Genomic DNA, 144,179 nt, shown 5'->3' on the forward strand with positions numbered 1-144,179 from the left:
CAAGAAAGAGAACATTAAATTGTGTCAATTGTGTCAAGGTCTGGCTCAACCACAAGGCTGATTGTTCAATCCAATCAAGATGAGTAAGAAATAAAGCTATTGTCTTTCACAAACTGTCTTTTTGAACCAGTGTACCTTGGAGTGACCAAATATATTAATTAAAGATTACTGTTTTATTTAGCCACCAATCAGTAACAGATGATTGATCCTTAATTCAGTTACAATGAATGAATCAATAATGAATCCGTAGTTCTCGTAAAAGACTGATTTTTATTTGCTGTAAAAATTTAAAAGCAGGGCAGCAGAGTGGCGCAGTGGTTAGCACTGCTGCCTCATTGTGCCGAGGTCCCAGGTTCAATCCCAGTTCTGGGTCACTGTCCGTGTGGTGTTTGCACATTCTCCCCGTGTTTGCGTGGGTTTCAGCCCCACAACCCAAAGATGTGCAGGGTAGGTGGATTGGCCATGCTAAATTGTCCCTTAATTGGAAAAAATGAAATGTGTACTCTACATTTCTTAAAAAGCTTAATTGCTGTATATGTAAACAATGTTTTGGGCAGCAGGGTGGTGCAGTGGTTACCACTGCTGCCTCACAGCACCGAGAACCCGAGTTAGATCCCGGCCCAGGGTCACTGTCCGTGTGGAGTTTACACATTCTACCCGTGTCTGCGTGGGTCACACCACCACAATCCAAAAAGATTGTGCAGGATAGGTGGATTGGCCATGAAACATTGCCCCTTAATTGGAGAAAAATAGTTGGGTAGTCTAAATTTATAAATTTTTTAAAAAGGAATGTGTAATGAAGATAAATGTACTGACAAGAGAGACCTTCAATGTCAGATTAACCTCATCATTTGAAGTTGTAAAATAAGGGATTCTATAGCAGCAGATAAAAGGATAGGATGAAATAGTTCTATTGTATTCCTGCCTAAGTTAATGAGAGAAGGTGGTGTCAGTAATTGGGGATCCAATTCAATTAATCTAATGACCAAATTGACCAATTGTCATGTTATGAGATAATGGTCACTTTGGGGATAAAAGTCGAGGTTCCGAACGTCTTCCTTGCTGGCCAAGTACTGAAGACTCCTGAGGCCGAGTTCTAAGGAAATTACTGTCAAAGAAGGAGCCAGACTCCCGAGGCTCAATTCCACACAAATTACTGTCAAAATAGAAGCCAGAGAGGGTTACGCGTCTACAGACTGATCACCCACATGAAGTTGGAAAAGTCAATGCCTTAAAGTTCAGTAAACCTTTTTCTTTTCATAAACCTATTTTTGAATTTACTATCCAGAGAATTCTGCCTTTGTCTTAATTGATTCAAGTGCTGTCCAAACTAAAGTGAATTTATTAAATGGTAAGTTGGGGGTAGCTGAAATCAATTACGTTCTCGATAACAAGACCAGTATCTTCAATTAAAAACCTTGCATTTCTATAGCACCTTTCACAACCACAGGGCGTCCCAAAGTGCTTCACAGCCAATTAAGTACTTTTGAAGTGTAATCACTTTTGTAATGTAGGAAACGCAGCAATCAATTTACACACAGCAAGATCCCACACACAGCAATGTGATAATGAGCAGATGATCTGTTTTTAGTGATGTTGATTGAGGGATAAATATTGACGACACTGTGGTAACTCCCCTGCTCTTCTTCAAAATAGTGGCTGTGGGATCTCTAACATCCACCTGATAGGAACAGACAGGGCCTCAGTTTAACATTTTCTTTGAAAGAAGGCTGTTCTGACAGTGCAGCACTCCCTCAGTGCTGCGAGGAGGAATGTTGGATGTAATTTTTGTCCTCCAGTTCCTGGACTGGGACTTGAACCTACAACCTTCTGACTCCGAGGTGAGAGAACTGCTCACTGAGCCAGGGCTGACACTATAGACAATACAAAGTTAGAAAGTCAAAGTTACCCTTTAAAACCCATCCTTTGCCTCCAGTGCTGAAATGTAATAATAAAAACCCCAGTATAAATAACATGGATTTGACTGACAAATATTGAGGTGTTGGTTTCGAGTCACAAGGTTTGACTTCCCATTTGAGCCTCTGGCACCTTTCTGTCTCTCTATTGCTCATGTCATTGACAAGCAGTGACGGAGCTGAGGGCTGAATTTAACTGAGAATAACGCTCCAGTTGGCAAACTTCCAAGAATGTCACACAATTTATGTAAAGGGCTAAATCCAGATTTAGAGAAGTCAGATTTTTCATGGGTTGAAGGGTAATGGAGAACTGGCAGTACGATGGAATTAAAGCCAGGATGAGAACAGCCATGATAGAATGGCAGAGCAGACTCGATGGGCCAAACGGCCTAATTCTGCTCCTATATCTTATGACCTTCTGAAAGGGGGAGACATTGATATGCTCCCAGATGTTGCCCAGAGGAGGAAGTTTTAGTCTAAAACGCATTGTCCAACCTCCACATTGTGACATCACAAAGGAGCTCATCCCCTAAATCACCCAATAGGAATAAATCCGTTCCGCAGTGACGTCACTGCATTTGAGCGCACCCGTCCGGCGCGAGGACACGGGAGCCCCGCCCCCACCCTTTGTTCCCCCTCCCCCCCGCACATCGTCAAGACGGTTCCCAGGCAACCGGCTGACAGCTCCGGCCAGAGCGAGAAGCCACTCCGCCCAACTCAGGACTGCGTATGTCTCAGGGAGAGGGGAATCTGCGCATGTGCAGGGTGAGCTCAATACCGCTGACTTGTGCCCAATGGGAAGATAGGAGGACCGGAAGGACTCTGTTTCTCCGCCAATCAGAGCTCCCCCATTGTCTTAATGCGGAAGCTGGACATGGAGGTTTCTGGTGAGCAAAGCTGTTGTTCCTCCAACCCTGAATGAGCTTGAGATGCTCACAGACACCTGATTCCAACATCTGTGAGTAAAACACTTTCTTTTCTCCCCCTTTCCATTTCTTTTCTCATTCTCACCTTCAATTGGTCACTTGCAGCAACTGAAGGGAAAGGAAGTGAATCCAGGGAGGGTGCAAACTCTGCAAAGCTTGGCCCAGGTCTCTCTCTCTCTCTCTCAAAGGCATTGACATCCTTTGCTCCCTCAGCGTGACACATTTATTTGTCTGGCTAAAAAGACAGTCTTTTTCCTAATGTTCACAATTAAAGGGCTGGCTTACCCAGGAGATGACTGACATTTAAGGGGACAGTAAACAGGGCAAATCCAACTCAGCCAATTACTTCTCTGTAGGTCTACTGTCCATCATCAGCAAAGTGATGGAAGGAGTCATCAAAGTTGCTATTAAGTGGCACTTATTCTGCAATAACCTGCTCCCGGACGCTCAGTTTGGGTTCCGCCAGGGTCACTCAGCTCCTGACCTCATTACAGCTTTAGTTGAAACTTGGACGAAAGAGCTGAATGCCAGAAGTGAGGTGAGAGTAACTGCCCTTGACATCAAGGCAGCATTTGACCGAGTATGGCATCAAGGAGCCCTAACTAAACTGGAGTCAATGAGAATCGGGGGATAACTCTCCACTGGTTGGAGTCACACCTGGTACAAAGGAAGATGGTTGTGGTGATTGGAGGTCAATCATCTCAGCTCCAGGACATCACTGCAGGAGTTCCTCAGGACAGTTTCCTCAGCCCAACCACCTTCAGTTGCTTCATCAATGATCTCCCTTCCATCATAAGGTGAGAAGTGGTGATGTGCAGTCATCCACAAACAATGTTCAGCACCATTCTCAACTCCTCAGATAACGAAGCAGTCCATGTCCAAATTCAGTAAGACCTGGACAATATCCAGGCTTGGCCTAATAAGTGGCAAGTTACATTTGTACGACACAAGTGCCACGCAATGACCATCTCCTACAAGAGAGGATCTAACCAACACCCCTTGACATTCAGTGGCATTTCCATCGCTGAATTGCCCAGAATCAATATCCTGGGGGTTACCATTGATCAGAAACTGATCTGGATTAGCCATATTAATACTGCAGCTCCCAGGGCAGGTCAAACGCTGGGAATCCAAGGTGTTTAACACACCACCTGATGCCCCAAAGCTTGTCTACCAGACATCTACAAGCACAAGTCAGGTGTGTAATGGAATACGCTCCACTTTGCTGGATGAGTGCAGCTCCAACAACATTCCAGAAGCTCAACACTATTCAGGACAAAGCATTCAAACCTTCCATCACCGAAAAACAGTAGCAGCTGTGTATACCATTTACAAGATACACTGCAGTAACTCATAAAGGTTCCTCAGACAGCACCTTCCAAACCCACAACCACTACCATCTAGAAGGACAAGAGCAGCAGATACCTGGGAACCTCACCACCTGGAGGTTCGCTTCCAAGTTACACACCACCCTGACTTGGAAATATACTGTCCCTGGGGCAACATCCTGGAATTCCCTCCCTAACAGCACAGGGGATGTAGGGCAGCATGGTGGAGCAGTGGTTAGCGCTGCTGCCTCACGGCGCCGAGGTCCCAGGTTCGATCCCGGCTCTGGGTCACTGTCCGTCTGTAGTTTGCACACTCTCCCCTTGTTTATGTGGGTTTCGCCCCCACAACCCAAAGATGTGCAGGGTAGGTGGATTGGCCTCACTAAATTGCCCCTCAATTGGAAAAAAATGAATTGGGTACTTTAAATTTATAAAAAACAAATTTAAAAAAAAAAACAGCACGGGATGTATCTACACCTCCAGGCTGCAACAGTTCAAGAAGGCAACTCACCACTACTTCGGAAGGGCAACTGGGGATGGGCAATAAATGTTGGCCTAACCAGCATTGTCCACATCCCGTAAATTAATTTTTAAAAATTTAATATCGGACAGAAATATGTCCAGTGTTATATGGTATGTATTATATATATTATTGATGGTTCTGTAATAAAATACATCCATTATTATTTCTAGTTTTGTGATATAGTACTGTAACTACATTATATATTTCCAGTCATTGCAGCACTGACAGAATCCATTTGGGAACTCAAGTCAATGCTGACTCTCTGTACAGCAATCCAGTCAGTCCCATTCCCCCTCGATATCCCTGTTCACCTGCAAGTTCATTTTCTTCAAGTGACCATCCTATTTTATTTTAAATTATTGATCATCTGGACTTCCACAACCTTTGTGGACAGTGAGTTCCCTGTCATGACTACTCCATGACTAAATAAAATTCTTCCTCAGAATTTCCCTATCTCTAATCAGTAAATGTACTTGTATGGAGATTCTCTACTCTTGTGCAGGTTTTAGTGAGTTTAGATTTGTTGATCAGCACCTTCACGAAAATTGGGAGGGAAAGTAAGTGAATACAGTCTGTATATTACACACATTTTTCATCCAGTAGTATAGACATATATCTGTCTGGCAGCCTGCATGAAGATTTTCAGGTCTCTGTGTCCAGGACAGGAAGCAGTGCACTCTTGAGGTTGGCCTGGTTAAAGTCCTGGATCTGTCAATCAGCCTGAATCAGCACCTTCAGGAGAATTGGGAGGGTGAATATAAGATACAGCAGAGTGAGAATGCAGGGAGAGTGTGTGGGTTGGAGATTTAGAGCATTTCAGGGAAAGAGAGAGGAAAGAATGTTCGATAGAAACTAGAATTGTCTGTTCTGAGTTTCTATCCTGTACTGACTGATTTGTAAAATCTGATTGCAGGAAGTTTGAACGAGAGGAGTTTGAGGCGGATATCTCAAACTAAATATCACGTCAAGAACTGACTGAGTCACTCAATTCTTGGGAACCGGAGATCATCGGCCTTTGAATCTAGAAGGAGAAATGTTTGTCTATTCTGTCTGCTTCAAGAGATTTTAAACAGTGTGTCTGGAAAAGCACTGAGACACACACACCCGTGTGAGACTGTTACAGAGCACTGACTGGACAGAGCTTTAACCAGTGACACAGCCTGAAAGAATACTGCACCATTAACAGCAGGGAAAGACTGTACAGGTGTTCGGTGTGTGGACGGGGCTTCAACTGATCGTCCAACGCAGTGAGACGCAAGATCACCCGGACCATGGAGAAACCATGGAAATGTGAGAATTGTGGGAAGGGATTCAAAGGCCCATACGGGCTGGAAAGGCATCAACGCAGTCACACTGGAGAGAGGCTGTTCACCTGCTCTGTGTGTGGGATGGGATTCACAGCCCCGTCCAAGCTGGCAAGGCATCAAAGCAGTCACACTGGAGAGAGGCCGTTCACCTGCTCTGACTGTGGGAAGGGATTCACTCAGTTATGCAACCTGCAGAGCCACCAGCGAGTTCACACTGGGGAGAGGCCGTTCACCTGCTCTCAGTGTGAAAAGGGATTCATTAACATTAGTAGCCTGCGGAAACACGAACGAGTTCATACTGGGGAGAGGCCTTTCACCTGCTCTCAGTGTGAAAAGGGATTCATTAACATTAGTAGCCTGCGGAAACACGAACGAGTTCATACTGGGGAGAGGCCTTTCACCTGCTCTCACTGTGAAAAGGGATTCATTGACATTGGCATCCTGCGGAGACACGAACGAGTTCACACTAGGGAGAGGCCTTTCACCTGCTCTCAGTGTGAAAAGGGATTCACTGACATTGGCAACCTGCTGAGACACCAGCGAGTTCACACCGGGGAGCGGCCATTCATCTGCACAGTGTGTGATAAGGGATTTACTCAGTTACCCCACCTGCAGAGACACCAGCGAGTTCACACCGGGGAGAAGCCGTTCATCTGCTCTGTGTGTGATAAGGGATTTGCTCATTTATCCAACCTGCTGAAACACAATGTCACTCACACCAAGAGAAGGCCCTTTAAATGCTCTGACTGCAGGAGGGGTTTCAAAAGCTCACAGCTACTGATGTCCCACCAGCGCGTTCACTCTGAGGAGAGACCGTTCAGCTGCTCTCACTGCACAAAGAGCTTTAGAACCTCATCCAACCTGATGAAACACGAGCGAGGTCACACCGGGGAGAGCCCGTTCACCTCTCCGACTGGGAAAAGCGTCACTCGGTCATCACTTGCTGAGCCACAATGTCACTCACACCAATGAGAGACCCTTTAAATGCTCCGACTGTGGGAGTGGGTTTAAAAGCTCTCAGGTACTGATGGAACACCAGCGCATTCACACTGAGGAGAAACTGTTCAGCTCCTCTCACTGCGACAAAGAGGTTTCAAACATCATCCACATTGCGGAGACACCAGCGAGTTCACACTGGAAAGAAGCCATTCATCTGCTCTCACTGTGGAGAGGGATTCACTCAGTCGTCCAACATGCTGAGACACCAAAGAGTTCACAAGTGATGTCGGGTTAGATTCTGCTGTTATTCCTGCTGTTAATCACATCCAGGACTGAACCTGGAGTGGGTGGAGGGGTTTGTTCCTCGTCAACTCCTGGTGCTAGGACGTGGCGACCCTGGCGAACTACTGCTCTCCGGATCTGGAATACCCGACTGTGAAGTCCCGTCCATACTACCTTCCACAGAATTCACTTCTGCCATCGGGACGGCGGTCTACATCCACCCCAGGTGGAAGTGAAGAAGGCACTTGATGAATTGTAACCGCTATCAATAACAATGAAGCAGAATACCCGGAGGCCTTGTTCATCGTGGCCGGGGACTTTAACCAGGCCAACCTCAAGAGTGCACTGCCAAAATTCCACCAACACATCTCCTGTCCCTTGACCATTGCTACACAAACATCAAGAGCGCCTGATGATCCATCCCCTGACTGCACTTCGGAAAATCGGACCACAAGACGGTGCTCCTTCTCCCGGCATACAAGCAGAAACTTAAGCTGGAGAATCTGGCTATGAAGGTTGTGCAAATGCTGGTCTGAGGCAACTGAAGAGCTCCTTCTCGACTGGTCCATATTCAAGAACTCAGCAGTCAACCTAAATATGTATCCCAGCACCATCACAGACTTCATCAGCAAGTCTGTAGAAGATTGTATGTCAAAGAAGGTAGTACGTATGTTACCCAACCAGAAACCATGGTTTAATCGGGAGATTCACTCCCGACTGAAGGGCACGTCTGAGGCATTCAAGTCCGGCAACCCTGACCTATACAAAAAAATCTAGGTACAACCTCTGCAAAGCCAACAGGGATGCCAAGCGACAACAGAAGAGTTGTCCAGACTAAGCTAGAATCATGGACTCTCATCGATTGTGGCAAGGCTTAAACAACATAATGCGTTAAAAAGCAAAGCCGAGTAGAATCTTTAGCAACAGCGCACTCCTTCCCAACAAACGCAATGCATTCGATGTTTATTTCGAGCAGGAAACCAACAAACCTTTGTCATCTGCCCCAGTAGTCTTGGGCACACCCATGCCCACTGTCACAGCCTCCAAAGTCAGTTTGGCCGCCTTGAAAGTGAACCCTTGGAAAGCGGCGGGTCCTGACTGAGTCCCTGCCATGCACCCAGATCCTGCGCGGGCCAACTGGCGGGTGCGTTCGTGAACATCCTCAACCACTCTCTACTCCGTTCTGAGATTCCCACCTGCTTCAAGAAGACCACCATCATACCAGTGCCAAAGATGAACCAGGCAGAGTCTTTGAATATTTTGAAGACGGAGTTGAATAGATTCTTGATAAGCAAGGGGGTGAAAGGTTATCGGGGGGGGGGGGGGGGGGGTCAGTGGGAATGTGGAGTTGAGGTTACAATCAGATCAGCCGTGAACTTATTGAATGGTGGAGCAGGCTCGAGGGGCCGAGTGGCCTACTGCTGCTCCTAATTCGTATGTTATCAGATCCTTTATAATAGATTGTCGCATTTTTCCTCCTACTGATGTCAGGCTAATGGGTCTGTGGTTCCCGTTTTCTCTGTCCCTCCTTAAATAGTGAGGTGACATTTACCACTTTCCAATCTGCAGGAACCATTCCAGAATCTATTGAATTTTGAAAGATGATCACCAGTGTACCTCTCCAGCCACCTCTTTCAACACTCTGGGATGTAGAGCAGCAGCTGCCCATATAGTTAAGTGTGTAATTGTAAGGTTGAATTGAGTAGTATCTGTAATATGTACCTGAGTTTAGTGTTGGGGCCTTACTTAATAGACAGGTGACTGGGGATGCTGGGCAGGTATTGGTTCTAAGTCTGTGATCTACCACGCTTCGCGTTCAGGATCAAGAGGAGGGATATGTGGCCGCCTAAAGTGGCGTCCGGCAAAGGATGCTGGGAAAAGTGGCCAAGTTCAGGGACAGACAGGCTGCAGCTTCCAAATAGACAAAAAGCTGGTTTGTCTAACAACCGAGGAAAAGGCCATTGAAAGGCCATCCCGGGACAATGGGCTTAAATGGAAATTGACAAAGTGGCAGACTTGGTGGCATCAGTTTTCCTCATTTGGGAAGGCCTACGTGCCTCGGACACCAACGGACATGGCCGGTCGGGACAAGCCCCGCGGACAAGGTAGTGGATTTAATTGAACATTATCGATCAAGGTGATCAAGCCCTGATCGATTGATTGGGCCTTCACCTGGGACCGCCCAAACGGGCTCAAACTCCTGGGGATAAAAGGTGCTGCGCAGCCCACCATTCGCTCTCTCGACAGCAGCTCTCAACAGTAACAAACATCGGTGACCTTTCACCGGCCGAAGAGGAAGACCATCCACGCCATCGATGGAAGGACCAGAGCCGAGTATAACAACGACCAGCAACAGACTTTCAACACTGCCAGACTGCGGACTCCAGATAAGGCCATGTCTGCCCCGTACTTGCCAGTCACTTGAAAGTTAAGTTAAGGTCTTGTGTGCATTAGCTTAGAGTTCAACTTGCATGTGTGTGTGATTAATTAACAGTAACAATTGTGTGATCGTAAATAAAGTATATTATTGTATGATACAACTTATGGTCATTTGTCCCTCGTATAAGGGTTAAAGACACACTATGGTTTTGGTACAACAGATCCTTGTGAAATTTGAAGCCATGTATTCGCAACAAGGCTCAAAGAGCAACAGCCCACTGGAGGCAAAGTCGGGAGATCGGCCAGTCCAGCAGAAAGAAACCCTCCGACCCTCCCCATTGACCAATTGTCAGAATGAACAAAATGCAGTCCTGGATGTAATTGAAGCAGAAACAATAACAGCAAATTCCAACCCTTGTAATCACTTGTGAACTTGTTGGTGTCTCAGCAGGTGCGATGAATCACTGAATCCCTTCCGACACTGAGAGCAAGTGAACAGCCTCTTCCCAGTGTGAACTCGTCGATGTCTCCATAGTGTGGATGAGTAATTTAATCCTTTCCCACACTGAGAGCAGATGAACGGCCTCTCCCCAGTGTGAACTCGCTGGTGTAACTTCAGGCTGGATAACTGAGTGAATCCCTTCCCACACTGAGAGCAGGTGAATGGTTTCTCCCCAGTGTGAACTCGCTGATGTCTCTGCAGGGTGGAGGAATCACTGAATTCCCTCCCACATTGACAGCAGGTGAACGGCTTCTCCACAGTATGAAGTCCCTGATGTGCCTGCAGGCTGGATATCTGAGTGAATCCCTTCCCATAGAGAGCAGGTGAATGGCCTTCCCCCAATGTGAATGTGTCGATGAGCTTCCAGTGCAGATGGGGCCCTTGAATCCTTTCCCACAGTCCACACATTTCCATGGTTTCTCCATGTTTTGGGTCTCCTTGTGTCTCTCGAAGTTGGACAATTGAAGCCTTACCCACACAGAGAACACATGTATGGTCTCTCCCCGCTGTGAATGCTGCAATGTTTTTTCAGGGTGCGTAACTGGTTAAATCTCTTTCCACAGACAGTGCTCTGGAACACTCTCACTCGGGTGTGTGTGTCTTGGTGCTTTTCCAGTCACAAACATTTCTCCTTCTAGATTCAAATGCCGAAGATATTCAGATCCCAAGGAATCGAATAACTCTGTCAGATCTAGATGTGACGTTTGAGATTTCTCTCTGAAATGCCTCCACTTCTAATCTCCCAGCACACTGGAAGCAACACCCCTGGTCACAGGAACAAAATACTCCGGATTGGACAACAGCTCAGCGTCGGGAGGTCAAATACCTGCCCACCTCACGTGGGCCGAGATCCGCCCCCTCATTGTCTCCATGACGGAGATTGGCCAATAGGAACCTGTGGAGGACTGGACAGGCGCTGATCCTTCAGCCAATCAGAGTCTGGGGCCCGTGTCACTGGCTGCACGAAGCTTCCTTCACTGTCTGCCCAGCAAACCTGCTGCTCTTCCAGCTTCACACAGACTGAAACTTCCCCTCACCTCTGTAAGTAAGCCATGATGTGGAGATGCCGGCGTTGGACTGGGGTGAGCACAGTACGAAGTCTTACAACAGGTTAAAGTCCAACAGGTTTGTTTCGATGTCACTAGCTTTCGGAGCGCTGCTCCTTCCTCAGGTGAATGCAGAAAGGAGGATTCACCTGAGGAAGGAGCAGCGCTCCGAAAGCTAGTGACATCGAAACAAACCTGTTGGACTTTAACCTGGTGTTGTAAGACTTCGTACTCTGTAAGTAAAACACTTCCTTTCCTCCCCATTAAATTTATGTGCTTATTCTGCCCTTCAATTGGTGACTTGTTTAAATCCCCAGGCCCAGATGAGATGTTTCCCAGGCTGCTGTGGGAAGCAAGACAGGAGATTGCAGACACTCTGACAATTTTCAAATTTTTCTGCCCACAGGAGCGGTGCCAGAGGACTGGAGGACAGATAATGTGGTTCCATTGTTCAAGAAGTGAAGTAGGGAAAATCCAGGAAATTACAGACCAGTGAGTTTAACTTGAGTGGTCAGGAAATGATTGGAAAATATTCTGAGGGACAGAATTAATCTCTGTTGCGAAGGCAAGAACTAATTAAGGATAGTCAGCATGTCTGTGTGGGTTTCACCCCCACAACCCAAAGATGTGCTGGTTAGGTGGATTGGCCACACTAAATTGCCTCTTAATCGGAAAAAAAATAATTGGGTACTCTAAATTTATTTTAAAAAAGGCTAGTTAGCATGGCTTTGTCAAAGGAAGATTATGTCTTATAAAGACCTACCCAAACAAAGACTGTAACAGGTTTCAGAGCAGCAATAGCAGTGCCTCTGGTTCTGCACCAGAACAAGGAGATGGAGCTGAGGTTGTGGACAGGGCACGTTCTGCACAATGTCCTCTGCCAATTTGGAGACTTGGAGCCAGACCTCTACATGCTGCTTGACAGTGAAGAGGAGACTGTCTGACAAGCCAGACAATCCACCCAGCATCTCAATATACACCCTCATCAGTGCCTATTAAAATCCTCATCTGATCCACCCGAAGCAGCACCCATCTCTGACCACACCCTCCAATGAACTGGCAAGCAAACTATATTTCACCCTGTCCTGGATCCAGTCCTGTGTGTCACCACAGCTGATCCCAACTCTATAGTGGCTGCTAAGTTTGTGCAGTGTTGTATCTGAGCTGGTAGCAGTGAGGGTCAGATCAAATGGCTACCTGTCTTCATGAAGTGCTGAGCTGTTGCTCTCTCTTTTCATCTTTGACCTGCTGTGGCTGAACAGGCAGCATTTTCACGATGGGTCAAAGGGCATCTTTCTGTGCTGTAAAACTCTCTGACTCTAAGTCTTTGAGTCTCTGAAAGCAGGAAATCAGAAGGGGAAAGTTGGTTTGAAGGAAGAGGATGGGGAATTGGAAAGGAAGAGATCTAAGGTATACACTGTGTGGAATTTGCTCGTTCTCCCCCTGTCTGCATGGGTTTCCTCCGGACGCTCCAGTTTCCTCCCACAGTCCAGAAGATGTGCAGGATAGGTGGATTGGCCATGAACAATTGCCCCTTAGTGTCCAAAAGGTAGGTGGGTTTAAGGGGATAGAGAGGAGGAGTGGACCTGGGTAGCATGCTCTATCGGAGGGTCAGTGCAGAAGGATTCTGTGGATTCTATTTCATTTGCATTTTCCGTGGAGGTGACTAAGCGTGTCGTTGAGGGTAGTGCAGTTGATAATCTTTATTGTCACAAGTAGGCTTACATTAACACTGCAATGAAGTTACTGTGAAAATCCCCTAGACGCCACATTCTGGCGCCTGTTCAGGTGCACTCAGGAGAATTCAGAATGTCGAATTCACCTAACAAGCACGTCTTTCGGGACTTGTGGGAGGAACCCAGAGCACCCGGAAGAAGCCCACACAGACACGGGGAGTACGTGCAGACTCCATACAGACTGACCCAAGCCGGGTATCAAACCTGGAACCATGGCACTGTGGAGCAACAGTGCTACCCACTGTGCTTCCATGCCGCTCACATGTAGCCCAGAAAAGCTTCAGTAAGGTTTGTGACAAGGTCTCACATGGGGGACTGGTCAAGATGGGCTCCAGGCAAATTGATACCAAAATTGGCTTCCTGGCAGCAGGCAGAGGGAGATGGTCAAAGATTGTCTTTGTGATTGGAAGCCTGTGTCCAGTGGTGTTCCACTGCGATCGGTGTTGGGTTCCATGTTGTTCGGAGCATACATCAATGATCTGGATGTGAATGTTGGAGATATGATAAGATCGCAGATGACACAAAAATTGGGGGTGTTGGAAATGGTGAAGAACGCCTCAGATTACAGGATGATATGGACCGGCTGGTTAGATGGCAGAACAGTGACAAATTGAAATTAATCCTGAAAAGTGCAACAGGTCAAATTTGAGTAATCTCTCCTCCTAACTCAGCAACTGGCGCTGTGTATATAGTTAATGTTAAATAAAATAAGTTTTGTTTGTCTACAACTCGGTGTTATACTCTTCATTGTCCCGTATTAAATACCCATATCCCCACACTCTCCTGCCACTCAGCCAATTTCCTAACCGTGTCAATAATTTGCCCTCAACTCCGAGGGCTTCCACCTTAACCAACAGTCTCTTGTGTGGGACATTATCAAATGCCTTCTGGGAGTCCATATAAATGACATCCATAGACATTTCCCTATCCTCTACCTTAGTCACCTCCTCAAAAGATTCAGTAAAATAAGTCAGGCTGGCTGTCCCTGATCGAACAATGTTTTTTAAAGTGTTCAGTTACCTGTAGAAGCCAGGTATTTCGAATACAACTAGTATAGGTAAAAGATAGCTGTTTTAGTACTCATTTTTAAAAATGAGAATTTCAGCACACATAAATTCAGGACTTCAATATGATACATGAAACAGCATAAAATTCCATTATAAGATTATAGCAGCACAGTTGCAAGACAATTTGACACTGCTTGTGCTAATTGTCAAGGCCAAGGACCGAGTTCCATGGCAACTAGGTGGCAAGAGTCCAATGCAGTTTGTAAGAGCATTGAATCATGTATATATTCTCGATATGAAGTCTCAATTGTTACATTAGCCAAGCCAGCTAAAAGATTAGCAAAATATCACATTCCATAACATGTAGACATGAAACAATTAAAAAGCTGATGTTGCACATTGAAGATGGATGGCTTGCCATCAAATCAAATGTGTTTGAGTCTAACCCAAACCAATTAGGATTATATTGGGGTGTAATTAGATGACTTAAGACAGATATGAAAGTGTATAACTGAAAAGTTTCCGCCCGCCATTTTAGTGTATTGTCTTTGAAAGTGTATTGTCTTTGTGTGTATTGTCTTTGGGGGGGTGTTGTGCGAAGATGTCTTTGTGTTGTCTTTCTGTTAGTTTAGTCAGTTTTGTCCTTTATAGTCTCCATTTTAGAGATGTCTTTTGGGGGTTCTGTCAGTCTACCAGTCTGTGTCAGTGATGTTAGTCCACTTTTGACTTTGAGTTTAGCTGAAGATTAGCTTTCTCTCTCTCTTCATGTTTCATTGCCAGACTTTGACCTTTTAAAAGTTACTTTCGAGCTGTCTGCCTAAGCAAAGAAAGATAATGTCTGTAATTCTCTGAAAGCTTCGAATTGTCTACGAATTGCCTTTTAAATGACTTTCAAATTGTAATCAAGCGACTACAAATAAAACAATTCTTTTTGGCACCTGAGAAGTTTATACTGCAAATTTCTGCTGAGTTCCAGTATTCGCAAAGTGCTACTGATAACCGAATAGCAGAGATGATATAAATTTCTTCAACTATACACAGTCGAATAATACAAGGAATCGAACAACTTGGTAAAGTCTACAAATAGTACAAATCTTACAACTTGTCGTATTGCGCCAGGACTTGATTAATCAACTAAGCTTCCCCCAAACTTGGTGTAGTTCGACAGGTTAAGATCCCATAAATTATAAGATTCATATAATTGGCGTAGGCGAGCCAGCCAGGAGTCGAAACTAGAATCTTCTGATTACAAGTTATCCTATAAATTAAAGAGTCATACATTTTCGCGTAGTCAGGCAGAAGGGGGGAGTACTGAGGACGACCTTCGGAGGCCCAGGTGACGACGGAAAGCTTCGAAGATAATCGGAGGAGGTCGGGAACCTTCAGGAAGCTTCGGAGATAATCGGAGGAGGCCCAGAAGACAGCCGGAACCCACAGCTAGACTAGGGTAAGAAATATCTTTTTCACCCATTAAAAGTCTTAAAGCCACATCAATCAGTATTTCGACCCTTGAAAAGAACATTTTTTATAGACTGTGTTAAATAAATCAAGTGCCAGTCGTTCAGACTATCAGACGTGACTGGAAGATTAGTCACTGCTGTAACTAAAATAAAACGGCAGTCAGCGATCAAGAAAAGTTATGGCTGATCCAAATCAAAGTGTAGATTCAGAGCCTTTAGCAGACAGAAAATTACTCCCCACTACATCCAAGGGGGGTGCTGGAATACCAGATGTTTCTGTTGAAGATATGTTGGGGGATTGTAGATCTTTCACTCGTAGACATTTTAACCTATGTGAAACCTCAAAAAAAATTGAATCAAAGTATGATATCCCCAGAGGACAGTGGTCCTTCAATAATATCAAGAGAGCATGGGGAAAATGCACACGGTTACACGGTGCAGAACGTGTAAAATGGTCCCTGGTAATTACGGGACAGATACACAGTCAGCAAGAGATCATTGTTAAAAATAAAAGTGATCATCAGCTTCAGTCCACTAAAGACCAACTAAGTGCAGTTCTTGAAGATTTGCAAGATGCAAAATCCAAACTTGAGCATTATGATGAAATTAGAACAGATTTGCAAAATAAAACCTCTGAACTCCAGCAGTTAAATGTTCAAATCGCAGAATTTCAAATTCAAGCTTTTAAAGTGGAGTCAGAATTCCAAAATCAAGTTTTTAAAGTGGAGTCAAAATACCAACAGTTGCAATTAAATACTGAACGAAGTGATGATGAGTATAGGTCTACTAAAAGGCAACTAATTGCAGTTGTTGAAGAATTGCAAGATGCAAAATCCAAACTTGAAACAGATTTGCAAGATGCAAAATCCAAACTTGAGCATTCTGATGAAATTACAACAGATTTGCAAGTTGCAAAATCCAAACTTGAGCATTATGATAAAATTAAAACAGAATTGCAAGATGCAAAATCCAAACTTGAAACAGAATTGCAAGATGCAAAATCCAAACTTGAGCATTATGATGAAATCAAAACAGATTTGCAAGATGCAAAATCCAAACTTGAAACAGAATTGCAAGATGCAAAATCCAAACTTGAGCATTCTGATGAAATTAAAACAGATTTGCAAGTTGCAAAATCCAAACTTGAGCATTATGATGAAATTAAAACAGATTTGCAAGTTGCAAAATCCAAACTTGAGCATTATGATGAAATTAAAACAGAATTGCAAGATGCAAAATCCAAACTTGAGCATTATGATGAAATTAAAACAGATTTGCAAGTTGCAAAATCCAAACTTGAGCATTATGATGAAATTAGAACAGATTTGCAAAACAAAACCTCTGAACTCCAGCAATTTCAAATCCAAGTTTTTAAAGTGGAGTCAAAATACCAACAGTTGCAATTAACTACTGAGCGAAGTGATGATGAGTATAGGTCCACTAAAAAGCAACTAATTGCAGTTGTTGAAGAATTGCAAGATGCAAAATCCAAACTTGAGCATTATGATGAAATTAAAACAGATTTGCGAAACAAACCCTTTGAACTCCAGCAGTTATCTTTTCAAATAACAGAATTCCAAAATCAAGTCTTTGAAGTGGAGTCAAAATACCGACAATTGCAATTAAAAACTGAGCGAATTAAACTTGAAAATTGCAAGTTAGTGAAAGAAAGATGTGTTTTAGAAAGAAATATAAACAGCGTGACTGAACACTGCAATTCTTTGACAAACAGGCTTTCTGTACAAAAGATTGAACAAACTCAGAAAGCAGTCCAAGCCACCCACCTAGTGGCACAATCGGCTATTGCACAGCCGAGATCAATTGTTAAAAATAAATCATTTTCTCTGTCGGATGAATCAGACGAAGATAGTGTTCCTACAATACAAAATACTAAAGCAATTCGACTAGCCCCTTTAAAACGCAAACAGGTTAGAGTTGGAAGCAAAAAAATAGAAGAAGATGGTGAAACTATCACTAGAAACATATTTGACCACCAATGGATTCATGAACAAATTGATCCTTCTAAAATTGACGAATGGTCCAAGGGTCTTCCACACCCTAAAAAGGGTGGTATGACCACATGGGATGGAATTCACAGATTACAAGCCATTTACAGTCTCCACCCATTTGATGGAGTACAAATTCTGACCATCATGCTAGGTACTCGTGTAATTTCAACCCTTAGAAATGAAGTAGAAGTTGCCCTTGGAGACGATTTGCAAAATTTAGAAGCTGGTTGGCTAACAATCAAGAATTAGCTATTACAATTTCGCCCCCCGAGGACCAATTGGTCTAAGATCACAGCTTGCTTTCAAAAAAATGATGAAGATATTCAGGATTTTGAGGAAAGATTTTTACATACTTGGATGGAATATTCAGGGATGACACTCGACCAGGAAAATGACACATGGGATGCAAGCACTTTAAGTCCATTAAAAACGGCTTTTATAGCCGGTGTTAAACCTGGAGTTTCTGCTGCCTTGAATTTGGTTTTACCAGCTTGGGCCACAGCTGGCACATACCGAGACATAGTTTTTTTTTTTTTTTTAAATAATATTTTATTGAAATTTTTGGTCAACCAACACAGTACATTGTGCATCCTTTACACAACATTGTAACAATACAGATAATAATGACCTTTTTTAAATTTAAACAAAAACAACAACAAGTAAATAAATATTAAATAACAAAAAAATAAAAACTAGCCCTAATTGGCAACTGCCTTGTCTCAGGCCACACCCCCCCCCATCCCTCCCCCCCCCCACCCCCAAGTCCTGGGCCGCTGCTGCTGCCTTCTTTGTTCTCCCCTATCTATCTTTCCGCAAGATATTCGACGAACGGTTGCCACCGCCTAGTAAACCCTTGAGCCGACCCCCTTAGGACGAACTTAATCCGCTCTAACTTTATGAACCCCGCCATATCATTTATCCAGGTCTCCACCCCCGGGGGCTTGGCTTCTTTCCACATTAGCAATATTCTGCGCCGGGCTACTAGGGACGCAAAGGCCAAAACATCGGCCTCTTTCGCCTCCTGCACTCCCGGCTCTTGTGCAACCCCAAATATAGCCAACCCCCAGCTTGGTTCGACCCGGACTCCGACTACTTTCGAAAGCACCTTTGTCACTCCCATCCAAAACCCCTGTAGTGCCGGGCATGACCAATACCGAGACATAGTTGACCGATGCATTCAGATAGATCGTGGTTTGCACAATCAGGCAACTTTTAACACTGCAGCTGCTCAAATGCAGCCTATTGCTCAAATCCAACGCATGTTACCTGCTGCTCCAGTGGCGGCTGTTGCAGCACCTGCAGGAATATCAGCAGTAACTACAATTTCACCACCAGCGCTAGAACAAACATGTCCCCTTGCTCCATTAAAATCATGTAAGAAAATACCACAATGTCTTTCCTGTGGTAGAGTAGGACACTGGGTGGCAAAATGCTATCAAAAACAACGGATGGATTCAAGAGATGATAATGAAGTAGACAATGTTCACTACAATTCATCTCCACCTCGTGGTCAACCATGTAACACGTACCAACAAGACACACCCAGTATGGCTTCTGGTCAGCAACACTGGCTAAGCAACTACAACCATGGTTTGCTTTTACAGTTAATCAACAACAGTATCATAATAGCCCAACTGTTTACCACATGGCTTTACAGAATCATCTCGGGCAACTGCCTGTTCGGCCTTCCACCATTATCCAATATGAAGATGATGTTCTGATAACCTCTGTCAATAAAGATGATCATGACAAAGACTTACGGGTGGTCTTGAACCACCTCAGTACTAACAGTCACAAAGCTAGCTTTCACAAAGCACAAATTGCCCAGAAAGATGTTTACTTGGGACAGAAAATTTCCAAACGAGAAAGGGAACTTACTCAGAAGAGAACGGCTGCCATCAAAGCAGCTAAAGAACCCTCAATGTATCGCTAAAAAGTTGCCAAGAACTGTCAACTTAAGAAAACTGTCATTATTCTGAACGTTGCTTTATTAATTTAAAGAAATTAACATATCTTGTTAGCTGTGTTTCCTTTAACAGAATCGACAAATTCATCTACAGAAAATCAAGATACAGCACAAGATTGGTTCAGTTATATATTTAATAAGTTATTGTATTTGATATTTTAAAATAAATGTTTAAAATTAGCCTGGAAATTAAAACTTCAAACAATGTGGAAGCTGGTTTTTAAAAAAAAAAACAACAATCTTTGATTAAAAGCCAAAAGAACATATCGTTCAAAGAAATTCGATAACGGGAATTTGGCAGCAATCCAACTTTTACTCCCAGTCCATTTGAGTGACAAAAAAAAAAAAAGTTTAAAGATGCGAATGGCATCATTCCAAGCTATACGCCTCTTTTTGTCTCTGTGAGAAAATTAACCCTTTCAACAAGCTTTTGTGTATTATCCAGAAGATGTCAAAGACTTGACATCAATTTTGATAATCATTTTACCATTTATTACTAGATCATATGTTCAACTTTTATTGTATAATCATTTTATTTATATACAAGAAGTTATTATTAATTGTTTATTGCTGAATTATGTAATCATGATATCAGTTTTCAATCAGTATATCAATGGTAAGACCTGTAAAATGATTAACCGTAGTATTACAAAATCGAACGACACTTGACTATGTGCTAGCTGAAAAAGGTGGCACCTGCACCCTGATTGGTGCAGAGTGTTGCACTTTCATTCCCGATGACTCGAAAGAAGTTAAAGATTTGGCATTTCATATCCAAAACGAAATCAAAAACCTTGATCCACCCCAATTTATCTCTCTCTGGGATAAAATTTGTGGGTGGCTTGGACACACTGGAATGTCCACAATAAGAATAATCTCATTCACCTGTGTAGCTGTATTCACCATTTACATAACATACCAATGTGCTAAGTGCATAAAAAACCTATTTGCTAAACGCAGGGGACCAACTATCAGAATGATTCAAACTAACCCAACTGTACCCCCAATTGATGAACTTGAGCTGAAATACTATTATTGAAATATTACTGATCAATCAACTATTTGACTATTATTAACATATTGTATAATTTATTAATACCGAATCAGTAGGATCATATTTGATTAATTCATTAATTATAATAATTATTTTGACTGTATTAACATTGTATAATTTATTAATACGGAATCAGTAGGGTCAAATTTGATTAATTTATTAATTATAATAATTATTTTGAAATGCCTGTTGTATTTTAAGTGTCAATTTTATTGTTTAAAACTGCAATGATTCTTTGCGCTTTTACCTATCCTATCGCATTAATGATGTATTTTAATCTTTCCTGATATATCTCAAATTTTTGATTTATCAAAGGGCCGACTGTAGAAGCCAGGTATTTTGAATACAACTAGTATAGGTAAAAGATAGCTGTTTTAGTACTCATTTTTAAAAATGAGAATTTCAGCACACATAAATTCAGGACTTCAATATGATACATGAAACAGCATAAAATTCCATTATAAGATTATAGCAGCACAGTTGCAAGACAATTTGACACTGCTTGTGCTAATTGTCAAGGCCAAGGACCGAGTTCCATGGCAACTAGGTGGCAAGAGTCCAATGCAGTTTGTAAGAGCATTGAATCATGTATATATTCTCGATATGAAGTCTCAATTGTTACATTAGCCAAGCCAGCTAAAAGATTAGCAAAATATCACATTCCATAACATGTAGACATGAAACAATTAAAAAGCTGATGTTGCACATTGAAGATGGATGGCTTGCCATCAAATCAAATGTGTTTGAGTCTAACCCAAACCAATTAGGATTATATTGGGGTGTAATTAGATGACTTAAGACATATGAAAGTGTATAACTGAAAAGTTTCCGCCCGCCATTTTAGTGTATTGTCTTTGAAAGTGTATTGTCTTTGTGTGTATTGTCTTTGGGGGGGTGTTGTGCGAAGATGTCTTTGTGTTGTCTTTCTGTTAGTTTAGTCAGTTTTGTCCTTTATAGTCTCCATTTTAGAGATGTCTTTTGGGGGTTCTGTCAGCAGTACAGCTGTGATATTCTCCCGAACAAGTAGCGCAACTCCGCCTCCCCTTTTACATCCCCCTCTATCCCGCCTGAAACATCTAAATCCTGGAACGTTTAGCTGCCAATCCTGCCCTTCCCTCAACCAGGTCTCTGTAATGGCAACAACATCATAGTTCCAAGTACTAATCCAAGCTCTAAGTTCATCTGCCTTACCCGTAATGCTCCTTGCATTAAAACATATGCAGTTCAGGCCACCAGACCCGCTGTGTTCAGCAACTTCTCCCCGTCTGCTCTGCCTCAGAACCACACTGTCCCTATTCCCTAGTTCTCCCTCAATGCTCTCACCTTCTGACCTATTGATCCCGTGCCCACCCCCCTGCCATACTAGTTTAAACCCTCCCGTGTGACACTAGCAAACCTCGCGGCCAGGATATTTATGCCTCTCCGGTTTAGATGCAACCCGTCCTTCTTATACAGGTCACACCTGCCCCGGAAGAGCTCCCAGTGGTCCAGATAATGGAAACCCTCCCTCCTACACCAGCTGTTTAGCCACGTGTTTATCTGCTCTATCTTCCTATTTCTAGCCTCACTGGCATGTGGCACAGGGAGTAATTGTAGAAGCCAAGTATTTCAAATACAACTAGTATAGGTAAAAGATAGCTGTTTAAGCATAAATGTTGAGCCCCAGTTTTTAATACCCATTTATACAGCATAATTCACTTTTACTGAAGTCCGTTGTTCTGGCAAATGCATATTTTCAAAGACAGTGTGACATTAAAACAGCAAGATAATTTGACACTGCTTGTGTTAATTGTCAAGGACAGGGACTGAATACACAGCAACATTGTTCACAATGCAGATAACAGCTGGGTCAGAAAAGCTGATGTTGCACATTGAAGATGGATGGCTTGCCATCAAATCAAATGTGTTTGAGTCTAACCCAAACCAATTAGGATTATATTGGGGTGTAATTAGACGACTTAAGACAGATATGAAAGTGTATAACTAAAAAGTTTCTCCCTGCCATTTTGGGTTTTGTTGTCTTTGTGAGTATTGTCTTTGTAGGTTTTGTTTTAGTGTTTAGTTTTTAGGTAATTGTCTTTGGGGGTTCTGTCAGTCTAACAGTCTGTGTCAGTGATGTTAGTCCACTTTTGACTTTGAGTTTGAGTTTAGCTGAAGATTAGCTCTCTCTCTCTCTTCATGTTTCATTGCCAGACTTTGACCTTTAAAAAGTTACTTTCGAGCTGTCTGCCTAAGCAAAGAAAGATAATGTCTGTAATTCTCTGAAAGCTTCGAATTGTCTACGAATTGCCTTTTAAATGACTTTCAAATTGTAATCAAGCGACTACAAATAAAACAATTCTTTTTGGCACCTGAGGAGTTTATACTGCAAATTTCTGCTGAGTTCCAGTATTCGCAAAGTGCTACTGATAACCGAATAGCAGAGATGATATAAATTCCTTCAACTATACACAGTCGAATAATACAAGGAATCGAACAACTTGGTAAAGTCTACAAATAGTACAAATCTTACAACTTGTCGTATTGCGCCAGGACTTGATTAATCAACTAAGCTTCCCCCAAACTTGGTGTAGTTCAACAGGTTAAGATCCCATAAATTAAAGATTCCTACTTAGTCACCTCCTCAAAAGATTCAGTAAAATAAGTCAGGCTGGCTGTCCCTGATCGAACAATGTTTTTCAAAGTGTTCAGTTACCCTATCCCTGATTATACATTCCAGCAGTTTCCCCACCATAGATGTTCATAACAATCTTTATTAGTGTCACAAGTAGGCTTACATTAACACTGAGGGACTGAATTCAGACTGTCCGATTCACCTAACAGCTCGGCTTTTGGGGACTTGTGGGAGCACCAGGATAAAACCCACGCAGACACGGGGAGAACGTGCAGACTCCACACAGACAGTGACCTAAGCTGGGAATCGCACCTGGGTCCCTGGGGCTGTGCAGCAACAGTGCTAACCATTGTGCTACCATGTCGTGTTTGGCTAACTGGTCTGTAATTCCCTGTTTTTCCCCTTTCACCCTTCTCAAAAAGTGAATCCCTTCCCACACTAAGAGCAGGTGAATGGCCTATCCCCAGTGTGAACTCGCTGGTGTATCCGCACTTCAAAAAGTGAAATTTTCCAATCCAGAGGGACAACTCCTGAATCTAGGGAACTCTGGACAATTATCGTTGGGGCATCTACAGTGTGCTCCCCGACTTCCTTTAACAGCCTCGGATGGAAACCGTCAAGTCCTGGGGATTTGTCACTCTTCAGTTCCATTAGTTTCCTAGTTAGTGATGGTATCGGTATCATTATGTTAATTGTATCAAGTCCCTGTCCTCTATCGACTATTAATTTTTTCGGGACTTATGGCAAGTTATCCTCCTTTTCAACTGTAAATACTGAGGCAAAGTAATTGTTCAGCGTGTCTGCCATTCCCCTATTATCACTGACAATATCTCAATTTCCATCTTTTACTGGGCCTACATTGCTCTTCACCACCCGCTTTCCCTTTATATAACTGAACATTTCTTCTCATTGATATTGATGTCGCTTGCAGGTTTCCTTTCATAATCTCTTTTAGTCGCTCTTACAAGCTGCTTTGTGATCCTTTGCTGGTCCTTGTACCTATCCCATTCGTCTGGATCTGTCCTGTGTCTTGTATTTTTGTGCGCTATTTCTTTTAGTTTTAAGCTGTCCCTAACCTCTTTATTTGTCCGTGGCTGTTTTTTTTTTTGTGAAATGGAGCCTTTTCCTCTCAGGGGTATATACTTGCTCTGTATCTCGTTAAATGTTTCTTTAAATATTCTCCACTGATCTTCAGTTGTTTGACCCATTAACAGATCTCCCCAGTTTACCGTGGACAGTCTCTGTCTCATCCCGTTAACGTCAGCCTTACCCAAGTCTAAAATTCTACTGTCTGTAATGTGCTTTTCACTTTCAAACACTACACTGAATTCAATCATGTTGTGATCACTATTTGATCAATGTTCGTGATCAGTTAGGCTGCTAATTAAATTGGGCTCATTACTCATAACTAAATATAATATTGCCTGTCCCCTTGTTACATCTGGAACATATTGCTGCAGGAAACTATCCCAGTCACATTCCAGAAATTCACTCCCTTTCTGACAGTTGCTTGTCTGCCCCTCCCAATCTGTGTGTCAGTTATAATCCCCCATTAATACTACTCTGCCTTTGCTACACACTCGCCTAATTTCGGCCTTTATACAATCTAGCACCTCCGAGCTAACCAGACAGTCGATACACAACACCCATTACAGTTTGAGATTTTTTTGTTCCTCAGTTCCACCCATGTGGGAGGGGATTCTCCGTCCTGGCAGCTGGCCAATGGGGTTTCCCGTTGTGGGCACCCCCATGCTGTCGGGAAGTCCGCGGGCATGAGTGCGCTGCCGGAAAGCGGAGGATCACGCCGACGGAGAATCCAGCCCATGGTCTTCGCTGGATCCTTCCCCTCATTATATCCTCCACAGCAGACGCCATCTCCCTGGCGCTACACTCACCTGGAGCATCTCGACAACAAGGACTCCGACATCAGTCTCCTATTCATTGACTACAGCTTCAAATTCCGAGGTGTGCACATCACCAACAACCTGTCCTGGTCTACCCACGTCAACACTACAACCAAGAAAGCACAACAGCGCCTATACTTTTTCAGGAAACTAAGGAAATTCGACACGTCCACATTGAATCTTACAAACTTTTACAGATGCACCATAGAAAGCATCCGACCTGGCAGCATCACAGCCTGGCCTGGCAACTGCTCGGTCCAAGACTGTAAGAAACGACAGAGAGTCGTGAACACGCCCAGTCCATCACACAAACCCGCCTCCCATCCATTGACTCTGTCGACACCTCCCGCTGCTTTGGGATAGCGGGCAGCATAATCAAAGACCCCTCCCACCCGGCTTGTTCACACTTCCAACTTCTTCCATCGGGCAGGAGATACAAAAGTCTGAGAACACGTCCAAAGACGTGCAGGTTAGGTGGATTGGCCATGATAAATTGCCCTTAGTGACCAAAAAGATTAGGAGGTGTTATTGGGTTATGGGGATGGGGTGGAAGTGAGGGCTTAAGTGGGTCGGTGCAGACTCGATGGGCTGAATGGCCTCCTTCTGCACTGTATGTTCTATGTTCTAACAGATTCAAAAACATCTTTTCCGCTGTTCCCAGACTCCTAATCGACCCTCTTATGGACTGACCTGATCTCTTCACACATCTCCTCCACTGAGTCGTGCTACACTCCTGTATACTTCACCGGATGCCTGTGTCTATGTATTTACATTGTGTATTGATGTTTGCCCTGTGTATTCTCATGTATGGAATGATCTGTCTGAACTGTACGAAGAACAATACTTTTCACTGTATCTCGGTACATGTGACAATAAACAAATCCAATCCTCACCATTGAGGTGATAGTATTTCTAATCAGTAAGGCTACTCCACCCACTCTGCCATATTCTCTGACCCCCCTGTAAACTTTATAACCGGTATATTTGGTACCCAGTCCAGACCATCCTGCTACTTGTTTTTGGAACTGTATTGAGTTCCCCTGAGGCCTTCCTCTCCCCCACCATTTGTTAGTTTAAAGTCCTTCTGACCTCCCTATTTAGCCTTTCCACGAGGACACTGGCCCCAGATCGGTTCAGATGGAGACCGTCCCAACGGCACAGATCCCCCCTGTCCCAATACTGATGCCTGTGCCCCATGAAATGGAACCCCTCTTTCCTGCACCACTCCTTTAGCCACGTGTTTACTTCTCTAATTTTCTCATCCCTATGCCAATTTGCACGTGGCTCAGGGAATAATCCAGAGATTATAATCCTTGGGACCTGTTCTTTAATTCTGTTCCTAATTTCTGATATTCCCAAACAGGTCCTCTTTCCTAGTCTTGCTGATACTGTTTGTCCCAATGTGGACCACAACAACTGGATCCTCCCCCTCCCTCTCCAATATCCTTTCAAGCCGGTTAGAGATGCCCCTCACCCTGGCACCGGGCAGGCAACATACCATGTGGGACTCTCGCTCCTGCTTCCAAAGGATGTTATCAGTTCCCCTAATTATAGAATCCCCAACAACTACCACTTCCTCCCCCCGCTTGAATGGCCTCCTGTACCAGGGTGCAGTGGTCAGCTAGCTCATCCTTCCTACAGTCACTGCTCCAATACCCTGCCCCTCCGAGTCCGCTCCCTGGAGACGAGGTATTGGGGAATGAGAGGAAGGAATGTTCCATAGAAACTAGAATTCTCTGTTCTGAATTTCTATCCTGTACTGAGTGTTGACTTTGAAAACTCCTTTTACAGATATTACAAGAGGAGGAATTCCAGACAGAAATCTCAATTGTCACGTCTCGGTCCCACAGAATCACTCGATACCTTGGGATCTGAATGTCACCGGCCTTTGAATCTAGAAGGAGAAATGTTTGCCGAATCTGTCAGCATCAAAATATTTTAAACATCAATGTGACTGGAAAAGCACGGAGACACACACACCCGAGCGAGAGTGTTCTAGAGCACTGACTGTGGAAAGAGCTTTAGACATTTACACAGCCTGAACGAACATTGCACCATTCACAGCAGGGAGAGACCGGACACGTGTTCTGTGTGTGGACGAGGTCTTAACTGATCGTCCATCCTGGAGGGACACGAGGAGACCCAAAACATGGAGAAACCGTGGAAATGTGGGGACTGTGGGAAGGGATACAGATTCCCATCTGAGTTGGAGACTCATCGACGCACTCACACTGGGGAGAGGCCATTCGCCTGCTCTTTGTGTGAGAAGGGATTCACTCTGTTCTCCAGACTGAAGAAACACCAGCGAATTCACACTGGGGAGAGGCCATTCACCTGCTCTCAGTGTGGGAAGGGATTCACTCAGTTAACCCACCTGCAGAGTCACCAGCGAGTTCGCACTGGGGAGAGACCGTTCACCTGCTCCCAGTGTGGGAAGGGATTCACTCAGTTATCCCACCTGCAAAGTCACGAGCGAGTTCACACTGGGGAGAGACCGTTCACCTGCTCTCAGTGTGGGAAGGGATTCACTCAGTTCTCCAATCTGCAGACACATCAGCGAGTTCACACTGGGGAGAGGCCATTCACCTGCTCTCATTGTGGGAAGGGATTCGCCCAGTTATCCCACCTGTGGACTCACCAGCGAATTCACACTGGGGAGAGACCGTTCATCTGCTCTCAGTGTGGGAAGGGGTTCAGTGAGTCATCCAAACTGCGGACACATCAGCGAGTTCACACTGGGGAGAGGCCATTCACCTGCTCTCAGTGTGGGAAGGAATTCACTGACTTATCGAACCTGAAGAGACACCAGCGAGTCCACAATGGGGAGAAGGCAATCACGTACTCTGAGTAGGGGAAGGCAATTAGTGATCCATCCCACCTGCAGACACACCAGCGGGTTCACACTGGGTAGAGGCCATTCACCTCTGTGTTGGAAGGGAATCCATGATTCATCGCACCTGCTGAGACACCAACAAGTTCACAAGTGATTACAAGGGCTATTGCTGTTATTGTTTCTGCTCTCAGTTACATCCAGGACTGTATTTTGTTCATTCTGTCAGTTAGTCACTGGGGAGGGTTGTAGGGTTTTGTTCTGCTCGACTTGGCAGTCCTATGGCTTTGCCTCCAGATGGCTGATGCTCTTTGAGCCTTGTTGCGAATACCTGGTATCAAATTTCACATGGATCACAGAGTGAGGCGGTGTTTCGAAGAGAGAAGATATTCAGTTTTCATTTCTGTTTGGATCCCCCTAAATCATGCCACATTGCCATGAAGATGGGCATTGGTGGTTACATGTTTTTTGTTTAATTTATCTGGGTGAACACCCAATCAGGGTATGAGGGACATGTTGTCTGAGGTAGACTGGGAAACCACATTAAATGGTATGATGGGAGACAGACAATAGCTAATATTTTCAGGCATTATTATTCATCTACTGGGGAGTCAGTTAGCTCAGTTGGCTGGATGGCTGGTTCATGATGCAGAGTGACTCCAATAGCAGGGATTCAACTGTCGTATTGGCTGAGGTTAACCATGAAGGGTCCACCTTCGCAACATTGCCCCTCGCCTGAGGTGTGGTGACCCTCAGGTTAAACCACCAGTTGTCTCTCTCTCTCGCTCTCACAAAAGGGAGAGCAGCCTATGGTCTTCTGGGACTTTTGCAACTCATTTCACATATATACACCAAAATTGATTCCTTTGGGGAAAAAAATCCAACAGGAAAAGTGATGCAACCGCGGCTAACAAGAAAAGTTAAAGATTCCATTAGATCAAAGGAAGAGGCTCATAAAGTGGCCAAAATAGTAGTAAGCCTGAGGATTGGGAACTGAATGAGATTAATAAGTAAAAAAGTAGTCCTGGAGAAATTAATGTGGTTGAAAGTTAATCAGCCCTCAAACGTGATGCTCTACATCCCAGAGTGTTGAAAGAGGCGGCTGTAGAGATAGTGGATACACTGGTGATCATCTTTCACAATTCTATAGATTCTAGAATGGTTCCTGCAGATTGGAAGGTGGTAAATGTAACCCCACAATTTAAGGAGGGAGAGAGTAAACGGGGAACCACAGACCCATGAGCCTGACATCAGAAGGTGGGAAAATGCTACAATCTATTAATGGGGCGGCACGGTAGCACAGTGGTTAGCACCAGGGACCCGGGATCGATTCCAGGCTTGGGTTACTGTCTGTGCGGAGTCTGCACGTTCTCCCCGTGTCTGCGTGGGTTTCCCCCGGGTGCTCCGGGTTCCTCCCACAAGTCCCGAAAGACGTGCTTGTTCGGTGAATTGGACATTCTGAATTCTCCCTCGGTGTACCCAAACACGTGCCGGAATATGGCGACTGGGGGATTTTCACAGTAACTTCATTGCAGTGTTAATGTCAGCCTCCTTGTGACAATAATAAAGATTATAATTATACTATTAAAAGAACTCAACCCATGTCAATAGAATTTGGTTCACATGAATTGATATCTTCAGTCTGGATAGGCCCAGTGGACCAGGCTATTCTGGGTCTGGATATTTTATCCTAATTGAATTCTCCCTTAAGCTTTGAAAATGGGAAAGTAACATGGTTATCAGAATCTTCAGGAAAGATCAGCTTTATGAACATCCAATGTGGCAAAAGATAAGAATGATTGTGGCCAATTACAGATGGAACCAGCATCATTCACTGGTAATGTTCCACCGTGTACCAAACAATACCCATGAATCCGTCCTCAACCGAAGGGATTTTACCCACAGTAGAGCAACTGGAGGAAAGAGGGGTGTTAATTAAAACACGCAGTTCGTCAAATAGTCCAGTTTGGCAAATGGTACAGAGCGTCTGACCATTGACTACTGAAAGGCAAACCTATATCAATCTGGGATCCACCTGTGTTCCAGTTAAAGTCTGGAATGTTTAGATGGGATTAATAAATTGATCACTTTCTCCTGGAAATATTTACATCCTGGTCCATGAACTTTGTTTTAAAGAAATCCACATTTGAAAGCTTGGACACAACATGAAATATCAGCATCATAACAGGGCAGATAAGACAGACAGACACTCACTTTGATCTTCAGAGTATCCGAGAGTTAAAAAAATGTGACATGATTTTGGGATCCCGGTGTGGATGTGCAGTTGTGATTTGTTCCATGTGAAAAATAACAAGCCTAAATTCATGGTGAAATGGACTGAAGACCGGGTCCCAAACACACAGCTACTGGAGACACAGCAGGAGATGAAATGGTTAATGTGGCCAGGGGATTGAGACACCATTGTGACATCATCAAGACAGTGACACACACTCCAGAGAGAAACTGACTTGAAAACAATCAGGATAGAATTAAACACACTGGACATGGGCAAAGTGGGAGTGAAATTAAAGCGATAATGTGACAATGAAGGGCTTGGGAGAAATAATACTGAGTAAGAACTGTCCACAAGTTGGCCGGGGGTAAAGAAAAGAGCTAGAGAATCTTTTACATCCATGTTTGATCTGTTGCTTGAAGCATCTGTCCTTATGCACCAGTAACCTAGAACACACCGCACAAGAAGAATATATGGAGTAGATGTTACCCCAGGCGGAGCCAGAACAGAACTGGAAAATATGGGAGTTAAATTGAGTGAGGATTTGTGGAGAGAGTTTTGTAAATTCTTAATGGGATGTGGGAGTCGCTGGACCAGAATTTATTGCCCTTGAACTGAGTGGCTGCTCGGACATTTCAGATTTTAACCGGGTCTCCCCGATTTCTAGTCTCTGCCACAAGGGGAACATCCTCTCCGCATTCTCTCTGTCAATTCCACTCAGGATCTCACGTGTTTCAATAAGATCATCTCTCATTCTTCTCAACTGCAATGGATACAGTCCCAACCTGTCAAACCTTTCCTCAGAGGATAACCCCCTCATTCCAGAATCTGGGAGTCAACCTCCTCTGAACTGCTTCTAATGCAATTATCTCATTTCTGAAATAAGGAGACCCAAACTGTACACAGTGCTCTAAATATGGGGCGAGATTCTCCGTCCTGCGGCCCCCCCGCCAGCAGCGGCCAATGGGGTTTCCCATTATTGCCAGCTCCACGTCGTCTGGAAATCCCCGGGTGTGAGTGCGCTGCCGGTGCAATGGAGAATTGCCAGTGGAGAATCCAGCCCATGGTCTCACCAAGGCCCTGTACAACTGCAGCAAAACACCCCAACTTTTATATTCCAGTCCCTTTGCAATAAATAACAATATTCCATTCAGCTTCCTAATCACTTGCTGTACCGGCTGGAAGGGCCCTTTCTTTTCATAACCTTATTTCCCCTTTCTTTTATTTCTGCTGTTACATTTTGTCCATGGATGATTAATGGACATGTCACTTTAAGGCAAGAAGCCTGTGTCTTTAATTCAAGCAGAAGAATCCAGGCATCTGTGCCGGTTTAAACTGGAGCTGCAGATCTTTAGGCACCAGTGTGAGAATTGGGGTTGGGACTCGGTTTGATTGATTCGCTGGTGGCCACTGAATTGGCCCAAAAAGCTGTGCTCCGAGGTAACAGGCGGTGATTGGATCCCATCCCACTGGGATGTTTTTCAGAGTGCCAAGCTTTCAGCTTGATTCTAGCAGCACAAGAGGCATAACTGACTAACTCTCTCTCCAGAAGGCAGCTGTGAGTGCTATCTCTCTTCCCAGATAGCCTGTGGGTGCTGTATTCCTGAAACCATGGAGACCTGAATACAAACTAAAAACTAAAAGGAAAGTTTGAACAGAGGTGAGGTGCCTCTCCATAAAAATGTGAGTACTGCATTTCTAAACTGCAGAGAACCTGAACAAATTAATCTACAAAGAAGATCACTTCAGGCTGTAAACTGAAGACTTTAATCTGCAAGCTTGCTGTGAAGAAACGTGTGCTAAAAAACATCATCTGAAAAAAAGAATTTATTTCACTTATGATTTTATCCCTTTCCACCCCTCTGTGTTTGTCTGTCTGTGTGTGTGTATAGAGGCTGGGGGCAGATTAAAGTGGGAATTAGGAATTGGCTTATTGTAAATCAGTTGTGTTTGCTGCATATTTTATTTTAGCTCTTGTTATAAATAAACAGTAATCGTATTTACATTTGCAGCCATGGTGACTGATTATTGGGCAGCCAAGGGCCAAAGACATAGGGTATTTTTATAAGAATTATTGGTCAATTCGCTTGTGCTGTGACTCCGGGGCACGTGGGGCTGGAATTGACCGTGCACTAGCCCAGGGTGTCGTAACACGGCAAACTTGTGATTCCTGTACCAGGACACCCAGATCCCTCTGTACCTCAGAGTTCTGCAATCTCTCTCCCATTTAAATAATGTGGACACATTCACATTTGCCCAGGTTATGCTCCATCTGTCAATTTGTTCCCACTCGCTTAACCTATTTGATGTCCTTTGCATTCTCCAAGTCCACTTGAAAAATTAATTTCCAATCCCTCTTTGTGTCATTAGCAAATGTAACCGCTTCCAACTCATTAATATAGATTGTAAATAGTTGAGGGCCCAGCACTGATCTTGTGATGCTCCACTTGTCACATCTTACCAACCCAAACATGACCCATTTATACCCACTCTCTGCTTCCTATGAGCTCACCAATCCGCTATCCCTGCTGACATGTTGCCCTCTACACCATGAGCTCTTATGTTGTGCAGAGACCTTTGATGTGGCACCTTGGGAAATACCTTCTGGAAACCTAAATAAACCACAGCTGCAGGTTCCCCTTTATTGACATCCCATGTTACTTCCTCAAGGAGATTTAATAAATGAGTTAATCAAAAGTGACTTCCTGAACCCCATTTTGTGTGTCAAAAGAAAAATCACATCTCCTCTACCACTCTGGTTCCTTTGCCAATCACCTTAGAGGGACTCACTTTCTGTTAAAGAGCCTGTCAACACTTCCGGGTGCGGCTATGCAGAGCTAGGTCGCATATTCGGTAGCTCCCGCTTGGAACAGACTTTTGGGCTCTTTTACAGGGCCCCCACGGCATTTGTTTGACATTTCCCGGTGTGGCAAGAAGATTGCAGCATTTCCCTGACAGTGTCCCCCAGGAATGTTGTGTCTTTTGGCTACCAGACCCGGCAGAGACAGTAAAAGATTTGGCTTTGGCTGCATGTTTAGACAAAAGCCTCTTCCAGCATGCAGACGGGGGAAGGGCAAGCTTAAAGCTGCAATCTGACTTGACTCTATCAAAGGTGAATTCTAGCAGCAGAGGGAACAACTGTGAAAAGATCTACCAAGGCCATTGAAGAAGCAGGGACGAGGCTTCCGGTGGCGGCCATGGAGGAGTAGGTCGCGCATTCGGAAGCTCCCGTCTGGAACTGACTATCAGACCTTTTTCAGGAGTTTCCATAGACTATTTAAACAGACCAGAAGTGTAACGGCCAAAGGAGCGGCACTGGAGCAACGGGAGAAGTGAGGGACAGAAAACAAAATGGCGGCGGCCAGGGACAAAGGGGAGCTGCAGGAGTTCATCAAGCGCTGCTTCGAGGAGCAGCGCGAGGAGATGCGCAAGGAGATGTTGGCGCCTATGCTTTCGGCAATTGAAGGACTCGGGATCACCCAGAAGGTCCACGAAGCTAAGATCCAGGAGGTACAGAAAAGAGTCAGTCAGAATGAGGACGAGCTCGTGGGCCTGGCGGTGAGAGTGGAGCAGAACGAGGCGCTACACAAAAGGTGGGCGGGAAGACTCGAAGACCTGGAGAACAGGTCGAGGAGAAAGAATCTGTGAATCCTGGGTCTCCCTGAGGGAGTGGAGGGGGCTGATGCCGGGGCATACGTGAGCACGATGCTTGAGGCGATGATGGGCACGAAGGCCCCTTCGAGGCCGCTGGAGTTGGACGGGGCACATCGGGTGCTGGTGAAGAAGCCCCAGGCAAATGAGCCGCCAAGGGCGATGGTGGTGAGGTTCCACCGGTTCACGGACAGAGAGTGGGTCCTGAGATGGGCCAAGAAGGAGCGGAGCAGTAAGTGGGACAATGCAGAGATCCGAATATACCCGGACTGGAGCATGGAGGTTGCAAAGCGGAGAGCGGGTTTCAACCGGGCCAAAGCGGCGTTGTACCGGAAAGAAGTGAAATTCGGAATGCTGCAGCCAGCGCGACTGTGGGTCACATACGAGGGCCAACACTATTACTTCGAAACGCCTGAAGAGGAGTGGACCTTTGTACAAGCCAAAAAGTTGGACTCTAACTGAGGGTTTGTGAGGGTAGGGGGGATGTTTGAGGTTTGATGTGTGATGGTTGTTGTATACAGGGGGTCAATCACGCGCAGAAAATGTTACATGGGACTGAAGGCAGACGTGGCCATGCTCCAAGAGACACACCTAAAGGTGGCGGACCAGGTCAGGCTAAGAAAGGGATGGGTAGGACAGGTATTCCACTCGGGACTGGACGCGAAGAATAGAGGGGTGGCAATATTGGTGGGAAAGCGGGTGTCATTTGAGGCCAAGACTATTGTAGCGGACAATGGAGGGCGATATGTAATGGTGAGCGGTAGGCTACAAGGGATGTGGGTGGTGTTGGTAAACGTATACGCCCCGAACTGGGATGATGCAGGATTCATGAAGCGCATGTTGGGGCGCATTCCGGACCTGGAGATAGGAGGCCTGATAATGGGAGGGGACTTCAATACAGTGTTGGATCCAGCACTGGACCGCTCCAAATCAAGGACTGGAAAGAGGCCGGCGGCGGCCAAGGTACTTAGGGGGTTTATGGATCAGATGGGGGGAGTGGACCCATGGCGGTTTGCAAGGCCGCAGGCCAGGGAATTTTCTTTCTTCTCCCATGTACACAAAGCCTACTCCCGGATAGATTTCTTTGTTCTGGGTAGGGCGCTCATCCCGAGGGTGGAGGGGACAGAATATTCGGCTATAGCCATTTCGGACCATGCCCCACACTGGGTGGAACTGGAGCTGGGAGAGGAGAGGGACCAACGCCCGTTGTGGCGGCTGGATGTGGGACTGCTGGCGGTGGTGTGTGGGAAGGTGAGGGGGTGTATCGAAAGGTACTTGGAGGCCAACGACAACGGGGAGGTGCGGGTGGGGGTGGTATGGGAGGCGTTGAAGGCAGTCATCAGGGGAGAGCTAATTTCCATTCGGGCTCATAGGGAGAAGACAGAGGGTATGGAAAGGGAGAGGTTAGTGGGGGAGATTTTGAGAGTGGACAGGAGATACGCAGAGGCCCCGGAGGAAAGATTACTTGGGGAAAGACGACGGCTCCAGACGGAGTTTGACCTGTTGACCACAGGGAAGGCGGAGGCACAGTGGAGGAAAGCGCAGGGGGCGACCTACGAGTATGGGGAAAAGGCTAGTCGGATGCTGGCACACCAGCTCCGTAAGAGGATGGCAGCGAGGGAAATAGGGGGAGTCAAAGATGGAAGGGGAGCCACGGTTCGGAGTGCGACGAAAATAAACGAGGTATTCAAGGTCTTTTATGAAGAGCTGTACAGATCCCAGCCCCCAGCGGGGGAAGAGGGGATGAGACGATTCCTAGATCAGCTGAGATTCCCGAGGGTGGAGGAGCAAGAGGTGGCTGGTTTGGGGGCACCAATTGGGTTGGAGGAGCTGAGCAAGGGTTTGGGGAGCATGCAGGCGGGGAAGGCCCCGGGACCGGACGGATTCCCGGTGGAGTTCAACAGGAAGTACGCAGACCTGTTGGCCCCGCTACTGGTGAGGACCTTTAATGAGGCAAGAGAGGAGGGGACCCTGCCCCCAACAATGTCGGAAGCGACAATTTCTTTGATCCTAAAGCGGGACAAGGACCCACTGCAATGTGGATCGTACAGGCCGATCTCACTCCTCAATGTGGATGCAAAGTTGCTGGCAAAAGTACTGGCCACGAGGATCGAGGACTGTGTCCCGGTGGTAATCCACGAGGACCAGACGGGATTTGTAAAGGGCAGGCAACTAAACACCAATGTGAGGCGGCTCTTAAATGTGACAATGATGCCATCGGAGGAGGGAGAGGCGGCGATAGTGGCAGCTATGGACGCGGAGAAGGCCTTTGACCGAGTAGAGTGGGAGTACCTCTGGGAGGTGCTGCGCAGGTTTGGGTTCGGGGTAGGGTTTATCAATTTGGTTAAGCTCCTTTACAGAGCCCCGATGGCGAGTGTAGTGACGAACCGGCGGAGGTCGGAGTACTTTCGACTGTACCGAGGGACGAGGCAGAGGTGCCCCCTGTCCCCCCTGTTGTTTGCATTGGCGATCGAACCATTGGCCATGTCATTGAGGGAGTCTAATAAATGGAAGGGTGTGGTCCGAGGGGGAGAAGAGCATCGGGTGTCGCTATATGCGGATGACCTGTTGCTGTACGTGGCGGATCCAATGGAGGGGATGGTGGAGGTCATGCAGACTCTAAGGGAGTTTGGGGAGTTTTCGGGCTATACGCTCAATGTCGGGAAGAGTGAGCTCTTTGTATTACAGGCGGGGGACCAAGAAAGAGGGATAGGGACCTACCGCTGAGGAGGGCGGAGGGGAGTTTTCGGTATCTGGGGATCCAGATAGCCAGGAGTTGGGGGACCCTACATAAACTGAATCTGACGAGGTTGGTGGAGCAAATGGAGGAGGATTTCAAAAGATGGGACATGTTACCGCTCTCGCTGGCGGGTAGAGTGCAGTCGGTCAAAATGGTGGTCCTTCCGAGGTTTCTGTTTGTGTTTCAGTGCCTTCCCATCGTGATCACTAAGGCCTTTTTTAAGAGAGTAGGCAGGAGTATTATGGGGTTGTGTGGGCGAATAAGACCCCGAGAGTAAGGAGAGGGTTCCTGGAACGCAGTAGGGACCGAGGAGTGTTGGCGCTGCCAAACCTGGGGAGCTACTACTGGGCAGCAAATGGGGCGTTGGTGACGGCACCGCTGCCGCTCTCGCCGACAAAGTATACCACGAGCCCAGTGGTGGCCGCAACGCTAAGGATCTGGGGCCAGTGGAGACGGCACCGGGGTGCAATGGGAGCATCGGTGTGGTCCCCAATCAGGGGTAACCACCGGTTTGTCCCGGGGAAGATGGACGGGGGGTTCCAGAGCTGGCATCGGGCGGGGATTGGAAGAATGGGGGACCTGTTCATCGACGGGACGTTTGCGTTTGCGAGCCTAGGGGCACTGGAGGAGAAGTTTGAGTTACCACCGGGAAATGCCTTTAAATATATGCAGGTGAGGGCTTTTGTGAGGCGACAGGTGAGGGAATTCCCGTTGCTCCCGGCACAAGAAGTTCAAGATAGGGTGATCTCGGGTGTATGGGTTGGGGAGGGCAAGGTGTCGGAAATACACCAGGAGTTGAAAGAAGAGGGGGAAGCGCTGGTAGAAGAGTTAAAGGGTAAATGGAAGGAGGAGCTGGGGGAGGAGATCGAGGAAGGTCTGTGGGCTAATGCCCTATGTTAATTCCTCCTCCTCGTGTGCCAGGCTCAGCCTGATACAATTTAAGGTGGTCCACAGAGCGCACTTGACGGGGGCGAGGTTGAGTAGGTTCTTTGGGGTAGAGGACAGATGTGGAAGGTGCTCAGGGAGCCCGGCAAACCATGTCCATATGTTTTGATCGTGCCCGGCACTGGAGGGGTTCTGGAGAGGAGTGGTGGGAGCAATATCTCAGGTGGTGAAAGTCCGGGTCTAGCCAAGCTGGGGGCTAGCAATATTTGGAATAGTGGACGAACCGGGAGTGCAGGAGGCGAAAGAGGCCGGTATTCTGGCCTTTGCGTCCCTAGTAGCCCGGCGAAGGATCTTGCTAATGTGGAAGGAGGCGAAGCCCCCCAGCCTGGAGGCCTGGATAAATGATATGGCTGGGTTCATAAAGTTGGAGAGGATTAAGTTCGCCTTGAGAGGGTCTGCGCAGGGGTTTTACAGGCGGTGGCAACCGTTCCTAGACTATCTCGCGGAGCGTTAGAGGAAGGTCGGTCAGCAGCAGCAGCAACCTTGCGGGGGTGGGGATGTCCTGGGAGGGGGGGGGGGAAGGGGGTACTGCCTGGGAGGGTGGATGAGCAAGAGATAACATGAAGGGTTTGCGAAACTGGCACGTACAGGTGAGGGCCAGTGTACAAAGCTGCGTAAATATATCATTTTGCCATGTATATATCTTGCTCTGCGCGATTTCTCGTTTTTTTTTGTTACGGGGGGGGGGGGCTTATTGTGTTAAAAAACTTTAATAAATATATTTTTAAAAACGAGCCTGTCAACCTCTCACCCACTTTCCCTGAACTACATCAATCTCATCATGAAAAATCCAACAAAATCAAATATTTTTACTGTTAATTGTTTATTAATGAAACAACATGGTTAAAAAAAAAACAGAAAATTACTTGAGGATAGATAGCAAGCAGAGTAAAAGGATGTTCACAATGTTCAGAACCCAAATGGTTTCTCTTTACTCTGTTCCCGTGACTCCCCACGTTGGACACAGGGGCACTGAATACCAGGGGTCACGTCACTACCAGACCTGGTCACCTCCTCCTGTGTCCTCATTGGTTGGAAGCCCATTTCCCAGTCAGTTCTCCAGCACCTTCCTGTCTCTCTATTAGTGCGACGCCCATGGCAGTTTCCCAACTGGGGTGCAGGCCCCGTTATACTCAACTAAATTCAGCCCTCAGCTCCATCTCCTGGCTGTCACTGACACGAGAAGTGAGCCAGAAAACTGCCTGAGGCTCAAATGGGAAGTCAAAACTTGTGGATTAGGATCTCTGTACAGATCAACAACTTTAAAAAAAAAATCAAGTCCAAGCCAACAATGTAAAGGATCACACAACAGGACTTAAGGGGCGAAATTCTCCTACCCGCCCCGCCACATTTCTGCGTCGACCGGCCGGCGGGAGTCTCCGTAACACCGGCCGGTCAATGGGGTTTCCCATTGTGGGGCAGCCCCACGCCGTCGGGAAACCCCCCGGTGCCGGCAGAACGGAGACTCCCGCCGGCGGAGAATGACGCCCATGGTTTTATGGTTTTTACTGCAGCAAACAAACTAGAAGCAACATTTTGTTTTAAATTTTTCCAGTTAAGGGGCAATTTAGCATGGCCAATCCACCTATCCTGCACATCTTTGGGTTGTGGGGGTGTGACCCACGCAGACACGGGGAGAATGTGCAAACTCCACACAGACAGTGACCCGGGGCCAGGATTGAACTCGGGTCCTCGGCGCTGTGAGGCAGCAGTGCTAACCACTGCACCACTGTGATGCCTTAGAAGCAACGTTAACTAAACACTATTTTTGCCAGAAACCTCCATCTTTATTTATAAAATAGAACTTTGTCCTTTTACACAATCTAAAATTCCACTCCACGGTTATACTTTACTCTGCACCAGAAATCCAAACTTAAGTGTTTCAGAACCAGTCAAAAGTGATGATATAAAGGTAGTGGATACATTGTGATCATCTTCCACAATTCTATAGATTCTGGAATGGTTCCTGCAGATTGAAGGCAGCAAATGTCACCCCACTATTCAGGAAGGGAGGGAGAGAGAAAATGGTGAACTACAGACCTGTTAACCTGACATCAGTATTGGGAAAATACCAGAATCTATTATAAAGGATGTGATAAATGGACACCTGGATAATAATAATTAACCTGGATTTATGATATGGAGATGCTGGCGTTGGACTGGGGTGGGCACAGTAAGAAGTCTTACAACACCAGGTTAAAGTCCAACAGGTTTGTTTCGAATCACTAGCTTTCGGAGCGCAGCTCCTTCATGAGGTGAAGGAGCTTCTTCCTCCCCCGAGGAAGGAGCTGTGCTCCGAAAGCTAGTGATTTGAAACAAACCTGTTGGACTTTAACCTGGTGTTGTAAGACTTCTAACATGGATTTAGGAATAGGAAATCATGTCTGACCAACATTTTGGAGTTTTTGAGGAAACTATTAACAGAATTGATAAAGGGGAGTCCGTGGATGTGGCACACTTGGATTTTCAGAAGGTTTATGATAAACACCCGACAGGAGATTAGTCAACAAAATGAAAACACATGGGATGGGAGGTAATATACTGGCATGGATTGAGGATTGGCTAACAGGCAGAAAACAGAGAGGAGGAATAAATGGGTCATTCTCACCTTAGCAGTTGGGACGAGTGGGTTACTGCAAAGATCAGTACTTGGACCCCAGCTGTTCAGTTTATACAATGATTCGGATGTGCGGACCAAATGTATTATTTCACGGATGACACAAAGCTGGGTGGGAATGTGTGTTGTGAGGAAGATGTAAAACGGCTACAAGATTTGGACAGACTTCGTGAGTGGGCAAGGACATGGCAGATGGAATATAATGTGGAAAAATGTAAGGTTATCACTTTGGTAGGAGGAATCGATGAGCAGAGTATTTCTGAAATGGTCAGAGATTAGAAATTGTAGATGTACAAAGGGACCTGGGTGTACTCATCAATAAGTCACTGAAGGCGAACATACAGGTGCAGCAAGTTATTAGGAAGGCTGATGGGATGTTGGTCTTTATCACAAGAGGATTTGAGTACAGGAGTAGTGAAGACTTGCTTCAATAGTATAGGACCTTGGTTAGACCACAGCTGGAGTACTGTGTGCAGTTTTACTGCCCTTACCTTAGGAAAGGTATTATTGCCACGGAGGGAGGGCAATGAAGGTTCACCAGACTTGTTCCAGGGATGGGAGGTGTTGAGTCTATAAAACCTCAGACACTTCAACCAGTTTATTAATCAAATGTTTTACCCAGGTATCTTTATTGACCAGGTAAACAAAGGACAACGGAGATAACTTTATTCCACAAGCAGTAAAACAGTTACCCTTAAATTATCCCACTAATTACAGTCCCAAAATTCTCAATAGTATCCGAGCCGATGGACACATTCGAGCTGCGGGTTTGATTCTGTATCTCAATCTCCTCGGGGTCTTCTTCCGAGAAGATGGGTCTCGCCGCTGCTTCTTTCCGTCTCTGGTCAGTCGTCTCCATTACCTCTGCGTGGAGTCTTCACTGCTGGGCGGTCCGAGGGTTCGATCGTTATACCCTTTCTGTGTCCTTCCTGAATGTTCTCTGACCCCAGCCGATGAGGTCACAGGGTGAGAGTGGCACCACCCAATGGAGTTACTAATGGCCACTCAGCAGGACACCGGAAATCTGTCCACAGGAGTCCATTTCCCGGTGCATTGTTTGTTATGTAACTTTGTCTGTTCAAAACAATCAATCGATGAATAGAGCCAATTATCTCTTGATTGGTGATTGATGGAGCAGAGCAGCTCCAGACATGTGCTGACAACTTGTCGAAGTTCAGTGTATTCAGGCTGGTTGCTGGAGCTGGCTGTGGCTCGATTTAAAATGGCCAATTTTTAATTTAAAGTGTCTGATTTTATCGAGTCTAAAATACAGGCGACTGCACATTTCACCAGAGGACTGTCCTATGAAGAGACATTGGGGAAACTGGGCCTGTATTCACAGTTGTATGTGCTAGATTGGGAAATTGCAATAAAAGCTATGACGATAGATAGGCAATCACAAGTATTTGAGGAATTGTTACATATTTACATAAAATATAGACTCCTTAATAAACAAAACTCCAACAGAGGATTTGCAACCATGGCTGATAAGCAATGTTAAAGGTTGCATTAGATCAAAGGAAGAGGTTCATAAAGTGTCCAAAATCATAGTAAGCCTGAGGATTGGGAACTTGGTCCTCCTTTGCTGAAAACCAAACCAAGGGACTGATAAAGAAAGAGAAAATAGAATATGAGAGCAAACAGGCGAGAAATGTAAAAACGACAGGAAAAGCTCCTATAGGAATGAGAAAAGGAGAAGATTAGCAAAGACCAATGTGGGTCCATTCCAGGCAGAGACAGGAGAGTTTATAATGGGGAATAAGGAAATGGCAGAGAAACTAAACAATGTGTGTCTGTCTTCACAGAGGAAGATACAGAAATTGTCCTAAAAATACTCCAAGGTCTAGTGAGCAGGAGGAACTGAAAGAAATTAGTATTAGTGAAAATGTAGTATTGGTTGAAAGTTAATAAATCCCCAAAAGCTGATGCTCTACATCCCAGAGTGTTGAAAGAGGTGGCTGTAGAGATAGTGGATACATTGGTCATCATCTTTCAAAGTTCTATAGATTCTGGAATGGTTCCTGGATTGGAAGGTGGTAAATGTAACCCCACGATTTAAGGAGGGTGAGAGAAAACGGGTAACCACAGACCCATTGGCTAATCTTTTCCTTTCCACATTCCGATAGGAGCTTTTCCAGTCGTTTTTTATGTTTCTCGCCAGTTTGCTCTCATATTCTATTTTCTCTTTATCAGTTTCTTGGTCCTTTGCTGAATTCTAAAATTGCTGAGTTCCCAATCCTCAGGCTCACTACTATTTGGGCCACTTTATGAGCCTCTTCCTTTGATCTAATGGAATCTTTAACTTTTCTTGTTTGCCACGGTTGCATCACTTTTCCTGTCTCAGAATCCGAGAGAAAGAGAAGAGAGAACAAAATGCAGCCCTGGATGTAATTGAAGCAGAAACAATAACAGCAGAATCCATCACTGTAATCGATTGTGAACTTGTTGGTGTCTCAGCAGGGACGAGGAAACACAGAATCCCTTCCCACACTGGGAGCAGGTGAATGGTCTCTCCCCAGTGTGAACTCGCTGATGTGTCTGCAGGCTGCTTGACTGAGTGAATCCCTTCCCACACTGAGAGCAGGTGAATGGTCTCTCCCCAGTGTGAATTCGCTGGTGTGTCTGCAGGCTGCTTGACTGAGTGAATCCCTTCCCACACTGGGAGCAGGTGAATGGTCTCTCCCCAGTGTGAACTCGCTGGTGTTTCCTCAGATTGGTTAACTGAATGAATTCCTTCCCACACTGAGTGCAGGTGAACGGCTTCTCCCCAGTGTGAATTCGCTGGTGTTTCCGCAGGCTGGATAAATGAGTGAATCCCTTCCCACACTGAGAGCAGGTGAACGGCCTCTCCCCAGTGTGAATTCGCTGGTGTGACTTCAGGCTGGATAACGCAGTGAATCCCTTCCCACACTGAGAGCAGGTGAACGGCTTCTCCCCAGTGTGAACTCGCTGGTGTTTCCTCAGATTGGATACCTCAGTAAATCCCTTCTCACACTGGGAGCAGGTGAATGGTCTCCTCCCAGTGTGAATTCGCTGGTGTTTCTGCAGGTGGGATAATTGAATGAATCCCTTCCCACACTGAGAGCAGGTGAACGGCCTCTCCCCAGTGTGACTGCGTCGGTGAACTTCCAGCAGAGATGGGACTCTGTATCCCTTCCCACAATCCCCACATTTCCACAGTTTCTCGATGTTTTGGGTCTCCTCGTGTTTCTCCAGTCGGACAATCAGTTGAAGCCTCGTCCACACACAGAACACGTGTACGGTCTCTCCTCGCTGTTAATGGTGTGATGTTTTTTCAGGCTGTGTAACTGGTTAAAGCCCTTTCCACAGTCTGTGCTCTGGAACACTCTCACTCGGGTGTGTGTGTCTCGGTGCTTTTCCAGTCACACTGATGGTTAAACTTTGTTGAAGCCAACAGGTCTGGCAAACATTTCTCATAGATTTAATGGTCGATGAACCGAGTGACTCTATCAGATCTAGACGTGATGTTTGAGATTTCTGTCTGTAAATCCTATCCTTTTAACATCCTGTAAAAAGAGTTGACAAAAGACATCACTGTCAGTACAGGATAGAAATTCAGAACAGATTATTTTAATTTCTATGGACCATTCTTTCCTCTCTCATTCCCCAAAAGCTGTAAATCTCCATCCCACTCACTCTCCCTCCATTCTCACTCTGCTGTATCTAATATTCAGCCTCCCAATTCTCCTGAAGGTGTGATTCAGGCTGATTGACAGATCCCTGCTCACTGCTTCCTGTCCTGGACACAGATCATAACAAATAGGAGCTGCAGTCAGCCATTCAGCCCATTGAGCCTACTCGACCATTCAATGGGGTCATTGGCCGATCTACCTCAGCACCATTTTTCCACACTATCCCCCATATCCCTCGATATCTTCAATATCGAGAAACCTATCACTCTCGGTCTAAAAATACTTGATGACTGAGGCTCCACAGTCCTCTGGGGTAGAGAATCCCAAAGCTTCACCACATTGTCTTTGAATTCATTGCCGGGGGCAGCACGGTGGCGGTGATTAGCACTGCTGCCCCTCAGTGCCAAGGACCTGGGTTTGATGCCAGCCCCGGGTCACTGTCCATGTGGAGTCTGCACATTCTCCCTGTGCCAGCATGGGTCTCATCCCCACAAATGTAAAACAACGTGCAGGGTCGGTGAATTGGCCACGCTAAATTGCCCCTTAATTGGAAAAAAAAGAATTGGGTACTCTAAATTTATTTATTTTGAAGGACAACTAAGTTTTGCAGCCAGAGGTGTAATTAAAGCATCGTAAAAAGCGTAGGCTAATGGAATGTTGTTTGGATGAAGGGGATTCCCTGTGGAGTTAATTAGATTTCAGCTTGGTAAGATGGTATCAGTACTGGGAGGAGCCACGGTTTCAGGCTTTTTGCAGCAAAGCAGTCTTTTAGTTGAGAATTAGTTCAAGATGTGAGCAGAGGTCAAGCATCTCAGTTCAATTGAAAATATATGTCTGGCGCTAGATTAGCAGTCCTTTCCAAGCAGTTCAGAAGAGTGTCGTTAGAAGGCGAGCTGAAACAAGCTGAAACAGCTTCCCAAGTTTCTTCATGGTTCTAACAGGTTTGAGATCTTGTCTTTAAAAGCGGTGACACAAGATCTCTCTTTCTCAAAGAACATCTGTATAAAGCAGGTATTGCTGAGGGCTAACTGTGTTTAACGGTGGATTGAGAGCTGAGATGTGTTTTTGCTGTTTGAGTGGGAATAAAGGTAGCAGTTAAGGGTTACTGTATTCAGTGTATTGATTAGCATTGTTTAAGGGCTAATTGTCAGCTGTTTTCTGGTGTGATGTTATATATTTGAATATTGTGTCAATAATAAAGTTTGTTTTCACATAGCATGGCCCTATTTTGTGTGAAATCACTCCTGGAGTGAGGTATCCTTTACTCACAGTCTGACAAAACACAAATAAAATATTGGGGTTTGTGCCCAGTATCCGAGCCACTGTTGGGGTCTGGTCCGGGATCATAACCGTGAGAAGGTGGGTTATGTGGATGTTTAGAGAACTTTGTACCCGAGGAGCAGAGATTTTACCTTCTTTCCAGCCCCACAGCAATGTCAGACTAGAATCGACAACTTTTTTGTGCCGAGGACGATCCTACACCTGGTGTCCTCTTGCACTACAGGGAGCATCGTAATCGCAGACCTTCCCCCCTTTGTCTGGAGTTTTTGCTCGAGGGCTCACCCCCAGGTCGAGAATGTGGAGATTTGGAGCCTCCCTGAGTTCATTTATTATGCACTTTCGGGAAGAGTTTGAGTTCTTCCTTTTGGTTAACTCGACTCCTTGTATTTCCTTCTCCATTTTGTTGGAGACATTTACGGTTTATGCTCAGGGCTGATCATTTCTCACACTGCTAATAAAAGGTGCAGGATGCTGGAGAACCAGCGGCTTCTGGAGGTTTGTTTGGCGAAGGTGGAAGAGAATCATATGGAGAGCCCGAGTAAGCTATTGCTGAAGGAGGTTAACGCAGCAAGAGTGGCTTTGAACTCCCTATTTACTCAGCAGGTCGAGAAAAGTTGAAAGTTAGTGAGATCGAAGTTGTACGAGTTTGGGAATAAGCCGAGCAAATACTTGGCCTGTTTGACAAAGGACCTTTGTTCTGCAGCCTAGGGGCAGCACGGTGGCACAAGTGGATAGCACTGTAGCTTCACAGTGCCAGGGTCCCAGGTTCGATTCCCCGCTGGGTCATTGTCTGTGCGGAGTCTGCACGTTCTCCCAATGTCTGCTTGGGTTTCCTCGGGTGCTCCGATTTACTCCCACAGTCCAAAGACGTGCCGGTTAGGTGGATTAGCCATGATACATTGCCCTTCGTGACCAAAAAGGTTAGGAGGGGTTATTGAGTTACGGGGATAGTGTGGAAGTGAGGGCTTAAGTGGGTCGGTGCAGACTCAATGGGCTGAATGGCCTCCTTCTGCACTGTTTGTTCTATGTCTATGTCAAACCAGCTGTCTAGCCCAGAGCTAACCCAGTCCAAACCGATCAATGACGGCTTTATGGGGCCAACTTTCCATAGCTCTTGGTGACTATTAGGTGGGACCTTGCCCGGTGGTCGGCTCTTCCGATTTCATGGCGAGGGAGGATCCCCTTCATTAAAATGTGTTGCCCAGACTGTTGTACCCTCTGCAGATGCTGCCTATACTGCTGTCAACCAGAGTTGTTAGGGAAATTAATCAAATCAGGGCAGGACCTACTCAGTTAATGGTAGGGAGTTGGGGAGAGTTACAGAACAAAGAGATCTAGGAGTACAGGTTCATAGCTCCTTGAAGGTGGAGTCGCAGGTGGACAGGGTGGTGAAGAAGGCATTCAGTATGCTCGGTTTTATTGGTCAGAATATTGAATACCGGAGTCGGGATGTCTTATTGAAATTGGACAAGACATTGGTAAGACCGGACATGGAATACTGTGTTCAGTTCTGGTCACCTTATTATAGAAAGAATAATGTTAAACACGAAAGAGTGCAAAGAGATTTACCAGGATGCTGCGAGGACTTGATGGTCTGAGTTATAAGGAGAGGCTGGGACATTTTTCCCTGGAGTGTAGGAGGCTTAGGTGTGATCTTATAGAGGTCTATAAAATAATGAGGAGCATAGATAAGGAAGATAGCCAACTTTTTTTCCCCCGAGGTAGAGGAGTCTAGAACTAGAGGGCATAGGTTTAAGGTGAGAGGAGAGAGATACAAAAGAGACCAAAGGGGAAAATTCTTCACACAGAGGGTGGTGAACTTCTGGAATGCGCTGCCAGAGGCAGTGTAGAGGTGGGTACAAATTTGTCCTTTAAAATGCAGTTAGAGAGTTACATGGGCAGGGTGGGTACAGAGGGATATGGGCCAAATGCTGGCAAATGGGACTAGCTTAGTGATAGAAACTGGGCGGCATGGACAAGCTGGGCCGAAGGGCCTGGTTCCATGCTGTAAACATCTATAACTCTACCTGAAACAAAATGTTTGTTCAGCTCCAATCACCAAGATAAGGGAGGGTATGGTCATCCGAAAATCAGGCTTCATCAATTGGCCTCTCGTCTTAGGTTCATAAGGGATTGGGTTAGGATGGAGCCAACAAGCAGACCAGTCAGTTCTCCCTCGATCCAAAACCAGCATAGGCTGATTATGGAATGCATCTCCAGGCAATTTTTAATGTCCGTGATTCATTCTAAGTCTTATGCATTGGGTAAAGGATGGGACTCCTACATTTGACTGACTTGCTCCTCCTGGGCTTTCCATGAGTGAATTCAATTCAACTTAGGCCGGGAGTAGAGCACAGTGATTAGTGCTGCTACCTCAGCGCCAGGGACCCAGGTTCAATTCCAGCCTTGGGTGGCTGTCTGTGTGGAGTTTGCATATTCTCCTCGTGTCTTTGTGTGTTTCCTCCGGGTGCTCCGGTTTCCTCCCACTGTCCAAAGATGTGCAGTGAAAGTGGATTGGTCACGCTAATTTGCCCCTTAGTATCAAAGATGTGTAGGTTAGGTGGGTTGACCATGATCAATGCAACGGGTTACTAGGATAGGATGGGGAATGGGCCTCAGTGAAATGCTTTTTCTGAGGCTCAGTGCAGTCTTGAAGGGGCGAATGACCTTCTGCACTATAGTTCTATGTTATCCATGTTGAGTTATTCATTTTAATTTGATTATGCTGTTAGTCTGCTTGTAATATTTTGGGGTTTACAAACTGAATTGTTATATAATCCTACCCTCTTTCCCCACTCACGACTTTAACCTGTAAACTGGTTCTTCAATTAATCTGGCATTTCATCTCGAGGCTCTGCTCCCTCAAATATCCTGTTCCAAATTAATTCTGCAATGTGTTGCTTGGGTTTATGTTGGCAATATCTCTTGTTCCGCTCTGTACCCATTTGCCACGATTTTTTCTGTTACTCTGTTGCATTCATTGTTTTAAAATTATTTAAAACATAACAATTTATTAAAAATCTGTCCAACTCATCCGTGAATATATTCAATGACCCCACAACCCACTGGTCCCTGTGGAAGAGAAATCCAGAGACTAATAACCCTCCAAGGGAAGAGATGACTGGATTGCACTTTATCGCAGAACCATAAATAATATACGTGTACCATATAAGACATGCCTCTGTCTGGTATTAATTTACTGTCCCCTTAAATGTCAGCAATCACCTGGAGAAACTAGCCCTTTATTGTGAATCTGTCAGCGAGAGAACCTGAGAACATCTCAGACACTCAGAAGGTAAGTAAGTGATTTTTACTTTTATACCTTTTTTCAAATTGTGTGTGTCGGGGGGAAACTGAAGCGACATCACAGAAAAGCTGTGACCTGAGTGGCTGGTTGGGATTCTAACCTAAATTTAAAAAAAAAAAATTGAGTATTTGGGAACTAATTAAACACAATAACTTAATTATAATTTAGAGGATATCTAAGCCAGAGATCGGAGAGTATTATAGTTAGCTATCGCATTTCTATTACAAATCTAGTGCTAGGAAACAGATAGTTGACAGTAACTTTGCAATTTTAAAAAAAGTATTTAAAAAAAAAAAGACAAATTTTAATTTTAATTAATTGACGCAATGTCAGTTAGAGGGGTGCTGTGCTCTGACTGTGAGATGTGGCAGGTCCGGGAGGCTTCCAGCGTCCCGGATGGCTTCATCTGCAGAAAGTGCACCCAACTGCAGCTCCTCACAGACCGCATGGTTCGGTTGGAGCAGCAATTGGATGCACTTAGGAGCATGCAGGTGGCGGAAAGCGTCATAGATCGCAGTTATGTAAATGTGGTCACACCCAAGGTGCAGGCAGAGAAATGGGTGACCACCAGAAAGGGCAGGCAGTCAGTGCAGGAATCCCCTGTGGTTGTCCCGCTCTCGAACAGATATACCCCTTTGGATACTGTCGGGGGGGGATAGCCTATCAGGGGAAAACAGCAGCAGCCAGAGCAGTGGCACCACGGCTGGCTCTGATGTTCAGAAGGGAGGGTCAAAGCGCAGAAGAGTAATAGTAATAGGGGACTCTATAGTCAGGGGCACAGATAGGCGCTTCTGTGGACGTGAAAGAGACTCCAGGATGGTATGTTGCCTCCCTGGTGCCAGAACAAAGAACAAAGAACAAAGAAATGTACAGCACAGGAACAGGCCCTTCGGCCCTCCAAGCCCGTGCCGACCATACTGCCCGACTAAACTACAATCTTCTACACTTCCTGGGTCCGTATCCTTCTATTCCCATCCTATTCATATATTTGTCAAGATGCCCCTTAAATGTCCCTATCGTCCCTGCTTCCACTACCTCCTCCGGTAGTGAGTTCCAGGCACCCACTACCCTCTGCGTAAAAAACTTGCCTCGTACATCTACTCTAAACCTTGCCCCTCTCACCTTAAACCTATGCCCCCTAGTAATTGACCCCTCGATCCTGGGGAAAAGCCTCTGACTATCCACTCTGTCTATGCCCCTCATAATTTTGTATACCTCTATCAGGTCGCCCCTCAACCTCCTTCGTTCCAGTGAGAACAAACCGAGTTTATTCAATCGCTCCTCATAGCTTATGCCCTCCATACCAGGCAACATTCTGGTAAATCTCTTCTGCACCCTCTCTAAAGCCTCCACATCCTTCTGGTAGTGTGGCGACCAGAATTGAACACTATACTCCAAGAGTGGCCTAACTAAGGTTCTATACAGCTGCAACATGACTTGCCAATTCTTATACTCAATGCCCCGGCCAATGAAGGCAAGCATGCCGTATGCCTTCTTGACTACCTTCTCCACCTGTGTTGCCCCTTTCAATGACCTGTGGACCTGTACTCCTAGATCTCTTTGACTTTCAATACTCTTGAGGGTTCTACCATTCACTGTATATTCCCTACCTGCATTAGCCCTTCCAAAATGCATTACCTCACATTTGTCCGGATTAAACTCCATCTGCCATCTCTCCGCCCAAGTCTCCAGACAATCTAAATCCTGCTGTATCCTCTGACAGTCCTCATCGCTATCCGCAATTCCACCAACCTTTGTGTCGTCTGCAAACTTACTAATCAGACCAGTTAAATTTTCCTCCAAATCATTTATATATACTACAAACAGCAAAGGTCCCAACACTGATCCCTGTGGAACACCACTGGTCACAGCCCTCCAATTAGAAAAGCATCCCTCCATTGCTACCCTCTGCCTTCTATGGCCTAGCCAGTTCTGTATCCACCTTGCCAGTTCACCCCTGATCCCGTGTGACTTCACCTTTTGTACTAGTCTACCATGAGGGACCTTGTCAAAGGCCTTACTGAAGTCCATATAGACAACATCTACTGCCCTACCTGCATCAATCATCTTAGTGACCTCCTCGAAAAACTCTATCAAGTTAGTGAGACACGACCTCCCCTTCACAAAACCGTGCTGCCTCTCACTAATACGTCCATTTGCTTCCAAATGGGAGTAGATCCTGTCTCGAAGAATTCTCTCCAGTAATTTCCCTACCACTGAAGTAAGGCTCACCGGCCTGTAGTTCCCGGGATTATCCTTGCTACCCTTCTTAAACAGAGGAACAACATTGGCTATTCTCCAGTCCTCCGGGACATCCCCTGAAGACAGCGAGGATCCAAAGATTTCTGTCAAGGCCTCAGCAATTTCCTCTCCAGCCTCCTTCAGTATTCTGGGGTAGATCGCATCAGGCCCTGGGGACTTATCTACCTTAATATTTTTTAAGACACCCAACACCTCGTCTTTTTGGATCACAATGTGACCCAGGCTATCTACACCCCCTTCTCCAGACTCAACATCTACCAATTCCTTCTCTTTGGTGAATACTGACGCAAAGTATTCATTTAGTACCTCGCCCATTTCCTCTGGCTCCACACATAGATTCCCTTGCCTATCCTTCAGCCAGGGTCCAGGATGTCTCCGAACGGGTAGAGGGAATCCTGAAGGGGGAGGACAAACAGGCAGAGGTCGTTGTACATATTGGTACTAACGACATAGGCAGGAAGGGGCATGAGGTCCTGCAGCAGGAGTTCAGGGAGCTAGGCAGAAAGTTAAAAGACAGGACCTCGAGGGTTGTAATCTCGGGATTACTCCCTGTGCCACGTGCCAGTGAGGCTAGAAATAGGAAGATAGAGCAGACAAACACGTGGCTAAACAGCTGGTGTAGGAGGGAGGGTTTCCGTTATCTGGACCACTGGGAGCTCTTCCGGGGCAGGTGTGACCTGTATAAGATGGACGGGTTGCATCTAAACCGGAGAGGCATAAATATCCTGGCCGCGAGGTTTGCTAGTGTCACACGGGAGGGTTTAAATTAGTATGGCAGGGGGGTGGGCACGGGAGCAATAGGTCAGAAGGTGAGAGCATTGAGGGAGAACTAGGGAATAGGGACAGTGTGGCTCTGAGGCAGAGCAGACGGGGAGAAGTTGCTGAACACAGCGGGTCTGGTGGCCTGAAGTGCATATGTTTTAATGCAAGGAGCATTACGGGTAAGGCAGATGAACTTAGAGCTTGGATTACTACTTGGAACTATGATGTTGTTGCCATTACAGAGACCTGGTTGAGGGAAGGGCAGGATTGGCAGCTAAACGTTCCAGGATTTAGATGTTTCAGGCGGGATAGAGGGGGATGTAAAAGGGGAGGCGGAGTTGCGCTACTTGTTCGGGAGAATATCACAGCTATACTGCGAGAGGACACCTCAGAGGGCAGTGAGGCTATATGGGTAGAGGTCAGGAATAAGAAGGGTGCAGTCACAATGTTGGGGGTATACTACAGGCCTCCCAACAGCCAGCGGGAGATAGAGGAGCAGATAGGTAGACAGATTTTGGAAAAGAGTAAAAACAACAGGGTTGTGGTGATGGGAGACTTCAACTTCCCCAATATTGACTGGGACTCACTTAGTGCCAGGGGCTTAGACGGGGCGGAGTTTGTAAGGAGCATCCAGGAGGGCTTCTTAAAACAATATGTAAACAGTCCAACTAGGGAAGGGGCGGTACTGGACCTGGTATTGGGGAATGAGCCCGGCCAGGTGGTAGATGTTTCAGTAGGGGAGCATTTCGGTAACAGTGACCACAATTCAGTAAGTTTTAAAGTACTGGTGGATAAGGATAAGAGTGGTCCGAGGATGAATGTGCTAAATTGGGGGAAGGCTAATTATAACAATATTAGGCGGGAACTGAAGAACATAGATTGGGGGCGGATGTTTGAGGGCAAATCAACATCTGACATGTGGAAGGCTTTCAAGTGTCAGTTGAAAGGAATACAGGACAGGCATGTTCCTGTGAGGAAGAAAGATAAATACGGCAACTTTCGGGAACCTTGGATGACGAGTGATATTGTAGGCCTCGTCAAAAAGAAAAAGGAGGCATTTGTCAGGGCTAAAAGGCTGGGAACAGACAAAGCCTGTGTGGCATATAAGGAAAGTAGGAAGGAACTTAAGCAAGGAGTCAGGAGGGCTAGAAGGGGTCATGAAAAGTCATTGGCAAATAGGGTTAAGGAAAATCCCAAGGCTTTTTACACGTACATAAAAAGCAAGAGGGTAGCCAGGGAAAGGGTTGGCCCACTGAAGGATAGGCAAGGGAATCTATGTGTGGAGCCAGAGGAAATGGGCGAGGTACTAAATGAATACTTTGCATCAGTATTCACGAAAGAGAAGGAATTGGTAGATGTTGAGTCTGGAGAAGGGGGTGTAGATAGCCTGGGTCACATTGTGATCCAAAAAGACGAGGTGTTGGGTGTCTTAAAAAATATTAAGGTAGCTAAGTCCCCAGGGCTGGATGGGATCTACCCCAGAATACTGAAGGAGGCTGGAGAGGAAATTGCTGAGGCCTTGACAGAAATCTTTGGATCCTCGCTGTCTTCAGGGGATGTCCTGGAGGACTGGAGAATAGCCAATGTTGTTCCTCTGTTTAAGAAGGGTAGCAAGGATAATCCCGGGAACTACAGGCCGGTGAGCCTTACTTCAGTGGTAGGGAAATTACTGGAGAGAATTCTTCGAGACAGGATCTACTCCCATTTGGAAGCAAATGGACGTATTAGTGAGAGGCAGCACGGTTTTGTGAAGGGGAGGTCGTGTCTCACTAACTTGATAGAGTTTTTCGAGGAGGTCACGAAGATGATTGATGCAGGTAGGGCAGTAGATGTTGTCTATATGGACTTCAGTAAGGCCTTTGACAAGGTCCCTCATGGTAGACTAGTACAAAAGGTGAAGTCACACGGGATCAGGGGTGAACTGGCAAGGTGGATACAGAACTGGCTAGGCCATAGAAGGCAGAGGGTAGCAATGGAGGGATGCTTTTCTAATTGGAGGGCTGTGACCAGTGGTGTTCCACAGGGATCAGTGCTGGGACCTTTGCTCTTTGTAGTATATATAAATGATTTGGAGGAAAATGTAACTGGTCTGATTAGTAAGTTTGCAGACGACACAAAGGTTGGTGGAATTGCGGATAGCGATGAGGACTGTCAGAGGATACAGCAGGATTTAGATTGTCTGGAGACTTGGGCGGAGAGATGGCAGATGGAGTTTAATCCGGACAAATGTGAGGTAATGCATTTTGGAAGGGCTAATGCAGGTAGGGAATATACAGTGAATGGTAGAACCCTCAAGAGTATTGAAAGTCAAAGAGATCTAGGAGTACAGGTCCACAGGTCATTGAAAGGGGCAACACAGGTGGAGAAGGTAGTCAAGAAGGCATACGGCATGCTTGCCTTCATTGGCCGGGGCATTGAGTATAAGAATTGGCAAGTCATGTTGCAGCTGTATAGAACCTTAGTTAGGCCACTCTTGGAGTATAGTGTTCAATTCTGGTCGCCACACTACCAGAAGGATGTGGAGGCTTTAGAGAGGGTGCAGCAGAGATTTACCAGAATGTTGCCTGGTATGGAGGGCATAAGCTATGAGGAGCGATTGAATAAACTCGGTTTGTTCTCACTGGAACGAGGGAGGTTGAGGGGCGACCCGTTAGAGGTATACAAAATTATGAGGGGCATAGACAGAGTGGATAGTCAGAGGCTTTTCCCCAGGGTAGAGGGGTCAATTACTAGGGGGCATAGGTTTAAGGTGAGAGGGGCAAAGTTTAGAGTAGATGTACGAGGCAAGTTTTTTACGCAGAGGGTAGTGGGTGCCTGGAACTCACTACCGGAGGAGGTAGTGGAAGCAGGGACGATAGGGACATTTAAGGGGCATCTTGACAAATATATGAATAGGATGGGAATAGAAGGATACGGACCCAGGAAGTGTAGAAGATTGTAGTTTAGTCGGGCAGTATGGTCGGCACGGGCTTGGAGGGCCGAAGGGCCTGTTCCTGTGCTGTACATTTCTTTGTTCTTTGTTTGTTTATTAGGAAAGAGACCATCCTTTTAGCCAGACAAATAAATGTGAGAAGCTGAGGGAACAAAGGATGTCAATGACTTTAAGAGAGAGAGAGACCTGGGCCAAGCTTTGCAGAGTCTGCACCCTCCCTGGATTCACTTCCTTTCCCTTCAGTTGCTGCAGGTGACCAATTAAAGGTCAGAATGAGAAAATAAATGGAAAGGGGGAGAAAAGAAACTGTTTTACTCACAGATGTTGGAGACAAAAACAAGGTTTTAGTCTGTGTGAGGCCCCAGTTTTGCTCATTGTCCAGCTTCCGCATTCAGAAAACGGGAAACTAATTGGATGGTGGAAGAGAGTCCTTCCGGTTCACCAACTCTTCCCATTGGTCAACAACCTTCCTGCGCCTCACTCATTGTTCCCCCTGCTCGAGACAAGGTTTCCAGGCAACCGGCTGCGGCCAGAACAAGAAGCCTCTCGGTGATTCCCCTCTCCCCACCCCGGGACTGAGCATGTCCGAGGGAGAGCAGAGATTGCGCATGTGCGAGGGAAAGCTCACCCTTGACCTTCTTGCTGAGGCGTTGACCAATGGGAAGGGTTGGATGACCGGAAGGACTCTGGTCCTCCAAGGCAATCCGCGCGGGCTTTGTGTGAATGGAGCTTGGACGTCACAGAGTGAACCTTCCTCCTGTCTCCAACATCTGTGAGTAAAACACTTTCTTTTCTCCCCCTTTCCATTTATATTCTCATTCTCACCTTCAATTGGTGACTTGCAGCAACTGAAGGGAAAGGAAGTGAATCCAGGGAGGGTGCAGACTCTGCAAAGCTTGGCCCAGGTCTCTCTCTTCAAGACATTGACATCCTTTGCTCCCACACCTTCACACATTTATTTGTTTTGACCCTCTCCGAATCTCAAATACGACAACTATAAACTACCCATGAGCCCTGCCCCTGACCAGACTGTAATATAACAGGGGCTGGTTTAGCTCAGTTGTGTGGACAGCTGGTTTGTGATGCAGAGCGAGGCTTCAATTCTCAACCTTGTATCTTGCCTGAGTTGTGTTGATCCTCGGGTTAAATCACCACCAGCCAGATATACCCCTCAAAGGGGAAATCAGCCTTTGGTCACCTGGGACCTTGGCGACTTTACCTTTAATCTAACAATTGAATCCACTCAATATAATCCTCACCCAATCCAAAGCCTCAAACCATATGCACCAGATAATCGACTCGAGCAAAAGCTTTCTCTGCATCGAAGGAGATCATCATCCCATCCACTGTGTATTTCTGAAAAGTCTGAATCACATTCAGCAACCATCCAACATTGTTACTGCTAGAAAGTCTTCCCCCTTATAAACCCAGTCTGCCCCCCCCTTCCCCCTTATAAACCCAGTCTGCCCCCCCCCCCCCCACGCGATTGTTGGAAGGATGTTCTCCAGCCTTCTCGCCAAAACTTTAGATCGTAATTTGAAGTCAAGATTCAAAAGAGATATTGGCCAATAAGAGGCACACTCCTCTGGGTCCTTCAGAATCAAAGAGATAGTAGCCTCCCGAAGAGTCGATGGCAGCATCCCTGAGTCAAAAGAGTGACAATACATACCCATCAATGGGTCCAACAACAAATCCTCAAGCACCCGATAAAACTCACACCCACACCCATTTAGGTCCCGGTGCTTTACCCGGCTGCAGCTCCTTCATGGCCTTTGAGACCTCTTCCCTAGAGAGGTGAGCATTAAGAGGCTCACACTGGTTTTCTGAGGCCCCCGGAAGAGAATAAATGCTCCATATCCAGCAACACTTCACCAGACTTCTCAGACTTTATAATCCTGCATAGAATTCCCAAAATCCCTGTTTATCTCCTCTGTCCTCACAACCCTTTTCCCTCTCCTAAGCCGTCCCTCTCCTAAGCCGCACAGAGGAAATTGTTCCAATGTCGGCCTTTTTCTTTGTCAAACAGGTCATGTATTTGCTCGGTTTATTCCCAAATTCGTATAACGTCTGCCTCACAAACTTTTCTCGACCTGCTGCATCAATAGCCACTCTTGCCGTGTTAACCTCCTTCAGCGACAGCTTATTCAAGATCTCCTTATAATTCTGCTTGGCCTTCGCGAAACAAACCGCCAGTCACTGCTGGTTCTTCAGCATCCTGTGCTTTTTATTAGCAGTGGAAGAAATGATCAGCCTCTGAGGATAAACTTTACATGTCTCCCATAAAATGGAAGGGGGAGTACCAGGGGTCGAGTTATAACCGGGCGGAAGAACTCAAACGCTTACTTAAAATGCGTAGTAAATGAAGAATCTCTTCTCAGGGAGGCATCTAACCTCCATGTTCTCGACCTGGGGGTGAGCCCTCGAGTAGAATTCCAGAGAAACGGGGGATGGTCCACAATCGATGTTCACGACGATGCAAGAGGACACCAGATGTCGGATGGTCCTTGACATAAAAATGTCGTCAATTCTGGGATGGCATTGATGTGGGGCTGGAAGGAAGGTAAAATCTCCTCCCCACGGATGCAAAGTTCTCCAAACATCCACATAACCCACCTCCTCATAAGCCGAGGCCAATGCCCTAGTTTGCAGCGTGGGGGGTTCCTGGTAACCGGGAGCTTATTTACCAGAGGATTTAAGTGGCCGTTGAAGTCACCAACCACAAAAGAGTGAGTTGAAGCTAACTCTGCAAAATCCACAAAAGCTTTTGTAATTAACTCCAGGGAGTAATTTGGGGATCCATACACATTTATTATTGAAACAACACCTCCATGCACCAAAACTCTAATGATCACATATCGACCTCCTTTGTCCTTAGTGCAGGTTTCAACCTTAAAAGGGATATTTTTATTAATAAGGATTGCCACACCCCTGCTACTTGATGAAACGGAGGCAAAAAACCTGCCCCACCCAATCCCACCTCAATTTAAAGTGTTCCTCATCATCCAGATGAGTTTCCTGTAATAAAGCTATGTTGACTTTCTCCTTAAGAAGGGAGAGGATCTTTTTCCTTCTGATTGGGTGATAGATGCCCCGTACATTCCCTCAGAAAATTTGAAGGTTATCTGCCGCTATTAATAAGGTACCTAAACTCACTTCCTCTCGGGAGCTTTACCCTCTCCTTCAGTTCCTCTATACTGGCAAACCCTTTTTCCAGATACAGATCCCTCACCTTAACCAGCCCCATTTCTCTCCACTTCCTATACATGCCATCCCCCCCACCCCCCACTGCCCCAGCTGAAAACCGTGGTTTTCACACAATGGCATTAACACCGACATCCCCGTTATCCTAACGTGCCTCCTCAGCTGGTTCCAGATCTCCACCATGGACTACACGACAGGGCTCTCCCAGTGTTTCCTTGGCGACATTGGCAGTGCCGCCGTCACTATAGTCCTCAAGCTGGACCCCCTACAGGTTTCTTCCTCCATCCTAACCTATTCTACCCCTTCTCCTTCCAACTGTCGCCTCACATTCTCCGCCCAGTAATAATGTAGCAAGTTCGGCAACGCCAACCCTCCCTTCTGCCTGTGTCTCTGTAACAGGGTCCTCTTAACCCTTGGCACCTTCCCTGCTCATACGACGTCTGAAATAATCATATCCAGTTTTCAAAAGAAGGCCTTGGGTACAAAGATCGGGAGTGTCTGGAATATGAACAGGAACCTCGGCAGAATGTTCATGTTCACCAGTTGGACCCTCCCTGCCAAAGTCAAGTGCAGCATGTCCCACCTCTTCAGATCCTCCCTAATCTCCTCCACCAGCTTGTTAAATTCCATTTGTGTAGCATCGCCCTTTTCCTCGCTACCTGAATCCCCAGGTATCTAAACCTGTCTCCGACCACCTTAAATGGCATCCCCTCTAGATTGACTCACCGACCCAACTCATTCACCGGGAAGACTTCACTTTTCCCTAAATTTAACTTGTATCCCGAGAACGCCCCAAACTTCCCCAACAGGCCCATGATCCTCTCCAAGCTCTCCAGTGAGTCAGAAACATACAATAGTAGGTCGTCTGCGTATAGCGACACCCGATGCTCCCTACGTCCCCTCGTAATCTCTCGCCACTCTGCCGACCTCCTAAGAGCCATTGCCAGAGGCTCTATAGTCAGCGCAAACAGCAACGGCGGAGACGGGCACCCCTGCCTTGCTCCCCTGTGCAGTTCAAAGTTCTGTGAACCCATGTCATTGGTCTGCACACTCGCCATCAGTGCCACATATAACAGGCACCCATACCACAAACTTTGGCCCAAACCCAAACCTTCCCAGGACATTCAACAGGAACCACCACTCCACCCAGCCGAATGCCTTCTCCACATACATGGACACCACTACCTCTGGCACTTGGACTCTCAACGGGGTCATGATCACATTTAACAGCCTCCTTATATTATTAGAAAGCTGCCCTTTAAGAAGCCTGTTTGTTCCTCCGCAACCACCCCCAGGACACAACCTTCCATCCTTCCCACCCCAACATAGCCAGTACTTTCACATCCGTATTTAACACAGATAGGGGCCTATACGACCCACATTCCAACGGGTCCTTCCCCTTTATTGGTATTAACGTGATTGTTGCCGACGTCATCGCCTCCGGCAGCTCCCCTTCTCCAGCACCTCATTAAACTCCCCCAGGAGATGTGGTGCCAGGTCCGTCGCAAACTCCTTATAAAATTCCGCCAGGTCGCCATCGGGCCCCGGGGCCTTCCCCGACTTTCATTCCCCTTATACTGTCCAATATATCCCTCAGCCCCACGGGCTTCCCTAGTGCCTGCCTCTTCTCTTCCTCCAACTGTGGAAACTCCAGTTCATCTAAAATCCGTCCTATGTCCCCCCTCTTCACCCCCGGGTCCGCCCTGTACAGCTCCTTATAATAATCCCTGAACGCCTCGTTTATCTTCCCCGGCTCCGACACCACATCCCCTGCCCCAGTCCGTATCTTCAATATTTCCCTGGACGCAGCCTGCCTCCGTAACTGATGCTCTAACATTCGACTCGCCTTATCCCCTTATTCATACTCCATCCCCCTGGCCCTACGCACCTGTCCTACCGCCCTCCCTGTCGTCACCCTATCAAATTGCCTCTGTAATCGTTTCCTCCTCACCAATCCCTCCGTGTTGGGCACCCTCGGGTACTCCCAATCTACCTCCACTATCTCGTTCATTAGCCGTTCATATTCCTCCCTCCTTTCCCTATCCGCATGTGCCTTGAATGAGATCATCTCCCCGCGGGCCACCGCTTTCAGCGCTTCCCAAAAAGTGGCCGCCGACACCTCCCTGTTTTGGTTCAATTCTACAGAATCTTTAATCACAGCCCGCACTTTGTCACAAACCCCTCTCTCTGCCAACAGCCCCGAATCGAGCCATCACCCCAGCCTCTGCTCCCATCCCAATCTAAGCTGAATCTCCAGCCAGTGGGGCGCATGGTCCGAGATTACTATCCCCGTTAACTCTGCCCCCTCCACCCCAACCAAAACCTCCCGGCTCACCATAAAAAAGTAGATTCATGAATACACCCTATAAACCTGTGAGAAAAGGAAGACTCCCTTCCCCCTGGGTTCTTGAAGCTCCATGGATCCACCCTTCCCCTCTTTTCCATAAACCTGCCCAGCTCCTTTGCCATCCTACCCATTGACTGGGGCTCGATCTATCTACCCTCGGTTCTAGGACACAATTAAAACCCCCTCCCATAATCAACTGGTGCATCGCCAAGTCCGGGATCGCTGCCAGCAACCCCCTCATAAAACCGACTTCACCCCAATTCAGTGCATACACATTCACCAACACCATCGGTGTCCCTTCTAATACCCCACTCACATCATCCCAGTCCAGTGCATACACATTCACCAATACCAATAGCATCCCTTTTAATACCCCACTCACCATCACATATCTCCCACCCGGGTCCCTCACTTCCTTCACACTCACAACCCCTGTTTTCTTACTCATCAAAATTGCCATCCGCACGACTTTGAATCAGACCCTTAGTGGAAAACCTGACCCACCCACCCACCCCTTCCTCAGAATAACCTGGTCCTTCACGTGGAGGTGCGTCTCCTGCAGAAAGATCACCTCTGCTTTTAAACTCCTTAGGTGCACAAAGACCCGAGATCTCTTCACCGGTCCATTGTGTTAGCTTGTAGCTGCTGTTGAGTAAAGAGTCAAGAGTTCTGCTTCTTTCCCAAACACCTTTATTTTCTTTGAACACACTCCATATAAAACTCCATCACCAGAGCAAGTGCCACCTACAAGTGTCATCATTGGATACTGAACATTAATTTAATATGTAATTGGAAGGTCTCTAAACCCATTCCTAACACATTGAGCCGTCGCACATTCCATGTTATCAGCCGTAAGGGGGGCTTACCCCCCATTCCCCGCTCCCGTCTGTCATCCTCACCTTTCAGCTCTACCCGTTAATCTCACTCTGTACCCGGCTCATCCACAAAGGCCCCTTTCTCTGCCCCTGACCTCGTCGCATCCCCCTCCCTCCCCTCCCCTTTGAGTGAAGACGTTCTTTCCAACATCTCCCCTGAACGCTCCAGCCCTAATGTTTAGACTATGCCTCCTTGAATCTCCAACGAGTGGAAACCGTTTGTCTTTGTCTACCCTGGCTTTCCCTGTTAATACTTTGATCAGACCACCCCTTAACCTTCTAAATTTGAGTGAAAACAGGTCTGATTTGATTAATCTGTCCTCGTAACTCAACCTCTGTAATCCAGGTATCCTGTTTGGAAACCTACGTTGCCCTCCCACCAAGGTTGAAATATCCTTCTTTTTTTAAAAAAAATATATTTTATTCAAGATTTTTGGCCAAACATAACAATACGTAGTGTTTCTTTTACACAACAATAAAGCAATATAAATAACAGTGGCCAGTTTTAAACAAATAAATAAGTAATATATAAACAAAAACAAAACTAAATGGCAACTGCCTTGTCCAAAATAAATACTCTCCAAAAATACAATCCAATATACAATTACATATAACAAATACCTATACATATACAATAACATCCCTGAGAGTCCGTCCGATTCCTCCCCCCTGGGTTGCTGCTGTTGTCTACTTCTTTTCCATTCCCTCTATCTTTCTGTGAGGTATTCGACGAACGGTTGCCACCGCCTGGTGAACCCCTGAGCCGAACCCCTTAACACGAACTTAATCCGTTCTAACTTTATAAACCCTGCCATGTCGTTTATCCAGGTCTCCACACCCAGGGGTTTGGCTTCCTTCCACATTAACAATATCCTGCGCCGGGCTACAAGGGACGCAAAGGCCAACACGTCAGCCTCTCTCGCCTCCTGCACTCCCGGCTCTTCTGCAACCCCAAATATTGCCAACCCCCAGCTTGGTTCGACCCGGACCCCCACCACCTTCGAAAGCACCTTTGCCACCCCCACCCAGAACCCCTGTAGTGCCGGGCATGACTAGAACATGTGGGTGTGATTCGCTGGGCCACTCGAGCATCTCGCACACCTATCCTCTACCCCAAAAAATTTACTAAGCCGTGCTCCAGTCATATGCGCCCTGTGTAGCACCTTAAATTGTATCAGGTTTAGCCTAGCACACGAGGACGATGAGTTTACACTACGTAGGGCATCAGCCCACAGCCCCTTCTCAATCTCCTCCCCCAGTTCTTCTTCCCATTTCCCTTTCAGCTCATCGACCATGATCTCCCCTCGTCCCTCATCTCCCTGTATATGACCTTACCGTCCCCCACCCATGTCTCTGAGATCACTCTATCCTGCACCTCCTGCGTCGGGAGCTGCGGGAATTCCCTCACCTGTTGCCTCGCAAAAACCCTCAATTGCATATACCGAAATGCATTCCCTCGGGGCAACACATATTTCTCTGTCAGTGCTCCCAGACTCTCAAACGTCCCATCTACAAATAGATCTCTTAGTTGTACTACCCCAGCTCTTTGCCATGCTCCAAATCCCCCATCCATTCTCCCCGGAACGAACCTATGATTGTTTCTTATCGGGGACCGCACCGAAGCTCCCGTCCTTCCCCTATGCCGTCTCCACTGCCCCCAAATTTTCAATGTAGCCACCACCACCGGGCTTGTGGTGTATTTCTTTGGTGAGAACGGCAACGGCACCGTCACCATTGCTTGTAGGCTAGTCCCCCTGCAGGACGCCCTCTCCAATCTCTTCCACGCCGCTCCCTCCCCTTCTCCCATCCACTTACACACCATTGAAACATTGGCGGCTCAGTAGTACTCACTTAGGCTCGGTAGTGCCAGCCCCCCCTGGCCCTACTACGCTGCAAGAATCCCCTCCTCACTCTCGGGGTCTTCCCAGCCCACACAAAACTCATAATGCTCTTCTCAATTCTTTTGAAAAAAGCCTTCGTGACCATCACCAGGAGGCACTGGAACACAAAAAGGAATCTCGGGAGGACCACCATTTTAACCGCCTGCACCCTACCTGCCAATGACAGGGACACCATGTCCCATCTCTTGAAATCCTCCTCCATCTGTTCCACCAACCGTGTTAAATTAAGCCTATGTAATGTACCCCAATTCTTGGCTATCTGGATCCCCAGGTACCGGAAGTCCCTTGATATCTTCCTCAACGTTAAATCCTCTATCTCTCTGCTCTGCTCCCCCGGATGCACCACAAATAACTCACTTTTCCCCATGTTCAGTTTATACCCTGAAAAATCCCCAAACTCCCCAAGTATCCGCATTATCTCTGGCATCCCCTCTGCCGGGTCCGCCACATATAGCAACAAATCATCTGCATACAGGGATACCCGGTGTTCTTCTCCCCCCCTAAGTACTCCCCTCCACTTCCTGGAACCCCTCAGTGCTATGGCCAGGGGTTCAATCGCCAGTGCAAACAATAACGGGGACAGAGGACATCCCTGCCTCGTCCCTCTATGGAGCCGAAAATAGTCAGACCCCCGTCCATTCGTGACCACGCTCGCCATCGGGGCCCTATACAGCAACTGTACCCACCTGATATACCCGTCCCCAAAGCCAAATCTCCTCAACACCTCCCACAAATAATCCCACTCCACTCTATCAAATGCTTTCTCGGCATCCATCGCCACCACTATCTCCGCTTCCCCCTCTGGTGGGGGCATCATCATTACCCCTAGCAGCCTCCGTATATTTGTATTTAGCTGTCTCCCCTTCACAAACCCAGTTTGGTCCTCATGAACCACCCCCGGGACACAATCCTCTATCCTCATTGCCATTACCTTGGCCAGAATCTTAGCATCCACATTCAGGAGGGAAATGGGCCTGTATGACCCGCATTGCAGCGGGTCTTTTTCCTTCTTTAGGAGGAGCGATATCGTTGCCTCTGACATAGTCGGGGGCAGCTGCCCCCTTTCCCTCGCCTCATTAAAGGTTCTCATCAGTAGCGGGGCCAGCAAGTCCAAATATTTCTTATAGAATTCAACTGGGAATCCGTCTGGTCCCGGGGCCTTCCCCGCCTGCATGTTCCCAATCCCTTTCACTACTTCCTCCGTCTCAATCTGTGCTCCCAGCCCCACTCTCTCCTGCTCCTCCACCTTAGGAAATTCCAGCTGATCCAGAAAGCACATCATTCTCTCCTTCCCGTCCGGGGGCTGCGCTTCATATAGTCTTTCGTAAAATGCCTTGAACACTCCATTTACTCTCTCCGCTCCCCGCTCCATCTCTCCCTCCTCATCTCTCACCCCCCCTATCTCCCTCGCTGCTCCCCTTTTCCTCAGTTGGTGGGCCAGCAACCTACTCGCCTTCTCCCCATATTCGTACTGTACACCCTGTGCCTTCCTCCATTGTGCCTCTGCATTACCCGTAGTCAACAAGTCAAATTCTACATGTAGCCCTTGCCTTTCCCTGTACAGTCCCTCCTCCGGTGCCTCCGCATATTGTCTGTCCACCCTCAGAAGTTCTTTCAACAACCGCTCCCTTTCCCTACCCTCCTGCTTTCCTTTATGTGCCCTAATAGATATCAGCTCCCCTCTAACCACTGCCTTCAGCGCCTCCCAGACCACTCCCACCTGTACCTCCCCATTATCATTAAGTTCCAAGTACCTTTCAATACACCCCCTCACCCTTAAACACACACCCTCATCTGCCAATAATCCCATGTCCATTCTCCAGGGTGGATGCTGTTGTTTTTCTTCCCCTATCTCCAGGTCCACCCAGTGTGGAGCATGATCCGAAATGGCTATAGCCGTGTACTCCGTCCCCGTCACCTTTGGGATCAGTGCCCTTCCCAAAACAAAAAAATCTATTCGTGAAAATACTTTGTGTACATAGGAGAAAAACGAAAACTCCTTACTCCTAGGTCTACTAAATCTCCAGGGATCCCCTCCTCCCACCTGCTCCATAAAATCCTTAAACACCCTAGTTGCAGCCGGCCTCCTTCCGGTCCTGGACCTCGATCTGTCCAGCCCTGGGTCCAGCACCGTATTAAAGTCTCCACCCATTACCAACTTCCCCACCTCTAGGTCCGGGATTCGTCCTAACATACGCCTCATAAAATTGGCATCATCCCAGTTCGGGGCATACACGTTCACTAATACCACCGCCTCCCCTTGCAGTTTGCCACTCACCATCACGTATCTGCCCCCACTATAGTCTTTGCCTCAAACATTACCCGCTTCCCCACTAGTATGGCCACCCCCCTGTTTTTTGCGTCTAGCCCCGAATGAAACACCTGCCCCACCCATCCTTTGCGTAGTCTGACCTGGTCTATCAGCTTCAGATGCGTCTCCTGAAGCATAACCACATCTGCCTTAAGTTTCTTTAGGTGTGCGAGTACCCGTGCCCTCTTAATCGGCCCGTTCAGCCCTCTCACATTCCACGTGATCAACCGGGTTGGGGGGCTCTTCCCCCCCCCCCCTTGACGACTAGCCATTTCCTTTTTCACTCCAGCTCCTCACCCGGTTCCCACGTAGCTGTATCTCCCCCAGGCGGCGCCCCCCCCGCCCCGACCCCCCCCTCCCATACCAGCTCCCCCTTCTCCCCAGCAGCAGCAACCCAGTTCACCCCCCCCCCGCTAGATCCCAAACTAGCGTAATTGCACCCCCCATGTTGCTCCCAGAAGTCAGCAAACTCTGGCCGACCTCGGCTTCCCCCCGTGACCTCAGCTCACACTGTGCGAGGCCCCCTCCTTCCTGCTTCCCTGTTCCCGCCGTGATTACCATAGCACGGGAACAAAGCCCGTGCTTCCCTTTTGGCCCCGCTCCCAATGGCCGCCGCCCTCAGCTCCTCATCCTCCCTCACCCCCTCCCCCACGACATGGGGAAGAGAGAAAAGTTACAGGGTCGCAGGTTTAACAACTTGGGAAGTCATCTCTTCCCCCTTTTCCCCCCTTCATCCCACATATTCACCCCCCCACTTTGTCCCAAACGTTCTTTTTCTGGCCCGCTCACTCCAGTTTCTCCTCGACAATAAATGTCCACGCCTCGTCTGCCGTTTCGAAGTAGTGGTGTTTCCCTAGATGTGTGACCCACAGTCTTGCCGGTTGCAGCATTCCGAATTTGACCTTCCTTTTATGCAACACCGCCTTGGCCCGATTAAAGCTTGCCCTTCTTCTCGCCACCTCCGCACTCCAATCTTGATATACGCGGATCACCGCGTTCTCCCACCTACTGCTCCGAGTTTTCTTTGCCCATCTGAGGACCATCTCTCTGTCCTTATATCGGAGAAATCTCACCACTATTGCTCGAGGAATTTCTCCAGCCCTCGGTCTTCGCGCCATAACCCGATAGGCTCCCTCCACCTCCAGCGGACCTGTTGGGCCCTCCGATCCCATTAACGAGTGCAGCATCGTGCTCACATATGCCCCGACGTCTGCCCCTTCTGCACCTTCGGGAAGACCAAGAATCCTTAGGTTCTTCCTCCTCGCATTATTCTCCAGCACCTCCAGCCTTTCCACACATCTTTTGTGTTGTGCCTCGTGTATCTCCGTTTTCACCACCAGGCCCCCGTATGTCGTCCTCATTCTCAGCAGCCTTTGCCTTCACGACCCGAAGCTCCTGTTCCTGGGTGTTTTGCTCCTCCTTTAGCCCCTCAATCGCTTGTAATATCGGGGCCAACAGCTCCTTCTTCATCTCCTTTTTGAGTTCATCTACGCAACGCCGCAAGAACTCTTGTTGGTCAGGGCCCCATATTAAACTGCCTCCTTCCGACGCCATCTTGCTTTGTGCCTGCCTTCCTGGCCGCTGCTCTAGAGGATCCACCGCAATCCGGCTACTTTCCTCTCTTTTTTCCATCCGTGTCCAGGGGGGATTCCCTTCTGGATTACCGCACAGTGTTATTTGCCGTTAAAATTGCCGTTGGGGCTCCTATTAAGAGCCCAAAAGTCCGTTCCACTGTGAGCTGCCGAAACGTGCAACTTAGCTGGTCATCGCCGCACCCGAAACCTGAAATATCCTTCCTAAGGTGTGGTGCCCAGAACTGCTCACAGTCTCCAAGTGGAGTCTAACCAGGGTTTTGTATAGCTGCAGCATAACCCCTGTGTCTTTATATTCCAATCCTCTAGATATAAATGCTAGCATTCCATTAGCCTTTTTGATTATTTTCTGCATTTGTTCCTGACATTTTAAGGAATATGCCCCTGAACTCCAAGTCTCTTTGGAATCCACTGTACCTCTTTCCATTTAGAAAGTATTCTGTTTTATCCATTTTTGATCCAAAATGGATAACCTCACATTTGCTTACATTCAATTCCATCTGCCACAACTTTGGCCATTCACCTAGTCTGTCAATATCACCTTGCACCGACAAGAGAGAACCCAGTAGAGTACTACTGGAGCTGTGTAGATAGTTAATGATAAATAAAATTAAAAGTGTTTTCTCCACAACTTGGTGTTGGATTCCTCATTGCCCCGAACTAAATACCTATTATCCCCACTCTCTCCTGCCACTCAACCAATTTCCCAACCAGGTCAATAATCTGCCCTCTACTCCGTGAGCTTCCACCTTAGCTAACAGTCTCTTGTGTGGAACTTTATCAAATGCCTTCTGGAAGTCCATATAAATGACATCCATAGACGTTCCCCTGTCCATTAGCTTGGTCGCCTCTTCAAAGAATTCAGTCAGATTATCGGACATGACCTTCCCTTCACAAATCCCTGCTGGCTCTCCCTGATGGACTGAAATGTTTCAAGGTGTTCAGTTAATCCCATACCCGATTATAAACTCCAGCAATTACTCCACCCCAGATGTTCGGCTAACTGGTCTGTAATTCCCGGGTTTTCCCCTTTCACCCTCATTGAAAAGTGACAAGTGCAGTTTTCCAATCCAGAGGGACTACTCCTGAATCTAGGGAACTCTGGGAGATTCTAGTTAGGGCATCTACAATGTCCTCCCCGACTTCCTTTAACACCCTCGGATGGAAACAGTCAGGTCCTGGGGATTTGTCAGTCTTTAGTTCCATTAATTTCTTAGTTAGTGATGGTACAGTTATGTTAATTGTATTAAGTCCCTGTCCTCTATCAACTATTCATTTTTTCGGGACTTCTGGCAAGTTATGATCCTCACCCTGGCACCGGGCAGGCAACATACCATGTGGGACTCTCGGTCCTGCTTCCAAAGGATGTTATCAGTTCCCCTAATTATAGAATCCCCGACAACTACCACTTCCTCCCCCCGCTTGAATAGCTTCCTGTACCAGGGTGCAGTGGTCAGCCAGCTCATCCTTCCTACAGTCTCTGCTCCGATACCCTGCCCCTCCGAGTCCGCTCCCTGGAAGCTCGGCTGCGAATCTCCGAGATAAGGTTATTATACTCGAAACTCCGTCCCTCCGAGTCCGCTCCCTGGAGACTAGGTATGGGGAATAGGTGTACAAGGCTCTGGTCAGACTCCATTTGGAGTGTTGTGAGCAATTTTGCGCCCCCATCTCAGGAATGACGTATGAGGAACGGTTGAGGACTCTGGATCTTGTTGAGTTTAGAAGGATGAGGGGGATCTTATTGAAACTTACAGGATACTGCGAGGCCTCGATAGAGTGGACGTGGAGAGGATGTTTCCACTTGTAGGAAAAATTAGAACCAGAGGACACAATCTCAGTCTAAAGGAACGACCCTTTAAAATAGAGCTGAGGAGGAATATCTTCAGCCAGTGGGTGGTGAATCTGTGGAACTCTTTGCCACAGAAGGCTGTGGAGGCCAAATCACAGTGTCTTTAAGACAGAGATAGATAGGTTCTTGATTAATAAGGGGATCAGGGGTTATGGGAAGAAGGCAGGAGAACGGGGATGAGAAAAATATCAGCCATGATTGAATGGCGGAGCAGACTCGCTGGGCCGAGTGGCCTAATTCTGCTCCTATGTCTTACGGTCTTGTGGCATTGGAGCCGCAGGTATTGGGGAATGAGAGAACAAAGAATGGTCCAAAGAAATTAGAATTATCTGTTCTGAATTTCTATCCTGGACTGAGTGTTGACTTTTGTAAACTCCTTTTACAGATATTACAAGAGGAGGAATTTATCAGAAATCTCAATTGTCACGTCTCAGTCTTACAGTCACTCGATACCTTGGATCTGAATATCATCGGCCTTTGAATCTAGAAGGAGAATTGTTTACCCAATCTGTCGGCATCAAAAGATTTTAATCATCAGTGTGACTGGAAAAGCACCGAGACACACGCACCCGAGTGAGAGTGTTCCAGAGCACTGACTGTGGAAAGAGCTTTAACCAGTTACACAGCCTGAAAAAACATCACACCATTCACAGCAGGGAGAGACTGTACACGTGTTCTGTGTGTGGACGAGACTTCATGGCCAACATGAAGGGACACGAGGAGATGCAAAACATGGAGAAACCATGGAAATGTGGGGACTGTGGGAAGGGATACAGATTCCCATCTCTGCTGGAGATTCATCGACGCATTCACACTGGGGAGAGGCCGTTCACCTGCTCTGTGTGTGAGAAGGGATTCACTCAGTTATCCAGCCTGAAGTCACACCAGCGGTTTCACACTGGGACAAGGCTATTTGCCTGCTCTCAATGTGGGAAGGAATTTGCTGAGTTATCCAACCTGAAGAAACATCAGCCAGTTCACACTGGGGAGAGGCCATTCACCTGCTCCCAGTGTGGGAAGGGATTCACTCGGTTATCCCACCTGCGGATACATCAGCGAGTACACACTGGGGAGAGGCCATTCCCCTGCTCTCAGTGTGGGAAGGTATTCAGTGTTTCATCCCAAGTATTGAAACACCAACGAGTTCACACTGGGGAGAGGCCATTCTCCTGCTCTCAATGTGGGAAAGCATTCACTCAGTTATCCAGCCTGAAGTCACACCAGCGAGTTCACACTGGGGAGAGGCCGTTCATCTGTTCTCAGTGTGGGAAGGAATTTCCTCGCTTATCCAGCCTGAAGAGACACCAGCGAGTTCACACTGGGGAGAAGCCGTTTAGCTGCTCTCAGTGTGGGAAGAGATTCATTCAGTTGTCAGACTTGACGAAACACCAGCGAATTCACACTGGGGAGAAGCCATTCTCCTGCTCCCAGTGTGGGAAGGGATTCAGTGATTCATCGAACCTGCGGGGACACCAGCGAGTTCACACTGGGGAGAAGGCAATCACGTACTCTGAGTAGGGGAAGGCAATTAGTGATCCATCCCACCTGCAGAGTCACCGGCGAGTTCACGCTGAGTAGAGTCCGTTCACCTCTCAGTATGGGAAGGGAATCCATGATTCATCGCACCTGCTGAGACACCAACAGGTTCCCAGTTGATTACAGGGATTGGATTCTGCTGTTATTGTTTCTGCTTCAATCACATCCAGGACCGCATTTTGTTCATTCTAACTGTTGGTCAATGGGGAGGGCCGTGGGGTTTCTTTCTGTTGGACTGGCCGGTGTCACGGCTTTGTCTCCAGTGGGCTGACGCTCTGCGAGCCTTGTTGCGACTACCTTGTTTTAAATTTCACAAGGATCACAGAGTGAAGGGGTGTTTGGAAGTTAGAAGATATTCAGTTTGCATTTCTGTTTGGATGCCCCCCAAGTCTTGCCACATTGCCATGAAGATGGGCCCTGGATGTTCTAAGTTTTTTTTGTTTAATTAATCTAGGTGTTTCTCACAGAAGAAAACTATCAGGGTATGGGGGCAAGTTGTCCGAGGTGACTGGGAAACCACATTAAATGGTATGATGGGAGACAGGCAATAGCTAATATTTATGGAATTATTATATGTCTACCAGGGGGGTCAGTTAGATCAGTTGGCTGGATGGCTGGTTCATGAGGTGGAGTGACACCAATAGCAGGGGTGCAACTGTTGTACTGGCTGAGGTTATCCATGACGGGTCCACCTTCTCAACATTGCTCCTTGCACAAGGTGTGGTGACCCTCAGGTTAAATCACCAGTTCTCCCAGTCTCTCTATCTCTCTCTCTCAAAGGGCAGAGCAGCCCATGGTCCTCTGGGACTTTGGCAACTTTCATTTCACATATATACACCAAATATAGATTCCTTTAGGGAATAAAAATCCAACTGGAAAAGTGACGCAACTGTGGCTAACAAGAAAAGTTAAAGATTCCATTAGATCAAAGGAAGAAGCTCATGAAGTGGTCAAAATAGTAGTGAGCCTGAGGATTGGGAACTTGTTTTAGAATTCAGCAAAGGAGGACCAAGAAACTGATAAAGAGAAGATAGAATATGAGAGCAAACTGGTGAGAAACATAAAAGCCGACTGGAAAAGCTCCTATAGGAATGTGAAAATAAAAAGATTAGCAAAGACCAATGTGGGTCCATTCCAGGCAGACAGGAGAGTTTATAATGGGGAATAAGGAAATGGAATAAGAGAAACTAAACAATGTGTGTCTGTCTTCACGGAGTAAGATACAGAAATTATCCCCAAAACACTGGAAAAGCAAGGAATTAGTGAGCATGAGGGAATGAAAAAGATTAATATTTGTGAAAAAGTAGAACTGGAGAAATTAATGGGATTGAAAGTTAATAAATCCCCAAAAGCTGTTGCTCTACATCTCAGAATGTTGAAAGAGGTGGCTGTAGAGATAGTGGATACATTGGTGATCATCTTTCAAAATTCTATAGATTCTGGAATGGTTCCTGCAGATTGGAAGGTGGTAAATGTAACCCCAATATTTAAGGAAGGAGAGAGAAAACGGGGAACCACAGACCCATTAGCCTGATATCAGAAGGTGGAGTAGGCTGCTCGGCCCCTCGAGCCTGTTCCCTCTTTCAATAAGTTCCCAGCTGATCTGATTGTGACCTCAACTCCACATTCCCGCTGACCCCCCCCCCCCCACCCCCCCATAACCTTTCACCCCCTTGCTTACCAAGAATCTATCCAGCTCTGCCTTCAAAATATTCACAGACTCTGCTTCCACTGTCCTTTGGGGAAGAGAGTTCCAAAGACTCCCAACCCTCTGAGAGAAAAAAGTTCTCCTCTGCCTTGAATGGGCAAGTTATTATTTTTAAGTGACTCCAATTTCTAGATCCTCCCACAAGAGGAAACATCCTTTCCACATCCATCCTGTCAAGGCCCCTCACGATCTTATACGGTTCAATCAAGTCGCCTAAACTCCATCGTACACAAGCCCAGCCTGTCCAATCATTCCTCATAAGACCAGCCTCCAATTCCAGGTGTGAGTTCAGTAAACCTTCTCTGAACTGCTTCCAACACATTTATATCATTCCTTAAATGAGAGTAATACTGTACAGTGCTCCAGATGTGGTCTCACCGATGTCCTGTATAACTGAAGCATAACCTCCCTACTTTTGTATTCAATTCCCCTCACAATAAACAATAACATTCTATTAGCTTTCCTAATTACTTGCTGTACCTGTATACGCGCCTTTTGTGATTCATGCTCTTGGACACCCAGATCCCTCTGCGTCTCAGAGCTCTGCAATCTCTCACCATTGAGTTAATTTTTATTATTCTTCCTGCCAAAATGGACAATTTCACATTTTCCCACATTATACTCTGTTCGCCAGATCTTTTCCCACTCACTTAATCTATCTATATCACTTTGTAATCTCCTTCTGTCCCCTTCACAATTTAGTTTCCTACGTATCTTTGATCATTGGAATAGCAGAGCAGAAATTGGCCATTCAGCCCGTCGAGCCTGCTCCACCATTCAATACGATCATGGCTGATCATCCACTTCAATGTCTTTTTCCCCACACTGTCCCCATATCCCTTTGTGTTATTGGTATTTAGAAATCTGTCAGTCTCTGCTTTAAACACACTCAGTGACTGAGCTCCCACAGCCCTCTGGGGTAGAGAATTCCAAAGATTCACAACTCTCTGAGTAAAGAAATGTCTCCTCCGAGACCAGTCCTAAGTGGCTTCCCCCTTATTTTGAAATTGTGTCTCCTGGTTCCAGACTCTCCAACCAGAGGAAACATTTCACCTGCATCTTCCCTGTCTATTCTATTCAGTATTTTGTAGGTTTCAATGAGATCACTTCCCATTCTTTAAAACTCTAGAGAATACAGGCCCAGTTTCCCCAATCTCTCTTTATGGGACAGTCCTCCCATCCCTGGAATGAGTCTGGTGAATCTTCATTGCCCTCCCTCCGTGGCAATAATACCTTTCCTAAGGTAAGGGCAGTAAAACTGCACACAGTACTCCAGCTGTGGTCTAACCAAGGTCCTATACTATTGAAGCAAGTCTTCACTACTCCTGTACTCAAATCCTCTTGGTGATAAAGACCAACATCCCATTCGCCTCCCTAATAACTTGCTGCATCTGTATGTTCGCCTTCACTGACTTATTGACAGGGCACCCAGATCCCTTTGTACATCTACACTTTCTAATCTCTGACCATTTCAGAAATACTCTGCTCATTTGTTCCTTCGACCAAAGTGATAATCTTACATTTTTCCACATTATATTCCATCTGCCATGTCCTTGTCCACTCACTAAGTCTGTCCAAATCCTCCTGTAGCCGTTTTACATCTTCCTCACAACACACATTCCCACCTAGCTTTGTGCCATCTGTGAACTTGGAAATATTACATTTGGCCCCACAACCAAATCATTGTATAAACTATGAACAGCTGGGGTCCAAGTACTGATCCTTGTGATGCCCCACTGGACACAACCTGCCAAGGTGAGAATGACCCATTTATTTCTGCTCTCTGTTTTCTGCCTGTTAGCCAATCCTCAATCCATGCCAGTATATTACCTTCTATTCCATGTGTTTTCATTTTGCTAACTGACCTCTAGCGACACAGTGGTTAGCACAACGCCTCAGAGGGCCAGAGACCTGGGTTCGATTCCAACTTCGGGCAACTGTCTGTGTGGAGTTTGCGTATTCTTCACGTGTCTGCGTGGGTTTCCTCCGGGTGCTCCGGTTTCCTCCCACAGTACCAAGAAGTGCAGGTTAAGTGGATTGGCCATTCTAAATTGTCCCGAGGTGGGGTTACGAGGACAGGTTGGGAAATTTTGTCTCGGTACGGTGCTCTTTCACAGGATCGGTGCAGACTTGCTGGGCCAAATGGCCTGCGCTGTAGGGATTGTTGATTCTATGAGCTCCTGTGGGGTGTTTATCAAAAGCTTTCTGAAAATCCAAGTCCAAGTGAACTATATCCATAGACGCCCCTTTATCAATTCTGATAGTAACGTCCTCAACAACCCCAAAAGGTTCATCAAACATTGTTTCCTATTCCTAAATCCATGTTTTTTTTTAAACCACCGACTCTGCACATCTTTGGGTTGTGGGGTTGAAACCCACGCAAACACGGGGCGAATGTGCAAACTCCACACTGACAGTAACCCAGAGCCGCGATCGAACCTGGAACCTCGGCGCCGTGAGGCAGCAGTGCTAACCACTGCACCACCATGCTGCCCTCTAAATGCATGTTTATTCTTATCCAGGTGTCCATTTATCACATCCTTTATAATAGATTCTGGTATTTTCCCAATACTGATGTCAGGCTAACAGGTCTGTAGTTCACCATTTTCTCTCTCCCTCCCTTCCTGAATAGTGGGGTGACATTTGCTGCCTTCAATCTGCAGGAGCCATTCCAGAATCTATAGAATTGTGGAAGATGATCACAATGTATCCACTATCTTTATATCATCACTTTTGACTGGTTCTGAGACACTTCAGTTTGGATTTCTGGTGCAGAGTAAAGTATAACCGTGGAGTGGAATTTTAGATTGTGTAAAAGGACAAAGTTCTATTTTATAAATAAAGATGGAGGTTTCTGGCAAAAATAGTGTTTCGTTAATGTTCCTTCTGAGACATCACGGTGACACAGTGGTTAGCACTGCTGCCTCACGGCACCGAGGACCCGAGTTCAATTCCGGCCCCGGGTCACTGTCCGTGTGGAGTTTGCACATTCTCCCCATGTCTGTGTGGGTCACACCCCCACCAACCCAAAGATTTGGTGGATTGGCCACGCTAAATTTCCCCTTAATTGGAAAAATTAAAAACACAATGTTGCTTCTGGTTTGTTTGCTGCAGTAAAAGCCAGAAAACCTTAAGTCCTGTTGTGTGATCCTTTCAACTGTTGACTTGGAATTGATTTTTAAAAAAAGTTACTGATCTGTACCGAGATCCTAATCCACAAGTTTTGACTTCCCATTTGAGCCTCGGGCAGCTTTCTGGCTCACTTCTCGTGTCAGTGACAGCCAGGAGATGGAGCTGAGGGCTGAATTTAGTTGAGAACAATGGGGCCTGCACCCCAGTTGGGAAACTGCCATGGATGTCGCACTAAGAGAGACAGGAATATGCTGGAGGACTGACTGGGAAATATCCCTCCAACCAATGAGGACACAGGAGGGGGTGACCGGGGCTGGTAGTGACGTGACCCCCGGTATTCAGCGCCCCGTGTCCAACGTGGGGAGTCACGGGAACAGAGAAACCACTTGGGTTCTGAACATTGTGAACATCCTTTCACTCTGCTTGCTATTTATCCTCAATTAATTTTCTGTTTGTTTTTTTAACCATGTTGTTTCATTAATAAACAATTAATAGTAACAATATTTGATTTTGCATGATTAGATTGATGTAGCTCAGGGAAAGTGAGTGAGAGGAGTTGACAGGCTCTTTCACAGAATACGAGTCCCTCTAGGTGATTGGCAAAGGAACCAGAGGGGAAGAGTAGATTTGATTTTTCTTTTTAAAAAAAATAAATTTAGAGTACCCAATTATTTCTTTTCCCAATTAAGGGGCAATTTAGCATGACCAATCCATGTAACCTGCACATCTTTGGGTTGTGGGGGTGAAACCCACGCAGACATGGGGAGAATGTGCAAACTCCACACTCACAGTGACCCAGGGCAAGGATTTGAACCTGGGTCCTTCACTCTGCAGCCCCAGTCGGGCAGCACGGTAGCATTGTGGATAGCACAATTGCTTCACAGCTCCAGGGTCCCAGGTTCGATTCCCGGCTTGGGTCACTGTCTGTGCGAAGTCTGCACATTCTCCCCGTCTGTGCGTGGGTTTCCTCCGGGTACTCCGGTTTCCTCCCACAGTCCAAAGATGTGCGGGTTAGGTGGATTGGCCATGCTAAATTGCCCATAGTGTCCAAAATTGCCCTTAGTGTTGGGTGGGGAATAGGGTGGAAGTGTTGGGTGGGGGATAGGGTGGAGGTGTTGACCTTGGGTAGGGTGCTCTTTCCAAGAGACGGTGCAGACTCGATGGGCCGAATGGCCTCCTGTACTGTAAATTCTATGATAACCACTGCGCCACATGCCGGCCCTATGAATTTTCTTTTGACACATAAAATGGGGTTCAGGGAGTCAATTATGATTGGCTCATTTATTAAGGCTCCTTGAGGAAGTAACAAGGGATGTCAATAAAGGGGAACCTGCAGCTGTGGTTTATTTAGGTTTCCAGAAGGTATTTCCCAAGGTGCCACATCAAAGGTCTCTGCACAACAAAGGAGCTCATGGTGTAGAGGGCAACATATCAGCAGGGATAGAGGATTGGATAGCTCACAGGAAGCAGAGAGTAGGTATAAATGGGTCATGTTTGTGTTGGTAAGATGTGACAAGTGGAGTATCACAAGGATCAGTGCTGGGCCCTCAACTATTTACAACTATTTATATTAAATTTGCTGATGGCACAAAGAGGGGTTGGAAATTAATTTGCCAAGTGGACTTCAGGAGAATGCAAAGGGCACCAAATAGATGGAGTGAGAACAAATTAACAGATGGAGCATAACCTGGGAAAATGTAAACGTGTCCACTTTGGCAGGAAGGATTAAATAAAACATTATTTAAATGGAGAGAGATTGCAGAACTCTGAGGCACAGAGGGATCTGGGTGTCCTGGTACAGGAATCACAAGTTAGTTTGCTGTGTTATGACACCCTGGGCTAGTGCGCGGTCAATTCCAGCCCCACGTGCCCCGGAGTCACAGCACTAGTGAATTAACCAATAATTCTTATTAAAATACCCGATGTCTTTGGCCCTTGGCTGCCCAATAATCAGTCACCATGGTTGCAAATGTAAATACGATTACTGTTTATTTATAACAAGAACAATAATAAAATATGCAGCAAACACAACTGATTAACTTCTGAGCCAATTCCTAATTTCTCACTTTAATCTGCCCCCAGCCTCTATACACACACATAGACAGACAAACACAGAGGGGTGGAAAGGGATAAAATCATAAGTGAAAGAAATTCTTTTTTCAGATGATGTTTTTTAGTACACTTTTCTTCACCGCAAGCTTGCAGATTAAAGTCTTTAGTTTACAGCCTGAAGTGATCTCTGTAGATTAATTTGTTCAGGTTCTCTGTAGTTTAGAAATGCAGTACTCACACTTTTCTGGAGAAGCACCTCACCTCTGTTCAAACGTTTCTTTCAGTTTGTGGTTTGTATTCGGGTCTCCATGGTTTCAGGAATACAGCACCCACAGGCTATCTGGGAAGAGAGATAGCACTCGCAGCTGCCTTCTGGAGAGAGAGTTGGTCAGTTCTGCCTCTTGTGCTGCTAGAATCAAACTGAAAGCTTGGGACTCTGAAAAACATCCCAGTGGGATAGGATACAATTACCGCCTGTTACCTCGGAGCACAGCCTTTTGGGCCAATTCATTGGCCACCAGCGAATCAATCAAACCGAGTCCCAACCCCAATTCTCACACTGGTGCCTAAAGATCTGCAGCTCCAGTTTAAACCAGTACAGACACCTGGATTCTTCTGCTTGAATAAAAGATACAGGCTGCTTGCCTCAAAATGACATGTCCATTAATCATCCATGGACCAAAAATGTAACAGCAGAAATAAAAGAAAGGGGAAATAAGGTTATGAAAAGGAAGAGCCCTTACAGCCGGTACAGCAAGTGATTTGGAAGGTGAATGGAATATTGTTATTTATTGCAAAGGGATTGGAATCTAAAGTTGGGATGTTTTGCAGCAGTTGTACAGGGCCTTGGTGAGACCATGGGCTGGATTCTCCACTGACGGGATTCTCCATTGCGCCGGCAGCGCACCCACGCCTGGGGACTTCCAGACGACGGGCTGCCAACAATGGGAAACCCCATTGGCCGGCTGGTGGGATGGAGAATAACACCGCTGGCAGGGGCACGCCACAGGATGGAGAATCCCGCGGGTGGCGGGTGCACGCCGCAGGACGGAGAATCCCGCGGCTGGCAGGGGCACGCCACAGGACAGAGAATCCCGCGGCTGGCGGGGGCACGCCACAGGACGGAGAATCCCGTGGCTGGCGGGGGCACGTCGCAGACGGTGAATCCCGCGGCTGGCGGGGGCACGCCACAGGACAGAGAATCCCGCGGCTGGCGGGGGCATGTCGCAGACGGTGAATCCCGCTGCTGGCGGGGGCACGCCACAGGACGGAGAATCCCGCGGCTGGCGGGGGCATGTCGCAGACGGTGAATCCCACGGCTGGCGGGGGCATGTCGCAGACGGTGAATCCCGCTGCTGGCGGGGGCATGTCGCAGACGGTGAATCCCGCTGCTGGCGGGGGCACGTCGCAGGACAGAGAATCCCGCGGCTGGCGGGGGCACGTCGCAGACGGTGAATCCCGCGGCTGGCGGGGGCACGCCACAGGACGGAGAATCCCGCGGCTGGCGGGGGCACGTCGCAGACGGTGAATCCCGCTGCTGGCAAGGATGCGCCACAGGATGGAGAATCCTGCGCAGGAAGGACAGTCCCGCCCCATGTTTAGAGCACTGTGTACAGTTTCGGTCTCCTTATTTCAGAAATGAGATAGTTGCATTAGAAGCAGTTCAGAGGAGGTTGACCCCCAGATTCTGGAATGAGGGGGTTATCCTCTGAGGAAAGGTTTGACAGGTTGGGACTGTATCCATTGCAGTTAAGAAGAATGAGAGATGATCTTATTGAAACACGTGAGATCCTGAGTGGAATTGACAGAGAGAATGCGGAGAGGATGTTCCCCCTTGTGGCAGAGACTAGAAATAGGGGAGACCCGGTTAAAATCTGAAATGTCCGAGCAGCCACTCAGTTCAAGGGCAATAAATTCTGGTCCAGCGACCCCCACATCCCATGAAGAATTTAGAAGACTCTATCCACAAATCCTCACTCAATTTAACTCCCATATTTTCCAGTTCTGTTCTGGCTCCGCCTGGGGTAACATCCACTCGATATTTTCTTCTTGTGCGGTGTGTTCTAGGTTACTGGTGCATAAGAACAGATGCTTCAAGCAACAAATCAAGCATGGATGTAAAAGATTCTCCAACTCCCTCTTTACCCCCGGCCAACTTGTGAACAGTTCTTACTCAGTATTATTTCTCCCAAGTCCTTCATTGTCACATTATCGCTTTAATTTCACTCACACTTTGCCCATGTCCAGTGTGTTTCATTCTATCCTGATTGTTTTCAAGTCAGTTTCTCTCTGGAGTGTGTATCAATATCTTGATGATGTCACAATGGTGTCTCAATCCCCAGGCCACATTAACCATTTCATCTCCTGCTGTGTCTCCAGTAGCTGTGTGTTTGGGACTCGGTCTTCAGTCCATTTCACCATGAATTTAGGCTTGTATTTTGCACATGTAACAAATCACAACTGCACATCCACACCGGTATCCCAAAATCATGTCACATTTTTAACTCTCAGATGCGCTGATGAAAAGATGAAAGTGAATGTCTGTCTGTCTTATCTGCCCTGGTATGATGCTGATATTTTGTGGCTGAGCTTTCAAATCTGGATTTCTTTAAAACAAAGTTCATGGGCCAGGATGTAAATATTTCCAAGAGAAAGTGATCAATTTATTCATCCCACCCACACATTCCAGACTTTCACTAGAACGTAGGTAGATACCAGATTGATATATTCCATTCACCCACACCCAAGGTAAAGTATTCCAATCATTTATTGTCCAGGACAATATTCCCAGTATCTTTCAAACAGAAATTAAACATTCCCGTCCGATCCCAGGTATTAACATATTCTGTTTGTTTGTTCATGTCAGGCTGGGATTGTTCACCTTGGAGCAAAGGAGGTCGAGGGGAGATTTGAGAGAGGTGGACAAGATTATGAAAGGTTTAGGTAAGGTGGATAAAGAAAAGCTGTTCCCATTCGCTGATGGGACAAGAATGAGGGGGGTCACAGATTTCAGGTTTTGAGTAAGAGCTGGGGGAGGATGTGCAGGAGAGTATTTTGATGCAGCGAATGGCAATGACCTGGAACTCGCTGTCTGTGAGGGGGGTGGAAACAAAGACAATGGAGGATTTCAAACAGAAATTGGATTGACATTTGAAGAAACCAAACTTGCAGAGCTGCAGGGATAGAATGGAACACTGGGACTGATGGTTTGCTCCAGAGAGCCAACATGGAATTGATGGGCTGAATGGCTTCCGTCTCTGACTTCATCACTCTGATTGAAAGAGAACAATTTCAGCTGCTGCAGTCTCTCCAACTCACTGAAGTCCCTCACCCCTGGTGCCATTCTCGTAAATCCCCTTGGCACCCTCTCCGAGAACTTCACATCTTTCCGAAGGTGTGGAGCCCATATATAGGGTTCCATTCTAGAGGGATAGAATTGAAAATCAGGGAGGTTTTGTTCAACTTGTTTAGACCCAGGGTTAGACTACACTGGGAGCACTGTCAACATTTGTGATCTCCATTTAGAAAAAGGAAATAAAGGCACTGGAGAAGGTGCAACAAAGATTTACAAGAATAATACCAGAACTGAGAGCATTTCACCCTCAGGAAAGGCTGGGGCTGCTTTTCTCTAGAAAAGAGAAGACTGAAGGGTGACCTGATGGAAGTCTTTAAGATTATGACGGGGTTCAATAATCCAATAGGGATTTCATGAGAAACCGCTTTATCCAGCGAGTGGTGAGAATCTGGAACTCGCTACCACAGCGAGTGGTTGAGGTGAACAGCATGAATACATTGAAGGGGAAGCTAGATACGTACATGAGGGAGAAAGGAATAGAAGGATATGCTGATGGGGGAGATGAAGAGGGGTGAGTGGAGGCTCATTTGGAGCATGAATACTGACAGAGACCAATTGAGCCGACTGGCCTGGCCCTGTGCTGTAGACTCAATGGAACAGAGACAAATGTATTTATTTTCGATCTATCTGCAGTGGTAGGAAAAGCATCATTTGCTATCCAGGATAAAATAAATGTCCTTCAGCAGCTTTTGTGGAGCATTTCAGTGGAAATGTGCTCTCCCAGGCTCAAGAGCTTCAGCCTACTGGAAGCAAAGTCATGAGACCGGCCAGTCCAGCAGAAAGAAACCCTCCGACCCTCCCACTTCACCAAGTGTCAGAATGAACATGGTTCAGTCCTGGATGTGATTAACGGCAGCAAAAACAGCAGAATCCAACCCCTGTCATCACTTGTGAATTTGTTGGTGTCTCAGCAGGTTACATGACTGAGTGAATCCTTTCCCACACTCCGAGCAGGTAAATGGCCTCTTTCCAGTGTGGACTCGCTGGTGTGTCGTAAGGGCAGATGAATCACTGAATCTCTTCCCACAGTCAGGACAGGTGAATGGCCTCACCCCGGTGTGAACTCGCTCGTGTCGCCGCAATGTGGTTGATGTTCTAAACCTCTTTGTGCAGTGAGAGCAGCTGAATGGCTTCTCCTCAGTGTGAATGCGCTGGTGGATCATCAGAGCCTGAGAGCTTTTGAAACCACTCCCACAGTCAGAGCATTTAAAGGGTCTCTCTTTCTTATGAAAGACATTGTGTTGCAGCAAGTGGGATAACCGAGTGAATCCCTTCCCACACTCAGGGCAGGTAAATGGCCTCTCCCCGGTGTGAACTCGCTGGTGTCTCATCAAGTCGGAGGAGATTCTAAACCTCTTTGTGCAGTGAGAGCAGCTGAATGGTCTCTCCTGAGTGTGAATGCGCTGGTGGATCATCAGTACACGAGAGCTTTTGAAACAACTCCCACAGTCAGAGCATTTAAAGGGTCTCTCATTGGTGTGAGTTACATGGTGTTGCAGCAGGTGAGATAACTGAGTGAATCCCATCCCACACTGAGAGCAGGTGAATGGCCTCTCCCTGGTGTGTACTCTCTGATGTGTCTGCAGGTGGGCTAACCGAGTGAATCCATTCCCACACTCACAACAGATGAATGGCCTCTCTCCAGTGTGACTGAGTCTATGCCTTTCCAGCTCGTACTGCGCTCTGAATCCCCTTCCACAGTCCCCACATTTCCATGGTTTTTCCATGGTGCGGGTGTTCTTGTGTTTCTCCAAGTTTGACGATTATGTGCACACAGAATACTGGTACATTCTCTTCTCGCTGTAAATGATGCAACGTGTTTTCAGTCTGTGTAACCGGTTAAAGCTCTTTCCACAGTCCGTGCACTGGAACACTCTCATTCGGGTATGTGTGTGTCTTGGTGCTTTTCAAGTCACACTGATGTTTTAAATCTTTTGAAGCAGATAAGACAGAGAAACATTTCGCCTTCTAGATTCAAAGGCCAATGATATTCAGGCCCCGATGAACTAAGAGACTCTTGACGTGACGATTCATTTGAGTTTCTGTCTGCAAATTCTCCTCTTCTGATATCCTGTAAAATACGTTTACAAAAGCTATCACTATCAATTGCGAATAGAAATTCAGAACAGACCATTCTAGTTTCCATGGAACATTCTTTCCTCTCTCAATCCCCAAAGCACTAAATCTCCAATCGCACACACTCTCCCTCCATTCTCACTCTGCTGTATCCAATATTTGCCCTCTCAATTCTCCTGAAGGTGCTGATTCAGGCTGATTGACAGATCCATGCTCACTGCTTCCTGTCCTGGACACAGAGACCTGAAAATCTTCTTGCAGCTGCCAGATATACGTCTATATTACTGGATGAAAAGTGTGTTTAATATGTAGACTTCTGTTCAGTTGCTGCAAGTCACCAATTGAAAACGTTTTTAACTCACAGATGTTGGAGACAGGATGAAGTTTCAGTCTGTGTGAAGCTCAATCTTCAGTCACACAAAGCCCACGCTCTGATTGGAGGGCCTGAATCCTTCCGATCTTGCAACTCTTCCCATTGGTCAACATCCCAGCAGGAAGGTCAGGGGGGTGGTCTTTGTATGGCACACGCACATCCTCCACTCCCGTTGGACATGCGCACTCCCAGACCACCCGCCCGTGCAGCGGACAAAGCGGTTTCCCCAGCGCGGGCGGTTGTGGGTGCCCCGGCCGCCATTAATCATCCGGAGCCGTCACCAAACCCCTGGGACTGGGATGAAAAGAGGAGGAGTGTGTCATGTAACCCCACCTGACACATAGTACATGTGTATAGTCAGTGGATTTGATTGGGACGTCCCCCTTAGCAAAACAGTTTGTTAACTTCAGGTGACATATTGGGGAGGGCAATAGGTGAGTGTGAAACTGAACCCGAGAATCAGCCCCTTCAGGGAGGAGAACTGGGGGGAAAGCGGGAGGAGGATAGTGGGATGAATTAGTGTTACCATCAATAGGGAGGAGGGTGTGTGTAGGGGACCGAGACTTATCGTTTGAGAGGGTCAATGATTCTTCTGATATTGCTGCGTATTCAGGACCAAACCATATTTATTCTAAAGATTAGAGCATATTGTCGCTGATGGTAGAGCCCCCTGTAACTGGGCTGGAATTTAATGTTCTGGATTTAGGTCAAATGAACCAGATTTGGATTGAACAACCTGTGTCATGTCCTTGATGTGGGAGCAGTTGGGCTGCTGATTTGCTGGGTTATCAGTGTATCTTTGGGCAGCACGGTAGCATAGTGGTTAGCACAGTTGCTTCACAGCTCCAGGATCCCAGGTTCGATTCCCGGCTGGGTCACTGTCTGTGCGGAGTCTGCAAGTTCTCCCCATGTGTGCGTGGGTTTCCTCCGGGTGTTCCGGTTTCCTCCCACAGTCCAAAGAAGTGCAGGTTAGGTGGGTTGGCCATGATAAATTGCCCTAAGTGTCCAAAAAGGCTAAGTGGGGGTTGCCGGGTTGTGGGATAGGGTAGCTACGTGGGCTTGAGTGGGTTGCTCTTGTAAGGGCCGGTGCAGACTCGATGGGCTGAATGGCCTCCTTCTGCACTGTAAATTCTATGATAAGTGTTTTTTGTGATATCTCCTCAATCATTCAGGGTCTCTCAGCTGAAATTATTTTGCAATAAAATAGTTCACTTTCAGCATCGCACCCAAACAAATCCTTGGTGTGAAATCAACAAATCCGGTCTGAAATATTTCACTGATTGAAAGGACATAGAATGGACATCGCAAAACAGGACATTCGGCCCACCTGGTCTGTGATGCTTTTGAAGCTCCTCACATGCCTCCTCCCAGTCCTCTTCACCTTCACTGTCAGCCAGGGCTCAGTGGGTAACACTCTTGCCTCTGAATTGCAAGGTTCTGGGCTCATGTCCTCATTCAGGACTGGAGAACAAAATGCACGGCTGCTCTCTTGTGCAGTGCTGAGGGAGTGCTGCTCTGTTGGAGGTGCCATTTTTAATGAGGGGCAGTATGCTCCGGTTCCCCAGCCGCCTGCTTCTCGATGGCTCCCCATTTGCTGGCAGTGCGATCCTATACTCCCGCTGCTTGTCAATGGGTTTTCCCATTGAAGTCATCACAGGCCCTGGGAAAGCTATGGGCAGGTGTGGGGAAAGTGAATCGCAGTGGTGGCAGAATTCCAACTGAGGTGTGATACCGGAGTCCCATTTGTTGCTTCAGTGAATACAAAATATTCCACGTCTTCACCTGGTCATCATCACATTATTGTGTGTGGGATTTTGTAAATTGTCAATAGGTTGTAGGGAATCTCCAAAAAGGCACAGATATGTTAAGTGAGTGGGTAAAAAGTTGCAAATGGAGTATAATGTGGGAAAATATGAACATGGTTACTTTGGCAGGAGGAATAGAGAAGCAGTATCCTATTTAAATGAAGAGATTGCAATACTCAAGTGTTACAGAGGGATCTCTTACGGTTAACGTGCAGGTTCAGTCTGCAGTTAGGAAGGCAAATGCAATGTTGGCATCTATGTCGAGAGGGCCAGAATTCAAAATTGGGGATGTACTTCTGGGACATATTTATGGCTCTGGTCAGACCCCATTTGGAATATTGTGAGCAGTTTTGGGCTCCGTACCTAAGGAAGGATGTGCTGGCTTTGGAGGGGGTCCAGAAGAGGTTCAAAGGAATAAGTCATGGAATGAAGTGTTTGTTATATGAGGAGCGGTTGAGGACTCTGGGTCTGGAGGAGCTTGTTGCCTCAACTTCTCCTGGTGCTCGGATGTGGCGGCCGTGGCAAACTACTGCTCCCCAGACCTGGAATACCTGACTGTGTAGTGCTGCCCTTACCGTCTTCCATGGGAATTCTCTTCTGCCATCATCACGGCAGTCTACATCCCACCCCAGGTGGAAGTGAAGAAGGTGCTAGATGAATTGAACACAGCAATAAATAACAATGAAGCAGAATACCCGGAGGCCTGTTCATCGTCGCCGGGGACTTCAACCAGGCCAACCTCAAGAGTGTACTGCCAAAAGTCCAGCAACACATCTCCTGTCCCAACAGGGGCCCCGACATCCTTAACCATTTCTACACAAACATCAAAGGAGCCTACTGATCCATCCCCTGATCGTACTTCGGAAGATCGGACCACAAGACGGTGCTCCTTCTTCCAGCATACAAGCAGAAACTTAAGCGGGATAATCCAGTTAAGAAGGTCGTACAATGCTGATCCACGGCAAAGGAAGAATTCCTACGCGACTGCTTGGAATCACTGGACTGGTCCATATTCAGGAACTCAGTGGCCAACCTAAATGAGTATGCCAGTGAGGAAATGAACAGAAAGGCATGATGGGTAGTTAGGCCAAGTTAGGAGTAAAATCTTACTACAGTAGAATAAGGAGTTAGGTTAGCGGACTTTTAAACATCTCTAGCTTAGGCTGGAAAAAATGGGTAGCAGTCTTTAATTGCCTGTAATTGGGATTTTGCAAAGCATGAAGAGGGGGATGGGCAGCCACTAGGATCATTTCTTTGTTGCAGGGGATACTGGGAAAAGGGGCCTCAGGCCAGGTTAAGGAATGTGGGGAAAGCCTATGGGAGCTTTGCATTTGCCATCTTGCCTTATTTGGGCGTGGGTATGTTAAACTTGATGCTGAATCCATGTGTGTGAAACCAGATGCTGTGCTCCCTTTGTCTCACTCGCTCTGGAAGTTTCAAGAGACATGTAGCCTCCTGCCTTTTTATCAGAGTGAGTGAAGCTTGCAAGCTATTTGAAATAAAATAAATCAATACCTACAATCCGACTCAGGGTTTGACTGAGACCAGACTGAGGGCAGGAAGAACTCAATATCGTCATTTGGTGTCGGGAGTGGGATTACAAGAGCGAATTCCCAACTATTCGCAAAATCAGAATTAAACCAGCCTTGGGCGGAGGGGAAATGGGCCCACGTTGTGAGTAGATTATAAAGGACCACGTCGGTTTTCCTCTGCCTTGTAGCCCGAAGAGGGTTTGGTCACTCGCCTATGGTTGGGTAAGATCGTTCGACGAAATCAAAGCTCAGTCTGGCGGATTAGAAAACTTAATTTCAGTTGATGTAGGTACGGCTGAGGGTTAAACGAGAATTGAGGGAATATCGGGCGATAATTCAGTTAGCAACTGAGGGAATATTGCAGTGATAGTTCAGTTCCGTGCATGTGGGTTGAAAATTAAAATTGGTTGTATTAAATTACACTTTAATTTGGTTAAGGTCTTTAACGGGTTCAGGGAATGTCACCGAGACAATTCAGTTAGGACTGCTGATGGAATGTTCTGGAGACAATTCAATTACGTAAAATCAGAATTGGCTAAGTTGGATTTTGTTCTTGGGAGATATGTCTTATGAGTGAAAAAGAGTTGGCAGATGAATGGCCACTAGGGGGAACCAGAGACTTGGAAAGTTCAGAATCCTATCGGAAAAAAAAAGAAGAGGCTTCAGGATTGTTTAAATTTACTTAACAGTTTTGAAGAAGGGAAAAGGGAAAAAACACATTGTGTTTCTGTGCAAATTCAAACTTTTATTGTCCAGTTGGTTGAGATGAATGAAAGTATAATGCTTTGAATTCCTTTTGTTTGAGTGGAGATCTCGGTGGATGAATGAGTGTGTGTGTTTAATAAGAATTTGTGAACTTCCTCTGGTATTCCAAGTTTTTAAAATGTTGTGTTTTGGAAAACAAAGTTTCCCATCAATTAGGAGGTATACACGGCAGTTAAAGTGAGATTTAAAATGGGGTAAGTATTTGAAAGGTCTAGAAAATCAGTAATAATGGTTAACATTGTGGAAGTTATTTAGAACCCAATTCACGGGAAGTAAACAAAAAGCAAAATCAAAATGTATAAATTGGGATTTGTAAATGATTAGTTTGAACTCGGCATAGTCTTGGCTGCTCTTAAAAAAAGGAGAGAACAAAGGAACCTAAATTGAAATGCGAAGACCAGGCATTTGGTGTGGACTGAGTCCATGTGCTCCTTTGTTAGAGGCAGCCATGATGTACCTTCATTTAAAAATGTTGTTCTGTGTGTTCCAAATTTATAGAAATTTCAGTATCTTCTCTGTAAACTCACTACACATCAAATTTAAGATTCAGGGATTTTCATATTGCAAAGACTATGGATTTTTAACTTTATTTTAAGATTACACAGGGGGAAAGGAAGATCCCAGTAGAAAGGAGAAGGCCATTTTAGAGATGCCCAAACCCCAGACCGTAAGAGGGGTTAGGCAAGTACTGGGGACTATTCGACTACTGTAGAGCCTTGGTGTATAAGCACTCAGAACTTGAGGGGACACTGCAAGCACTGACCCCAGGGGGGTAGGCAGTCCCGAGAGCAGGTAGAATGGGGACTGTAGCAGGATACCGCTTTCATGAAAAAATTAATTAAAACATGCCCTCGCGTTATATTGGGATAGTGGAGAGGGGCATTGTGGCAGTAAGGTGCTAGAAACACAGGGACCAATGAGACCAGTATTAGGAGGTAGTCGGTGGAAGTGATACGGCACAGCTCCACCGGGTCCTAGTGCCCGCTGACTTGCAAGAAAGTCACGAGCAAAAGAAATGAAGTTTAGAATGTGAACTACATTGCAGACGGAGCTTTAAGGAATAATGATATGGGACCGGAGCTTAGATTAGGAGTATTACTTGCAGTATCAGGAAATGAGAATCTGATGGCAGGGAAAGATTAATAAAAATAGATGCAGAAATAACAAAATTAAGATATTAAAACCAATTGATAACGTAGAGGAAATAAGGAAAGCAAACCTAGCAATAGAAAGAATGACACAGGGTTAATCAGCACACAATTCCAACACACAATCCAGGGAGACCGACACAGGCCGTAAAAGCAATATCCCTTGACCCGAGGTGCCAAATGCGAGCTGAAGATAATGATCAAAGAGTGAGAACAGCAGGGAATCATTCAAGAAGTCACAAATGCATCGACGAATAGCCCATTTCAGGCAGTTAGCAAGCCTGATGGTACATTTAGAATGGTAACGAATTACAAAGGTCACACAAAAAAAGGATAAACGGTATTTAATAAATCCACAAACTACATTGGAGAAGGTGGCAGGCAAACCTTACTTAATTAGTATAGATTTAGCCAACGGATTCTGGAGTGTTCCGTCAGACCCAGACAGCAGAGAAAAGACAGCATTTACCTTTGGCACTAAACATTACGTATACTGTAAATTACCACAAAGATATGTTAATTCCCCGAACCACTTTCAGGCAATAGTAAGGAAGTTGATTAAAGATGATTTGGATTTAGTATATAGTGATGATGTGTTAATTGGAGATGATGATCAGGGGGACACATGTTGAAAGAGTGACCAAAATTATTAAAACACTTAATGAAGCAGGGTTTAAGATAGGGTTAAAGAAATGCCAGATTGGCAGGAGCGAAGTCGACTATCTAGGGTAGTCAATGTCAAGGGCAGGTGGGGAAACCAGTGTTGGGATGAGAGAGAAAGCTGCTCGAATTGCAGTGCCCATTTCACGAAACGGGGGTAAGAAAATCATGGGACTTTTGGGGTATTTGAGACCAGTAGTGGAAGACTTTGGTCTTTATGCTAGACCCATTTATGAAACTTTAAAGGGGGATTTTAGGTGGACCAGTGAAGAACAAAGAAAATTACAGCACAGGAACAGGCCCTTTGGCCCTCCCAGCCTTCGCCGATCCAGATCCTTTATCTAAACCTGTCACCTATTTTCCAAGGATCTACTTCCCTCTGTTCCCCGCTGTTTATATATCTGTCTAGATGCATCTTAAATGATACTATCGTGCCCGCCTCTACCATCTCCGCTGGCAAAGTGTTCCAGGCACCCACCACCCTCTGCGTAAAAACTTTCCACGCACATCTCCCTTAAACTTTCCCCTTCTCACCTTGAAATCGTGACCCCTTGTAATTGACACCCCCACTCCTGGAAAAAGTTTGTTGCTATCCACCCTGTCCATATCTCTTGAGATTTGTCCTACTTTCCCGATATTGCTCCAAAGCTTCATCAGTTTTAAGTCGCCTAGATCTTATGTATGCTTCCTTTTTCATCTTAGCTGGTCTCACAATTCCACCAGTCATCCATGGTTCCCTAATCTTGCCATTTCTATCCCTGATTTTCTCAGGGGCACTCTAATCAACCCTTTCTTAAAAGACTCCCACATTTCAAATGTGGATTTACCCTTAAACAGCTGCTCCCAATCCACATTCCCTAGCTTCTGCTGAAGAGGAGGTTGGACCAGTTAAAAACAGCTGTAGCAATATCCGGGCCATTAGAAGAGGACGATTTGAGCATTAAATTTGATCTGTATGCAAATGGATATGGTATGGTGCTTGTTAATCATACTCAGACACCTATCAAACATTGACAGGAAATTGGTCAAGGGCTGAACAAAAGTTTTCGGACATTGCAAAATGTCTGGCAGCCATAACAAAAAGGATAGCAGAGACTGAAAATTTATCAGCCGGAAAGAACATTTATGTCACAAATGAATTTTAAAAATTGACAGAGTTGACCAAGAGGCAGGGTTGCCAGCAAGGCGCGAATACAGCTCTATGGGAAAGATGGGAAACCATTCTTTTAAACCCTGCCTTAATGTTTATTCATAACATTAAAAAGGGACAGAAACTTGATAAATCAGTTAGCAGAACAGAGTTGGTAAATGTTTGGGTGATATGTACGGATGGTAGTAAAGTTAAGGAGGACGAGGGACAAGCCAGGGGGCATCCATTTTTTAAAAAATTCAGAAAAGAAAATGGTGGAGAAACAGGGAGTAAAGAAACAGGGAGTGGCATAGAAAAAAACTGAGACACCGATGGAAGAATGGTCACTAGAGAATGCAGGCCCTCTTTTTCCTAGGAGCAGCAAAAGTAATTTGTACTTTTTAATCAAAGCTGATAGCAGTATGGGGGTAGTTGAATTAGAGAATCAGTGGCATCTGGAGCAAAGGAATTGTATCAGAACTAAAACATCCGACCCAATTAAATGATAAAAGAGGGATTATTATAATCCATAGGCAACCTATCGGCAGCAAACAAAGAAACATAATTAGTAAGGAATTGAGAATATGGGATGATAGATCAAGGGCTGTTATTAATGGACCCCAGTTAAAATGATTCACTGTGAACATAATGAAACATCGTGTCAAGGATTTGGCACGTTCTGTAGCCCAGTAGTTTGGACAGGGAGTAATCATATGAAACCTAGGAGAATGGCAGATATAGCATTCAGGTGAGTTGATATTGTATTTAGAACGACAGAAATGGGGAAATGCTTCGGCTCCCAGGGAAATTTGGGGAATTCAGTTATCACGATTGTTTTGTGAAACATCAGGCAACACTGATGATCGAAGTTTGTGACCACATGATAGCTTTTGACCATGGGGTGGTGTGATAATGATGAATTGTAATTACTGCAGAGAAAACCAAGCTGACGATGGAGTGATTGGGAAAGGATGTGCAGGATTGTGAATAAGTGATAAACTTGTGCTACCAATTAATGAGGGAGTACGTAGTTTAAGAGATGTTGGGATGACCCGGAGACGTAAAATTAGCCTGACAGTGTTTAGAGACTGTATCACTGCAATGATGCCGTGCCATAGATCATATCCCCAAACCGCTCGGACAAGGGAAAAGGAACGTTTGGTTGTGAGTGGCAGGGGATAACTGCACTTACTAGTATAATGTAATCAGTGGAGTGGGATGCCAGGGAATTGAAACCTGTTAGCAGCATCGATAGGGCAGATGATAAAGTGAAAATGTCATGATTGGAAATTTCTTTAATAAAAATCCGGTCGTAATCAAAATTAAAGGAATTAAAGTACATGCAGTAGCAATATCCGACATGTATCAGGGAAAGTTTCGACCCACTTGGATCACTGAGTTAGTAAAAGAGGAGTTTGAGATTCGAGTCTCACTCAGGGGTGCAGCGATAGGAGAAGGAGGCTTAACAGGCCTTAATCGTATGGATGTACGTCAAGGATGAGAAGGGAATTAAATAGAAATCTGGAAGTCCTGGAGCGGGCACTTCTGGAACATCCAAACAAGAATAGAAAGATACAAATTAAGAAATAGGCCCTCTCCGCCTTTGACCTGTTCATTTGGTTTTCAGATGAAGCAAAAATAACACAGACGAAGAACGACTACTACACTCCAGAGAAGAATGTTTTAGACAGTATGGGGGTGAAAACTAATGATACAATTGGCTACATATTTGAGGGAATTAAATGACAAAGCCCAGAAGGAAAACCTTACAGGTTAGAAACAAATCAAAATATCAAATTATTCCTCAATAGTGAAACCTCCGGTCAGACATCTCGAACTGCACGTTAGCTGATGGATGATCTGTGGTCTCCACAGGGTATGTACTACGCGGTGGAGTTATTCAGGGTCTCGGCAGACGGCAGCGACTGACGAGGAACCCCCGCATTTTAAATGACAATAGTTTAGGAATTTTGGCAGCTTGATGCCACAGCAGGAAATTTGTAACCAATGCAGCAAACAATATTGCAATGGAGAGTGTAATAGTTATTACAGACAAAATGTCCTGTAAGTTGTTAAGGACTGTTACGTATGGATTCAATTGGGTTGTAACCCCAAAGGTTGACTGTATTGAATGTGCAAGTGGTGTGATTGCAAAGTAGAAAAACAAACAAACAAATAATGGCAAGTATACACTCCATGCTGTAAGCAAAATGATAACGGACAAAAGGGATTTGAAGAAAACTGAGTATTGTCTCATGGAAGCCGGGCCTGGCAGACTACACGGTTCAGTCCAATGTTAGACGTTAGTGTGAGGAAGTCAGGAATAGAAACAGGATGGATTGAAGCTTCTGCAATTCATAAAGCGAGATAATCAGTGGACAGGACATGATATCATAAATAATACCAGTGAGGGATGAAAACCTTTTTGGTCGCTGATGGACTGAGTTGTGTGCTGTTTCTAAGGGACATGAGGAACCTTTTACGGTGCTGCTACCCCAAGGTAATCAGATGCCTTGGAGGTAGCGGAACACACGGATATAGCTATTGTGTTACCTTCCTGAGTAGCGACAGCTATGGTTCACGGTGATTGGACTTGAAGGAAGAACAATACAAAGTGTCTATCGCCACTGGTCTGTGGGATGGATGAATTTACAGTTGATTTCCGTGCCCAGTTTACAAATCACGACATGTATACACACACATGATAAGGATCGGGGATAGCTGCTAGTCAGTACGACTAGAAGGGGGATATAAACCCTACAGTAGGATACAGCTCAGAGTCAGCTCTCACAGCTCATCATGGGGTTTTACTTGATGCATGGATTGATAATACTCGTTATTATAATTGTACAATCATTGGATGCCTCAATATGTGTTGTAAGATGACTATGGCTCGGATGATGCCGATAGACTCGGCCCATCACCACTCACCAAGATGACATCCCCTTACTGGCGACCATCAAACGAGAAGGAACCCGGACGGAGAGCCAGTGGCTGTAAAAATGTGATGAGGTGTTTTATGTACGGAATGTAATGAATTGCAGGACGGTCTTTCAGACCAGACATTGATGCAGGTTATTAACCCGGGGATGTTTATAACGGACACTGGGAGTTGTATGCCAAACCAAAATCCAAATTTGGACCGAGACACCAACAGGACTATTGTTGGTCTGGCGAATTGTTAGCACACTTTTTGACCATTAGGGGGAATACCTACCCACACATTTCTCTAGCGACAGAGACCCTCGTGGCAGGGGTGACAGAAAATATAACATGTCTGTTCTCCACCTGCACGGAACGGAGGTGCAGCGTAACCCAGACGTCAGGCCAATGCACCTGCCACAACGCCACCGGTGCCCCGTTGTCGGCGGGTAGCGGAAGGGAATGTTGGTTAGGGAGCGGCATAGTAGTTATCATAGAATGATAAAAGGAGAGAATGAGGAATTGAACTAAAGAAAAGAGCATTAGACTGGGATGACCAGTTAGAATAGTGCATTGTGGACATTAATTCGGGTTGCAGGGAGTGAACAAAGTGATGGGCAAAGCATGCGAGAGGGGGAGGGGTGGCTATTGGGACTGGTTCTTTGCACAAAGGATGCTGGGAGGCAGAGGCCCAGAGGAAGGAAAGGAATGTGTAATGAGCCTATCAGAATCAGTGACAGTTAGATTATATGACCAGGTCAAGGAAAGGGCCTATCAGAATCTTGTATTCGTGTATGTGGAACTTGATACTGTATGAATGTAAACTAAAGACCACATGTGTTGCCTCCCTTTGTCTCACTCGCTCTGGGAGTTTCAAGAGACATGGGTCTCCTGCTTCAGAGGGAGTGGAAGCTTGCAAGCTATTTGAAATAAACTAAAGGAATTTCTAAATCCGAACTCAGCTTTTGATTGAGACCAGACTGGACAGAAAGAACTCAATTTCTTCACACTGACTCCAAGCAGTCACATAAGAGCTCTTCGGTTGCCTCGGACCAGCATTGCACGACCTTCTTAACCGGATTCTCCGCTTAAGTTTCTGCTTGTACGCCGGGAGAAGGAGCACCATCGTGTGGTCCGATTTTCTGAAGTGCAGTCAGGGGATGGATCGAGAAGCGTCCTTGATGTTTGTGTGGCAGTGGTCAAGGATGTTGCAGCCCCTGTTGGGACAGGAGATGTGTTGGTGGAATTTTGGCAGTACACTCAAGGTTGGCCTGGTTGAAGTTCCCAGCCACGATGAACAAGGCCTCCGGGTATTCTGCTTCATTGTTATTTATAGTGGTGTACAATTCATCAAGCGCCTTCTTCACTTCCACCTGGGGTGGGATGTAGACCGCCGTGATGATGGCAGAGGTGAACTCCGTGGAAGGTAGTATGGACGGTACTTCACAGTCGGGTATTCCAGGTCCCGGGGAGCAGTAGTTCGCCAGGGTCGCCACGTCCGAGCACCAAGAGTTGACGAGGAGACAACCCCCTCCACCCACTCCAGGTTCAGTCCTGGATGTGATTAACAGCAGGAATTACAGCAGAATCTAACTTGTGGGTACCCTTTGGTGTCTCAGCATGTTGGACGACTGAGTGAATCCCTCCCCACAGTGAGAGCAGGTGAATGGCTTCTTTCCAGTGTAAACTTGCTGGTGTCTCCGCAATGTGGATGATGTTTGAAACCTCTTTGTGCAGTGAGAACAGTTGAACAGTTTCTCCTCAGTGTGAATGCGCTGGTGGGACATCAGTACCCGAGAGCTTTTAAACCCACTCCCACAGTCAGAGCATTTAAAGGGTCTCTCGTTGCTGTAAGTGACTTTGTGGCTCAGCAAGTGATGACCGAGTGAATCCTTTCCCAGTCGGAGAGGTGAACGGGCTCTCCCCGGTGTGACCTCGCTCGTGTTTCATCAGGTTGGACGAGGTTCTAAAGCTCTTTGTGCAGTGAGAGCAGCTGAACGGTCAGAGTGAACGCGCTGGTGGGACATCAGTAGCTGTGAGCTTTTGAAACCCCTCCTGCAGTCAGAGCATTTAAAGGGCCTGCTCTTGGTGTGAGTGACATAGTGGCTCAGCCGTTTGGATAATTGAGTGAATCCCATATCACACACAGTGCAGATGAACGGCTTCTCCCCGGTGTGAACTCGCTGGTGTCTCTGCAGGTGGTGTAACTGAGTGAATCCCTTATCACACACAGTGCAGGTGAAAGGCCTCTCCCCAGTGTGAACTCGTTCGTGTTTCCGCAGGTTGCCAATGTCAGTGAATCCCTTTTCACACAGAGCAGGTGAAAGGCCTCTCCCCGGTGTGAACTCGTTCGTGTCTCCGCAGGTTGCCAAAGTCAGTGAATCCATTTTCACACTGAGAGCAGGTGAAAGGCCTCTCCCCAGTGTGAACTCGCTGGTGTGTCTGCAGATGGGATAACCGAGTGAATCCCATATCACACAGTGCAGATGAACGGCTTCTCCCCGGTGTGAACTCGCTGGTGGTTCTGCAGGTGGTGTAACTGAGTGAATCCCTTATCACACACAGTGCAGATGAATGGTCTCTCCCCGGTGTGAACTCGTTCGTGTCTCCGCAGGCTGCCAATGTCAGTGAATCCCTTTTCACACTGAATGCAGGTGAAAGGCCTCTCTCCAGTGTGAACTCGCTGGTGTGTCTGCAGATGGGATAACCGAGTGAATCCCTTCCCACAGTCAGAGCAGGTGAACGGCCTCAACCCAGTGTGAACTTGTTCGTGTCTCCGCAGGTTGCCAAAGTCAGTGAATCCCTTTTCACACTGAGAGCAGGTGAAAGGCCTCTCTCCAGTTTGACTGCGTTGATGCCTTTCCAGCCCGTACGGGCCTTTGAATCCCTTCCCACAATCCTCACATTTCCATGGTTTCTCCATGGTGCGGGTGATCTTGCGTCTCACCGCGTTGGACGATCAGTTGAAGTCTCATACACACACAGAACCCCTATACAGTCTCTCCCTGCTGTGAATAGTGTAGTATTTTTTCAGGCTGTGTCACTGGTTAAAGCTCTTTCCAGTCAGTGCTCTGTAACAGTCTCACACGGGTGTGTGTGTGTGTCTCAGTGCTTTTCCAGACACACTGTTTAAAATCTCTTGAAGCAGACAGAATAGACAAACATTTCTCCTTATAGATTCAAAGGCCGATCATCCCAAGAATTGAGGGAATCAGTCAATTCTTGATATGATATTTAGTTTGAGATCTCGGCCTCAAACTCCTCTCGTTCGAATTTCCTGCAATCAGATTTTACAATAGTAATTATTGTCAGTACAGGATAGAAACTCAGAACAGACAATTCTAGTGTCTATCGAACATTCTTTCCTCTCTCTTTCCCTGAAATGCTCTAAATCTCAATCCCACACACTCTCCCTCCATTCTCACTCTGCTGTATCGAGTATTCACCCCCCCCCCCCCACCCCATTCTCCTGAAGGTGTGATTCAGGCTGATTGACAGATCCCTGCTCACTGCTTCCTGTCCTGGACACAGAGACCTGAAAATCTTCATGCAGGCTGCCAGACAGATATATGTCGATATTACTGGATGAAAAATGTGTGTAATATACAGACTGTATTCACTTACTTACCCTCCCAAGTTTCCTGAAGGTGCTAATCAACAAATCTAAACTCATTAAAACCTGCACAAGAGTAGAGAATCTCCATGTAAGTACATTTACTGATTAGAGATAGGGAAATTCTGAGGAAGAATTTTATTCGTCCATGGAGTGGTCATGACAGGGAACTCACTGTCCCCAAGGGTTGTGGAAGTCCAGATGATCAATAATTTAAAATAAAATAGGATGGTCACTTGAAGAAAATGAACTTGCAGGGGAACAGGGATATCGAGGGGGAATGGGACTGACTGGATTGCTGTACAGAGAGTCAGCATTGACTCGAGTTCCCAAATGGATTCTGTCAGTGCTGCAATGACTGAATGACTGGAAATATATAATGTGGGTACAGTACTATATCACAAAACTAGAAATAATAATACATGTATTTTATGACAGAACCATCAATAATATATATAATACATACCATATAACACTAGACATATTTCTGTCCGATATTAAATTTTTAAAAATTAATTTACGGGATGTGGACAATGCTGGTCAGGCCAACATTTATTGCCCATCCCCAGTTGCCCTTCCGAAGTAGTGGTGAGTTGACTTCTTGAACTGCTGCAGACCTTGAGGTGTAGGTACATCCCCTGTGCTGTTTTTTTATAAAAAAATGTTTTTTATATATTTAAAGAACCCAATTCATTTTTTCCAATTGAGGGGCAATTTAGTGAGGCCAATCCACCTGCCCTGCACATCTTTGGGTTGTGGGGGTGAAACCCACGTAAACACGGGGAGTGTGTGCAAACTACACACGGACAGTGACCCAGAGCCGGGATCGAACCTGGGACCTCGGCGCCGTGAGGCAGCAGCTCTAACCACTGCTCCACCATGCTGCCCTACATCCCCTGTGCTGTTAGGGAGGGAATTCTAGGATGTTGCCCCAGGGACAGTGAAGGAATGGCAATGTATTTCCAAGTCAGGGTGGTGTGTAACTTGGAAGCGAACCTCCAGGTGGTGAGGTTCCCAGGTATCTGCTGCTCTTGTCCTTCTAGATGGTAGTGGTTGTAGGTTTGGAAGGTGCTGTCTGAGGAATCTTTATGAGTTACTGCAGTGTATCTTGTAAATGGTATACACAGCTGCTACTGTTTTTCGGTGATGGAAGGTTTGAATGCTTTGTCCTGAATAGTGTTGAGCTTCTGGAATGTTGTTGGAGCTGCACTCATCCAGCAAAGTGGAGCATATTCCATTACACACCTGACTTGTGCTTGTAGATGTCTGGTAGACAAGCTTTGGGGCATCAGGTGGCGTGTTACACACCTTGGATTCCCAGCCTTTGACCTGCCCTGGGAGCTACAGTATTACTATGGCTAATCCAGATCAGTTTCTGATCAATGGTAACCCCCAGGATATTGGTTCTGGGGGATTCACCAATGGAAATGCTACTGAATGTCAAGGGGTGTTGGTTAGATCCTCTCTTGTAGGAGATGGTCAATGCCTGGCACTTGTGCAGCACAAATGTAACTTGCCACTTATTAGTCCAAGCCTGGATATTGTCCAGGTCTTACTGAATTTGGACATGGACTGCTTCGTTATCTGAGGAGTTGAGAATGGTGCTGAACATTGTGCAGTCATCCACAAACATCACCACTTCTCACTTTATGATGGAAGGGAGATCATTGATGAAGCAACTGAAGATGGTTGGGCCGAGGAAACTGTCCTGAGGAACTCCTGCAGTGATGTCCTGGAGCTGAGATGATTGACCTCCAATCACCACAACCATCTTCCTTTGTGCCAGGTATGACTCCAACCAGCGGAGAGTTTTCACACTGATTCCCATTGACTCCAGTTTAGCTAGGGCTCATTGATGCCATACTCGGTCAAATGCTGCCTTGATGTCAAGGGCAGTTACGCTCACCTCACTTCTGGCATTCAGCTCTTTCGTCCAAGTTTCAACTAAGGCTGTAATGAGGTCAGGAGCTGAGTGACCCTGGCGGAACCCAAACTGAGCGTCCGGGAGCAGGTTATTGCAGAATAAGTGCCACTTAATAGCAACTTTGATGACTCCTTCCATCACTTTGCTGATGATGGACAGTAGACCTACAGAGAAGTAATTGGCTGAGTTGGATATGCCCTGTTTACTGTCCCCTTAAATGTCAGTCATCTCCTGGGTAAACCAGCTCTTTAATTGTGAACATTCGGAAAAAGACTGTCTTTTTAGCCAGACAAATAAATGTGTCAAGCTGAGGGAGCAAAGGATGTCAATGTCTTTGAGAGAGCGAGAGAGAGAGAGAGACCTGGGCCAAGCTTTCCAGAGTCTGTACCCTCCCTGGATTCGCTTCCTTTCCCTTCAGTTGCTGCAAGTGACCAATTGAAGGTGAGAATGAGAAAAGAAATGGAAAGGGGGAGAAAAGAAAGTGTTTTACTCACAGATGTTGCAGACAGGAGTCTGTGTGCATCTCAAGCTCATTGAGGGTTGGAGGAACAACAGCTTTGCTCACCAGAAACCTCCATGTCCAGCTTCCACATTGAGACAATGGGGGAGCTCTGATTGGCGGAGAAACAGAGTCCTTCCGGTCCTCCTATCTTCTCATTGAGCACAAGTCAGCGGTATTGAGCTCACCCTGCACATGCGCAGATTCCCCTCTCCCTGAGACATGCGCAGTTCTGAGTTGGGCGGAGTGGCTTCTCGCTCGGGCCGAAGCTGTCAGCCGGTTGCCTGGGAACCGTCTTGACGATGTGCTGGGGGAGGGGTACCAAAGGGTGGGGGCGGGGCTCCCGTGTCCTCGCGCCGGACGGGTGCGCTCAAAAGCAGTGACGTCACTGTGGAATAGATTTATTCCTATTGGGTGATTTCGGGGATGAGCTCCTTTGTGATGTCACAATGTGGAGGTTGGACAATGCGTTTTAGACTAAAACGTCCTCCTCTGGGCAACATCTGGGAGCATATCAATGTCTCCCCCTTTCAGAAGGTCATAAGATATAGGAGCAGAATTAGGCCATTTGGCCCATCGAGTCTGCTCTGCCATTCCATCATGGCTGTTCTCATGGAGGCTTTAATTCCACCATACTGCCAGTTCCCCATTACCCTTCAACCCATTAAAAATCTGTCTTCTAAATCTGTATTTAGCCCTCTATATAAATTGTGTGACATTCATGGAAGTTTGCCAACTGGGGTGTTATTCTCAGTTAAATTCAGCCCTCAGCTCCGTTGCTGCCTGTCATTGACATGAGCAATAGAATCATAGAATTTACAGTGCAGAAGGAGGCCATTCGGCCCAGCGAGTCTGCACCGGCTCTTGGAAAGAGCACCCTACCCAAAGTCAACACCTCCACTCTATCCCCATACCCCAGTAACTCCACCCAACACCAAGGGCAATTTTGGACACTAAGGGCAATTTATCATGGCCAAACCACCTAACCTGCACATCTTTGGACTGTGGGAGGAAACCTGAGCACCTGGAGGAAACCCGAGCACCCGGAGGAAACCCACGCACACACGGGGAGGATGTGCAGACTCCACGCAGACAGTGACCCAAGCCGGAATCAAACCTGGGACCCTGGAGCTGTGAAGCAATTGTGCTATCCACAATGCTACCGTGCTGCCCAATAGAGAGACAGAAAGGTGCCAGAGGCTCAAATGGGAAGTCAAACCTTGTGACTCAAAACCAACACCTCAATATTTGTCAGTCAAATCCATGTTATTTATACTGTGGTTTTTATTATTACATTTCAGCACTGGAGGCAAAGGATGGGGGGTTTTAAAGGGTAACTTTCACTTTCTAACTTTGTAATGTCTATAGTGTCAGCCCTGGCTCAGTGGGCAGTTCTCTTGAGTCAGAAGGTTGTCGGTTCAAGTCCCAGTCCAGGGACTCGAGGACAAAAATTACATCGAACATTCCTCCTCGCAGCACTGAGGGAGTGCTGCACTGTCAGAACAGCCTTCTTTCAAAGAAGATGTTAAACTGACAGGCCCTGTCTGTTCCTATCAGGTGGATGTTAGAGGTCCCACAGCCACTATTTTGAAGAAGAGCAGGGGAGTTACCCCAGTGTCCTGGTCAATATTTATCCCTCAATCAACATCACTAAAAACAGATCATCTGCTCATTATCACATTGCTGTGTGTGGGATCTTGCTGTGTGTAAATTGATTGCTGCGTTTCCTGCATTAAAAAAGTGATGACACTTCAAAAGTACTTAATTGGCTGTGAAGCACTTTGGGACGCCCTGTGGTTGTGAAAGGTGCTATAGCAATGCAAGGTTCTTAATTGAAGATACTGATCTTGTTATCTAGAATGTAATTGATTTCTGCTACCCCCAACTTACCATTTAACAAATTCACTTTAGTTTGGACAGCCCTTGAATCAATTAAGACAAAGGCAGAATTCTCTGGATAGTAAATTCAAAAATAGGTTTATGAAAAGAAAAAGGTTTACTGAACTTTAAGACATTGACTTTTACAACTTCATGTGGGTGATCAGTCTGTAGAAGCGTAACCCTCTCTGGCTACTTCTTTGACAGTAATTCTTGTGGAATTCAGCCTCGGGAGTCTGGCTCCTTCTTTGACAGTAATTTCCTTAGAACTCGGCCTCAGGAGTCTTCAGTACTTGGCCAGCAAGGAAGACGGTCGGAACCTCTACTTTTATCCCCAAAGTGACCATTATCTCATAACATGACAATTGGTCAATTTGGTCACTAGATTAATTGAATTGGATCCCCAATTACTGACACTTCGGCAGGAATACAATAGAACTATTTCATACTATCCTTTTATCTGCTGCTATAGAATCCCTTATTTTACAACTTCAAATGATGAGGTTAATCTGACATTGAAGGTCTCTCTTGTCAGTACATTTATCTTCATTACACATTCCTTTTTAAAAAATTTATAAATTTAGACTACCCAACTATTTTTCTCCAATTAAGGGGCAATTTTTCATGGCCAATCCACCTATCCTGCACAATCTTTTTGGATTGTGGGGGTGTGACCCACACAGACACGGGTAGAATGTGTAAACTCCACACGGACCGTGACCCTGGGCCGGGATCTAACTCGGGTTCTCGGTGCTGTGAGGCAGCAGTGGTAACCACTGCACCACCCTGCTGCCCAAAACATTGTTTACATATACAGCAATTAAGCTTTTTAAGAAATTTAGAGTATGCAATTAATTTTTTCCAATTAAGGGACAATTTAGCATGGCCAATCCACCTACCCTGCACATCTTTGGGTTGTGGGGGCGAAACCCACGCAAACACGGGGAGAATATGCAAACACCACATGGACAGTGACCCAGAACTGGGATTGAACCTGGGACCTCGGCACAATGAGGCAGCAGGGGCTGTTTAGCACAGGGCTAAATCGCTGACTTTGAAAGCAGACCAAGGCAGGCCAGCAGCACGGTTCAATTCCCGTAACAGCCTCCCCGAACAGGCGCCGGAATGTGGCGACTAGGGGCTTTTCACAGTAACTTCATTGAAGCCTACTTGTGACAATAAGCGATTTTCATTTCATTTCATTTCAGTGCTAACCACTGCGCCACTCTGCTGCCCTGCTTTTACATTTTTACAGCAAATAAAAATCAGTCTTTTACGAGAACTACGGATTCATTATTGATTCATTCATTGTAACTCAATTAAGGATCAATCATCTGTTACTGATTGGTGGCTAAATAAAACAGTAATCTTTAATTAATATATTTGGTTCCTCCAAGGTACACTGGTTCAAAAAGATAGTTTGTGAAAGACTTTATTTCTTACTCATCTTGTTTGGATTGAACAATCAGCCTTGTGGTTGAGCCAGACCTTGACACAATTGACACAATTTAATGTTCTCTTTCTTGTCAAAATTCTTGAAGAATTTCTTGGTTTCAAAAATTAATGCTCACTCAGCAGTGTTGAAGATTCACGTTTATACAGTATTAATTTCTGAAATAAAGATCGAGTCACATGTTAGAGTTTAACATGGTTTCTTTGACCTTCTTACTTCCAACAGTGAAGATCGACAAGTGATTGATTTTAAAAACTAAATCTTATGACAGAAGCACATCCAGAGTTTCTCACATTACAACAGTGACTACATTTCAAAAGTACTTCACTGAATGTAAAATGCTTCAGGAGATCCTGTGGTCGTCAAAGGTGCTACAGAAATGTAATTTATTTTTAGAAAAGTCCCCAAACTTGGATAGATCACACTCGGTATAAACATAAGAAACATAAGAACTAGGAGCAGGAGTAGGCCATCTGGCCCCTCGAGCCTGCTCCGCCATTCAATGAGATCATGGCTGATCTTTTGTGGACTCAGCTCCACTTTCCGGCCCGAACACCATAACCCTTAATCCCTTTATTCTTCAAAAAACTATCTATCTTTATCTTAAAAACATTTAAAGAAGGAGCCTGAACTGCTTCACTGGGCAAGGAATTCCATAGATTCACAACCCTTTGGATGAAGAAGTTCCTCCTAAACTCACTGCTAAATCTACTTCCCCTTATTTTGAGGCTATGCCCCCTAGTTCTGCTTTCACCCGCCAGTGGAAACAACCTGCCTGCATCTATCCTATCTATTCCCTTCATAATTTTATATGTTTCTATAAGATCCCCCATATGCTGATGAATATCAGGAATAAAGTCGGTGCCTTTGTGATTTTGTGTAACAACAATGTGTTTCATTCCATTTCCAAGTCCCCTGTGAAAATCCAAACACAGTATATCGGGAAATTATGTGTTTCAAAATGAGCTGTTGTGATTTATAGAAACATAGGAAGTAGAGGCAGGTGTAGGCCATTCGGCCCTTCAAGCCTGCTCTGTGAACATGGCTGATCATCCAACCCAATAGCTTCATCCCACCACTTGCTGGATGAAGAAATTTCTCTTATCTTAGTTTAGTCCTAAAAGGTTTACCCCGTATCCTTAGACTATGACCCTGGGTGTGGTCACTCTCACCATCGGGGATATCCTTCCTGCATCTACCCTGTCTAGTCCTGTTAGAATTCTATAGATATCTATGAGATCCCCCTCATTCTTCTGAACTGCAGCGAATACAATTGTAACCAACACAACCTCTTATACATCAGTCCCGCCATCTCAGGAATTAGTTGGTTCACCTTCTCTGCATTGACTCTATAGCAAGAACATTCTTCCTCAGATAAAGAGATCAAAACTGCACACAATATTCCAGATTTATCCTCACCAAGGCCCTGTACAATTGCAGCAAGACAAAACTGCTTCTGTACTCGAATCTTCTCTCTAATTGCCTTCTTTACCGCCTGCTGCACCTGCATGCTTACCTTCAGTGACTGGTGTATGAGGACACAGGTCCCGCTCCACATTTCGTCGCTCAATTTATAACAATTCATTTAATCATCTTCCTGCCCAGGGCAGCACAGTGGCACAATGGTTAGCACTGCAGTCTCATGGCGCTGAGGTCCCAGATTCGATCCCGGCTCTGGGTCACTGTCCGTGTGGAGTTTGCACATTCTCCCCGTGTTTGCGTGGGTTTCCCCCCCACAACCCAAAGATGTGCAGGCTAGGTGAATTTGTCACGGTAAATTGCCCCTTAATTGGAAAATTAAAAAATGAATTGGGTACTCTCAATTTTTCAATAAATAAATAATCTTCCTTCCTATTTTTGCTATCAAAGCGGATAACATAATATTTATCCAAATTATACTGTATCTGCCATGTATTTTCCCACCTACTCAGCTTGTCCAAATCACACATGAAGCATCTCTGTAACCTCCTCACAGCTCACCCTCCCACCAAGCATTGTGTCATCTGCAAATTTAGAGCTGTTGAATTTAGTTTCCTCATCTAAATCATTAATATACATTGTAAATAGATGGGGGTCTGTAGAAGCCAGGTATTTCGAATACAACTAGTATAGGTAAAAGATAGCTGTTTAAGCATAAATATTAAGCCCTAGTTTTAAATACTCATTTAAAAATGAGAATTTTAGCACACATAAATTCAGGTCTTCAATAGATACATGAAACAGCATAAAATTCCATCATAGATTATAACAGCACAGTTGCAAGACAATTTGACACTGCTTGTGCTAATTGTCAAGGACAAGGACTGAGTTCCATGGCAACGAGGTGGCAGGAGTCCAATGCAGTTTGTAAGAGCATTGAATCATATATATATTTTACTCAATCCTTGTCAATATGAAGTCTCCATTGTTACATTAGCCAAGCTAGCTTAAAACCAGTCTATTGCTGGTAAAGATTAGCAGAATATCACATTCCATAACATGTAGACATGAAACAATTAAAAGCTGATGTTGCACATTGAAGATGGACGGCTGTTTCCGGGTGCGGCGATGACCAGCTGAGTCGCACGTTTCGGCAGCTCCCGGTGAAACGGACGTTTGGGCTCTTGATAGGAGCCCCAACGGCAATTTTGACGGCTAAAAACACTGTGTGGGAAACCAGAAGGGAATCCCCCCTGGATACGGATGGAAAAAGGAGGAGAAAGTGGCCGGATTGCAATGGATCCTTTAGAACAGCAGCAAGGAAGGCAAGCAAAAACCAAGATGGCATCGGAAGGTGGCAGTTTAACATGGGGCCCTGAACAACAAGAGTTCTTGAAATGCTGTGTGGAAGAGATCAAAAAGGAAATGAAGAAAGAGCTGTTGGCCCCGATACTACAGGCGATCGAAGGGCTAAAGGAGGAACAAAAGACCCAGGAGCGGGAGCTTCGGGTCGTGAAGGCAAAGGCAGCCGAGAATGAGGACGACATACAGGGCCTGGTGGTGAAGACGGAGAGGCAGGAGGCACATCAGAAACGATGTGTGGAAAGGTTGGAGGCACTGGAAAACAACGCAAGGAGGAACAACCCGAGGATTCTTGGTCTTCCTGAAGGTGTGGAGGGAGCGGACGTCGGGGCATATGTGAGCACGATGCTGCACTCGTTAATGGGAGCGGAGGCCCCGGCGGGTCCGTTGGAGGTGGAGGGAGCATACCGAGTGATGGCGCGAGGACCGAGAGCAGGAGAAATTCCCAGAGCCATAGTGGTGAGATTCCTCCGTTTTAAGGATAGAGAAATGGTCCTTAGATGGGCGAAGAAAACTCGGAGCAGTAAATGGGAGAACGCGGTGATCCGCGTTTATCAAGACTGGAGTGCGGAGGTGGCGAGAAGGAGGGCGAGCTTTAATCGGGCCAAGGCGGTGCTTCATAAAAAGAAGATAAAATTTGGAATGCTGCAACCGGCAAGACTGTGGGTCACATATCGAGGGAGACACCACTACTTTGAGACGGCGGATGAAGCGTGGACTTTTATTGTGGAAGAAAAACTGGAATGAGTGGGTTATTAAAAAGAACGTTTGAACAAAGTGGTGGGGCGAATGTGGGGGGCAAAGAGGGGGGTTAAAAAGGGGGGAAAGAGGAGTTTTATTTACTAATCCTGCGATGTGGTAACTTTTCTCTCTCCCACAGGTGGTGATGGGGGGAGGAGGGGAGGTGGAGGAGATGGGGCGTTGGCCATTGGGGGTGGGGCCAAGGGAGAAGCACGGGCTTGGTTCCCGCGCTATGATAATCATGGCGGGAATAGAGAAGCAGGAAGGAGGGGGCGTCGCACGGTGCGAGCCGAGGTCACGGGGGGAAGCCGAGGTCGGCCAGAGTTTGCTGACTTCTGGGAGCAACATGGGGGGAGTAATTACGCTAGCGGGGGATCTAGCGGGGGGGGGTGGGAGGGGGGAATTACTGGGTTGCTGCTGCTGGGGAGAGGGGGGAGCTGGTATGGGGGAGGATGGGCGGGGGGGGGCACCGCCTGGGGGAGATACAGCTGCGTGGGAACCGGGTGAGGAGCTGGAAAAAGGTGATGGCTAATCGACAAGGGGGGGGGTAGGAAGCCCCCAACTCGGCTGATCACGTGGAACGTGAGAGGGCTGAACGGGCCGATAAAGAGGGCACGGGTACTCGCACACCTTAAGAAACTTAAGGCAGATGTGGTTATGTTACAGGAAACGCACCTGAAACTGATAGACCAGGTTAGGCTACGCAAAGGATGGGTGGGGCAGGTGTTCCATTCGGGGCTAGATGCGAAAAACAGGGGGGTGGCTATATTAGTGGGGAAGCGGGTAATGTTCGAGGCAAAGACTATAGTGGCGGATAACGGGGGCAGATACGTGATGGTGAGTGGCAAACTACAGGGGGAGACGGTGGTTTTGGTAAACGTATATGCCCCGAACTGGGATGATGCCAATTTTATGAGGCGGATGCTAGGACGCATTCCGGACCTAGAGATGGGAAAGCTGATAATGGGGGGAGATTTTAATACGGTGTTGGAACCAGGGCTGGATAGGTCGAAGTCCAGGACTGGAAGGAGGCCGACAGCAGCCAAGGTACTTAAAGATTTTATGGAGCAGATGGGAGGTGTAGACCCGTGGAGATTTAGCAGACCTAGGAGTAAGGAGTTCTCGTTTTTCTCCTATGTCCATAAAGTCTACTCGCGAATAGACTTTTTTGTGCTGGGTAGGGCACTGATCCCGAAGGTGAGGGGAACGGAGTATACGGCTATAGCCATTTCGGATCACGCTCCACACTGGGTGGACTTGGAGATAGGGGAGGAAACAGGAGGGCGCCCACCCTGGAGAATGGACATGGGACTAATGGCAGATGAGGGGGTGTGTCCAAGGGTGAGGGGGTGCATTGAAAAGTACTTGGAACTCAATGATAATGGGGAGGTCCAGGTGGGAGTGGTCTGGGAGGCGTTGAAGGCGGTGGTTAGAGGGGAGCTGATATCAATAAGGGCACATAAAGGGAAGCAGGAGAGTAAGGAACGGGAGTGGTTGCTGCAAGAACTTTTGAGGGTGGACAGACAATATGCGGAAGCACCGGAGGAGGAAATGTACAGGGAAAGGCAAAGGCTACATGTAGAATTTGACTTGCTGACTACGGGCACTGCAGAGGCACAATGGAGGAAGGCACAGGGTGTACAGTACGAATATGGGGAGAAGGCGAGCAGGTTGCTGGCACACCAATTGAGGAAAAGGGGAGCAGCGAGGGAAATAGGGGGAGTGAGGGATGAGGAAGGAGAGATGGAGCGGGGAGCGGAGAGAGTGAATGGAGTGTTCAAGACATTTTATAAAAAATTATATGAAGCCCAACCCCCGGATGGGAGGGAGAGAATGATGGGCTTCTTGGATCGGCTGGAATTTCCCAAGGTGGAAGAGCAGGAAAGGGTGGGACTGGGAGCACAGATCGAGGTAGAAGAAGTGGTGAAAGGAATTAGGAGCATGCAGGCGGGAAAGGCCCCAGGACCGGATGGATTCCCAGTCGAATTCTATAGAAAATATGTGGACTTGCTCGCCCCGGTACTGACGAGGACCTTTAATGAGGCAAAGGAAAGGGGACAACTGCCCCCGACTATGTCTGAAGCAACGATATCGCTTCTCTTAAAGAAGGAAAAGGACCCGCTACAATGCGGGTCCTATAGACCTATTTCCCTCCTAAATGTAGATGCCAAGATCCTGGCCAAGGTAATGGCAATGAGAATAGAGGAATGTGTCCCGGGGGTGGTCCACGAGGACCAAACTGGGTTTGTGAAGGGGAGACAGCTGAACACGAATATACGGAGGTTGTTAGGGGTAATGATGATGGCCCCACCAAAGGGAGAAACGGAGATAGTAGTGGCGATGGATGCCGAGAAAGCATTTGATAGAGTGGAGTGGGATTATTTGTGGGAGGTGTTGAGGAGATTTGGTTTTGGAGAGGGGTATGTTAGATGGGTGCAGCTGTTGTATAGGGCCCCAGTGGCGAGCGTGGTCACGAATGGACGGGGATCTGCATATTTTCGGCTCCATAGAGGGACAAGGCAGGGATGCCCTCTGTCCCCATTATTGTTTGCACTGGCGATTGAGCCCCTGGCGATAGCGTTGAGGGGTTCCAAGAAGTGGAGGGGAGTACTTAGGGGAGGAGAAGAACACCGGGTATCTTTGTATGCGGACGATTTGCTACTATACGTGGCAGACCCGGCGGAGGGGATGCCAGAAATAATGCGGATACTTGGGGAGTTTGGGGATTTTTCAGGGTATAAATTGAACATGGGGAAAAGTGAGTTGTTTGTTGTGCATCAAGGGGAGCAGAGTAGAGAAATAGAGGACCTACCGTTGAGGAAGGTAACAAGAGACTTTCGTTACCTGGGGATCCAGATAGCTAAGAATTGGGGCACATTGCATAGGTTAAATTTAACGCGGTTGGTGGAACAGATGGAGGAGGATTTCAAGAGATGGGATATGGTATCCCTGTCACTGGCAGGGAGGGTGCAGGCGGTTAAGATGGTGGTCCTCCCGAGATTCCTCTTTGTGTTTCAGTGCCTCCCGGTGGTGATCACGAAGGCTTTTTTAAAAAGGATTGAAAAGAGCATCATGGGTTTTGTGTGGGCCGGGAAGACCCCGAGAGTGAGGAAGGGATTCTTACAGCGTAGCAGGGATAGGGGGGGGGGCTGGCACTACCGAGCCTAAGTGAGTATTATTGGGCCGCTAATATTTCAATGGTGAGTAAGTGGATAGGAGATGAGGAGGGAGCGGCGTGGAAGAGATTAGAGAGGGCGTCCTGTAGGGGGACTAGCCTACAGGCTATGGTGACAGCCCCATTGCCGTTCTCATCGAGGAACTACACCACAAGCCCGGTGGTGGTGGCTACACTGAAGATTTGGGGACAGTGGAGACGGCATAGGGGAAAGACTGGAGCCTTGGGGGGGTCCCCGATAAGAAACAATCATAGGTTTGCCCCGGGGGGAATGGATGGGGGATATGGAATGTGGCAAAGAGCAGGAATAACGCAACTGAAAGATCTGTTTGTGGATGGGAAGTTCGCGAGTCTGGGAGCGCTGACCGAGAAATATGGGTTGCCCCAAGGGAATGCATTCAGGTATATGCAACTGAGGGCTTTTGCGAGGCAACAGGTGAGGGAATTCCCGCAGCTCCCGACACAAGAGGTGCAGGACAGAGTGATCTCAAAGACATGGGTGGGGGATGGTAAGGTGTAAGATATATATAGGGAAATGAGGGACGAAGGGGAGACTATGGTAGATGAACTAAAAGGGAAATGGGAAGAAGAGCTGGGGGAGGAGATCGAGGAGGGGCTGTGGGCAGATGCCCTAAGCAGGGTAAACTCGTCGTCCTCGTGTGCCAGGCTAAGCCTGATTCAGTTTAAGGTATTACACAGGGCGCATATGACTGGAGCACGGCTCAGTAAATTTTTTGGGGTGGAGGATAGGTGTGCGAGGTGCTCGAGAAGCCCAGCGAATCATACCCATATGTTTTGGTCATGCCCGGCACTACAGGGGTTTTGGATGGGGGTGACAAAGGTGCTTTCAAAAGTAGTAGGAGTCCGGGTCGAACCAAGCTGGGGGTTGGCTATATTTGGGGTTGCACAAGAGCCGGGAGTGCAGGAGGCGAGAGAGGCTGATGTTTTGGCCTTTGCGTCCCTAGTAGCCCGGCGCAGGATATTGCTAATGTGGAAAGAAGCCAAGCCCCCGGGGGTGAAGACCTGGATAAATGACATGGCGGGGTTTATAAAGCTAGAGCGGATTAAGTTCGTCCTAAGGGGGTCGGCTCAAGGGTTCACCAGGCGGTGGCAACCGTTCGTCGAATACCTCGCAGAAAGATAGACGGAATGGAAAAAAGAAGGCAGCAGCAGCAGCCCAGGATCGGGGGGGGGGGGGGGGGGGAGGAGGAACCAGAAGGACTCTCAGGGTTGTTAATATATACTGTATAGTATGTATAGGTCGTTGCTACAGATAATTATATATTGGACTGTTAAATTATATTTTTGGAGAGTGTTACTTGTGACAAGGCCTTTGCCAATTAGGGCTAGTTTTCATTTTTGTTATTTATTATTTATTCATTTTTTGTTTATAAAATAGGTCAATGTTATTTGTGTTGTTATAATATTGTGTAAAGGATGCACAATGTACTGTGTTGGTTGACAAAAAATTTTCAATAAAATATTTAATTTAAAAAAAAAATTTTTTTTTAATTTAAAAAAAGAAGATGGACGGCTTGCCATCAAATCAAATGTGTTTGAGTCTAACCCAAACCAATTAGGATTATATTGGGGTGTGATTAGATGACTTAAAACAGATATGAAAGTGTATAACTGAAAAGTTTCCGCCCGCCATTTTAGTGTTGTCTGTCCTTAATTGCTGTCTTTAATTCTCTTAGTCTTTCTGTAGTGTCTTTGTGTTGTGTTCTGTTAGTGTTGTTGTGTTGTCTTTCTGTTAGTTTAGTCAGTTTTGTCCTTAATAGTCTTTCTGTTTGTTAATTAGAGATATATTTTCCGGGGTGTTAGTCTGTGTCAGTCTGTTAGTCTGTTTAGTACTTTGAGTTTGAGTTTAGCTAAAGATTAGCTCTCTCTCTCTCTCTCTCTCTTCATGTTTCATTGCCAGACTTTGACCGTTTAAAAGTTACTTTCGAGCTGTCTGCCTAAGCAAAAAAAGATAATGTCTGTAATTCTCTGAAAGCTTCGAATTGTCTATGAATTGCCTTTTAAATGACTTTCAAATTGTAATCAAGCAACTACAAATAAAACAATTCTTTTTGGCACCTGAGAAGTTTTAACTGAAGTTTCTGCTGAGTTCCAGTATTCGCAACGTGCGACTGGTAACCGAATAGCAGAAATAATATAAATTCCTTCAACTTTACACAGTCGAATAATACTAGGAATCCAACAACTTGGCATCGTCCAGAAATATTACAAATCTTACATCTTGTCGTATTGCGCCAGGACTTTGATTCATCAACTAAGCTTCCCCCAACTTGGCGTAGTTCGGCAAGTTAAGATCCCTTCAAATTACAGATTCCAACAGGGTCCCAGCAGCAATCCCTGCAGTACCCCATCAGTCACTGCCCACAGTTCAGAAAAAGACCCGTTAATTCCTACTCTTTGTTTCCTGTCTGCCAATCAGTTTTCTATCCATCTCAGTAACTACCCCTAATCCCATTCACTTTAATATTACACATTATTATTATTATATTGTTATTATTAATCTCTTAAGTGACACTTTTTCAAAAGCCTTCTGAAAGTCCAAATCAACCACATCCACTGGCTTCCCCTCTTTAACTCTACTAGTTACATCCTCGAAGAATTCCAGTCGATTTGTCAAGCATAATTTCCTTTTCATAAATCCATGCTGACTCTGTCCGATTCTACCACTGTTTTCCAAGTGCTATAATATTGGGATTATAGAATTCCAACAGTGCAGAAGGAAGCCATTCAGCCCATCGAGTCTGCACCGACCCTTTGAAAGAGCACCCTGCTTAGTTCCACTCACCCGTCCACCTTGCTCTGACTCCGTAACTCCATAACCTAACCTACACATCCCTGGACACTAAGTGGCAATTTAGCATGCCCAATCCGCCGAACCGCACAGCTTTGAACAAAGAACAAAGAACAAAGAAATGTACAGCACAGGAACAGGCCCTTCGGCCCTCCAAGCCCGTGCCGACCATACTGCCCGACTAAACTACAATCTTCTACACTTCCTGGGTCCGTATCCTTCTATTCCCATCCTATTCATATATTTGTCAAGATGCCCCTTAAATGTCCCTATCGTCCCTACTTCCACTACCTCCTCCGGTAGTGAGTTCCAGGCACCCACTACCCTCTGCGTAAAAAACTTTCCTCGTACATCTACTCTAAACTTTGCCCCTCTCACCTTAAACCTATGCCCCCTAGTAATTGACCCCACTACCCCGGGGAAAAGCCTCTGACTATCCACTCTGTCAATGCCCCTCATAATTTTGTATACCTCTATCAGGTCGCCCCTCAACCTCCTTCGTTCCAGTGAGAACAAACCGAGTTTATTCAATCGCTCCTCATAGCTTTGGTCTGTGGGAGGAAACCAGAGCACCCGGAGGAAACCCATGCAGACACAGGGAGAACGCACAAACTGCACACAGACAGTGACCCAAGGCCGGAATTGAACTGGGATCCCTGGCTCTGTGAGGTAGCAGAGCTAACCACTGTGGCACCTTGCTGCTCCTCGACTCATCCCAGCAGCTTGAAAATGGTGCAGGATTCAAATTAAACAATACTTTCAAAAGTGACCTGGACAGATTCTAAAAAAGAATATAAATTTGAAGAGTGATGAATTGTTTGTCCCAAGAGCCAGCATGGGAACGATGGGTGAAATGGCCTCCTTCTGTGCTCTCCGAGTTTCGTTTACCTTTAAAGCAAGTGGGAAATAGCTGGAACCTCATTCCTACAGGGGACTAGAAGCAGAGATGATGGAATGTCTCCCGAAGGAAATTGGATGGGCACTTGAGGGAAATAAACTGACAGAGATACGGGAATGGAATTGGGCAATGGTTTAGCGGCAATGGTCTCAATGGGCCGAATGGCCCCATTCCTGACCCTAATTCCTGTCTGACCCAAAGAGAGAAATTTCAGCTGCTCCAGTCTCTCTGAATAAGTGAAGTTCCTCATCCCTGGTGCCATTCTCGTAAATCTCCTCTGCACCGTCTCGGAGAACTTCACATCCTTCCGAAAGTGTGGGGTCCATTTATAGGATTCCATTCTAGAGGGACAGAATTGAAAAGCAGGGAGGTTATGTTCAACTTGTTCAGAACCAGGGTTAGACTACACTGGGAGCACTGTCAACATTTGTGATCTCCATTTCGAAAAAGAAAATAGAGGCACTGGAGAATGTGCAACAAAGATTCACAAGAATAATACCAGAACTGAGAGCATTTAACCCTCAAGAAAGGCTGGGGCTGCTTTTCTCTAGAAAAGAGAAGACTGAAGGGTGACTGGATGGAAGTCTTTAAGATGATGAAGGGGTTCAATAATCCAATAGGGATTTCAATGAGAAACCTCTTTACCCAGCGAGTGGTGAGAATGTGGAACTCACTACCACAGCGAGTGGTTGAGGTGAACAACATGAATACATTGAAGGGGAAGCTAGATACATACATGAGGGAGAAAGGAATAGAAGGATATGCTGATGGGGGAGATGAAGAGGGTGGGTGGAGGCTCATGTGGAACATAAATACTGACAGAGACCAATTGAGCCGACTGGCCTGGCCCTGTACTGTCGACTCAATGGATCAGAGACTAAAATGTATTTATTTTAGATCTATCTGTAGTGGGGAAAAAACACTATTTACTGTCCAGGGTAAAATAAATGCCCTTCATCGGCTGATATTCGATGCTGACCATTCTGGAATGTTCCTTTCCCTGTGGGACTGTGTTTTGCTTACAGTTTTGTTTTGATCAGAAGCTGGAGGCAAGAAATGTCTCTCATCTGGCGGATTCTTTGTGAAGTTCTGGAGTAAAGCCTTTTCTCTCTGCACAGCCAGTTTGAGCTGCAAAGAAAATCCAGTCCAGCACCAGCTGCAGGGAGTTGAAATCTCGTGTGGGAAACTCTGTACTTACCTCAGAAAGGCTGTTAGACATTCTGGTGGAGTTGGACACAAATAGCAGCTACACAGGCCTGAGGTTGTTCTTTTGGAGTGTAGGCCCAGGTTAAAACATTAAAGTGACACCCCGGAGGGAATCCTACAGCCTGGGAGTTCTGACTGAATGTGCCAGAAGATCCTCATTAGAAATCCAACAGCTGTTTTCAATCACCCCATGACCTGGAAGGACAGCCAACTGCTGCAACAACTTCAACATCTGGAACAAGGGTACTCATTCCATTTTTTCCATTTCACCCCTTTCCCTTTTTCTGTGTGCGCCTGTCTTGTGTGTGTTCTCAAAGAACAAAAAAAAGTACAGCACAGGAACAGGCCATTCAGACCTCCAAGCCTGTGCCCATCATGATGCCCGAACTAAAAAACAAACCTTCTTCCCTTACTCGGTCCGTATTCCTCTATTTCCTGTCTATTCATGTGTACTCGCTCTGCTGTATCGCATATTCACCCCGCAAATTCTCCTGAAGGTGCTGATTCAGGCTGATTGACAGATCCATGCTCACTGCTTCCTGTCCCTGGACACAGAGACCATAACAAATAGGAGTTGCCATCAGCCATTCGGCCCATCAAGCCTGCTCAACCATTCAATTAGATAATTGGCCAATCTACCTCAGCACCATTTTCCCACAATGCCCCCTCATCCCTTGATATCTTCAATATCGAGGAACCTATCAATCTGTGTCTTGAAAATACTTGATGACTGAGGTTCCACTCTGGGGTAGAGAATTCCAAAGCTTCACCACGAAGAAATCCCCCCTCATCTCAACTTTTTCTCCATTTTCCTGCTGGATCCCCATAACCCTCGACTCCCTCGTCAATCAGAAATCTGTCCAACTCAGCGGTGAATATATTCAGTGACTCCCAGACTCCACTGGTCCCTGTGGAAGAGAAATCCAGAGACTAACAACCCTCTGAGGGAAGAGATGACTGGAAATATATAACATACAAAATTACACAACTGGAAATAATAACAAATACTTTAGGCTTCGACAGACCCCACTACTAACCGCCAAAATGCCGCTCATAGGAAGACTGGAATCTTTTAGTGCAGGTGCAGACAATTGGACAATGTGTGGAACGCATGAACTATATTTTTCCGAACAAATGTGATTACCGCCGATGAAAGACGGCTTGCGGGCGGAGGGCCCACATACAGTGTGATAAAGAACCTGACTCACCCAGACGCCCCAGACTCCTGGTTGTTCGCTGTCCTGCTGGGGGAGTGTTTCAACCCAAAACCAGCACTCAACATCCGCTGTTTCCGGTTCCACACGGCTGCTCAGGTTCAACCCGAGTCAGGTAACGGCCTCCTGGCCCGCCCCTGGAAACTGGCTGAGATTTGTGAATTCAGAGTGACATTGAATGGGATGCTCAGGGACCATTTGGTTTGTGGACCAGCTGAGGCCCACCTGGACCTGCAATCCGCAGTGGAGATAGCTATCGCCAGAGAGAGCGCCAACAAGGAGTCCAGGAGCTCCAGGAACTGCCACTGCTCATTTGGAGAGGCCAAAATAAGCAGGGCTTACTGTGTGGAAGACGACGACAGCACTTGTGCCAAGAGTGGTGCCCATCCGAATCTCCCTGAAAATCCATGGACACCCAATCTGCATGGAACTCGACACTGGGGCAGCAGTGTCGGTAGTCAGTCACCGTACGTTCGGCCACATCCGATCTGGTGTCCTATCGTGACCGTATTGGACACCAATGCGAGGCTGGCCACTTATACGGGGGAACCACTGGCAATAGGGGCACTTCAATGGTTCCGGTTGAGTATGGTCAACAATCTGCAAAACCTCCTCTGGTGGTGGTCTGCGGGAGCGTCCGAGCTTGTTGGGGTGTGGCTGGTTACGCTTGTTGCGGTTAGATTGGCAACGAATGTGCCGGATGTACCCCTGTGCCCCTGAAGGAGTTCTGACAAGGTTCCCACCGGTGTTCCAGGATGGATTGGGCACCATAAAAGGGGCCCTGGCCCGAACCGCGCCTGACCTGTCCCATACACCTGACAACCTAAGGTGAACGCTGAGTTGGGCCAGATGGAGAATTTATCCTGGTACAGTTCTCTGACTGGGCAGCGGCAATCGTCCCGGTCATAAAACCTGATGGATCGCTTGTGTGGCGAGTATAAAATGACGGTCAACCGCGATTCTCGACTGGACCATTATCCGGTTCCTAGGATCGAGGATCTTTACGTGAAGCTCAGTGGAGGGAGCATGTTTACAACATGTTTACAACCATGCTTACCTCCTGGCTCCCGAGTCCAGATGCTTTGTAAAAGTGAACACACACAGGAGGCTGTATGGATACACCCGCCTGCCCTTTGGAGTTCCCTCATGTGTGCGATATTCCAGGTGGTAATGGAGAATATCCTGCGAGGCTTACCTCGCGTGGCAGTCTAACTCAATGACGTTCTGATCACGAGCTCATCCGTCCAGGAGCACTTACAAAACCTGGCCGAAGTGCCGAGGCATATTGAGGAAGCCGGCATCCGCCCCCGGTGGGCCAAATGTGTATTCAATGCCTCGCCGACCACATAGACCACCATGGCTTGCACCCGGTGGAAGTGAAGGTGCAAACAATTTGGCAGGATCCTGTACCAGCTTGTCCAATGGAACTCCATTCATTCCTTGGCTTGGTAATCTACCATGGTAAGTTCCTCCCAAACCTGGCCACCACTTTAGCCCCCCTCCACAGTCTGTTAAAGAAGGGGCAGCATTGGGAGTGGGCTCAGGAACAGCAGCCAACCTTCGCCAAAGTGAAGCAACAGCTCTCCTCATCAAGACTACTGACACACTTTTGCCCCATCTGACCACTCCTGTTGACCTGCGATGCTGCTCCGTCCGGCGTCGGGCCGTTTTGGCCCACACCATGGATGACGGATCTGAACAACCATCGTCTTTGCCTCAAGAACATCGGTCGACGTAGAGATGCGATATGCCCACATCGAGAAGGAAGTTTGGCTGTCATATTCAGGGTCAAACAATTCCATCAATATGTCTACAGGCATCGCTTCACTGTTCTCACAGATCACAAGCCCCTCCTAGGGCTCTTCAAGGAAGATCGAGCGATTGTCCTCCATTGCTTCTGCCCACATCCAGCGATAGGCACTGCTGCTTGCAGAATATGCCTATGTTTTGAACACCGCTGTGGGACCAAGATTCCCCATGCCGATGAGTTAAGCCATCTGCCCCTGCCGACCAGGCCACCTACACCAGCGGTGGCCGGAGAGGTCATTGTCACCCTCCATTTTGTGGACTCACTGCTGGTCACATGTTCCGTATCCATGGGTTGACCCAGACTGACCCTCAGCTATCCCGCGTTCGCCACATGATGCAGTATGGAACTCTGCACAGGGCTTTATCGCAAGACCTGAAGGCCAACACCACAAAGATGCAGGAGCTCAGCATAAAGGATAGCAAGCTCCTTTGGGGGACCCGTATAGTGGTCCCCAAACGTGGACGCAGCCCGCTCCAGAAGGGTCTCCACAATGAACATCCAGATGTGTCTAAAATTAAAATGTCAGCTCAAAACTACATTTGGTGGCCTGGCATCGTGCAGACATCAAGTGGGTGGCCCAGTGCTGTGTCCAGTCTCAGGCCCTCCAGACGTTGCCTCTTGCAGCCTTGATCCACCTGTGGGAATGCCCCGGTCGTCCATGGTCTCGCCTCCATATAGACTTTGCAAACCCCTTTTAGGAGCCAATGTTGCTCATTATCGTTGATGCCCACTCCAAGTGGACGAAGGTCCTCAAGATACAGGTGGCGACAGCCCAGGCCACCATAGAGAATCTCGGGCACATTTTCAGCATGCAGGGCATTCCTGAGGTGCTGGTATCAGACAGTGTTTACAAGTACGGAACTTGCGGCATTCATGTCCGCCCAACGGGATCCGTCATGTGAGGACCGTCCCATACCACCCAGCTTCGAATGGGTTGGCCGAACGAGCAGTACAAACGTTTCAGCTTGGAATGAAAAAAACATTGAGATCTTGGGAGACCTGCTTGGCAAGGTTCTTATTCTGCCACGGACAAGACCGCATGTCACGACGGGCATCGTGCCATCCGAGATGTTGATGAGTCGCGCGCTCCACATCCATTTACGTCTGGTCTTTCCGGATATTGGCAGGAAAATCTGCATTCAGGACTAAACCGAGGTGGACACAGGCCACCGCAGATCACTGTGTGGGTTTGCACCGGGGGACACGATACAGGTCCCGAACTTCAGCAGCGGGACCGCTTGGATCCCAGGCATCATGTTGGCGAAAACAGGTCCGGTGTCTGACCAAGTAGGGACACAGAGCTGCGAGTCTAATCTCCGAAGCCACTTGCCGGATACGCCAGCCAGCCATTGATTCGGATGTCCTGGCTCCGCTGTCTTCACAGCGGGCCTGTTACCCCTGCCACTCCTGTTACCGCTGCCGCCCCTGGCTCCCCCAGTTGTTGAGGATCCAGAGGCTATTTTTAAGGACACCGAAATGCCAGATGAAGAACCACCTAACCCTGATTCAGAAACCGAGATGGACAATCTGCCACCATCAGAGGTGCCCGTGCCAGCTCTCGTGACTGCACCAGCAATGCCACCACTCCCCAGACACTCGTTACATAAGCACCACTCCCTGGTTCGATATAAACCTCCTGACGCTGCAAGGTCTGTGCCTGAACGCTATCCACAGGCAAAACAGTCAAAAGCCCAGCACACATGCATGTGGACGTTGCTCCAGACTTGGGTGGAGAGGAGTGGGCAACACAGTCGCACAAGTGATTAGCATTGTGGCTTCACAGTGCCAGGGTCCCAGGTTCGATTCCCTGCTGGGTCACTGTCTGTGCGGAGTTTGCACGTTCTCCCTGTGTCTGCGTGGGTTTCCTCCGGGTGCTCCGGTTTCCTCCCACAGTCCAAAGACGTGCAGGTTCTGTGGATTGGCCATTATAAATTGCCCTTAGTGACCAAAAAAAGGTTAGGAGGGGTAATTGGGTTACGGGGATAGGGTGGAAGTGAGTGCTTAAGTGGGTCGGTGCACACTCGCTGGGCCGAATAGCCACCTTCTACACTGTATGTTCTATGAGTGTTGTAACGCCAATTGAGGTCCCGGGATCAGCACAATATGATCTCCCATGACCTCCCCGGAATATGAACTTCCTCTTTAAGGGAGGCAGGCTTCCCTTCCACAAGGAAAGCCCCAGCTGTTCACAACGCCGGCCTAGGTGCAAGTCAGGGAAGGAGACCCTTAGAGGACTGGAGGAGTATTGTAATTGTATTGGAATAAACCTCATTCTTTAATTTCTACCATTATCTATGCATTCTGCTCATCGTGGATTCAACACCTTCTGTTTCTGCAAGTCAACAATGAAGGCCAGAACGAGAAAAGAAATGGAAAGGGAAAGAAAAGAAAGTGAAAAGCCAAGCATCGTGCCTTAATGACTATCGTCCAGTGGCTCTGACATCCATCATCATGAAGTGCTTCGAAAGGTTAGTCACGGCACAAATCAACTCCAGCCTCCCGGATTGCCTTGATCCACTACAGTTCACCTACCACTGCAACAGGTCCACAGCAGACACCATCTCCATGGCCCTGCACTCTACCCTGTAACACCTAGATAACATTGCACCTATGTATCGACTACAGCTCAGCCTTCAACACTGTTATTCCTACGAAAACCATCTCCAAACTCCGTGGCATTGGCCTCGGCTCCTCCCTCTGCGACTGGATCCTGAACTTTCTAACCCACAGGCCACAATCAGTAAGGATAGACAACAGCACCTCCTCCATGATCATCCTCAACACCGGTGCCCCACAAGGCTGTGTCCTCAGCCCCCTACTATACTCCTTATACACCTATGACTGGGTGTCCAAATCCGCTACAACTCGATTTTCAAATTTGCTGATGACACCACAGTAGTGAGTCAGTTTTCAAACAATGACGAGATAGAATACAGGAATGAGATAGAGAATCTGGTGAACTGGTGCGACAACAGTAATCTCTCCCTCAATGTCAACAAAATTAAGGAGATTGTCATCGACTTCAGGAAGCATAGTGGAGAACATGCCCCTGTCTACATCAATGGGAATGAAATAGAAAGGGTCGAGAGCTTCAAGTTTTTAGGTGTCCAGATCACCAACAACCTGTCCTGGTCCCCCCCATGCTGACACTACAGTTAAGAAAGCCCACCGTCTCTACTTTCTCAGAAGATTAAGGAAATGTGGCATGTCACCTACGACTCTCACCAACTTCTACAGATGTACCATAGAACACATTCTTTCTGGTTGTATCACAGCTTGGTATGGATCCTGCTCTGCCCAAGACCGCAGGAAACTACAAAAGGTCATGAATGCAGCCCAATCCGTCACGCAAACCAGCCTCCCATCCATTGACTCTGTCTACAATTCCCGCTACCTCGGAAAGGCAGCCAGCATAATTAAGGACCCCAAGCACCCCGGACATTCTCTCTTCCACCTTCTTCCGTCAGGAAAAAGATACCAAAGTTTGAGGTCACGTACCAACCGACTCAAGAACAGCTTCTTGCCGACTGCCATCAGACTTTTGAATGGACCCTGCCTTGTATTAAGTTGATCTTTTCTCTACATCTTGCTATAACTGTAACATTATATTCTGCAGTCTCTCCTTCCTTCCCTATGTAGGGTATGCATTGTTTGTACAGCATGCAAGAAACAATACTTTTTACTGTATACTAATACATGTGACAATAATAAATCAAATCAAATTAGATGTTGGAGACAGGAGAACGTTCCAGTCTGTGTAAAACTCAATCTTCATTCACACAAACCTCGCGCTCTAATTGGCTGAAGGAGCAGAGTCCTTCCGGTCGTCCAACTCTTCCCATTGGTCAACACGTCAGCAGGCGGTGTGCGGCACCTCTGCACATGCTCTGCTCCCCCCTCCCCTTGGACATGCGCAGTCCCGGTCCAGGGAAGAAGGGAAGGTCACCAAGCGGCTTTTCGCTCTCGCCAGAGCAGTCAGCCGGTTGCCCGGAAACCTTGTGTCGAGGATGTGTAGGGGGAGGGGAACAATGGGTGGGGCGGGGCACTCGTGTCCGGGCGTCAGCTCTGTACACTGGATTCCGGTGACGTCACCGCAGAGCAGAGTGGTATTAGTTAATTCAGACAAGGCTCCGTTATGACGTCACAATGACTCAGACGTACGTTTCCAGCACACAGTCTCATTAGGGCAATACCCCTGGTCACAGAAACAAAACACTTCGGATTGGACAACAGCTCAGAGTCGGAAGGTCAAATCCCCGCCGACCCTTACGTAAACGGAAGTCCGCCCCCTCATTGTCTCCATGAGGGAGGTTGACCAATGGGAACGCGCGGAGGACCGGAAGGGAGCTTGTCCTCCAGCAATCCGAGTCTGGCCTTTGAGGCCCTGGTTGCAAAGAGCTTGGTCCTGCCCGGCAAAGCTTCACAGACTGAAACATCCTCCTGTCTCCAACACTTGTGAGTAAAACACTTTTTTTCCTCCTCTTCCCATTTCTTTTCTCATTCTGGGCTGCAATTTTTGATTTGTTTAAATCCCCATGCCCAGATGAGATGTATCCCAGGCTGCTGTGGGAGGCAAGGGAGGAGATTTGGAGTACCCAATTATTTTTTCTAATTAAGGGGCAATTTAGCTTGGCCAATCTACCTACCATGCACATCTTTAGTTTCTGGGGAAGAAACGTAAGCAGACACGGGGAGATTATGCAACCTCCACACGAACAGTGACCTGGGACCGGGATCGAACCCGGGTCCTCGGTGCCGTGAGGCAGCAACGCTAACCACTGCGCCACCATGCCACCCAAGCCAGTGAGTCTAACCTCTACTATGGAAACTATTTGGAAATTAATCTATTTGGGGAGGCAAGGATTAATAAAGGATAGTCAGCATAGATTTGTCAAGGGGACGAAAGAGAAAGTGCTGGAAAATCTCAGCAGGTCTGGCAGCATCTGCAGGGAGAGAAAAGAGCTAACGTTTCGAGTCCAATGACTCTTTGTCAAAGCTGGCATTCCTGGGTAGAGAGGTATAACACTGGATATAAACAAATTACTGCGGATGCTGGAATCTGAAACGAAAGAGAACATGCTGGAAAATCTCAGCAGGTCTGGCAGCATCTGTAGGGAGAGAAAAGAGCTAACATTTTGAGTCCAATGACTCTTTGTCAAACTCAAAACGTTAGCTCTTTTCTCTCTCTACAGATGCTGCCAGACCTGCTGAGATTTTCCAGCATTTTCTCTTTCGTTTCAGATTCCAGCATCTGCAGTAATTTGCTTTTGTCAAGGGTTAATAATGTCTTACATATTTGATTTTAATTTTTTGAGGGGGTGACTGGGTGTGTAGATGAAGGTTGTGTAGTTAATGTAGTCTACATGGACTTCAAGAAGGTAAAAGTATTGGGATCCAGGGAAATTTGGCAAATTGGATGAAAAAATTCCTGCATGGCAGGAGGCAGAGGGTAATGGTCAAAGGTTGTCTTTGTGACATAAGCCTGTGTCCATTGGTGTTCCAAAGGGATTGGTGCTAGGTCCCTTGCTATCTGACGTGTACATTAATGATCTGGACGTGAATGTAGGAGGTATGATAAGTAAGTTTATGATGACACAATAATTGGTGGTGTGGTAAATAGTGAAGAGGGATTGAACCTGGGACCTCGGCACTGTGAGGCAGCAGGGCTAACCACTGTGCCACCGTGCTGCCCAAAACTCTGATTCTTTGAGGACAGAGGAAAGAATGTTCCAGAGTGTGGTAAACCACTGTTACACCTTTAGAACATAGAATGTTACAGCGCAATACAGGCCCTTCGGCCCTCTGTTGCGCCGACCTGTGAAACCACTCTAAAGCCCATCTACACTATTCCCTTATCCATATAGTCTATAAAATAATGAGGGGCATAGATAAGGTAGATAGTCAACATCTTTTCCCAAAGGTAGGGGAGTCTAAAACTAGAGGGCATAGGTTTATGGTGAGAGGGGAGAGTTTCAGAAGGGCCCAGAGGGGCAATTTCTTCACTCAGAGGGTAGTGAGTGTCTGGAATGGGCTGCCAGAGGTAGTAGTAGAGGAGGGTACAATTGTGTCTTTCAAAAAGCATTTAGATAGTTACATGGGTAAGATGGGTATAGAGGGTTATGGGCCATGTGCGGGCAACTGGGACTAGCTTAATGGTAAAAACTGGGCGGCATGGACTGGTTGGGCCGAAGGGCCTGTTTCCATGCTGTAAACTTCTATATGTCTATCCAATGACCATTTGAATGCCCTTAGTGTTGGCGAGTCCACTACTGTTGCAGGCAGGGCATTCCAAGCCCTTACTACTCTGAGTAAAGAACCTACCTCTGACATCTGTCCTATATCTATCTCCCCTCAATTTAAAGCTGCGTCCCCTCGTGCTAGACATCACCATCCGAGGAAAAAACCTCTCACTGTCCACCCTATCCAATCCTCTGATCATCTTGTATGCCTCAATTAAGTCACCTCTTAACCTTCTTCTCTCTAACGAAAGCAGCCTCAAGTCCCTCAGCCTTTCCTCATAAGATCTTCCCTCCATACCAGGCAATATTCTGGTAAATCTCCTCTGCACCCTTTCCAATGCTTCCACATCCTTCCTATAATGCAGCGACCAGAATTGCACGCAATACTCCAAATGCAGCCGCACCAGAGTTTTGTACAGCTGCAACATGACCTCATGGCTCCGAAACTCAATCCCTCTACCAATAAAAGCTAACACACCGTACACCTTCTGAACAACCCTCTCAACCTGGGTGGCAACTTTCAGGGATCTATGTACATGGACACCGAGATGTCTCTGCTCATCCACACTGCCAAGAATCTTACCATTAGCCCAGTACTCTGTCTTCCTGTTATTCCTTCCAAAATGAATCACCTCACACTTTTCTGCATTAAACTCCATTTGCCACCTCTCAGCCCAGCTCTGCAGCTTATCTATGTCCCTCTGTAACTTGTAACATTCTTCTGCACTGTCCACAACTCCACCAACTTTAGTGTCATCTGCAAATTTACTCACCCATTTTTCTACGCCCTCCTCCAGGTCATTTATGAAAATGACAAACAGCAGTGGCCCCAAAACAGATCCTTGTGGTACACCACTAGTAACTGGACTCCAGTCTGAACATTTCCCATCAACCACCACCCTTTGTCTTCTTCCAGCTAGCCAATTTCTGATCCAAACTGCGAAATGACCCTGAATCCCATGCCTCTGTATTTTCTGCAGTAGCCTACCATGGGGAACCTTATCAAATGCTTTACTGACATCCATATACACCACATCAACTGCTTTACCCTCATCCACCTGTTTGGTCACCTTCTCAAAGAACTCGATAAGGTTTGTGAGGCACGACCTACCCTTCACAAAACCGTGTTGACTATCTCTAATCAAATTATTCCTTTCCAGATGATTATACATCCTATCTCTTATAAACCTTTCCAAGATTTTGCCCACAACAGAAGTAAGGCTCACTGGCCTATAGTTACCTGGATTGTCTCTACTCCCCTTCTTCAACAAGGGGACAACATTTGCTATCCTCCAGTCTTCTGGCACTATTCCAGTAGACAACGATGACTTTTTAAAAAATATATATATTTTATTGAAAATTTTTCGATCACAATTTTTTCCCCTTACACATCAAACATTAAAAAAAAAAGAAAATTTAACAGTACATGTAACATAGTAGACAAAGATGACTTAAAGATCAAAGCCAAAGGCTCAGCAATTTCCTCCCTAGCTTCCCAGAGAATCCTAGGATAAATCCCATCCGGCCCAGGGGACTTGTCTATTTTCACACTTTCCAGAATTGCTAACACCTCCTTATGAACCTCAAGCCCTTCTAGTCTAGTAGCCTGAATCTCAGTATTCTCCTCGACAACATTGTCTTTTTCCTGTGTGAAAACTGACGAAAAATATTAATTTAGCACCTCTCCTATCTCCTCGGACTCCAAGCACAACTTCCCGCTACTGTCCTTGACTGGCCCTAGTCTTACCCTAGTCATTCACTTATTCCTGACATATCTATAGAAAGCTTTAGGGTTATCCTTGATCCTACCTGCCAAAGACTTCTCATGTCCCCTCCTGGCTTTTCTTAGCTCTCTCATTAGGTCCTTCCTAGCTAACTTGTAACTCTCGAGCGCCTTAACTGAACCTTCATGTCTCATCTTTACATAAGCCTCCTTCTTCCTCTTGACAAGTGTTTCAACTGCTTTAGTAAACCATGGTTCCCTTGCTCGACCACTTCCTCCCTGCCAGACAGGTACATACTTATCAAGGACACGCAGTAGCTGTTCCTTGAACAAGCTCCATATTTCCATTGAGCCCATCCCCTGCAGTTTTCCTCTCCATCCGATGCATCCTAAGTCTTGCCTCATCGCATCATAATTGCCTTTCCCCCAGATATAACTCTTGCCCTGCGGTATATACCTATCCCTTTCCATCACTAAAATAAACGCAATGGAATTGTGGTCACTATCACCAAAGTGCCCACCTACCTCCAAATCTAACTCCTGTCCTGGTTCATTACCCAATACCAAATCCAATATGCCCTCGCCTCTCGTTGGCCTATCTACATACTGTGTCAGGAAACCCTCCTGCACACATTGGACAAAAACAGACCTATCTAAAGTACTCGAACTATAGCGTTTCCTGTCAATATTTGGAAAGTTAAAGTCCCCCATAACAACTACCCTGTTGCTTTCGCTCCTATCCAGAATCATCTTTGCAATCCTTTCCTCTACATCTCTGGAACTTTTTGGAGGCCTATAGAAAACCCCTAACAGGGTGACCTCTCCTTTCCTGTTTTTAACCTCAGCCCATACTACCTCAGTAGACGAGTCCTCATCAAACGTCCTTTCTGCCACCGTAATACTGTCCTTGACTAACAATGCCACCCCTCCCCCTTTTTACCACCTTCCCTGAGCTTACTGAAATATCTAAACCCTGGCACCTGCAACAACTATTACTGTCCCTGCTCTATCCATGTCTCCGAAATGGCCACAACATCGAAGTCCCAGGTCCCAACCCATGCCACAAGTTCACCCACCTCATTCCGGATGCTCCTGGAATTGAAGAAGACACACTTTAAACCACCTTCCTGCCTGCCGGTACACTCCTGCAACTTTGAAACCTTACTCATGACCTCACTACTCTCAACCTCCTGTATACTGGAGCTACAATTCAGGTTCCCAAGCCCCTGCTGAACTAGTTTAAACCCTCCCGAAGAGCATTAGCAAATTTCCCCCCCAGGATATTGGTACCCTTCTGGTCCAGGTGTAGACCATCCTGTTGTAGAGGTCCCACCGACCCCAGAATGAGCCCCAATTATCCAGAAATCTGAAACCCTCCCTCCTGCACCATCCCTGTAGCCACGTGTTCAACTCCTCTCTCTCCCTATTCCTCGTCTCGTTATCACGTGGCACGGTAACAACCCAGAGATAATAATTCTGTTTGTCCTAGATCTAAGTTTCCACCCTAACTCTCTGAATTCCTGCCTTAAATCCCTATCCCTTTTCCTACCTATGTCGTTGGTACCTTTATTAGGTGATGTATGGTACGACCTGTACTACAGGTTCGTTGGTAGTCCATGCCTGCTGGCTCTGCCCAATAGGCGGAGTATAAATATGCGAGTCCTCCATGCTGCAGCCATTTAGCCAGCTGCTGTGGGAGGCCACACATCTTAGAGCAATAAAGCCTCAGTTGGATTCAACTCTCGTCTTTGTCCAATTGATTGTGCCTCACAGAGAAACTAGAATTGTATGTTCTGAATTTCTATACTGCACTGACTGATGATTTTTGTAAATTACAGGTTATTAGAAGGTGAGGATTTGCAGAGAGAAATCTCAAACCAAACGTCATGTCAAGATCTGACAGAGTCAATCGATTAATCAGCATCAGAATATCATCACCCTTTGCATCTCAGAGAAATATTTATCTGTTCTGTTTGCTTCAAAATATTTTAAACTTAATGTGACTGGAAAAGCACTGAGACACACACACCCGAGTGAGAGGGTTCCAGAGCACTGACTGTGGAAAGAGCTTCAACCAGTTACACAGCCTGTAAAAAACATCACACCATTCACAGCGGGGAGAGACTGTACACGTGTTCTGTGTGGACGAGACTTCAACTGAACAACAAACCTGGAGAATCACAAGGACACCCACAGCATGGAGAAACCGTGGATATGTGGGGACTGTGGGAAAGCATTCAAATCTCCATCTGCACTGGATATTCATCGGCGCATTCACACTGGAGAGAAACCATTCACCTGCTCTGTGTGTGGGAAGGGATTCACTCAGTCATTCAGCCTGCTGAGACACAATGTCACTCACACTAATGAGAGACCTTTTAAATGCTCTGACTGCGAGAGTGGCTTCAAAAGTGCTGTGGAACTGATGTCCCACCAGCGCATTCACACTGAGGAGAGACCATTCATCTGCTCTGTGTGTGGGAAGGGATTCAATTATTCATCAAGCCTGCAGAGACACCAGCCAGTTCACACTGGGGAGAGGTTGTTCACTTGCTCCATGTGTGGGAAGGGATTCGCTCAGTTTTCCAGCCTGCTGAGACACAATGTCACTCACACCAATGAGAGACCCTTTAAATGCTCTGACTGCGGGACTGGCTTCAAATGTGCTGCAGATCTGATGATCCACCAGCGCATTCACACTGAGGAGAGACCATACAGCTGCTCTCACTGCTCAAAGCGGTTTCGGAAGTCATCCAATCTGCGGGCACACCAGCGAGTTCACACCGGGGAGAGACCGTTCACCTGCACGGAATGTGGGATGGGATTCAGTCATTCTTCAAGCCTGCGGAAGCACAAGCGGATTCACACTGGGGAGAAGCCATTCACGTGCTCCGCGTGTGGGAAGGGATTCAGTCAGTCATCCCATCTGCAGAAACACCAGCGTGTTCACACTGGGGAGAGACCCTTCATCTGTTCCGTGTGTGATAAGGGCTTCATTCAGTCATCCCACCTGCTGAGACACCAGCGAGTTCACAAGTGATGACAGGGGTTGGATTCTGCTGTTTTTGCTGCTGTTAATCACATCCAGGACTGAACCATGTTCATTCTGACACTTGGTGAAGTGGGAGGGTCGGAGAGTTTTCTTTCTGCTGGACTGGCCGGTCTCCCGACTTTGCTTCCAGTGGGCTGATGCTCTTTGAGCCTGGGAGAGCACATTTCCACTGAAATTATCCACAAAGGCTGATGAAGGATGTTTATTTTATCCTGGATAGTAAATAATGTTTTCACCCTGTAAGGACTCTTCCTCTTGATTTCTTGATTTCCCATTTCTATTACTTTGCCATTGTCATTTTGATCCACGAATATTTAATAAAAATAAACCTTTAAGTTGAGCAGAGGAAGTGAGGAACTCCGAAGTGGCAAAATAGTTCACTGTGCTCTGAAGGTTTAGCCTTTTAACAGAAGAACTCAGATTTTCTGGGACCTGAGAGATCGGAGGGATTCGGTTTTGATTGATTGACAGGTGGCCAATGGATTGGCCAAAGACCGTATTCTGTCCGGCAACAGACAGTGATTGAGAGTGCGGTGAGTTAAAGAGGGAGGGTTAGGAATGAGATAATAATTAACCAGTTGTATTTGCTGCCTATTCAATTATAATGTGGAGACACCGGCGTTGGACTGGGCTGAGCACAGTTTAAAAAGTCTTACAACACCAGGTTAAAGTCCAACAGGTTTGTTTCAAACACTAGCTTTCGGAGCACTGCTCCTTCCTCAGTTACAGAAACATGGTACATACTCGTGTGACTCGGCCAATGCTGTCTACCTCATACGCTGCAGGAAAGGATGTCCCGAAACGTGGTACATTGGTGAGACCATGCAGACGCTGCGACAACGGATGTACGAACGTCACGTGACAATCGCCAGGCAGGAATGTTCCCTTCCAGTCAGGGAACAGTTCAGCAGTCAAGGGCATTTAGCCTCTGATCTCCGGGTAAGCATTCTTCAGGACGCGCGACAACGCAGAATCGCCGAGCAGAAACTTACAGCCAAGTTCCCCACACATGAGTATGGCCTCAACCAGGACCTTGGATTCATGTCACATTACTTTCATCGCCCCCCCACCATCTGGCCTGCGAAATCCTACCAACTGTCCTGGCTTGACACAATTCACACCTCTTTAACCTGGGGTTACTCCTCTCTCTGGATCTGTAAATGCTTAATTACCTGCAAATGCTCGCATTCAAAGCATTGTCTTGTATCTTTGACTTTGTCTATATATATATATATACCTGAGGAAGGAGCAGCGCTCCGAAAGCTAGTGACATCGAAACAAACCTGTTGGACTTTAACCTGGTGTTGTAAGACTTCTTACTGTATTCAATTATAGTTATTGTTATTAACAAAATTAATCATGGACGCAAAGAATAGAGGGGTGGCCATTTTGGTGGGGAAACAGGTCGCATTTGAAGCAAAGAACATCGTAGCAGATAGCGGAGGTAGATATGTAATGGTGAGTGGCAGGCTGGAGGGAATGGAGGTCGTGTTGGTTAACGTGTATGCCCCAAACTGGGACGATGCAGGATTTATGAGACGGATGCTGGGGCGTATACGGGACCTGGAGGTAGGAAACTTGATTTTAGGAGGGGACTTTAATACGGTGCTGGACCCGGGGCTAGATAGATCCAGCTCAAGGACCGGAAGAAGGCCGGCAGCGGCCAAGGTACTTAAGGGGTTTATGGACCAAATGGGGGGAGTGGATCCATGGCGATTTCTTAGGCCTAGGGCTAGGGAGTTTTCCTTCTTCTCCCATGTCCATAAAGTGTACTCCCGGATAGATTTTTTTGTTTTGGGAAGGTCGTTGATCTCGAGGGTGGAAGAAGCTGAGTACTCAGCCATAGCGGTTTCGGATCATGCCCCACATTGGGTGGACCTGGAATTAGGAGAGGAAAGGGAGCAGAGAACACTCTGGCGATTAGATGTGGGACTGATGGCGGATGAGAGAGTGTGTGCAAGAGTGCGGGGGTGTATTGAGAGATATCTGGAGGTCAATGACGACGGCGAGGTCCCTGTGGGAGTGGTATGGGAAGCACTAAAAGCGGTGGTCAGAGGAGAGCTGATCTCCATTGGGGCCCACAAAAGGAAAACAGAGGCCAAGGAAAGGGAAAGATTACTGGGGGAGATTTTAAGGGTGGATAGGGAATTTGCAGAGACCCCGGAGGAGGAATTGTACAGGGAGAGGAGACGACTCCAGACGGAATTTGACCTTCTGACCACCAGAAAGGCGGAGGTACTGTGGAGGAAGGCACAGGGGAGGAGGTATGAATATGGGGAAAAGGCGAGTCGCCTGTTGGCTCATCAATTGCGAAAGAGGGCAGCAGCGAGGGAGATAGGGGGAATTAGAGACGAAAGGGGAGACACGGTGCGAAGGGCAGGAAAGATAAATGAGGTGTTCAAGACCTTCTATGAGGAACTGTATAGGTCTCAACCCCCAGAGGGAGAGGAGGGGATGCGGCAGTTCCTGGACCAATTGAGGTTCCCGAAAGTGGAGGAGCGGGGGGTGGTAGGCCTGGGGGCACCGATTGGGGTGGACGAGGTTATTAAGGGACTGGGAAGCATGCAAGCAGGGAAGGCCCCAGGACCAGACGGGTTCCCGGTGGAGTATTACAGAAAATATGTGGACTTGTTGGCCCCGTTGATGGTGAGGACGTTCAATGAGGCCAGGAAAGGGGGGACTCTACCCCCGACGATGTCGGAGGCGACGATATCGTTAATTTTGAAGAGGGATAAAGATCCGTTGCAGTGCGGGTCCTATAGACCCATTTCATTGTTGAACGTGGACGTCAAATTGTTGGCAAAGGTACTGGCATCGAGGATAGAGGACTGTGTCCCGGGGGTGGTGCACGAAGATCAGACAGGGTTCGTAAAAGGGAGACAACTGAATGTTAACGTGCGACGACTATTAGGGGTGATAATGATGCCCCCAGTGGAGGGGGAGGCAGAGATAGTGGCGGCAATGGACGCAGAGAAGGCATTTGATAGGGTGGAGTGGGAGTATTTATGGGAAGTGTTAAAGAGGTTTGGGTTTGGGAACGGGTTTATTAGCTGGGTTAGACTTCTTTATGGGGCTCCAACGGCAAGCGTAGTTACAGGTCGACATAGATCGGAGTATTTCCGACTATATAGGGGAACAAGACCGGGATGCCCGCTGTCTCCATTGTTGTTCGCGTTGGCAATTGAACCTCTGGCCATGGCGTTGAGAGACTCCAGGAAATGGAGAGGGGTGATTAGAGGGGGAGAAGAGCACCGAGTCTCGTTATATGCGGATGACCTATTGTTATACGTGTCGGACCCAGCGGGGGGAATGATAGAGGTTATGCGAATTTTGAGGGGGTTCGGGGATTTCTCGGGGTATAGGCTAAACATGGGGAAGAGTGAATTATTTGTGATACATCCAGGGGACCAGAGTAGAGAGATAGAAGGCTTGCCTCTAAGGAAAGTGGAAAGAAACTTCCGATACCTGGGGATTCAGATCGCTAGGAGTTGGGGAACCTTGCACAGACTTAATCTGACACGGTTGGTAGAACAAATGGAGGAGGACTTCAAGAGGTGGGACATGCAGCCTCTATCGCTGGCGGGCAGGGTGCAAGCAATTAAGATGATGGTCCTCCCGAGGTTCTTATTTGTATTTCAATGTCTCCCTATACTAATCACTAAGACCTTTTTTAATAAAATAGACAGGAGCATCACGAGCTTCGTGTGGGCAGGGAAAGTTCCGAGAGTAAGGAGGGGGTTCCTTCAGCGTAGTAGGGACAGAGGAGGATTGGCACTACCGAACTTGGGCGATTACTATTGGGCCGCCAATGTGGCAATGATACGTAAATGGATGATGGAGGGTGAGGGAGCGGCGTGGGAAAGACTGGAGAGAAAGTCCTGTAAAGGGACGAGTTTAGAGGCGCTGGTGACGGCGCCACTACCGATCTCACCTAAAAAGTTTACCACAAACCCGGTGGTGGCGGCAACATTGAATATCTGGGGACAGTGGAGGCGACAGAGAGGGGTGCGGGGAGCCCTGGTGGGGTCCCCAATCAGGAACAACCATAGGTTCGCCCCAGGAAGAATGGATGGAGGATTTCAGAGCTGGTTCCAGTTGGGAATTAGGAGGGTGGGAGATTTATTTATAGATGGGACTTTTGCGAGCTTGGGAGCATTGGAGGAAAAGTATAAGTTGCCCCGGGGAAATTTCTTGAGATATATGCAGGTGAGGGCATTTACTAGACAACAGGTGAGGGAATTTCCGTTGCTCCCGACACAGGGGATACAGGACAGGGTGCTTTCAGGGGTGTGGGTCGGAGAGGGCAAGGTGTCAGAGATTTACCGAGAGATGAGGGAAGAGGGGGAGGAGTCGGTGGGCGAACTAAAAGGAAAGTGGGAAGAAGAACTAGGGGAGGAGATAGAGGAGGGTATGTGGGCTGATGCCCTAAGCAGGGTAAATTCCTCTTCCTCATGCGCCAGGCTTAGCCTGATTCAATTTAAGGTGCTACATAGAGCACACATAACGGGAGCAAGATTGAACAGGTTCTTTGGAGTGGAGGACAAATGTGGGAGGTGTGGTGGGAGCCCGGCAAACCACGCACATATGTTTTGGGCATGCCCGGCACTGGAAGGGAGTGACGGGAGTGATTTCGCGGGTGGTGAAGGCCCGGGTCAAACCAGACTGGGGGTTAGCTCTATTTGGAGTTGCGGAAGAGCCGGGAGTGCAGGAGGCGAAAGAGGCCGACGTTGTGGCCTTTGCGTCCCTAGTAGCCCGGCGCAGGATCCTACTCATGTGGAAGGAGGCGAAACCCCCCGGACTGGAGGCCTGGGTAAATGATATGGCGGGGTTCATTAAACTGGAGCAGATAAAGTTTGCCCTGAGAGGATCGGCTCAAGGGTTCACCAGGCGGTGGCAGCCATTTCTCGACTACCTAGGGGAACGTTAGAGGGAAGACAGATGACCAGCAGCAGCAACCCGGGGGTGGGGGGGGGGGGGGGGTTAGTTTAGGTCAAAGATAAAGGGGTTTTGTTACTTGTGTATTGTTTAAAATTTCTGTATTGTTATTGTTGCGTTTGCTTTGTAAGAGGGGAAAAATTGTTGTTTGGGAAAAAATTTTCAATAATACATTTATAAAAAAAAAACAAAACAAAATTAATCATGTTTAAATTTACAAACCTGGTGACTGCAGTTATTGGGTAGCCAAAGATCAAAGACTTTGGATGTTTTCTTTGAATTAATTTGTTAATTTCAATTGTGTTGTGACTCTGGGTCAAGTGGGGCTGGAATTGACCGTGCACTAGCCCAGGGTGTGATATCAGCCCAGTACAGGCAAATCTAAAATAAATACAGATAGGGCTGGAAAAACACAGCAGGGTCTGGCAGCATCTGTGGAGAGAGAAGCAAAGTTAACGTTCCACGTCCAATGTAACTCCACTTCAGAACTCAAGAGAGGGAGAAATGTGATGGGTTTGATGCTGGTGAGAAAGGGGGAGGATCAGTTGGACAAAAGAGAAAGTCAGGGATTGGTTAGAGGGCGGGTGAGATTAAAAGACTAAAATGTCCTGGAACAAAAGGCAAAGAGGCTGGTTTAGCACACTGGGCTAAATCTCTGGCTTTTAAAGCAGACCAAGGCAGGCCAGCAGCGCGGTTCAATTCCCGTAACAGCCTCCCCGAACAGGTGCCGGAATGTGGCGACTAGGGGCGTTTCACAGTAACTTCATTTGGAACCTACTTGTGACAATAAGCGATTTTCATTTCATTTCAGATGGAGGCAATGGATTGGATTGGATTTGTTCATTGTCACATGTACCAAGGTGCAGTGAATATTCCACCCTGGTTCACATGTACCAAGGACAGACAGCCTAGGCAGATCATTTAGACATGGTCGTACACTATGTGACTAGAGCTGTACATTTGTCCAGAGTGAGTGTTAATGGCAGAATAAAGGACAGCTCCGCCTGGAAGGAAAAAAAAAACAGGAAAACAAGATGCAGACTGACACTCGGCAAAAAAAACCAAATCAAAATGGAGGAGAGAGTCCTGGGTGTGAAGTTGTTGAACTCAATGTTGAGTCCAGAAGGCTGTAAAGTGCCTCATGGGAAGACGAGGGGCTGTTCGTCCAGCTTGTGTTGGGCTTCTCTGGAACATTGCAGCAGGCCAAGGACAGGAATGTGAGCCTGAGAGCAAGGTGGTGAATTCTAATGGCAGCAAGCGGAAGGTCAGGGTCATGCTTGTGGGCTGAGCGGAGGTGTTCCACAAAGAGGGCAGGGAACAGGCTACAGATGAATTAAAGAGAAACTATTTGGGTCCAGAACATTGTGAACATCCTTTTACTCTGGTTGTCTTTGATCCTCAAGTCATTTTCTGTTTTTCTAACCATGTTCTGTTTCATTAATAAACTTTTGTCAGAAATGTTAATAATTGGGGAAAACTAAGATTTGGAAAATGAAATGGGGATAAAATAAAACGGGGAGTTGATAATGGCAACTATCTGAAGAGATTTTGAGATGCAGATTTGTATATCAGTGAGAAAAGCAAGTGTTTACCCATGTGACTGGAGGATAACAATGGGGTTTAGAAGAGGTAACTTCAAAGTAGAGAGATAAGGAAATTGATATGTATATGCTAAAAGCTGACTCCACAGGGTGGATAACATCAAAGTGATAGAATGATATATCAATAACATAATGATTGTGACAGGGACAGAGGCAAACAAACCATCACAGCCACACCCAGCTGCAGAAAAAGTCTCCTGAAGAGAAGTAGCAGATTTCGCCTTTGCTGAAACTGAGTATGGTTTCCCCGAACTTGGCAAATAACCAGCACATGGTAATTATCTGCTGGATTTGGCTCATAGTTATATAATGGATGTTGGCTGGGAACAAGGAGGCATCTCAGAGTTCAGGAGACATAGGTAATTGGGAACCAAGTGGTAACTGCCTGTAACAGTGTGTGTATAGCCATCAGTGTACTTAACTGTTGTAGTGTATTATCACCTTCCTGTTGTTTATTTGAAATAAATGTTCTTTATTAATGGTTCACACAACGACTGGAATATTCCACCCTGGTTCACATTTCTCTCACAATATACCAAATTTAAAATATACGCTGTCAATACCAGTGTTCCAAGTTACTCTTCTGGATTTCGGGATACCCTCACATTAACATCAGGTGGATTCTTAACAAATTGGGGGCTTGCCTGGGATTTTGGAAAACATAATCCCTTGGGTGTAAAGGAATTTGTGAGTTTTAAATATAACGAGTGGGGAAAGTTTGGAACAAAGTAAGCAATACATGGTTTAAACTAAGGTGACTGCAGCATAATTCTTCCTGCGGCTAAGGCTTTCCTTAAGGCGGTGATGTAACTCTGCATGATCACTTCCAGTGACAGCCATGAGCTGACCGGTCGCACGCAAGGTGACTCTGGTGTGAAATCCTTGAATATGACCTTTTGACCCCTTCAATTGGGCACCAAAATTATTCACGACCACACTCCCACCCCTCACACACCGCCTAACCCCCGTAAACCGCATCAATGAGAAATAGAAAAGGCAGCCAACCGCCCAGCGGAAAAGCCAGCAAGGACAAGGGGAGGGTACCGCAGCTTCAGAGCAAGGGGGGGGGGATACCGCAGCTTCAGAGCCGGCAGCCACACGAGGTGGCACGGAACCGAGAAGGACCAACTCCAGAGTTCTCAGCGCAGTCCCAAGCTGATGGACAAACCTATGGGCTTCATCACCTCCAAGCTCCGTAGACAGAGGGAGGAGCTGCAGACATCTTGGCAGCCGTCGAGACAGCAGTGGAGGCGGCAACGGCCCCCATGAGGGAGGCTATGTCCAAAATGGAGCGGCGGCTTGAGGCCCAAAGGTCGATGGCGAGAGCCCTCGAGAAGGCTGCCACGGAGCAAGGGAATGGGATCATGGCAAGATTAATCAGGGCCCAGAAGGGCTTAAAAAAATAGACAACCGGGAGAACAGGTCCCAATGCCAAAACCTAAGAATTGTGGGGTACCAGAAGGTATGGAGGGGCGGAACCCCACGGATTATATATCGGCGAAGCTCAGGAAACCGGTTGGTGAGGAGGGCTTCGCCAAACACCCGAAGGTGGACCACGCCCACAGGTTGCTTCAGCAGTGGCCCAGAGTCAGGAGACCTCCTCAGCTGAAAATTGTAAAGTCGCACAAGTATCAAGACAAAGAATGGATCCTGAGGTGGGCAAAAGGTGCGAGAGGGTGAAGTGGGAAGGACATTTCATCTGCTTGTATCAAGACATTGGGGCAGACCCGGCCAAGTGCCAGGCCGAATTTAACAGCCCTAAAACCACCCTATACAAAAGCAAGGTGCGGTTTGGCATGTTTTACCCTGCCAAGTTATGGGTCACATGCCAGGGGAAAGAGTACTATTTCGACACCCTGGAGGAGGCCAACAAATACATCCAGAAGAATGGTCTGGACAGGCCGTGAGAGTGCACATGGGCTAGAATGCGAGTAGAGAGCTGAGAGGGGCAGGAACGAATGTGGGCAGAGATGACAGGGGCGATGGAGCGGGGAAGAGGCAGACGGGGTTAAATAGGGGAACCTGTCCAAGAGAGGAGCCGCTACACCAGCAAATAAGCTGGTGCATGGAAGTACAATGAAGCAGGAGGCTGCGGCACATCTCCTGGGAGGGAAGGCACGCCTGGCAGGCGGGAGAGGCAAGACAGAAATTCAGGGAAAACAAAGGGGCAAAGAAGGCAGTGCCGGGGTTGTGAGGGGAGGGGGGGAATGGGAGGGAGAAGCACAAGGGTAAGAGGAGACGGGGGAGGGGGTAGAGCGCTGGCTGCAACAGACAACACGTGGAGATGGCGAAAAAGAGGAAGCAGTTTGCGGCCAGTTTGAACAGCCTGAGAGCGAGGGCAGGCCCGATCGGACAGGGCCGGGCCCACATGGTGAGTACAGTTAACCCCACAGGAGGGGGCAGCACACCAGCCCCTCCAACCCGGTTGTTAAATAGACCGCGAGGGTATCAACGGGCTGTTGAATAGATCCGGATGCCTCGCCCATCTCAAGAGTCTGAGGATGGGCGTAGCCTTCCAACAGGAAACAAACCTGGGAGAGAGGGACCGACAGCGGGTAAGGAAGGGCTGGACAGCACAAACGTTACACTCATATTTCGACACTCGGACAAGGGGGCATGGCCATAATCTCATTTACAGCAACAAGCACAGTGACGGACCCAGGTGGTGGTACATAATGGTCAGTGGGACCCTGGAAGGGGCCCCTGTTGTTTTGGTAAACAAATGCCCCGAACTGGAACGACACAGAGTTCATCAAGAAAACAATGGCCGAAATCCCGGACTTGGACACACACCAACTAATGATGGGGGCCACTTTAACAGGACCTGACATTGGACAGATGAAACCCCAGGACAGGTAACATGTCAGGCATGACATGAAAATTGAACATCTTTATGGAGCAGATGGAGAGGGAGAGGGCGGTTTGGGGGTAGACCCGTGGAGGTTCCACCAGCCGAGAAAAAAATAATTCTCCTCCCACATGCATAAGGCCTACTCACGGATAGACTTTTTTGTGGTAGGGAAGTGAGTACTTCCAGGAGTAACAAAGGCGGAATACTCCGTGATTGTAATCTCCGACCACTCGACGCATTCCATCGACATGTGATTGGAGAAGGAATGGGTCCAACACCCTGCCATGGAGGCTGGACACAGCCCTCCCTGCCAATGAGAAATTCAGTACTAAAATATCCCAAACCCTCAACCATTATGTTTCCTGCAACCAGAACAGGGAGATCTCACCCTCCACATTCTGGGAGGCACTGAAGGTGGTGATCAGGGGGAAACCATAGCTTAGGGACAGGAAGGAAAGGGAAGTCGAGCAGCGGCTGATCGACTCCATGCTGGAGGTGGATCGACAGAACTCCACAGCCCCAACCATGGAACTGCTGGCAGAAAGGAATAAGCTGCAGATGGAATTTGACCTGCTCTCCACAATAAGGCAGCCCACCAGCTCCACCAGGCATGGTGGGCCCAGCTCTCCACACGGAAGGCAGCCCACCAGCTCTACCAGGCACGGTGGGCCCAGCTCTCCACGCGGAAGGCAGCCCACCAGCTCCACCAGGCACGGTGGGCCTTTTACGAACATGGAGACAAAGCCAGCCGCAAGCTGACGTACCATTTGAGAAAACAGGCGGCCAGGAAAGAGATAGCTCAACTTAGGGACAGTAATGGTCGGACGGTAGCGAACGCAAACAAGGTTAATAAATAAATCCTTTAAAATCTTTTACCGAGGGCTATACACCTCCAAGACCCCAGAAGGGGTCTCCGGGATGGAACAATTCCTTGACAGACTGGATATGCTGGTGGTGGGGGAGGACGGGAAATGGGTGCTGGAAGCACTGCTAGGGCTGGGCAAAATCGTGGAATGCATCAACACCATGCAATCAGGGAAAGCAACAGGACTGGATGGGTTCCCGGCAGACTTTAAAAAACATCCTCAGCAGCGCTGGCCCCACACTTGCGGGAGATGTTCAATAACTCATTGTCAAAGGGGGCCCTGCCACCCATGCTAGCCCAGCCTCGATCTCTTTAATCCCCAAGAAGGACAAAGACCTAATAGAGTGTGGACCATACAGACCCATCTCTCTCTTAAATACTGATGTGAAAATCTTTGCAAAAGCACTGGCGAGGCGACTGGAGAGCTGCCTGCGGAAGATCAGACCGGGTTTGTTAAGGGCAGACAACTTGCAACAAACATCAGACACCTGCTGAACGTTATAATGACCCCATCAGTGGAGAGGACACCAGAGGTGATCGTCTCCCTAGATGCTGAGAAAGCTTTTGATCGAGTAGACTGGAGGTATCTCATGGAGGTGCTTGAACAGTTTGGGTTTGGAGCAGGGTTCACCCTGTGAGTGAAGCTGCTGTGCAGCACTCTTATGGCGAGTGTTTAGACGAATGCAACCAGCTCTGAGTACTTCCGGCTGCACAGGGGAACGAGGTGGGAGTGCCCGCTATCCCCACTCCTGTTCATGCTGCCAATTGAGCCGCTGACTCTCGCCCTTAGATCGGCACCTCCGGCCCAATGGTCCACAGCTCAGCTGGTGGACTTTTTAACAGCTCATTTCCAAAAACAGGTTTGAAATCTCTGAAGATCTAGTAAGGGCCATTGACCCAATTAAGGTGGCAGTGGAGAGAGTTGAGCAGTGACTAGAGGCTCAGGGTGCGTCGCTACAGAAAATGGAGGAGTCCGTCGCCGACCCCGAGGACTGGCTGGGTGGAAGCAGAGCTCTCCTTGGTGGCTGATAGCTTCAGAAAAGTACGTGACAAGGTTGACAAGTTGGAGAATCGAGAGCTTCGGCAAAATATCCGAATAGAGGGTCTGCCAGAGGGGTTAGAGGGCTAGTTATCTTTGGAGTATGTCGCACAGATGCTGCAGAAGCTGGTAGGTGAGAACGTTTTCAGTCACCCCTGATTGGGCCACGGAACTGGCTAAATGGCGAGTCAGATTGAACAGGGTCAAGGCGGTCCTGCATAAGGAATGTGTGAGATTTGGAATGTCGTATCCGGCTCTTTTATGGATCACCTTTCGGAACCAGAAACACTTTTGAGACACTCCAGAGGAGGCAGGCAAGCTTCTGAGGGACCAGGAGATTGGGGATATGTAAATATGTTAAAATGTGCTTGTTCTGTGCTGTTGATGATATTGCTGATAGTTCAGTTGTTGTGCATTTCTGTACATTTGTTATGTTCTCTTTATCATTCTCCTTCCAGTTTTCTTTTTATTGAGGTGTGTTTGATGTTCTGGGTTTGGGAGATGTGGGATAGTGATTGTCTTTGATTCGGTTTGGGTGATATTTGATTTGATTTGATTTATTGTCACATGTACCGAAGTTCAGTGCAAAGTATTTTTCTGCGGCCAAGAGAACATACACAGTCCGTATTTGTATATATGGGGGTTCCTGCTCTGTTGTAATGCTGTAGTGTTATATGTACTGTTACTGTATTACGGCTTGTTCAATATTGTTTTGTTTTTGTCTTTTCCTGTTTTTGTATTTTCTGGATATACCTTCAATGAATTATCTTTAAAAAAAAATAATAGCAGGGTGAGTAAATGCTTTGTGATTTAAAATGATGCTGGTGAAGTAAAAAAAGACAGAGCTATCATACTTAAATGTGGTCAGGTACACGGGAGTCTGGTCCCCACACTTACAGGAGAAAACACAGCAGTAGTTATTCCAGGATTTTATACTGAATTCTGGGACACAAGCTCATCACATGATTTGGTCTGAGCATTATGTGAGAGGTCAAAGGGTGAACAATTACTATTCATGAACTATCCTCCTTCCTCAGAATTAAAATAATCAGTTCTGTTCTCTAAATTCAAAGAAAAACAAGCATTAAAGTATTCCGCCTTTCACGGTGCTGAGGATGCAGGTTCGATCCCGGCTCTGGGTCACTGTCCATGTGGAGTTTGCACATTCTCCCCGTGTCTGCGTGGGTCTCACCCCCACAACCCAAAGATGTGTAGGGTAGGTGGATTGGCCACGCTAAATTACCTCTTAACTGGAAAACAAGAATTTGGTACTCTAAATTTTAAAAATAGATTAGTGAATGAAAATCGCTTATTGTGGCAAGTAGGCTTCAAATTAAGTTACTGTGAAAAGCCCCTCGTCGCCACATTCCGCGCCTGTTCGGGGAGGCTGGTACAGGAATTGAACCCGCGCTGCTGGCCTGCTTTGGTCTGGTTTAAAAGCCAGCTCTTCAGCCCTGTGCTAAACCAGCCTCATTTAGTGTCGTCTAATGTTTTTATTTCCAATTACGGGACAATTTAGTGTGGTCAGTCCACTTACCCTGCACATCTTTGGGTTGTGGGGGGAGGGGGGTGGCGAGACCCATGCAGACATGGGGAGAATGTGCATAACTTGTGATGTTTAAAAGGAGTCACTTTATTTCCCATAATGCGAGGGATAATCCCACAAATAATTGATACCTTAGAGGACCGGTCAAGTGGCTAGGCACAAAACAAGGGACTCTGGGAAATAATATTAATAGATGACCATCATCCTGTTTTAAACCCCAGATACCAGCCAGGTCCAGCCAAATCGAGCTGGTTGACATACATAAGGGGGAAGAAACTGTTAATAATGTCATTGGAGGGACTTCCAGTGGTGGCCATGAGCTGAGCGCTCACACGAAAGTTGGCTCTCGCATGAAATCTTTGACTACGAACTTTTAGTCCCAGCAACGGGCACCAAAAGTAACTGTAATCCCACAGCCTGACCCCCGTCAACCGCACTGACAAGAAGAATGGGAAAAAGTCAGCCGCCCAATCGAAAAGCCAACAAGGACAAGGGGAGGGAAACCTCAGCCTGGGAGCCGGCAGCCACATGAGGTGGGGCTGACCCCACAGAGCTCCCAGTGCAGACCCAGGCACTGATGGACCAGCTTATGGGCTTCATCACCATTTGGAGCTCCAGAGACACAGGGAGGAGTTGAGAAGAGACCTCCAGCTGTCGAAACAGCAGCAGAAGCTGCTGCAGCCCCCATGAGGGAAGCAATGGCCAAGACGGAGCGGAGGCTCGAGGTCCGGAAGACAATGCAAGAGCCCTCAAGAAAGGTGCCAAGGATCAAGGGACCGGGTCGTGACACTTGAGGCCAAGGTGGCGAGCCTGATCAGGGCCCAGGAGGAGCTAAAAGGAAATGTCGATGGCCAGGAGAACAGATCGCGTCATCAGAACTTGAGAATTCTGGGGCCGCCGGAAGGAACGGAGGGGAGGAACCCAATGCAGTGCGTAGTGGTGATGCTCGGGAAGCTGGTCAGCGAGGAGGACGTCACCAAGCCCCGGAAGTAGACCTCGCCGACAGGTCACCTCCCCAAAGCGGGGGGAGCCACCGCAGGCGATAACCGTGAGGCTGCACAAGTCCCAGGACAAGGAGCGGAGGTGGGTGAAAGGCGTGAGAGGGGGCAAGTGGGAAGGACATTCCATCTGCTTGTACCAAAACATTGTGCCGACCTGGCCAAGAGTCGGGCCGAATTTAACACCGCCATATCCGCCCTGTACAAAAATGAGGTGCAGTTTGGCATGCTCTACCCTGCCAAGCTATGGGTTACATATCATGGGAAGGAACATTATTTTGATGCCCCGGAGAAAGGCAACACATTTGTACAGAAGAACGGACTGGGAAAACAGCGATAGAATGCAATGGCCAGAACACGGGCTGCAAAGGATGAGAGGGGCAGGGGCGAACACAAGCAAAGGTGCGGAGAAAGTGGGATAAGCAGACGGGGGTTAAATAGGGGAACCTGGCTAAGGGGGTTGCCACTACACTAGCGAGTAAGCTGGTGTATGGGAGCATAGTGAAGGAAGAGGCTGCCGCATGCCTCCCAGGAGGGAGGGAGCGTCTGGCAGGTGGAAGGGAAAACAGAGAAATTCAGGGAAAAAAGAGCAGTGGTCCAGGGTTGCATTGAAGAGGGAGAGCCGAGGGGGAGGGGCACCAGGAGGGGGGAGCACAAGGGCGGGGGAACAGGGAGAAACAGAAGGGGGAATGGAGGCGGGTAAAGGGCTGGTTATAACAGACAACACGTGGAGATGGTGAAAAAGAGGATGTAGTCAACGGCCATCTTGAATGGCCTGTGAGCAAGGGCAGGCTCAAACGGACAAGGCCGGGACCACAAGGTGCATATGGTTGACCCCATAGCAGCGTGCTTCGGGGGGGTGGGGGGCGTTGGGAGCATCCAGAGAGCACAGAGTCTCACTCAATGTTGATGACCTGCTCCTCTACATGTCGAACCCCCTAGCCAGCATTCGAAAGCTAACTGGACTCCTCAGGGAGTTTGGCGTCTTCTCAGGTTACAAACTCAACCTGGGAAAGAGCAAAACCTTCCTGGTAAACCCCCGAGGGGGAGGAACAGAGCTGGAGGAATTGATATTTAATAAAGTGGCCCAAACCAAGTTCAGGTACCTGGGGATCCCAGTGACCCACAACTGAAAGAGGCTCCTCAAATGGAACCTCTCCAGCATGGAGGAGGTAAAGATGGGGCTCACTCCCTCTTTCCCTGGTGGGAAGGGTACAGACAATTAAAATGAATGTACTGCCTAGGTTCCACTTTGTGTTCAGATCACTCCCAATCTTCATCCCAAATGCTTCTTCACTAGGTCGATAAGTTAATCATGATCTTAATTTGGGGAAGGGGGGGGGAAAGAGATCCTAGGGTACGTCAGAGTATTTTACAACGGGGGCGGCATGTGGGAGGCCTGGCCCTACCAAATCTCCTATTTTACCACTGGCCGGCAAACGAGGAGAGGTGAGGGAGCTAAGGGAACTGGAGGCTGGATCCAAATGGAGGAGGCCTACTGCATGGGGATGTCTCTCCAAGCGCTGGCCACCGTACCACTCTCCATCCCACCCCCCCAGCCCCGCCGACCCCCACCACACCCACTTCAGGTGCCCAGCGGTAGTGGCCACCCTGAGGACATGGAACCTGTTCAGGCGGCATTTCGAACTGGGCGAGGTGTCCATAGAGGCCCCCAGCTGCAACAACCACAGGTTCACACCGGCGAAGGTAGACGCCACATTTGGGTCATGGAAGGAGGACAGAGGGACACTGACAGGAGAGAACATGGACAACAGACTGGTAACCATGGGGAACTCACAGAGAGGCTCCAACTCCCTTAAGGGAACGAGCTCAGGTGCCTGCAGCTGCCTGACTTTCTCTGTAAGGACCATAAGACATAGGAGCGGAAGTAAGGCCATTCGGCCCATTGAGTCCACTCCACCATTCAATCATGGCTGATGAAACAACTTCCCTACATCCACCCTATCTAAGCCATTCATTATCTTGTAAGTTTCTATTAGATCTCCCCTCAACCTCCTGAACTCCAATGAATATAATCCCAGGATCCTCAGACGTTCATCGTATGTTAGGCCTACCATTCCTGGGATCATCCGTGTGAATCTCCGCTGGACCCGCTCCAGTGCCAGTATGTCCTTCCTAAGGTGTGGGGCCCAAAATTTCTCACAGTATTCTAAATGGGGCCTAACTAATGCTTTATAAAGCTTCAGAAGTACATCCCTGCTTTTATATTCCAAGCCTCTTGAGATGAATGACAACATTGCATTTGCTTTCTTAATTACGGACTCAACCTGCAAGTTTACCTTTAGAGAATCCTGGACTAGGACTCCCAAGTCCCTTTGCACTTCAGTATTATGAATTTTGTCACTGTTTAGAAAATAGTCCACGCCTCTATTCTTTTTTCTAAAGTGCAAGACCTCGCACTTGCCCACTCTGATTTTGTTGTATCAGGTGTTTACTTTAGTCATGTTTAAACATTGGGAAGTTGAGATGGAAGGGAAGATAGAAATGGAGTTGTATGTGTGAAAACATGAACGAATGAGAGATAAAACTAAAGTGTAACATGGCCTAGGCTTGAATGTCTGCTTCCGCAAGGTGGGGTATGATCAGGAAACGTTTTGTGATCCAATTTACTGAGGCTTCATGGATCACAGGGGGACTGTAGCCGGACGGCGAACTGCTAAACATCTACCAAGCATGATGGGAAAAGTAGCTAATCTTACACAAGCATAGGGTCTGTGAAAACAGCTGCAGTTGTTTTAAAAACCTGTGGAACTGATGTTCCACCAGCACATTCACATTGAGGAGGAGAGGCCGTTCAGCTGCTTTCACTGTGCAAACAAGTTTAAAACGTCATCTACCCTGCTGATACACCAGTGAGTTCACACCTGGGAGAGGCCGTTCACTGTGCGGGAAGGGATTCACTCAGTTAATCAAATTGCAGACACA

At 47.0% G+C, this 144,179-nt stretch overlaps 2 protein-coding genes and 1 long non-coding RNA gene across 3 annotated transcripts; 2 read left to right on the forward strand and 1 right to left on the reverse strand.

Moving 5' to 3' along the window:
• Positions 1–9,415: 9,415 nt before the first annotated feature.
• LOC140417892 (uncharacterized) lies at positions 9,416–43,190 on the reverse strand (the record flags this gene model as incomplete). The annotated part of the gene is made up of 3 exons (XM_072501323.1): positions 9,416–10,297; positions 32,968–32,987; positions 42,389–43,190. Coding segments are annotated over 3 exons (1,098 nt in total), but the record flags the coding sequence as incomplete, so codon positions are not given.
• An 11,576-nt stretch (positions 43,191–54,766) lies between these two features.
• Positions 54,767–75,064, forward strand: LOC140421762 (uncharacterized). Its single transcript, XM_072506623.1, has 2 exons — positions 54,767–54,883; positions 68,573–75,064. The coding sequence occupies exon 2, from the start codon at positions 68,884–68,886 to the stop codon at positions 69,703–69,705; it is 822 nt and encodes a 273-aa protein (XP_072362724.1). The 5' UTR covers positions 54,767–54,883; positions 68,573–68,883; the 3' UTR covers positions 69,706–75,064.
• Positions 75,065–120,316: 45,252 nt separating this feature from the next.
• Positions 120,317–127,738, forward strand: LOC140421779 (uncharacterized). Its single transcript, XR_011947065.1, has 2 exons — positions 120,317–120,839; positions 126,185–127,738. It is a non-coding gene; the product is annotated as an uncharacterized lncRNA (long non-coding RNA).
• The last annotated feature ends 16,441 nt before the right edge of the window (positions 127,739–144,179 follow it).

This window comes from Scyliorhinus torazame, chromosome 5 (genome assembly GCF_047496885.1).
Source record: "Scyliorhinus torazame isolate Kashiwa2021f chromosome 5, sScyTor2.1, whole genome shotgun sequence".
NCBI classification, from domain to species: domain Eukaryota; kingdom Metazoa; phylum Chordata; class Chondrichthyes; order Carcharhiniformes; family Scyliorhinidae; genus Scyliorhinus; species Scyliorhinus torazame.

What these genes read in the sequence shown, in the direction of transcription:
- LOC140421762 (XM_072506623.1), top strand. Translation starts at nt 68,884, where the DNA reads ATGGCCAACATGAAGGGACACGAGGAGATGCAAAACATGGAGAAACCA.